The sequence below is a fragment of the Podarcis raffonei genome, chromosome 3, assembly GCF_027172205.1.
Source record: "Podarcis raffonei isolate rPodRaf1 chromosome 3, rPodRaf1.pri, whole genome shotgun sequence".
NCBI lineage: Eukaryota > Metazoa > Chordata > Lepidosauria > Squamata > Lacertidae > Podarcis > Podarcis raffonei.
The window spans coordinates 76,313,516-76,456,269 of record NC_070604.1 but is presented as its reverse complement, the minus strand read 5'-3'; the positions used below and the strand labels follow the sequence as shown (position 1 = coordinate 76,456,269).

The 142,754-nt window shown below is 42.2% G+C and overlaps 5 protein-coding genes and 1 long non-coding RNA gene across 9 annotated transcripts; 2 read left to right on the top strand and 4 right to left on the bottom strand.

Annotated features, from left to right (window-relative positions):
* The first annotated feature begins 8,146 nt into the window (after nucleotides 1–8,146).
* On the top strand, nucleotides 8,147–34,960 carry CAPN9 (calpain 9). The gene is made up of 20 exons (XM_053382482.1): nucleotides 8,147–8,625; nucleotides 14,043–14,112; nucleotides 14,748–14,866; nucleotides 15,223–15,356; nucleotides 16,732–16,900; nucleotides 18,611–18,694; nucleotides 19,851–19,936; nucleotides 22,788–22,865; nucleotides 23,081–23,241; nucleotides 24,242–24,399; nucleotides 25,671–25,879; nucleotides 26,547–26,583; nucleotides 26,845–26,925; nucleotides 27,272–27,329; nucleotides 28,314–28,378; nucleotides 29,937–30,005; nucleotides 30,766–30,844; nucleotides 32,071–32,187; nucleotides 33,684–33,742; nucleotides 34,711–34,960. Exons 1-20 carry the CDS (start codon nucleotides 8,413–8,415, stop codon nucleotides 34,735–34,737), a joined length of 2,073 nt encoding a protein of 690 aa, XP_053238457.1. The 5' UTR covers nucleotides 8,147–8,412; the 3' UTR covers nucleotides 34,738–34,960.
* Nucleotides 34,961–36,329: 1,369 nt separating this feature from the next.
* On the bottom strand, nucleotides 36,330–38,059 carry LOC128410797 (uncharacterized). Its single transcript, XR_008329607.1, has 2 exons — nucleotides 37,888–38,059; nucleotides 36,330–36,432 (listed from the first exon to the last, which is right to left on the bottom strand). It is a non-coding gene; the product is annotated as an uncharacterized LOC128410797 (long non-coding RNA).
* Nucleotides 38,060–51,687: 13,628 nt separating this feature from the next.
* C3H1orf198 (chromosome 3 C1orf198 homolog) lies at nucleotides 51,688–73,891 on the bottom strand. Of its 2 annotated transcripts, XM_053382487.1 has the most exons (4): nucleotides 73,238–73,891; nucleotides 61,948–61,998; nucleotides 53,401–53,928; nucleotides 51,688–52,327 (listed from the first exon to the last, which is right to left on the bottom strand). In XM_053382487.1, exons 1-4 carry the CDS (start codon nucleotides 73,583–73,585, stop codon nucleotides 52,271–52,273), a joined length of 984 nt encoding a protein of 327 aa, XP_053238462.1. In that variant the 5' UTR covers nucleotides 73,586–73,891; the 3' UTR covers nucleotides 51,688–52,270. The 2 variants fall into 2 exon arrangements, with proteins under 2 accessions (XP_053238462.1, XP_053238463.1); XM_053382488.1 differs by lacking the exon at nucleotides 61,948–61,998 and having other exon boundaries at nucleotides 73,238–73,890.
* Nucleotides 73,892–77,463: 3,572 nt separating this feature from the next.
* Nucleotides 77,464–113,403, bottom strand: TTC13 (tetratricopeptide repeat domain 13). Of its 3 annotated transcripts, none has more exons than XM_053382476.1 (23): nucleotides 113,047–113,403; nucleotides 111,763–111,857; nucleotides 111,204–111,279; nucleotides 110,161–110,231; nucleotides 108,700–108,765; nucleotides 107,180–107,272; nucleotides 106,189–106,305; nucleotides 105,278–105,388; nucleotides 104,395–104,477; nucleotides 96,802–96,943; nucleotides 95,752–95,926; nucleotides 94,478–94,634; nucleotides 91,873–92,003; nucleotides 90,961–91,093; nucleotides 89,832–89,924; nucleotides 87,413–87,496; nucleotides 84,660–84,744; nucleotides 83,334–83,443; nucleotides 82,338–82,473; nucleotides 80,082–80,161; nucleotides 79,500–79,578; nucleotides 78,360–78,439; nucleotides 77,464–77,624 (listed from the first exon to the last, which is right to left on the bottom strand). In XM_053382476.1, exons 1-23 carry the CDS (start codon nucleotides 113,294–113,296, stop codon nucleotides 77,513–77,515), a joined length of 2,559 nt encoding a protein of 852 aa, XP_053238451.1. In that variant the 5' UTR covers nucleotides 113,297–113,403; the 3' UTR covers nucleotides 77,464–77,512. The 3 variants fall into 3 exon arrangements, with proteins under 3 accessions (XP_053238451.1, XP_053238452.1, XP_053238453.1); XM_053382477.1 differs by having other exon boundaries at nucleotides 83,334–83,440; XM_053382478.1 differs by lacking the exons at nucleotides 110,161–110,231; nucleotides 111,204–111,279; nucleotides 111,763–111,857; nucleotides 113,047–113,403 and adding an exon at nucleotides 109,716–109,823.
* A 78-nt stretch (nucleotides 113,404–113,481) lies between these two features.
* ARV1 (ARV1 homolog, fatty acid homeostasis modulator) lies at nucleotides 113,482–126,192 on the top strand. The gene is made up of 5 exons (XM_053382490.1): nucleotides 113,482–113,678; nucleotides 121,660–121,779; nucleotides 122,419–122,572; nucleotides 123,930–124,154; nucleotides 125,380–126,192. The coding sequence occupies exons 1-5, from the start codon at nucleotides 113,580–113,582 to the stop codon at nucleotides 125,484–125,486; spliced, it is 705 nt and encodes a 234-aa protein (XP_053238465.1). The 5' UTR covers nucleotides 113,482–113,579; the 3' UTR covers nucleotides 125,487–126,192.
* Nucleotides 126,193–133,513: 7,321 nt separating this feature from the next.
* FAM89A (family with sequence similarity 89 member A) lies at nucleotides 133,514–141,816 on the bottom strand. Its single transcript, XM_053382475.1, has 2 exons — nucleotides 141,309–141,816; nucleotides 133,514–134,623 (listed from the first exon to the last, which is right to left on the bottom strand). Exons 1-2 carry the CDS (start codon nucleotides 141,582–141,584, stop codon nucleotides 134,465–134,467), a joined length of 435 nt encoding a protein of 144 aa, XP_053238450.1. The 5' UTR covers nucleotides 141,585–141,816; the 3' UTR covers nucleotides 133,514–134,464.
* Between the last annotated feature and the right edge of the window lie 938 nt (nucleotides 141,817–142,754).

Below are 142,754 nucleotides of genomic sequence, written 5' to 3'. Positions count from 1 at the left end.
TAATATGGAATTATTTCCCCACTCTTCCCACCACACGATACTCTGGGGTTTTTCTCAATCCCCCAGAGCTCATTGGAGTTCAGTGCACAGGGAGAAGAGGGAGAAATGCCCTATTGCAGCAATAGGATTCATTGCAAGTGCAACCATTTAGTTGAATCCAGCCCTTAAAAATTAGGATCTTCAGCATAATTATATAAACTTTTGTTGGGGGAAAAACTTCATTTAATAAAAATTAAATGAACTGTTTAAAATTATATGATTCCGCCCTCTACAGTATTATGTTTTTAAATGAATGGTGTTAGGTAACAAGTGACTAATAATAATAATAATACAGTGGTACCTCAGGTTAAGAACTTAATTCATTCCGGAGGTCCGTTCTTAACCTGAAACTGTTCTTAACCTGAAGCACCACTTTAGCTAATGGGGCCTCCTTCTGCTGCTGCGCCGCTGCTGCACGATTTCTGTTCTCATCCTGAAGCAAAGTACTTAACCCAAGGTACTATTTCTGGGTTAGTGGAGTCTGTAACCTGAAGCGTATGTAACCTGAAGCGTATGTAACCCGAGGTACCACTGTAATAATAATAGAAGCTTATTAAAAATAATACACTACACGGCACTACACACACAGAGTGCTTTTTTCTTAAAAAATGTTTAGGGGTACTCTTCGTACTCATATTGAAATACTACCCCTCAATGAGGCCAAACATAGATTCACAAAATGTTTAGGGGTATGCATACCCCTGTGTACCCCCAGAAAAAAACACTCTGTGTGTTTGTGTGTGTGCACACATGCGAGGGCACACACACACAATAACATTTGCAAAACAGAACATTTCCCACAGTTACAAAATGATACACTCTCCTGTAGGAATCTGCATGGTGGAATTACTATTTTCATGCTGGTATGCATGCAACAGGACCTAGAGACTGATTCTCATAATCACCTGTGAAACAACAGATTTTATTAACTCATGATATTTGGCTTTAAGCTCTTTTGGTTTTGTCCATTCATGTTTCATGTTTCTCTTGCTGTTATATTTAATGTAAAATAAAATATATCACTTAAATGGCACCTGCATAGGGGCTCGGGAGTGATATAATTCATCAGCCATGATGTCATGGGCACTGTGCAGCAGGCGACACGACACTAGCACAAGCCCATTTCGCAATCCACACTGCACTTATGACCACAATGGATGCCCTCACTTGGAAACAAACATTGCATTTCCCGAAACACGGATGTTCTGCGCGCTGGGACAAATGTGGTTTCTTCACATCAGAAGTGCAGCCTTGGACAAAGACGTCTGGATTTCGCACAACTAGCAATTTGTCAGTGGGAAAGAAGAAATACCTCTTCTGATGTTGCACTTACAAAAACTTCCAGGCAAGGCTACGTAGAAAGGGCAACTGGGTTGTATTGCAAATGGTTTGTCTGTTGCTCCAAGGGTCTTGATTAAAATAAAATAGTGGAGGGGCCCTGCTTTCAGCTTGCATAAAGGGACTTAAAGAACACAAGTCAAGAGAGTGGAGATTCCCTCCCAAATACTGTAACAACAGTCAAAGTCAACTTAGTCTGCTGCAGAAAATAAATAGCAGAGAGGCTTGTAGTATCTATGCAAAGGCCTATCTGTCAATTTTTGTTTCTCTGTTTTCCAGTCTTCAGCTCTTTTCGCCACATTTCTACACCAATCTGCCTCCTGAAAATTATTCAGCATTTTAGTGCAAATTTCTCCCAATAAGCACATCTTGCACAATTGTGGATTTTTCCATAGCAATTTTTCTTAGTAAAATGCATTTTTATGCATGCTTTATTGTAATATATGGATTTTTGTATGCAATCCTTGGCTGGAGAACTGCATTGCAAAATTCAGAAAAATGTGAATCTTGAAGAAGAAGGAGGAGGAGGAAGAGGAGGAGGGGGAGGAGAATTTATTATTTATACCCCGCCCATTTGGCTGGGTTTCCCCAGCCACTCTGGGCGGCTTCCAACCGAATATTAAAAACACAATACAGCATCAAACATTCAAAACCTCCCTAAACAGGGCTGCCTTCAGGTGTCTTTTAAAAGTAAGATAGTTGCTTATTGCCTTGACATCTACTGGGAGGGCGTTCCACAGGGCGGGCACCACTACCAAGAAGGACCTCTGTCTGATTCCTTGCAACCTCACTTCTCGCAGTGAGAGAACTGCCAAAAGGCCCTCGGAGCTGGACCTCAGTGTCCGGACTGAACGATGGGGGTGGAGACGCTCCTTCACAGGATGGCTGTGTTTTGGCTTGTATGTTGTTTTGGAAAAAGCAGATTAGGTTGGTTCACCTTTAAATGTAAACCGAATTGAATTTCTCCCCCATCTCTACCGATATCTCAAAAGCTAACAGATTTATTATAGCATAAGGAGAGCAGAGTATCTGAAATGCTGGAGCAAGTAGGCAAACTAAGGCCCGGGGGCTGGATCTGGCCCAATCGCCTTCTAAGTCCGCCCACAGATGGTCTGGGAATCAGCGTGTTTTCATATGAGTAGAATGTGTCCTTTTATTTAAAATGAATCTCTGGGCTTTGTGTGGGGCCTGCCTGGTGTTTTTACATGAGTAGAATGTGTGGTTTTATTTAAAATGCATCTCTGGGTTATTTGTGGGGCATAGGAATTCGTTCATTCCCCCCCAAAAAAATATATAGTCCAGCCCCCCACAAGGTCTGAGGGACAGTGGACTGGCCCCCTGCTGAAAAAGTTTACTGACTCCTGTGAGTAGACCTTTGCTCAGATCCAGCAGGGCTCTTTGAGTGTTCTAAATACACATAACTTTGAGTGTACAGAGGTGGCACTGTGAGCCAGTGCGTCTGACTGTTAACCAGAAGGTTGGTGGTTCGAGCCTACCCTGCAGGGCAGGAATACTGCATTGCAGTGGGTTGGACTAGATGACCCTTGGAGTCCCTTCTAATTCTATGATTCTATAGTCCATTCAGAGAAGATCAGGGAATGCTTACATTTTATCTTCAGAGCTCCCGTAGTGATCAAAAGCAAGAGTAGCCAGAGTTTCAAAGTTCCTAAAATCTGAGAGCCATGCAGAAGGCACATACAACCTTTGTTGAATTTGCTGTTTCAGCTCCAGAAAATGGCAAAAGCAGTATGGGTTGATTTCTTTCTTTTTTAAAACAAAACCTTAATTCTAATCAAGGAGGCCATTCAGATGAAAAGCTTTTGTGATTTGTTTCATAGCCGTGTTTCAAGTGGCTTGCTTTTTTACTGCAGATAAGGCGCAGGAGTTTGCGCCTTTTAACAGCGGGTGAAAAATCTTTCTCTTAGCAGGCTTAATGGCTTTTCTTCTTTTCAGCTGATATAATGCTTTTTGCTGGACACTTCCAGGGACAGAAGACAGGATTAGATTCAGAACTAGATACCACAGTAAGTTGCAGGATCAGATTAGAGAATGTGCACTGAAAGGTGGTGAGGTACGCAACTCATTACCTGCACAAACTTATCCTACAAGATCCTGTTTGAACACTGTAACCGGGGCAATCTCTTGCCTTGGAAAGGTCAGATCAATCACCCTTCCTAGTCTAATAACCTCTGACCAGAGAAAAGTGTTCTCCAACTTCAGATCTGCAATTCCAGTTTGCACATTATATCCTGTGAAGAAACAACAGCATAAATGTGGCACATTGCACACACAAAGAATAAAATGCAAATTTTCTGCAGATGTAAAGTTATGCTTAATAACAGCTCCCATGAAGAGTTAAGTGTCACAACATCATACACAATCACAACCCCTCACATACAAACACAATTGTAGATGAACCACACCCAGACACCAAGTATACTCATGGATGAAACAGGTTTTTTTAAGGCTCTGATTGGGAGCCACAATAGATTTTTATTCTTTAGACGAGTCTGCCCCCTTGTGAACATGATCTGCAAATACTGCAGGTGGTTTTCTCCATATTCTTCCTTGCATGAAATTGGCAAGTGTGGCTGATAACGCTGCCATTCGAGAGCATGTTGCTTATTGTATTAGCATCTTTGAACATTTATACAATGTAACATATTATTCCGGAAACTATGTGATATGCAGCATGTAAGGTAAAGGGACCCCTGACCATTAGGTCCAGTCGTGGCCGACTCTGGGGTTGCGGCGCTCATCTCGCTTTATTGGCCGAGGGAGCCGGCGTACAGCTTCCGGGTCATGTGGCCAGCATGACTAAGCCGCTTCTGGCGAACCAGAGCAGCAAACGGAAACGCTGTTTACCTTCCCGCCAGAGCGGTACCTATTTATCTACTTGCACTTTGACGTGCTTTCGAACTGCTAGGTTGGCAGGAGCAGGGACCGAGCAACGGGAGCTCACCCCGTCGCGGGTATTCGAACCTCCAACCTTCTGATTGGCAAGTCCTAGGCTTTAACCCACAGTGCCACCCATGTCCCGCAGCATGTAGTATCTTGCTACTAATATGAATTTTTATTTCAAGACTTTGAAACGGAGATTCATACATTGAGATTGTATTCAAGGTACAGGTTGTGGGTTGCTAAATGGAACTGCTGACTAGGGACTTCACACTTGAGAAACTTGCTGACTAAGAGTCGGAAGAAACTGGCCAAAAAACATAAGCAGGTATAAACGCTCGATGCACATCAACAGCCAGATAGTTCAGTTGGTGCTGATAACGCCAAAGCTGCAGGTTTCATCCCCACAAGGGACAGCTGCATATTCCTGCATTGAGGAAATGTCATTGATTACAGAGTTAATACTCTCTGCTTCACAGTTTATTATTGCACTTATAATAAAGGGAAAACAGGGACATAATTAGCTGACCATGGGATGGTGTCATTCTGTTTTAATTGTAATTATTTGTCTGTTTTAAACAGACTTTATATATGTATATAGTTTTAATTCTATTAATGTTTAATTATTTTAAAATATTTTTTCTATGTTTTTAGTGATTATTGTTTTTATCTGTAAGCTGCCTTGAGTCCCACTGGGGGAAAGGCAGGATATAAATAAATATATTGTAATATATAATAATAAAAGCTAGGATTGCCATATTTCAAAAAACTAAAAACCAGAACTCCCCAAAAGCGGTTGAGTTTTTTAAGGAAACCACCGAAATTGTTGAAAATACAAACAAACAAAGAAACAAACAAACAAACAAAAAACCATGCAATTTTTGGGTTTACTTGCTGAAAATCCAGGACAGACACCTTCCAGAAATTCCCCCCAGATATCACTTCCGCCTTTGAAATCAACCCTATAAAAACTGACCTGTATGACTGCATATTATGAGCACAGAAGTCACATATGTAGAGAAGTCCATCTCACTCTACACATTCTGAAATTAATACAATATAGCCAATTAGGTGCACAAACCATTAATTCTAACATCAAGGGGTTGCTACTCAAACATACAAAGAAAGATGGATAGGAGTATTAGGAGAAGCTCTGAAGACTATTTGCATGAGCCTTACCATGTACCATGAAACAACCTATATTAGTAGCTTTGAGCAGCACATATCAAAATAAGTGCCATTTTCTTGCCTCTGACTTCTTGGTCTGTGTGTCATAAAAAATATATGAGCCGGGTGTGGCATTTTAACTTTTCACCTCAGGTATGAAAATACCCAGGGCTGATTTGACTGTTATGTGAATAACATTACACGGGGTGTCACGACTTTAACACCATCACCTTTTCCATTCCACAGTTTTAAGCTGACACTAAATCTTTTTGTTATAGTATTTATGTAGCTATACTTATGGTGTCAATTACTCATTTGTTTTGGGGTTTGTCTTGTCTATTTAAAAACGTAAGAAAGGCTTTCTTTTGTTTTTTTCCTGTACAGAATTATGCAAGAGCTGGATAAACTGGTTGAGCTTTTGCCCGAGAGACAACACTGTCTCTTTTTCATGTGGTCTTTAGTGGTTATTATATTCCTGGCTAGCAGACAATGCCTATTGAGAATTTGCCTTCTCCTCCCTCCATCCACAAGTCTATTACTTATTTAAAAGCATTGTAGGGCACCTAATATGTCTTAAAAAATCTCTAAGGGGTGTTAACGTGCATTTACCTGAATCAGAGATACACCTGGAAGGTATTAAGGGCTAATGTTGACTCTTTCAAATCTACCTGACCCTGCTTGTAGGAGGCCAAGATTTCTTGTGACCTGAAAGGTCTCTCCACCCCACCCCCACCCCTCTCACTACTTTTACCTCACAAGTAAGTTTCTGGCTTGGGGTCTAGTATTGTCAGACAGGCGGAAATTATAAAGCATGTACAAGAATACAGGGCTTCCATATAAGGTACAAGACCCTTTGTACTCTTATAAAAAACAAGAATGAATGAAATTATCAAGATGCCCATCTCTGCCCATCACTCAGGAGTGTGGAGTGTCTTCATTCCAGCTTTTCCTATGTATAGTCTCAGGTAGGGAGTTGGTACCCAACTCTCTTCCCACCCCCACCCCCTGGTTTCTGTGATTGGTAAGACCTAGCCCAGGGGTCAGCAACGTGCGGCCCATGGGCCGGATGCGGCCCACAAAGACCGTTTTAGCAGCCCCCCAAGCAGCCCCCGAACTGAGTCACCCATTTGGCAAGTCCCCCATGCACTGCGCTAAATTGGTGTAGCGCAGTGTGGGGACTTGCCAAGCGGCGCTGGAAATCGCGTCTGTGCATGCGCAGATACCAGAAATCGCGTCTGCGCATGTCCAGATGCCGAAAATCACTTCTGCGCAGGCGCAATTTTCATCGTCTGGGCATGCGCAGAAGCGGTTTCCAGTGCTGCAGACATGTGCAGACGCGATTTCTGGTGTCGCACTGTGCCAGTCCAGCCCACGGTGATCTCCGTGAGAGTGATCTGGCCCATGGCCAGTAAACCTTGCCGACCCCTGACCTAGCATATCACAGTGAAGCCCTTTGCTGCTTTTGGTCAATCTATTTGTGTACATAACGTATGAGCATCAACCATTGGCCTGCAGTCAGGGGCAGAGGAAGGGGGGTGCGGTGGGTGCGGGCCACCCCGGGTGTCACCACTGAGGGGGGTGACAAAATGCTGGGCGGCACTCACTGTGGGGCCTGCAGCGTGCCTGAGCCACACGTCTCTCCTGGGAGAGACACGATGGCTTGGACACGCACAGGCTCCACGCTGCCCAAATGGTCCTCCTGCTGCCTCCCCCCCCCCCAGCTGCAGGGCTGCTGAGTGAGAGGAGGCAGGCGGACTCCTCGGAGGCCCCACGGTGTGCCCTGCCCCTATGGTGTGCCCCACCCCAGGCACCTGGGCTGCTTCCTCCGCCGCTGCCTGCAGTGCATCTGCCTGCTGCAAGATCGTACTGAACTGCTCACTGTCGCGAGAGGGGAGGATGTGATTCGAGGCGGAGCTAAGAATCAGCTCAACACCCTACTTTTATTTTTGTATTGTTGTCAAGTGAACTGGACTACGTGCATGTAGCTAACTGTATGTGCCTTAGGCTGTGATATTGTCTTGGAGGTTTTGTTGGGATAGGAGGGTTGTTGCTGTTATTGATATTATTTTTTGTATCTTTATTTTAGATGTTATGATATATGTGGAAATTGTTCAATGTGTACTTTTTGATGTTTTATTTATTGTTTATGAATGCTTTTGTTACGTATGTAATTATGCATATATATTTTTACATATTGTAAGCCACCTTGAGCATGGTTTGGAAAACTGCATACAAATAAAATGATTGTGTGTCTGCATTGTGGGCAGCCTTTAACCCAGAAGTATTCAGCATTTTGGACTACACTTCCCATCAGCACCTGCCAGCATGAATGATGGGAATTGTAGTCCATAACATCTGGAGATATTGGCTACCCCTGGTTTAATCTATAATAATCTGGTTCACTCTATCATAGGGAGCTGTGAAATTATAGGCAGATAGATTTTTGTGCCAATTAACATTTCTCTGAGTCAGCGAAGGCAGTACCTCCACACCCTCCTCTTATCACTCAAACATGGAGAAACTGCCCTGACTGTTCCTTCTGGGTGTAGCAGATTCATGATACATGGCCAAACACAAGAGTTATCTCTGTGCCACCCTTTGCGGTTTCTGAGTTAACATACCTGAGGGAAAGGATCCAGCAAACCGGAACACCTGAAGAAGCCAAACAAGTTCCCTTTTCTGTTTGCTCTCAGGGTGTTCCTTTCTTTTATTGTTTCTGGTGAATGTGACTGTCAACCTGCCATTCAAACAGGTGCCAAAAAGGAGGGGCTGCTTGCACAGAAGAAGGTTTTCTCTTTCTTTCTCCCACTTCCCTAAAGATCTGGATCTTCTTGCGTTCCACAGGGTGCAATTGGATCCTATAATCACTCCCTGTTGTTGTTTTGCAGGGCTGGCATTTTCCAGGAGCTGTCCTCTCAACTCTTCAGCCCCTCCACCTCAGTTATACCTGCTACAGGTGGATTAAGAACAATGCCTTACACTTTCCGGAACTCGAGTCCACGGGCTCCCCCCGCCCCCCAAAGCGCTTCTGCCACTCACTCCACTGGCCAGACCTACAAGGAGCTGAAACTTGAATGCCAGCAGAGGGGGACACTCTTTGAGGACTGTGACTTCCCAGCCAACGACGCTTCCCTTTTCTACAGTGAGAAGCCTCCCGTCCCCTTTGTGTGGAAGAGGCCTGGGGTGAGTGCGATTTCTCTTTCTGTCAGTCCTTCTCCCACTGTGTAGAATCTTCTGCAAAATGAGACAGCTAAACTTCTATTTACAAAAGACAAGTTTCTCTCCCTCAAGGTTCTAAATATAGATATAATGGCCCAACATTGTAAGAAATCAATATTGTAGTGTGGCAGCAGCTAAGCTTGGAAATCCCTGACATCAGGTACTTTTTGGGCAATTGCTAGAAACATTTTTATCCAGGCAAGCCTATATAGACATGTGGCATGCTGACATGTGTTTTAATCTGGCTTTTAGCTTATTGTTGATTTTAATTATTTTTAATGTTTTCAATAGCTGCTTTTTACTGTTCTGTTTTTACTGAAAATTTCTTGTTTTATGTGGTCCTGGTTTTTACAGCCAAGTGGTATATAGATTTTGGGAAATAAATAAATGAAATAAACATGTGTTTAGGCACAGTAATAGACTGGGTCAAACTGAGACTCAATTCAAAAAAGGTGGAGGTCCTGTTGTGATTGATGGTTCATGCATCTGGATGAATGAAGTTGAAGTTCATTGAAGATGGGGTTACACTCCCCCTAAGCTCAGGTTTTCTTTTCTGTTTTAGCTGACATGTCAGCTGCAACCTTACCTAAATGGAGGTATCTTGGCCGCTATTACCAAAGCACTGATAACTTATAGGATGCTTATGAAAGCCTATGAGATGGCAGTGAAAGCTGCAAATAAGTTTTACTTCTCAGCTTCCATTGCATCCACCAGCTCTTGACCAACGCAACTTTTTAATTAGGTCTTTAACATGTAGCCTAGAGGACTGCCTTTAAAAATGACCCCCAAATTTCAGTTGGTCTGGAAAACGGCCACAAAACTATCAAGTGAGACTAGTGGATTTGACCTGAGCTTTGGCAACTGAACCAATCACCAGACTATTTCTCAGCCCAATTTTAAAGTGTTGATTTTGCCCTTTTAAAGCCCTAAAATCTCAGGCCTTCATACTAGCCCGCCTTTGCAGTGTTCAAATCCCCAGTCAGCCTGCCCTGGAGCTCACTGGGTAATCTTGAAGCAACCACCACCTCTCAGCCTAACCTACTTCAAAGAGTTGTAGAGAGGATAAAACAGGAGGTGATAATGGTGTGTCATATATTGGGCTCCTTGAAGGCGAATGGAATAAAATAATAATAATAAATGGATAAAAATAGACAGAGATAACCATGCAAGTTAAGCCAGAGTATATTTGGAAACATGTTTATGTTTTCTCCTTCTCAGAATGTATAGCACATGTGCATGACTTATTCCCAGCGTGGTGTATAACACGGAAATGCCTGCCCCTATACTGTACCTTCAGACAGCAAACATGTATTTCGAATCAAAACAAATATATTTCACATTCCACACCTCCCATGGGGAAATCTAAGCTCCATTCAGTGGATAAATAACTTGTAACCTACATCCTGTTATTCTTCCTTCCCATAGAAAGAAAAAGTCAACAAACTTTGATTTGCTGTTTAACAGGGATAAACAAACATCACAAATGCATGATGTGGGTTGCTGTTGTAGCAGAGTCCCCCTTGTAGAATTTCATTTCATGACTTGATTCTAGAAAGTATAACAGATAGAAACTCTCTTTTCCTTCTTTAGAATAGAGAATAAGCTTTTAGGAATTCACTTTGTGGAGATCTTCGATTGCACAGTTGGAATAATTCTCTCCTTTAAGATTTAGGGACAATGTATATTACTGTTTTTATTTTATTGCATAATGGCAAGGGGAAAATGGATTATACCCCAAGGGTGCAGAAAATTAGACACAAAGGTAAACATTCTGCAGGTTAAGATTTATGATGACATTTCTATTGCTTGACTGTCAGGTTGCAACCCTTCAGAAAAGGCAGGTGTGGCTTCTCAGGCTTCTTGCTTCCCCGCCCTGTTCTCTTTGCCTCCACCATCCAATCATGTGGTAATAAACAGGATGCCTTCCAAAGTGGGAGGAAGGTAGGCTATAGGACTGAGGAGAAAAATAGCAGGAAAAGCCATAATCCACCTCATTTCTTGCTGGATCAGGGAAATTAAAAGTGCACTACAAATCTCCAGGTAATAAACTGGTGAGTGTAATTGCCCTGTATTTCTGCCACAGGAGATGGGACCTTTGTAGCAGTAAGTTACCTCAGTAGCAGGTTACCTCAGAAATCTCCTATTCCCACCTGAGCCTTAGTGAGTAGCAGGCTCAAAACAACAAACCCAAAACTAAACAGGGGAACAATCACCACTCTTTCCCCATCCCATCTGTGCCCTCATCTAATCCACAGCTGATCTCCTTTAGGTAGGTTGGCCCATGTGCGCCTCACCAGAGCAAAGGCCCCCCAAAAGGCAGTTCAGCATAAAATTTGGAGATGCTAATTTAGAAATGAATCCTATGGATCATCAGTGTGGGGAAGAGTGTGGCCAAGTGTGGCTGCTTAGTGGTGATAACAGACGGTGATCACCTTCAAGGCCTCTCCTGTTCTTTCTCCTTAGTCCAGGCTTCCTCAAACTCGGCCCTCCAGATGTTTTTCAGACTACAGTTCCCATCATCCCTGACCACTGGTCCTGCTAGCTAGGGATCATGGGAGTTGTAGGCCAAAAACATCTGGAGGGCTGAGTTTGAGGAAGCCTGGCTTAGGGTTTTTAATTTTTAGACCAGACTGCCAATGGATGCGTAACAAAATTTCAGACAGTATGCTTTCTGCCTGTGAACAGGAGGTGGGGGTTCAGACACCTATATAGCTCTTTGCCCCTCCTCATAATTAATGGAAGCAAGATATATTATTTCTCAGTTAGCAAATAAATGCAAATGTGTTTCTTTGCATAATTGGATTGAAAAAAATCAGCTTTTCCTGGTTCAGATTCTGGATTTTTCGTATGCACAATTTGGTTCCCCTCCCTCTTTTGTGCATTATATTTTAGGTGGACCACTCCATGGGTTGGGATGCGGGTGGCGCTGTGGGTTAAACCACAGAGCCTAGGACTTGCCAATCAGAAGGTCGGCAGTTCGAATCCCCGTGACGGGGTGAGCTCCCGTTGCTCGGTCCCTGCTCCTGCCAACCTAGCAGTTCGAAAGCACATCAAAATGCAAGTAGATGAATAGGTACCGCTCCAGCGGGAAGGTAAACGGTGTTTCCGTGCGCTGCTCTGGTTCGCCAGAAGCAGCTTAGTCATGCTGGCCACATCACCCGGAAGCTGTACACTGGCTCCCTTAGCCAGTAAAGCGAGATGAGCGCCACAACCCCAGCGTCGGCCACGACTGGACCTAATGGTCAGGGGTCCCTTTGCCTTTACCTTACTCCATGGGTTACATGTTGCTGCCTCACATTCTGGATGTCAGGCTTCAGAAATGCATATAGGCTTACCAGACCACTGCAATAAAGTAAATATCGCAATAAAGCGGGGCACATATTTATTTATTTTTAAATGTTTCCCAGTGCATATAAAAGTTATGTTTACACTATATTGTAATCTATTAAGCCAGGCTCCCTCCACTCTTGTGGCCAGAAGAGGAGCGGCAGCAGTGGCAGAGGGCTTCCTTCCCCTGGAAGCCGCCAATCTGCCTGCAGCTGCACCCTCATCCTCCTAAGGAGCATGTATGTGCAGTGCAATGAAGCAAGTTGTGCCTGTAGAGCAGGTCTAGGGGAATCCCTTGCTTATCCCAGTCTCCCTGCACTACAGTATTCTCTAAGGGCAAGCCTGTTCCTTTGTGCTGCATGGTTCAATTGCAAGCTCTGCACGACCCAGTGTGTTGAACAAGCAGGTGGTGCCAGCGATGACTGGGCTGGTTTGACTTGCCTTTTGTTCTCTTTAATCATGACACACCGGCCTAAGTAATGTTCTCCCCCAGTTGGGCATTGAGCAGCAGGAATGCAGCCAGCCAGGTCACCTGCTCTCTGACATTTCCTTTGAAGCAGGGAAATGCTCTGGGGGAGAAAAAATGCCAGCCTCTGGCTCCATTCAATTTTTAAACTACCAGTAGTCTGTGTAAAGCTTGCAGCCTCTGTTAATTGCCTTGGCTGCCACCTTTATCCATCTTGCCCACTGCGTAGACATGGTCGACCTTTGTCTCCCCCGCTGGGGAGGAAGGTTCTGCTCCACAAGCACGTTCCTGCATTGGCTCCCTTCCCACAAAGCCTCTGTTTGTCTGAGGCTTAATTTGAGCCCTGGACTCCAGAATCTCTCTGCATCCATTGTGACCTGCAAAGTAATTTTATTAGTACATGTGTATTTATCATCAGCATGTATGGTCCCTTTTAGATAGACAAGTATGCCTTCCCTGCTTTTTAGCTTATTTTTTAAAACAGATATTGGCAACCCAGGGTAACTGCTTGCCTTGAAAGCAGTTGATGCTAAGAGTGGCGTGATTGATGAGGAGGATGGATGAATAGACCCAAAAAGCCCAGTCCTCCGAAGTAAACTGAAGTGTAGGTGGGTTCCCATGAGGCAAGACACAGCAACAACAGGAAGAACCTTTGTTGAACTACATAACTGGGAAACAGGGGCAAAGCAACTGCTTATATACATTCCTGAAGGCCTGGGCCACTCCCACTCCCAAAGTGATTGGCTGTCTAAACTTCTAAGCTGCGAATCACGACTCAGAGTTCAAGGGCCAATGGCAGAGGCCCAAATCCTGAAGTGCTCTGTGATTGGACATCATGTATCGAATCAGAACACAGGAACTCAGAAACCTTAGTTCAGACTCAAGCTCAGGCAAACACAGACCACTGAATACATAACATAAACACTGTAGGCCATTGTATTTTTCTGTGAAATTCCCTCTGAGAGCAATGGAAAATCCTCCAGTCTTGTTGGCCACTGAGCACCTTACTCTACTATTCAAAGCACACCACTATCCTAGCCACTCCAGGTTGTTCATGGCTGGGTGAGTAAGCAGAGAAAAGAAGAGAGGAGATATCAAACAGAGGCCCTCCTAAAAGAATCTGCTCTGGATTCTTAAGTGGACCGATTTGAAAGCTGCCCTGGGATCATGTCTGGGCTTGAAAGGAGCCTAAAAATATTTTGTTAAGAGCTATTAAATATCCAAATGTGGTATAAAAGTCTTTAATCACTTGCTGTGCCTACGCACGAGTGCTAATATGCCCTGTGGTATTCCTAGTGAAGTCTCATAATTCAGGAAATCAACAGCAGTAATTTTCCATTTTCTTTTGGGTCGGACACCAGCAGCACAGGATCTTCATATATTCACAACGATGCCATAATATCATTATGGAGCCATAAATCTTCCAATGCACAATTTAATAAAGGACAGGACTTGGCAGATCTTAATGTCTGCTGTTTGCCCAAGGCTCCAGGTCTGTCATTGGGCAGAATAGACACACAGTTGCAGCAATGCACAGCAGAATATATTCCATTCAGAGCACTTACCTTTTTTTCCAATATTCTTCAAGGAAATCGTTAAAGACCCACAGTTTATTCTTGGAGGCGCCACAAGAACAGACATTTGTCAAGGGGAACTTGGTGAGTGTTCTTTCCCACTGAAATTGTAGCTGCCTTTTGCATGGAAACGCGAGTGTTGACGTGCATATGGTCACGCAACTAAAGTTCATTGGCTCTACTTTATCATTTGTGTGGGTCCTTTGCTTCACTTGTGTCCAGTCACATCCAACAATTACTGGTAAATACAGAGAGCAGATTTCAGGCCTGCCTTTTTTCACCCAACATAGTGGAATCCATCATGCATTTGTATGTACAGAACAAAACCTCTACCATGCATAAAATATGATTCCTGGGCAGGACAGCTCACCTTACATATTTGATTCCTTATACCCAGTGCTTTTCTTTGAGTAAAAAAGGTGCTGGTACTGCATACCCTTGAGTACCTCTAGGGGAAAACCCACTGCCTATATACCATACAACCAATTTTAAAAGAAAAGATCTAGATAAACTGGAGTGCTGTTCAAAATAATGCCACACTGATGTGCAACCATAAGAAAAAGCATTGGAAAATTTAATAGCTAAGCAATAAAGGTTTAATGGGAATAATTTAACGGGGAGCTTTGACCTCCACTTTTTAGATGTGGATTCTAAAGAATTCCTGTTAATTGGAACCAGATGACAAGAGGAATCAGTGCTTTGTTCTATTTTATTTCCAGGTGACTGTTGGCTACTGGCAGCTATAGCATCTCTTACTCTTAATGAAAGCACATTAGCCAGAGTAGTGCCACTCGATCAGGATTTTGGACCAGGCTATGCTGGAATATTTCATTTTCAGGTAAGACAACTCTTGTCATACATGTCCAAATGTCCAAGCCACCCCCACTACCTCTGTGTGATGGCATCGAGCCCGGTTTGGGCCAATCACTTGTACCAGCTCCTGCTCTTTGCCCAACTTCCACCTTCCACCCAGACTGCCATGTGCAACAGTGCCCCCACCACTCTATGTAGCCCCACTGGACTGAGAGGGAGAGTTTTGATTGCTCCGTTATTCAAGACTTGCCATTTGATTGCTTCAAGAAAATTAAGTGGGTTTTGTTGCTGGGGGTTTTTTTGCTACTGAAAGAAGTACAAATTACTGTGCTGCATATTATTTCACCTTATCAGATTATTCTGTTTACCTTTACCAAACAGTTTTGGCAACACAATGAGTGGCTGGATATTGTCATTGATGACCGATTGCCCACTTTCAAAGACCGGCTGGTTTTTCTACACTCAGCTGATCACAATGAATTCTGGAGTGCATTGTTGGAAAAAGCTTATGCCAAGTAAGCCGTGTGGGTTATGTGGTCTAGGTACTGTTCATGGTTTCCTTGGCTTTCACCACCTGCACCTCATTGCTATCTGGACTCTTCTCTCACACTGTCATCTGTGTGGTCTGTGAAATTTGATTGTGAAATCAGATATTGAGGTCTGCTATTTTAGCTCTCTGTGTCATAAGGTCTACTACCACTGCTAAGGATCTAAAGAATGCTAATAACAGAATCATGGTAATAACCTTAAAATGGGGGGGGATATGCAATAAATTCACCTCCAAATAACCCAGGGAATCATAGCTTACCTCCGATAATGCTACAGTTTTCAGCATCATTAATTAAACCACAGTTCCCAAGGTTCTTTGAAGAAATGTAATGTCCTTTAAATGTGTGGTATGTAACAGCTGTACTATAAGTAGCTGCAGTGGTGTGCCTTTTGATTTACCATATACTCCAGCCATAGTTTATTCACCTAGTTCAGAAATGGCCAACACTGTGCTTTTCAGATGTTGTTTCGGACTACAACTTCCATCAACTCCAGCCAGCACACCATGCTGTCCTAGCATCAAGGCATAATGTACTAGGAACCTCTGCTGCAGAAACCTTTCAAAATATATTGGGCATGTACAAGAACTTGGAAATGCTTTGGAAGTAATCGTTGATTTCTGTAAGGCTTGTCTAAGAGACTTTCCTAGTAGGGGATAATTCCCAGTGCTTCCCCCCCTTAAAAATGTTTAGGGGTACTCTCATTTTGACTCAAGAAAGTCACCATTTTATAGTTCGAATCGGGGAAAATAAATACAGTAAATGGACAAAAGTACAAAGATTCAAAAAATGTTTAGGGGTATGCGTATCCCCCAGAAAAAAGCACTGGATTATCCCAATCAGCAATGAAGCAATTGAAGTGGTATATAGTATGAATTCCACCCCTATTATCCAAGGGACTTAGATAAGTTCTTGGTCAAACATTCATCATCTGAGGCCCTTCTTCATGGGCTTCCTCCAAGAGAGGTCCAGAGGGTGGCAACACGAAAATGGGCCTTTTCTGCGGTGGCTCCCAGTTTGTGGAATTCTCTCCCCAGGGAGGCTTGCCTGCACCTTCATTACATATCTTTAGGCACCAAACAAAACCTTTCCTCTATAATCAGGTCTTTGGCCTTTAGCTATAAGTGGCATTTTAGAAGTTGGTGTGATGTTTTAAATGTATTTCTTTTCCCTCTTGGTTTTAATGTTTATATGGGGGGGGTTGTTTGTCCGTTTCTTTGGTTGTAAGTCATTTTGGGTTGCCCTGGACAATATAAAGCAACAGTAACCAATTTAATAAATAATGATGATGATGATAAGTTGTGTATATATGTGTGTGTTTGTTTTTTCTGGTTGCTGTCAGGTTGAATGGAAGTTATGAAGCTTTAAAAGGCGGAAGCACAATTGAAGCAATGGAAGATTTCACAGGAGGAGTTGGAGAAATGTTTGAAGTTAAAAAAGCTCCAGAAAATTTCTATGACATCTTAAAAAAAGCTCTGAAAAGAGGTTCAATGGTGGGCTGTTCTATTGATGTAAGTAAAATGATAAAGCTGAGTTCCAGGGGTTTTATCTGTGTAGATCTGTTTCGTTGCTCTGAATGAACAATTTCTCCAAAGTACTGAGTTCCCTGATGCATAATAGGGATGGAATATGATATACAGAATAATAGAATTGTAGATCTGGAAAGGACTCTGAGGATCATCTAGTTCAAGCCCCTGCAATGCAGGAATCTCAAATTAAGTTCCCATGACAGATGGGCATCCAATCTCTGCTTTAAAACCTCCAAGGAAGGAGAGTCCACCACATCCCGAGAGAGTCCGTTCCACTGTCAAACAACTCTGTCAAACAAACTGCCAGAAAGTTCTTCCTATTGTTTAGTTGGAACTTGGATCCTGTTTTGTGTAACTTGGATCCATTGGTTCAGGTCCTAGCCTTCAGAGCAGCAGAAAACAAGCTTGCTCGAACTTCCATGTGACAACCCTTAAGATATTTGACGACGGGGTGGCGCTGTGGGTTAAACCACAGAGCCTAGGACTTGCCAATCAGAAGGTTGGCGGTTCGAATCCCCGCGACGGGGTGAGCTCCCGTTGCTTGATCCCAGCTCCTGCCAACCTAGCAGCTCGAAAGCACATCAGTGCAAGTAGATAAATAGGTACTGCTCCAGCGGGTTCCGTGCGCTGCTCTGGTTCGCCAGAAGCGGCTTAGTCATGCTGGCCACATGACCCGGAAGCTGTGCGCCAGCTCCCTCAGCCAATAAAACGAGATGAGCGCCATAACCCCAGAGTTGGTCACGACTGGACCTAATGGTCAGGGGCCCCTTTACCTTTACCTTTATCATATATAGTTAGTTAGTTAGTTAGTTAGTTAGTTAGTTAGTTAGTTAGTTAATTGCACTTACTAAAATCTAAATTTGAGAAAGAGCAGCAGTAACCAGTGGCTGCTCAGAAATCCTGCAGATTTCAGTGAGACTTTCTTCTAAGTAAGCATCCACACAGTTGCAGCCTAAGCTGCATTCATAGCTAACTCTTCTATGCTAGTCCATCTTCTTAACCCCATCTATATTTGAAGCCATTCACAGTACTCATCCGCAATGTGTTGCATTTGGATTCTGCTCTCAAGGAGCTCAGAGGACTACTTTGGCCTCACATGAATCCTGTAAGGTAAGTTAGGTGAGAGCTAGCAACCTGGGCAAGATTGGTTCATAGCGGAACAGGGATTTAGATCTCCCACAGCCCAGCCCAACATGCTAGCCCCTACACCACACCAGAGACCTCTTCTGGGGATGTATCAACGCCCCCAATTGTTTGGGAAATGATTTGAGGTCTTACTTGCATTGTCGATTAACCAGCTTTCTAAATATTTTATATGTTATCACTGTACATTATATTGTAGGATTTTGTATTTCACGTTCCTTACCTGTAGCTGTTTCCAACTAAATCACTGCATACGCAGAATGATTTCTGCAAGCACAACAGAGCATCCTCCCTTCTCCTTCTCCAAATCTGCTCTGGGGTTCCCCCCAAAGCTATGGAACAGATTAGGGGCACGGAGAGGGGAAAAGGGAGGGGAATTATCATTCTGCTTGCTGAAGATGTTCCATGTACAAAATGTTTTCCTTGGATACAACCCCTCTCTTCTAAATGTGGTCACTCACTCTTCTCACTCTTACATATATGTGCGAATAAATACATGATGTTGCTTCAATAAGACTAGTATTTTAAACCTATATTTCCATGCCTTAGACCAGCAGTGCAGCTGAGTCAGAAGCTCGTACACCCTACGGACTTATAAAAGGTCATGCCTATTCAGTAACAGGTATTGATGAGGTAAGTGGCTTTTCTGTTGTGGTTTTTCTTGCTGTGAAGAGGACGGAACCTATTTTTATTTAAAGGGGAGGAGTGGTTGGCTTCGGAAACCAAGCCTGTTTATCCTATGCTCAGAGATAGTTGTAATATAATATGCTTTTGAATTGCTGGGGTATTGTTTTAGTTGGCTTCACACAGAGTGGGCAATTCATGCCCATTATTGGGAATCTCTCCCAAAAAAGAGACCCAACTTTATGTTCAGGTCTAAAGTACCAGGGGCTTGGTGATTTGCTTTGTGAAGAGAATGTCATCCAGATTAATTGAGTTACTGAGCATTTTAAAGAAAAACTGCTCCTTAGTTTAAGATGTCAGGATGAATGTGGATGATTAGATTCTCCATAGGCTAAAATTCTCAAAATAGATGCTGTATAATAGATGCTGGGGAACCTTTTTCATCCTGGAGGCCACATTCCCTTCCAGGGGCCACTTGCCAATGATGAGCAGGGCAGAGGCAACGGTTGATAGAATAACAGATGCACATTTCGCCTTTGTACAGTAGGCTAATTTTTACGTTTTCCATCTCTGTCTTCCATCCAGATAAGCAAAAATAACAATTAGAGTTCAAGTACATATTCTAGCTGAATAAAAAACACTCTGTGTACAAAGCTGAGCTAGTAAGCAGTGTGCTCTGAGGACAGGGATGTTGTCTGAGGATAGTTCTGGCTGCCAGAAATGAGGGCCTTGAAGGCTGCATCCAGCTTGGGGTTTCCCACTCTGCTTTATAATCCTACTAAATTCAGTTGAACATCTTAGTTCGGGAAGCTTTTAATGTTTGAAGTTTTGTTGTGTTCCTTTATATTTTGTTGGAAGCTGCCCAAAGTGGTTGGGGCAACCCAGTCAGATGGGAGGGGTACAAGGAATTTGTTGTTGTTGTTGTTGTATTTGTTGTTGCTATATTAAGTCAAGGTAGCCAGGGTATGCTCTAGAATGTTTTCGGACTACAGTTCCCATCAGCCTGGGCCAGCAAGGCCAATGGATGATGGGAGTTGTAGTCTAAACATATGTGCAGGGCATCATCCTGGCTGTCCTTGGATTAAGCATGTGAGTCTTTTTCTTTTCTTTTTGCACTGGAAAGCTGTTCTGTATTCTTTCTCTTTCTTGCCTTCATTCTCACTAGGTGGACTACCAAGGCCAGAAGGTGAAGCTCATTCGAGTTAGGAACCCATGGGGTCAAGTGGAATGGAATGGCCCTTGGAGTGACAAGTTAGTATATTCACTGTTCCAATAACTTTTAACATACACAAGTTCTGCAGACGGGGTGGGGGAACAGTTATTGAAAACACAACACGCTCATGGGATGATAAGCCATTCTCAGAATACCCACTGGAATAAATGGAGTGCATTTACCTAATTCAATTGATTTCATTGATATCACCCATTATTTAGCAGCTGACATTTTGGATGACAAAGTAAAGTGCAGGCACTGAAGCGGAATATGCAATGGCTAAACATCACTAGTATAATAAAATATCCACGAGTGAATGGCCAAGGTCAGGAAATAGCTTCAGCATTAATACTGATGGACAAAGCAATCCTAAGTAAGGGCTGAGAGGTGCGGAGTGACAGATTCACTGCTGCATCCAAGCCCCTGTCAGCAGTGGCGTAGCGTGGGGGGTGCCAGGGGTGCCGGCCGCACCGGGCGCAACATCTGGGGGGGGCGCGAGTCCAGAGGGAAGGGACAAGCAATCGAGGCTTGGTTGGAGTGGGGGGTCGTCGTCTCCGTTTGGCCGGCCCCCCTCGAGGAAGCGGGAACCTCTCCAAGGCGCAGCGCGCCGTCCGTGGAGAGAAAAGAGCCGCGCAGCAGCAAAGCCGGGAGGAGGAGGAGGTGGAGGCGCCGCCTGCCGCAGGATCCGATCCGAGCCTGCTAATCGCTTGCTGGGAATTAAGGAAGAGGTGGAGCCGCTGGCCCGGCCGGGAGGAAGCTGGAGAGAGCAGCGCGCCTGGGCGCGGCGAGGTTGGGTAGGTGCGCCCTGGCTGGCTACCCGCCTCCCGGGCTCAGTGCCTCCATGACGCCTCCAGCGGTGATGGGAGCCCCGGCTGGCCTGCTCCTGCTTCTCCCCCGCCTCCTTCCCGTTGCCGGCGCCTTGATCTCATCCGGATCAGGGACGAAACACGCCCATCCTTCGCTACTCCTTGTCGGGTCACTGCTTCATTTCTCCAGGGAGAGAGAGAGAGAGGAGAGAGGTGCCGGGGATTCCCAAGCGCGCGTGACGCAAAGGGCCTGCCCACGCGCAGGTTGAGCTCCGCGTGGCGGGGCGGAGGGAGGCGCTCTGCACATGCTTAGGAGGCGCTCGCTCTTTCCGAAGAAGGACCCGGCTACTGGATCAAGGCCACAAGGGCCCATCTAGAGTGGCCAAGCAGACGCGTCAATGAGAAGCACTCAAAGCAGGACCGGGGCACAAGAGCGCTCTCCCTTCCTGCTGTTTCCAGGGGGTGGAAGCGTCGCTGCCTCGAGGGCTTCCGAGATACCCTGGGGTGAAGTCCCGCTTCACCTTCTTGGGAGTCCCTCTCTTATGCTTTGGGGGGGGGTAGCAAGGGGGAAGAATAATGATTTCCTCCACCACCACCCCCAAATTCTATAGTAAGAGAAATTGGGGGCCAAGCCAACTGGGGAAATGGTGAGTCTCTAACTATAGAGCTCAGGTATTTAGGAGCAAGCTGGCTCTGCCCATAGGGAGGAAAAGCACTCTGTGCAAGCTCAGAAAACCCACGCTACACCACTGCGCGCTCGCACTCGCAGCTCTCTGCCCCTACCTGGCTCGCTCACTCTCTCTCACTGCAGTGCTGGCTGTGCGAATCCGATCCGAGCTGCCGGGTCGCCGCCCACTGTGGAGGGGGACCTGCCCTGCCCTGCTCTAAAGGGGATCTATGGGGACCCTGGCCTGCTCTGTAGGGGGATCTATGGGGGACCCTGCTGTAAAGGGGGATCTATAAGGACCCTGCTCTAAATGGGATCTATGCAGTGGCGTAGCGTGGGGGGTGCAGGGGGGGCCGGCCGCACCGGGCGCAACATCTGGGGGTTAGGGCAAATCCACGGGTTAGGGGGCGCAAATTACTTGCCTTGCCCCGGGTGCTGACAACCCACGCTACGCCACTGCCTGTCAGCCAGAGCAAAAGGTAAGGATCAGGTCCTTCTCTGAGAGCCATAGCTGTCAACTTTTCCCTTTTCTTGCTAGGAATCCTATTTGGAATAAGGGAATTTCCCTTAAAAAAAGGGAAAAGTTGAGAGCTCAACCTACTCAGTGGATCTGTCTAGCCAAGCTGGAGCCACCCACCCTAAAGATGCCTCTTTCAAAAGGGCTTGCTACTGTCAGCATCGCCCTTGAGCCAGTGCCACCAACTGGACTCATCCACTCAGCCCCGACTGGGCTAGGCGAGCTGGGGAGCACTTCCAGAGACCACCTTCTGCACAGGAACAGGTCAAAGTGCTGTGGACTCACAGCTTAGAGTTGTGAGCACCGGATTCACTTCCACAAGAAGACAGTCGTCGCACAGCAGAGTATAGCAGAGCATAGCAGAGCATAAACGACTCGGAGAGCAGCTCTGTAGAATATCTTTTTTATTCGATCTACAACTATAATACACAACTATGTACAGAGCTAAATGAGGTCTAAACGAAAATGCTGAACTGCACTGAGTGTCTGCAGCTGCTCTTAGCAGCAACCTTATCTATACACACGATCTCTCTCTAACACTCAGTCTCTCTCTCTCTCTTTGATGTGAGGCTGGAGCAGAATAAGTAGAGAGCAGAAACCGCCCCCTCCTCTCTGGAGAATCAGCAGAGAACATCAGCAGATTCTTGGATATGGGAGGGGTGAAATCTCCTCAGCTACATGTGCTACATTCAAAGCACATTTAGTGTAGTTTAAGGTTGCTGGGAACTGTTGCTCTGTGAGGGGGGAACTACAGTTCCCAGGATCCTTTGGGGGAAGTCATGCACTTGAAATGTGTGTTTCAAGCACCTTGAATGTATGGTGTAAACATGCCCGAGAGTTTGGCATGCGTAGTACTCTGTGAGCGCCAGCAGGCTGACGGCTATCTCTTTCTCTTCAAGTTCTCCTGAATGGCGTTCCGTCAGCCCATCTGAGAAAAAACGTTTGTATCAGACAGCCCTAGATGATGGAGAGTTCTGGTAAGTGAATATGCTGATTAAAATGATAACTGCATTAAAGCAAGAGCAAAACAGGGTGCCTTTTTCGTGGTTACTTGGCCCTCCTCACATCTCAACAAACACATGAGGGGAAGCAGAGACATGCTTACAAGCCCCTGCCCTGAGCGTGTAATCTTTGGCATGTTGATATCCTTCACGGTCCTCATAGTGTGATCTCTCTTTTTTCTCTTATATAGGATGAAGTTTGATGATTTCCAGTCTCATTTCGACAAAGTCGAGATCTGCAACCTGACGCCTGACGCCCTTGAGGATAATGCAGCACATAAATGGGAGGTGATAGTTCACCAAGGCAGCTGGGTCAGGGGGGCCACGGCTGGAGGCTGCAGAAACTTCATAGGTGTGCATCTTAAATTTCTTGCCACGTTTTTGTTCTCCGTGGGAAAACCTTGCTTCTTCATCCTTCTTCATCATTGTTCGAAGAGTGAAGCCCAACTCCTCATAAGCTTAAATAACTGCTCAGCTCCATAAATACTTATGGGGCTTTTGATGCCACTGTTTCTATTTGACATTGGGAAACTTCAGAGTATCATCATCATTATTAAGAGGCTACAGCTTGTCAAAGCTAAGCTGAGCCAACGATGTGCATTTCCTTCCTTGGAATTCCCCTGTTGACAACAGCAGGGCATGTGACAGGGCAGTAGTGAGGCTGGGTGCACTTGTGGGACTGTTTGACTGGGCAATGGTGATCTTACTGGTGCACCAACCCTGGCCTTGCCACCAACCCACAGCACACAGGTAAGTAGCAGCAATGGCAGTGTTGAGAGGGCAGCTCTGCCCTACCACAACTGCCACTACTGCCCATTGATGACTCATTGATTTTCAGACTCACAACTTTGGACTCAACTCAGAGGGGAGCTGTCAGTTCCAAGCCTTTGTAGATTGTTTGGAAAGAAATATGGTAGTCCACAGTACACAGACAGTGTCTGCAGGCTCCACTGCTGGTCTTCATGAAAGGCAGGAGGGATGAGTTCTTCTTAATAGTCCAAGTGATGCCCTAGTGGTAGTGAAAATAACTGATCTGTTTTATCAAGGGAAGATATTTTATCATTAGGTTCTCTCAGAGGAGGGAATTGTGAATAATTAATGGCATTTTCCAGATTAACATTGCTATGCATATTTCCAGCATATTTTATAACAATGTCCTTGAGGCAGACACGGCAATGTTGAAATATGCTTTCGTGACTAAACATAAACATACTGATTTTAATAAACAGCCATAGCTTTGAATGTGCTCTCTCTCTCTCCCTCTCCCTCTCCCTCTCCATACCAGAAAAATGGGAACATGCGTTTTCTCTCACTCAGTTTGTTTTTCCATTCTTTTTCTCTCTAATTTCCAGAAACATTTTGGACAAATCCACAGATCAAGCTCCAGCTGACAGAAAAAGATGATGGTCAAAATGAATGCACATTTATAGCCGCTCTAATGCAAAAAGACCGCCGTAAACTCAGGAAGCAGGGAGCTGAAATGCTAACCATAGGTTATGCCATCTATGAGGTATTTTCCTCTCCAGCAATGTAATAGTTCGCTCTGGGCAGGGCCAAGGTGAACACCTGACACAAAACACATCTTTGATGTGGTGATAGTCCCTGAGCCTTTCCCCTCACCTTTTGATGTGACTTGCAGCTGAGTCACTTCATCACTATATGTTGTGTGTGTGTGTGTTTCTTAATTCTATCAGTGTTTCATTGTTTTTTAATGATTGCTTTTTCTTTGTTTTTAGTGGTTCTTATTTTTATCTGCAAGCCAAACTAGAGTCCCTGTCAGTCCTGTGCGTTTGATAGCTGCAGGTGCTCATTTTCTTCCTTGCTGCACTGGCACTGTGCTACCAAGATAGGAAACCCCTCAGAAATGTGGGTGGGGAGCTTTCCGAAAAACCCTGGCTGTGTGAATGCTCTTTGCCCTGGTACAGGAAAAGCATTCCCTTCTTTAATTTTCCCAGTTGTGAAAAAGAATACCATATAGTGGCCATTCAGAAGAAGATGATTCATGCGGCATAAAGTTACCTAATTCATAGTATGAAGGTTAAGTTCATATCCCTTTGGGTCATTAAGAGCCTCACACTTCAGCTGTTGCAAAAAGAAGGGCAGAAATAAATGGGGGGGGGACCTGCCTTTTTGTCCCTTGAGCTCCTCTCTGGAGGAAAGGCAGGGTATAGGTGCAACAGATAATAATAATACAATATATAGCAGTCTCCTGTTTAACTTTGAACTGTATAGTTCAGGATTCAGCTAAGTCGCCATGTGCATGGAATGAGATATGCTCTTGCAGTGGGTCTTTCCATGCCTCTCCTCTTCCCCCCCCCTAAGTCTGCCCTAGAGAGTTGGGGGAACCCCCAGAACATGTTTAGAGGGTTCTTAAGGGAGAGGAGAGGGGGGAACTCTTTACACAAGCTGACCTTGTTCCCCATGCATATATCCCACTTAGTACAACACACTGAAGATCCACACTTGATATTCATTTTGCTGTATAAATGTATGGCAATACACTAAGGCAGAGGCTGAAATGAAAGGGCAGTAGACCAGCGTTGGAATTTGCATTCTAATGGGTGTGACTTTGGGCTCCAAACATTGGAGGGGAAAGTGCTCTGGCACTCAGGCCCTGCTGACAGGCTTCTCCACAGGCATCTGGTTGGCCAGCAGGGAGAACAGGATGCTGACCTCGATGGTCCATTGGCCTGATCCAACAGGCTCTCCTTATGTTCTTATGCTGTTATATCTGCCAAGCTAACAGATGAATAATGGGGTCAATCTGAAATCCAATCGTAGAGCCCCAGTAACGACGAACAGTTGACGAAGGATTTTTTCCGCTACCACGCATCCAAGGCCAGGAGCAAAACCTACATCAACTTAAGGGAAGTCTCTGACCGATTTGCGCTGCCACCTGGGGATTACGTTGTTGTCCCTACCACGTTTGAGCCACACCAGGAGGCGGATTTCTGCCTGAGGATTTTTTCTGAGAAGAAAGCTGTCGCGAAGTAAGTACGACCGCCAAGTATTGCGTCCATCTGATGGAAAAATTCCAAGTTCAAGTTTACATTTGCAACCAGCTCCTACCAAAAGTTTGTAGTGGAGCTTCATGTGTCTGTGAGTGGGTTGGTGATTGGGCCATAATCCCCAGCTTCCTTTTTTAAAAAAGTAAGTTGCTAGCATTTGTAGAAACTGGGACATGAACCAATGTAAACAGACGATTGCCTCCTCTGGAGGCACTTCAGTGCATTCAGAAAGAAAATTGTGAGCGTGGGCAAAGGAGCATTGGCCCTTATTCCTGCCCTCGCCCCGCCCCCAGCCCGCAGCCCATTGGCCCGCTGGGATGGGGGTGGGGCATCAGCCACCCTGTGACCAAGGTGGGTGGCACCCTGGTCCCAGGAAGCCCCATGCTGGGTCGCAAACCCCGCCCACCTCTTGGAGGGGGTGAGCGGTAATTCCCATTGCATCACTCCCAGCTTTCTACATTCTTACGTTACTGAAACAGTGTGTAATGGAGGTATAAGGACCTACAACCACCATTTCCCCATAATGTAAGAACTGGGCATGAGGTACACTTACATTGTACACAGTACACTGTCTCTGGTTGTTGTTGTTTTTATAATGTTCCAAATAGAAAATCATAGAAAAACTTGGATTTGCATTTGTTTCTCATAGGGAGATGGATGGAAATGTTGACATTGATCTGCCAGAGGTATGTCACCACATTTCAATTAATAATTGGGCCAATCACCATATTCAAAGGCATTACTTTGTACTAAGGTTACTCGTGATTGTTTTGTTGCATCCGAGATCATGGCAACAGCAGGTGAAAATAAAGAAAAACTGAGTTCATCAAACCCAATGTTAACAACATGCCTCTTTTTCCAAGGTGCAGCCCCAAAGACAGTAAGCAGAAGCATTAAAATACGGTCATTGTTGTTTTTCTCCAATAATAATCTTTGGGTTGTTTTAGCTTCCTGAACCATCTCCACCCCAAGAAGAAACAGAAGAAGAGAAGCAATTCCGGACATTGTTCCAACAGATTGCAGGAGAGGTAACAACATCCAAACAAAAAAAAATCATATTCAAGCAGAACTCTGGATGATCAGGAGGGCTCAGTTCAGTGGCAGAACACCACATTTTGTAAAGGCTCCAGGCTCAATCCCTGATGTTTCTATGTAGGGCTGAGAAAGACCCTTGTCTAGAACCCTGCAGATCTGCTGTGTGTATAGACAATACTCAGCTAGATCCCCCAATGGGCTAATTTGGCATAAATTTCTGTGCACCTAATTTGGACTACATTGTCATGATTCAGAGCAGATTTCCATGAATGCACCTTACGGGTAGATTGCATTTTAAACCCGCAAACCTGCCAACTGCCTTCATTTCTTCCACTGTAGGACATGGAGATCAGTGCAGAGGAACTTGAATATGTTTTGAACGCCGTACTGAAAAAAAGTAAGTGCTGTCAAAGCCCAATTGGCAAATGTTTTCTTAACCCGCATAGTGATGGGAAATCCTGCACAGTGTGCACAATAGGTTTATATTAGGCGAAAGGAAAGGGGCATTGTTCAGTCGGTACGATATCTGCTTTGCATGCAGAAGGTGCCAAGTTCAGTCCCCGGCATCTCTGATTAGGGCTAAGAGATAACCCCATCTAAAATCCTGGAGAGCATCTTAAGTCCTGAAGAATGGAAGGAAGAGAAGGTCCCCACTAAGGAAGGATGGATAACCAAGACGATGGGCTATGCCGAAATAGCGAAAATGACCATGAAGATCAGACACCAAGATGACAAGAAATTTAGCAAAGAGTGGGGAAAAATTATAGAGTACCTTAAAGAGCACTGTAGATATTTTAATACGTTAGCAGGGTTGTTATACCACTTATAATGTAATAAGACTAAAGTTAAAAAAGGATATAAAATGAATTTGGAAAATGTAATTAGATGCAATAGAAAAAATAGATAAATATTGGGAACTAGGGGTGGGGGTGCAGGGAAGTCTGTGGATTCAAGTAATCTCAGATGTAAAAAATTGAAAATGATTTAAATGTATAAGAATACTGTTAAAAAATGAAAAATGAAATATTTAAGAAATCCTGGAAAGCATCTGCCAATCAGTATAGAAAGCTGGGTTACAGTACCACCAAAATGCAGCTCTACATAAGGAAACTGCATACGTTCACCTTTCTGCTTAGTAACCACACATTTAAATCAAATTACTTCTCCCCAAGAATCCTGGAAACTGTAGTTTCACCCTCATAGAGCTACAATTCCCAACACCCTTAAAAAACTATGGTCCATGGGATTCTTTGGGGGAAGCCACGTGCGTTGAATGTGCTTTCCATGTACGGTATGGATCTGCGCTCTTTTAGCCTTGGGTGGCAGAGCAGGGCTGTACAACAGTGAATTTTATTTTATGATAGTGATTGTTCTCTTGCAGCAAATAACGTCAAATTCAAGAAAGTAACTCTCCTCTCGTGTAGAAACATCATTTCCCTAATGGATGTATCCTTTAAAATCGAGTGTGGGAATTTCCTCGGGTGAAGCTGATACAAAGTTTTATAATAATCTCTACAAGATTTTGCTTTCTCCAATATATAAAAATATGTTGGTGTGCATCGGAGGAAAACTTAAGCAGGGCATGTCTTTGGAAGTCCTAATGACTTTGCAGCTTTTCTTATAAAAATTATAGAAATGAATTTTAACAAAATTGTATTCACAAAAGCATCTTCAAGAGCACTGGAATATTTCTGATTCAGACCCAGCCCAGGTTTTTTTTATTGTTTGGCATCTCTAAACATTTCCATTCTACCATAATATCATTTACAAGTAGGATTATAATAACAATAACTCAGGACAAGGGGATGCAGGGTTCTGTTGTGTGTTTTCATTCACTGAATTATTTGAAGACTTAGAGAGGGCATTGGTGACATTGTATTGCATTATATTTGTGATGGAATGGTGAGCTGCTTGTGCGTAAAATCCTAGTCCCTCAGAGTTTGGCTAAGTCCACAAACCTCTGTCTCTGACGGAGCTCCTTAAGCATGGCTCCATCAGTCGCTCGTTGAATCGGACAGTGGGCGTTTACGGAACTTCTTCCAGCATAAAAGCTCCTTAACGGAAACACGTCTTCTGGACTCTCGGCGTGACAGTTTCCGGCGAGGAGTGGGTGTCCCTATAGGAGGTCCTGAAACCTCCCCACTGTTCTCGCTTGAAGTGTCTCTGAGCCCTCCCTCCGACTCACTTTCCCTTGGAACTCCACTTCTCCCCCTGCTGGTCCCCTCCTCAGCTGAATGGTCTCTCTCACCCTCCGTGAGCCCTTTCACCTCCTGCATCTCAGATGACAGTTCCCTGACAATATTGTTGCATGCCACCTCAATCTCCAAGCAGTGTGAGATACCAGGGGTTCTAGGTGCTTACCCAGGATTCGTGTCTCCTTTGGAATAAGGGACAGCGGAGACTGTGGTGTCTTTATGATATATGGTTTATTTACACATATGTACAACCTGAGCCTACGATGGAGGGGCTCACGGCAGCAACACACCGCTAAAGTATTGCTTCTTCCATAGCCACAGCCTTGGATTCCAACAGAAGTCAGGTGTAGCTCTGTCTCTCAGCTGCCCAGCCTGCAGCCTGCCCACTTCTAGCTCACATAAAGCAACTCCCAACTCTGCCCTTTGCTTTCTAACTACCAGCTCTAGTACAGAGCTACTTCCTTTGTTACTTTAATGGTCCATGACCTCACCAGGAAGCTAGCCTAGCTATTCCAGGAATTGAATCTAGGCTGGATCCTGGAATTAGAAGGGGGCTCAAGCATACAGCCTATACCCCACCCCAACACATAACTATATGTTAGCAACAGGGCCTGTCTAGGCTGGTGGTTTTGTGCATGTGTTTTCTGCAGCATGTCCTCGATGCAGTAATAGTGCTCTGCAGCAGTTAATGCTGACAGGAGAAGGCTGTTAGTTCAAAATGTTTATCTGCATGAATAAAGTAATAAATGTAGGCTGGTTTTGGTATTTTACACAAATAGTATTGTTTTCCTCAATTTGGACTGCATCAGGCCAGTGGAAATGGGAAACTTGAATTCAACGAGTTCAAAATTTTCTGGGACAAACTGAAGAAGTGGATTGTAAGTTAATATAGAGTCATAGTTTTCTCGGTTGTTTGGTTAGGCATTTTTGAAGTAACTACAAAGCAATTTTAAAGACCCATAAAACTTTCATATTAAATCAGTGCTCTTAAAAATAAAAAAGCTGTTTCTAGGAAACATTCTTTGTTTGCTTTGGTGCCAAACCGCAAAAAGTTTACAGGAAACATTAGCGATATTTTTTTAAAACTTGAGCAAAAAAAGGATTTTTTAAAGGTAATAAATGTCAGAACAAATGTTCCTCAGAAGGAGGCCAAGCAAAATAAATCTTTAGCAAAAGACATTGCTTGAATATAATATATTGCTGTTGGAACATGGAAGATGAAAGTGCTGATTCATGATGAGGAGAAAACACTGGTGACCTGCCAAGTACGCCGGGAAAAAAGGGTCATCCCATTTTTCCTGCAAAATCTCAGTGGCCATTTTGGGTGCTGTCATCTCGTGTCATCTCAGGCCACACTCCAGCCCCCAAAAAGTGCTTTTTTGAGGCTAGAGCATGGTGCAGGTTACGTGATGTGCCCAGGAGCATGTCCCAGAAGCCGCATGTCCCAGTTTTGGATCTGAAAAAGTTGGACAATACACAATCGGCAAGAAATGAATTTTTAAATAGTCAGAGCACACAGGCTGATGAAGCCCGAATATAAAGGAGCATTTGAATGTCTTGAAACAATTAAGTGACCCATCAACTCTTCCTTTCTCAGTGGGGTTACAAATAGTTTTCTCTTTTTGTTCGTTTCTTCAGGGTATTTTCCTTCATTTTGATTCTGACCACTCTGGCACCATGTCTTCCTATGAACTTCGTCTTGCTTTAAAAGCAGCAGGTACCATTTTTTTCCTCAAAGGCTGGCCTTGGCAGTAGGTGAACTTAGGTGGCAGAGGTGGCAGGATAGGCTTGGAGAGCAGGAGCAACTGTGTTGCTGGCAGGGAGCCCAGACAGTGAGTGAGCAGCAGCCTTTCAAGATCATCCTCACTAGATGTGACATGAAAGAGTCCTTATTAGATAATCTATTAAAAGCAGGCATACAGGCCCAAAGTGGCACTTAGGAAGAGAGTTAAGTCCCATGATTTCAGTGGGGCTTACTCCGAGGAAAATGAATATAGGGCTGTAGGCTCACCAGACAGGATATTCTGGATTTTTTGTACTCTTCCTTTGAACAAGTTCCTTGCTCAGAATAAATCAAGTCAATAAGATTGAGGTGGCTGCAGAATGTACTTTAAAGACTCAAGATTCCAATGGAAATTCTGACTAGAACTGGCTGGCTGAGATCAAAGATTAAAAGAAGTGATTATGATGACTGGTTAAAGTAACAGTTAGTTATACAGTGGTGCCTCGCAAGACGAAATTAATTCGTTCCGCAAGTTTTTTCTTCTTGCGAGTTTTTCGTCTTGCGAAGCACCGTTTCCCATAGGAATGCATTGAAAATCAATCAATGCGTTCCTATGGAAACCGCCTTCAGACCAGGTCCGGGGACAGTCTGTCCCCCGACCTCTTCTGAAGGCTGGGGGGGGGGGGGACAAGGGCTTTTCTTCCCACCGCCAGCCTTCAGAAGGCTGTTCTGAAGGCTGGCGGTAGGAAGAAAAGCCCTTCTCCCCACCTCCCGCCCCGCAAGCTCCGGGGACAGGAGGGCTTTCCTCCCGACTTCTCTGCTGTCCCGGGGCGATCTTAAAATGCTGGCGGGGGGCAGCGAAGCAAGCCCATAGGGAAATTTGTCTTGCGGAACGACTCAAAAACGGAAAACTCTTTCGTCTTGTGAGTTTTTCGTTTTGCGAGGCGTTCGTCTTGCGAGGCACCACTGTATATGGAACTACAGGGAATCATGAAAGGCATTAAAATCTACATTTTCAGAACTCCAGATTAATTCCCCCCCCTGTTTCACCCAATCAGTTCTTCACAATCATGAGGGCTGGAAGCTTATTTAAAAACTAAAACCACAGTTCTCAGGATGCATAGATCCTATACTTTGTCTTGGATGCTTTCAAACGGCTTGCTGGAAGAGTGGCAGCTGTGGTGAGTTATTAACGAAGCTCAAATTTCTCTTTCCTGAAGGGTTTCAGCTCAATAATTATCTACTGCAGTTGATGGTTCTGAGGTACTCTGATGATCAATACCAGATTGAATTTGATGACTTCTTAAACTGCCTCATTCGCCTGGAAAATGCAAGCCGTGAGTATCTTCTTCTTTTATCTTTATTTGTTCTCTTTGAAAGCTTTTTAATTCCCATTGACATGTGATAGACACAATAGGTGGGTTTCCAACACTTAACTGCTTTCACAGTTTTTGTTCATCATTTGGTTTTGCAGCAGTTCATTTCCTACAAGTGTACTACAATTATTGGATTTGCTATTCTGCTTCATAATTACGACACTATTAGTGTGAAAGCACGTTTATCTTGTGTCTCAGTGCCATAATGAGCTGAAAGGGCAAGTGCTCTGCTAAGCAGCCATGTTTGCCACTGCTGCAGTAAGCAAGAGACATTTGATGAATGCCAACAATGACCGGTCGTTCTTAAGATCTGAAGAGTTGCAGGGAAAATGACAGAAAATTCTGACATTTCCCAGTAAAGCTCAAGGTCAATTTAATACTTTCAGTAAATGCTTGAATGTCACCTTTATTTCTGTCACTTATTTACACTTTATCATGTCATTGGTACAAATGTGAGGTGAGGGGAAGCCACAGTGATGTTAATATTTCTGTCATTACTCATTGGGCCTCCTAAAACTAACCTGTAAATGTCAGCATTCACCATGTTTCTGACATTTACTGCAACAGAGTTTTTATGTAAGACACTGATCATATTGGCAAGGTGTTTTCGGGAGATGGCCCAGGGGGTCTCAGCCCCAGATATTTTTTACTTGGCTTCCAGTCTATAGCCCCTTTCCCCCTTTCATATATTTAACATTAGTGGGGGGTTTTCAATTATTGTTACAGTGCTACCTCGGGTTACATACGCGTCAGGTTACAGACTCCTCCAACCCAGAAATAGTACCTCGGGTTAAGAACTTTGCATCAGGATGAGAACAGAAATCGTGCTCCAGTGGTGCAGCAGCAGCAGGAGGCCCCATTAGCTAAAGTTTTGCTTCAGGTTAAGAACAGTTTCAGGTTAAATACGGACCTCCAGAACGAATTAAGTACTTAACCTGAGGTACCACTGTATTAGTATTTAAGTGTGCTCACATAATACACTACAAAGCACATTGTCAGTGAGACTACACCCACCTGTCATCTTAATTTGCCCAAGGACTTCTTTTTGTTTTAATATATACAAAAGAGCAGCTCTTGCTAATAAGTCATGGGGTGGGGAGATAGGAGGCCCAATCCACATACAGTGAACTGAGCCCAGTAAATTCTCTTGATAGCTCATATTAAGCCCTAACAGCCAGAGGTTGTTTTTCCCCTCTGAAAGTTATGGCATTTATACATACAAAATGTGCATGTGCTAATTTATGCAGATTTGCATCTTGGCCCCAAAGCTTGCATCCAATTAAGTTTTGCAGAGTAGGCCCATTGAAATTAAAGGATCTAGCTTAGTCATATTCATTAATTTTAGTTGGTTTACTCTTAAGTATGAGTACCACTAAATGCCTCAGGTCATTTACCTTGCATTGTCCCCACATATTTGTATGAATCAGATCAACATCACGTGTTGATTTTTTTTCCAGGAGTGTTCCAAGCACTAAGTGTGAAAAACAGAGACTTCATTAACCTGAATATAAGTGATGTAAGTACCCAAGATCCTAAAGCTCATATGTCCTTAAGTAAAAAGTGTAGAGAGTAACTATTTGAGTGCAGGATTCCCTACTTCTTCCACTTTTTTATGGGCACATTTTACTACTGGCATAAGCAAATGAAAACCCAATGAAGGGCCTACACTGGGTAATTATTTGACTTGAGGATGTCTCTCCAAGCCTATGGCCCTCAACATTTAAATAGTTTAAAACCAAATAAGTGATAGAATATGGGGAGGGCTCCCATTTCCCTTAAGCTAAGATAACCATCAGATTTTAGAGCCACGCCTCTGTTTCAGAGGGTCCTGTATTTCTGCCATTCTGGGAAGTTCTCATCTTACACATGTTACTTTAATAATAATAATAATAATAAATTTTATTTATATCCCGCCCTCCCCAGCCGAAGCCGGGCTCAGGGCGGCTAACAACAATCAAATAATCACACAATCAAATAAACCAACATTCTAAAAATATTTCATTATAAAAATTAATTAAAATCAAGTTAATGGCAACCATTAAGCAAAACTCTGTGCAGGTTGCCAGAGGAGGGAGTCAGGCTGCGCCCTGACCAAAGGCCTGGTGGAACAACTCTGTCTTGCAGGCCCTGCGGAAAGATGTCAAGTCCCGCAGGGCCCTAGTCTCTTCTGACAGAGCGTTCCACCAGATTGGAGCCGCAGCCGAGAAGGCCCTGGCTCTAGTTGAGGCCAGCCTAACCTCTCTGAGGCCTGGGACCTTCAGGATGTTTTTATTTGCAGACCGTAGGTTTCTTTGTGGGGCATACCAGGAGATCTTTAGGATCTCCTTTATCATCCTGTTTGACCACAGTGCCTCCTCCACAAGACATACATACTTTGGTAGTCACAAATTCAGAATATGAAGAGGCTGATCAGATTTATGGCCCTAGAGTTCTGACAAATTGGATATTTCAACAGCAATGTTTGGTCTTTCTTTCTCCTATTAGTTTATCAACTTGACAATGAACATCTGAAGACATCCAATCTGGGTTTCAGCCAATCTTCTAAGTGCCTCTCAAAATAAGTTTGGAATGTTCCTCCCATGGTTGAAAACATCACAGACTTCCTGCATCTTCTACCCTTTCTTATATTGGCCCTCAACACTACCAGAACTGCTTTGAAGCCATTTTGGCATAAAAGGGGTGTAATAAAGTACCTGTTTAAAAGAAAACAACAAATATAGATAAGTATTTAACTTGTGTGGTGTGTGTGTGTGTGTGTGTGTGTGTATCACAGTAAATATGGATATGTTTTGAAATTGAGTGCAATTCACATCAAATGGAATGACTGGCTCCAAGCAATCTTTGGGTTTTTTTAATGACACATGATCATGTCAGTTTCCAATGAACTTGCCACATGGCTGAACTGCTCCCATTAAGTGTCCTAATTTTGTTTTGCCTAAATTTCTTCAAATATGCATAAGAAAAAAGAATCTCACAAATAATCCTAACAATGCCCATGTCACTGATGGCTGGTGACATTTGATGCTGGTGGATTGTAAAAAGACTGCTCACAAAAAGTCAAACCTGTAGTTCAGAGGATTTGCACCCTTTTTGAGTCCACGGCTCCCTTGACCAACAACATTCTTTCTGCGGCACCCTTGTGGGGCTCAGGACTACAGTCCTTGCTTGCAGAGCTGGCAGCCTCTCACCCATTTTTGAACACCCTCCCTTGTGGAGTGTTCCCTCAGCCTCCTCCCCTCTCCTTGGGAGTCCTCTGGGCAGTTGCTGTTGCTACCCCTGGTCTCTGAGCTGCTCCCCCTGCTCCAAAGAGAGGTGCCTCTTCACACTGCCCTACAGGGGCTTGGGAAGAGGATGCCCCCAGTCTTAGTGGCACAACAAAGACTGGCCAGAGGTGAGCAAAAGGCACCTTACCTTGGGTGGCAGCAGTGGCAGCAGCGGGCCTGCATGGTGGAAATGCTCCCTTCCATGCAGCAAGCCCAAGAAAAGCCAGTGCAGCGCCTGTCTGCCTGCTTGCCTGGCTTCCCACTTATCTGCCCATTCCCAACAGCAAGGGCTGGTGAACTGGCTGGCTGGGCTCCCTTGCCCGCTTGCTTGCTTACTCCGAGGCCACCTCAGTTCCTGGCAACCAGCACCCTCTGGCCAGCCCCAGAGGCACCATTTGCCTGTGGAGCTTGTAGCTGTGGCTGCTGCAACAAACAGCTGTGCAAGCCTTTGGGAGGCAGAGACGCAAGAGGGCATCAGAGGAGGGAGGGAAGGAAAGAGGGACAGAGGCCACGGTTGCCTGCGGGATCCTTGACCACCATTCAAGGCACCCCAGGGTGCCACAGTACACTGGTTGAAAACCACTGCTGTAGTTGTTCTCCTTCCACAACAACCCAAAAAATGAGTAATGCTTCAGAGTACTGCAGCTGGCATGAGGGTGGGCTGACAATCCCTCAGGGGTCAAAGGACGTAGAAATCTTTCGTTATCTCATAAAACTAACAACCTTAACCCAACCAACTAAAGAACACTTAAACCACCCCACAATGACCCAACCCCACATCACTGCATCACTTGGCAACGGTGAACTTCATGGATAAATGAGTCAACTGTGTCCATTAACTGTTGATACCAATGTAGCCGTTTCTGTCTTTGGTCTTTCAATTAGCAGTCTTCACTTCTCTTCCTGCTCTCCCTTCTGTTTGCTTCTTTCCCTTCTGGAGGGGCTATATAGTGCAACAAAAGCAGAGCACGAAAACAAACCAGAACATTTGTGGGGTGGTGGTGGTTGCTGTTGTTTTAAAAAAAAAAGTTCCAAGATTTCAGCAGGAAGTTTTGGGATACCTACTGATTGGAAATAAAGGAGTGTGACTGCCCCAAAATATTTGCAAGTACAAACCATGTTGAAAGCAGGATCGCGTGTGACCTCTCCAAGACCATCATGAGCACAAATAATCATGAATGCACAATGAAGAGGATGGCTGGAGGGGCACTGATTCTGGCTTTCTTTCTTCATTGTTCTGTGACCCTCTCATTTGCGTGGCTCACATTCTTAAGTTCCTCAAGGAGATAGGCATTACAAATGTAGTTTTGGTTTCCTCAAGCAAGAACTGGAATAGTATCAGAACCTTAAATATGTCATTGTACTCTGCAGGAGCTCCTTAGCTCATCTGCACTTAACTCCTCTTTGCAGGCCCCTGGGGCTTGGCTGTTCCTGTTTCTAAACAAATCAGGACAGGAGTGCTGTGCATCAGGAGCTATCACCCAGCTTTGCAAGACGCATTGTGCTTTCTTGGCAGAGAAAACACAACAAAGCGGCCAAATGCAACCTTCCTAACTCCAGGTCTATAATATCAGAGGACTGAAAGTCAAGCAGATTTCTGCTGCGTTCATCAAAATTGGTGGTAAAAGTTCATCTTAAAGTAACAGAGAGAATAAGTGATCTCCCGTGGTTTTTTTTATTCTTCATCCCAACTCTTTCTTCTTCTTGGCATTCTGTTATCCTTGCAACCAAAGAGCCCCATAACAGCATCCAGGGCTGACTGAAGACATTTTGGCACCTGAGGCAAACCACACAATGGCACACCCCCTGCCAATTTAGTGAGATGGAGGTGATGGTGTGGAAGAAAAATGGCTTTATCTGGAAAAAGCACAAAACCAGACTCCTAAAAAACAACTCCAATACACACTACTCTGTAGCTCGCCACCCCTCCCCCCAAATAAAGCTGACAAAAATCATGTAACCTGACCTGAGGACACTGAATACTTAACAGGTGCTAAATTGTCCCCACCAAGTTCAGTAGCTCTGGCTGTGGAATACATTAACCGAGGAAAAATAAATGTTTTTTGTCATTTCAACAGAACTGAGCACCCACACACTGCACCCTGAACCACAAGAATAAGAAGTCCAGGTAATTCTCTCTCTGTATTGGAACCAGGGGTGAGACATGTGGGAATGTGAAGGATAGTAGGAAAAGATATATTGAATAAATATTATCCTTCCTTCACACATGCTAGTGAGTGATGTAGCAGAGCAAATTCCCCTTAATATAGCTGGAAGCTAGTTTGCAGATTCGTTTGAATCTCTTAGTTAAATTATTTCCTGGTGTCCCCTTTGATCCCTCTTAAAAGAATAAAGACACAAAAGTCTTTCTGAGTAAAGTAACAAAAAGTTTACTCACATTTCAGTTCACGATATGATCCCTGAAAGGCAGGCTTTACTTGGTAGTTACATGAAGAAATTGTGAGTTTGTCTCATATGGAGACTGAACTCATGTGCTGCTGGCTGAGAACCAGCAGACAGCAAAATTTACATTAATGGAACAAAATGGCTGCAGGAGAGCAGCACGGCAGCAAGACAATGGAAAGACAAAAATAATTCCTTGTTGCTCCTGGCAGCAGCAAACACAAAATAGGTGGAATCTTGGGAAAACAGACCCAATCAGAAGAGCCAAAAGCAAGAGGCGAACCAATCAGGTGAGCTGGAAGCCGGAAGACCACTGAAGAAGCTGTGGCTGTCGGGATCAAGCCAAAATAGCAGAGCCTGCAGCTTAGCTCTTAGTCCAGAGGAATTTGGCCACCCTCCAGGTGCCCGGCTTGATTCCTTATGACCTCCCGTCTGCGACTCCCGGCAAGATCAAAGGAGGTCTCCAATCGGCGATTCTCCTCAACGTGAAGGAGAACACACCACCACCACCCCACCTCCATTCCCAGGGGAGGGGGAAAGAGACAGACAGAAATATATCTACATGTCTTTATTCCTGTCTTTCAGCAGTACAGAGAAACATGTCTGTACACTTTGCTTCCCAGTGCAGAGAGAGAATAAACTCCACCCATGTACTTCCAGTACAGGGTCATGTGCTGCTCTGAGGTAACATCCGGCTCTCAGAGCACTTTACAGACAGTCCCAGTTTCCCACGGGACAATCCAATAACATTCATATCCTGTTTACCATTCCAGCCACCTGGTGCTTGCTTCTGCATTGCTCCTTTTTCGTAACATCCTCCCCCAAAAGAATCAATGCGTGTTGCAGCAAGCAAAGCATGATCCAGAGAAGAAAACAAACAGTTGTTATACACATAACACTCCCCTGTTGTTTCAGTTCCACCCTTGGAACTCCCCGCCACTGGTTTCCCCAGTGTACCTCTCTGGTTGTCTGGTTTCCAAGGAATGAGTGCATCTGCATTACCTTGGCTAGCAACTCTCTGTTGTGTCTTTGTCTCTGACTTAGACACAGCTCCAACCTGTCCTCGGTTGTTTACAACAGCAACACATGCAACAGCTAAGTTAGCAAACTCTTTTGAGTACCTCTTGGGTGGTTGACCCTTTGTAACTCTCTCAGACCTACGTATGAGGTGCTGATCCTCTCTGCTCACTGGTCCAGTCTCAGGACTCTTTGGAGAACTAGTTCCAATGGTAAACAGTGGTTTATCCTTCAGTTGTGAAGGCCTATCCATTGTGTGAGACTTCCTCTCAATGACTGTGACAACTGAGCTCTCCGAGCTATCAGTGTCATCACTTTCATTACAGCTGAGATCAGTGAAATCATCATCATCTGAATCGTCCTCAGTGGGAAATGTGTGTACTATCACTCTCTCCTGTTCAGGAGCACTCTCTAGAAATTTTGTGAGAATCACCTGACCAGATTCAGACAAAATTACTCTGTAGAGACCCTTTTCATACCCCACAAAAATGCCTCTGGCATTCTTTACTCCACCTGGAGCTTCTGTTCTCACATGAGACCCAAAAACCTTGAAATGGGCAACAGAAGGTTTTCTGTGGAACAGTTTCTCAAAAGGAGAACTTCCCAACTCTTTTGAAACCTTTCTCACTTTCGTATAACAGAACGACATTAGAGACTCGGCCCAGTACTCATGTGACAGATGTGAACTAAGCAATTGCGCTTCCATCCCCTTTTGCAATTCTCTGTTCACCCGTACACAGACACCCCTGTTCCACACTTCCGCTGAAACAGAAACCTTGTGTCTTATTCCCTTCTTCTGCAGGAACCTTTGGAAATCCTGTAAAAGAAAAATCTGCTTCTCATCTGTGAATAGACAATCAATGTTAGCACCATGCATACTCTTAACTTTGTCACAAAACTCCTGAAACCTCTCCAAGGCTTCCTGTGGCTTTCTCAACACATAAACCCAGACATAGTTAGAGAAATGATCCACACACACAAGATAATATCTTGCATTGCCTCTAGATGGTTCTAGAGGACCAATCACATCAGCATACACCCGCTGAAATGCTCTGTTGACTCCGGTCACCTTCTTGCTCACACCTGCAAGAGAAACTAGGTTAGACACAGATGAATTACATTCCATGTAATCACTTTGTGCAAAAGTCAACAAATAAAGTCCATCCTTCTGTTTGGCAGAAAGATAAAGCTCTCCATCTTTGTAGATCTCGCAGCTCTCAGCATCGTAGGACAGTTTCAGTCCTCTCTTTGCAATCTGCGAAACACTGAGCAGATTGAACCTCAATTCAGGAACCAAGTAAACATTGTTTATTGTCAAGTCCAGACTCTTAAGATAGACAGTCCCCACGCCGGCGGCTTCTAGCTCCTGACCATTGGCCTGTGTCACAGTGAAGCTTTGCTTCTTAAACGTTGAAAAGAGTTCTCTGTGTGGGGACATATGAACCGTGGCTGCAGTGTCGATAATAAACGCGTTCCCAACATCTGGCGTGGTTCCTTTCGCCATCAAAGCCTTTGCAGGTTCCACCATAGGCTTGGTATGACCTTTGCCTGACGCCCCAGGCTTAGCTGAGCGGCCCTTCGCTCCTTTTGGCTGACGTGGCTTCTTGCAGTTCCGCTGAAGATGCCCAGCCTGTCCGCAATTGTAACATTGGACAACATTCAAAGCTACAGCATCCCTTCCAGTAGCCTCATCGGTGGGGGAATTAGAACTCCGTTCCTCCCTCCCCCTGTGCTTTACTTCCAGTGCAGCATGCCGGCTGTGTTCTTCTAGAACCACGGCACCCAGGGGCACTCCCCCCTTCTTGGCATCCATGCTGAATCCAAGAGTCAGCTTTACACTCAATCTCAAGCCAGCTTTCACTTTTCAAGCCAGTAAAACTCCAAAAGTCTCTGTTTACTGCTTCACTGGCAGGCTTGCCTTTGGGCTGTTTTTTTCAAAACCCTTGCACAGCTGCGCAGATACACTTTCGATTTCCCAGGCTCTTTTTAGGCCACTCAGTAACTGGCAGACGTTGCCTAGCAACCTGCTCAGGACGGAACTCCTTATCTAAACCACAGGAATTCCTGGCATGCAAGCTTGCCTTCAGAGCTTGTTTTTTTCAAACGCAGCTCTTGTGAACCAGAAATTAATCTTTCTGCGTTCATTCTCTCTCCCCCAAAATGCAGCATACCTTCTCCGTTGCCTTGAAACACACTCCTCTCGGTGTCCAGCTGTCTGTTTCAGCTTTCTGGCTGCAGGCAGACGCTTTCTTTATCTCCTTAGGTGCAGAGGATGGCAACGATTCATCGACCTCTCACCTCTCATGCAGATTCTCACAGATCAGATAACCATCCTCTGCTACCAGTTGTCGGGATCAAGCCAAAATAGCAGAGCCTGCAGCTTAGCTCTTAGTCCAGAGGAATTTGGCCACCCTCCAGGTGCCCGGCTTGATTCCTTATGACCTCCCGTCTGCGACTCCCGGCAAGATCAAAGGAGGTCTCCAATCGGCGATTCTCCTCAACGTGAAGGAGAACACACCACCACCACCCCACCTCCATTCCCAGGGGAGGGGGAAAGAGACAGACAGAAATATATCTACATGTCTTTATTCCTGTCTTTCAGCAGTACAGAGAAACATGTCTGTACACTTTGCTTCCCAGTGCAGAGAGAGAATAAACTCCACCCATGTACTTCCAGTACAGGGTCATGTGCTGCTCTGAGGTAACATCCGGCTCTCAGAGCACTTTACAGACAGTCCCAGTTTCCCACGGGACAATCCAATAACATTCATATCCTGTTTACCATTCCAGCCACCTGGTGCTTGCTTCTGCATTGCTCCTTTTTCGTAACAGTGGCTTGGTCTTTGCGTTGCTTCTGCTCCAGCTGCTGCTGTTCTCCATCCTCAGTGCTGCCGCTGGGGGCAGAGAATGGCCACAGCTGGAGCAGAAGTCCCAGGCCTAAGCACCGGTGCCATTTTGGAGAGACAGTGGCCACTTCAACACCAGAGGGAACTGGAGAAATAGCTGTCGTGGCCGCCTCTAAAACTGGCACCAAGGCTGCAGGCTTCAGAAACAGCAGGCGCAGCAGCAGAATCTACCACTCCTGGACCCTTCCAGGATTCCACCGCCTGAGGGAACCATTTCAGACTGCCTGATGGTAACACTAGCCCTGACAGTATCTTGATTATATCACTCAACCGACTCCTTTTACCAGTTCCACAAAGACAGGGAGATGTATGATGGAAGGATTTCCTTCTAATTTGTTTACAGGAAAGCAAAAGTCCATCATTCTACTCGGCCATTAAAAGCTGCCTCTTTATTTTGGGCTTCACAGTAGATGGATATGTGAACCCCACAATTTTTGTCATCATTATCCATCATGCTTTCATGAGGCCCAGGTCCAAAGGATGAAATATCAAAGTTATGAATACCTCACCATGCCTTTACACCTTGATTAACTGACCTCTGAAACACAGATTGCAGACAGATAATAGCTGTATTGCCTGAGACCATTTTAGCTTGAAAACAGATTGCCTGGTGCCAGAGAGAAGTGAATTTCCATTTCGTAATACTGATCTGATTCATTTCCTAGAGGACAAGTGTAACTGAAATAGAAAGGAGGTCAGATTAAGAGTGACCTGTCAGAATAATATCCTCTATATGTTGATATTACTGTATGGAAGAACTGTGTGCTTATCCTAGGGTAAAAATAAATGAAAAGTACTAGTGGGCCAATTTCAAAAGGTTGTACAGAACAAATGAACATTTGTCAGCAGGTTATGCAGAAAAAACGAAAAAAACAAACCAGACTTGGAACATAGCACAAACTTAATTTGGAAGCAAAATTGTAATGTACAATTTGCTTCAGGGATGGGGAACCTATGGCCCTCCATCTGTCATTGGATTACAAAACCTATCAGCCCTGACCATGGGCCATGACAGCTGTGGCAGATGGAAACTGGAGTCAAATAAGATCGGGGTCACGGATTCTTCATTCCTGATTTACTTGGCATAGCATCAGACGTGGTATTTGTGTGACTATTTAATGGGCACCGCTACCAGATTCCAGTTGTTGCACAGTGAATCTTCCATGCCACAAATAGTGTGGAAATCTGGGCTCTACTTCTAGCATGGCTACATCAAGATGAAATTCAGAGGTGCAACCTCAACCCCCTGGCTCCATCACAATGCAAAGGGTTCTGGGGCCATCACCAGTACATCTTAGAAACCAATGTTGTACGTGGTGGATGTGTGCTACATTGGGGAGGCTTGGAGCTCCATTCTGAAAAGCTGCCTGTTCTGCTGCTCATGGGGAATGAGTTGGATGATCTATTTGCCACAATGAGGGCTGCATAAACCAACCCGCTGCTGCAAAAAGGACAGTTGTGTGCTTCAGCTGTGAGCGCTTGGCTGAGTCTGCAGGAAACAAGAGGATTTATGTGTTCCAAAACACACGCTGCTCCTAAGTTAAAACACTTTTTAAAAATAGTAATGTCAAGCACTACTCAAATTAGCTGCTGAAATCCTGATTCTCTCTTTTGACATGCAAAATTTAACATTGCATTCCTTTTTCTTTCTTTCTTTTTTGCACTGAACTTCTACTCACCTCACCCCCGCCAAGGGTTTATCCACAGTGGACTGAAAGCCTTTTGTTAAGGCAAGCAGGCTTGCACCTGTTTTTGATCAAACATTTGAAACTCTGCTTCCCTTGGCTCAGAAAAGAAGCTTTTATGTGCTTAAAATTTCCAGTATCTGGAAGAAATAAAAACATCACTGTAAGGGAGCACAGGGGATCCTTCGGGGAAGATGCAAACCGTTTTCACCCTAACAGAGATAGCTTTCACCAGGTCCAATCCTATGCTGAAAAACATCAATTTGCATATTCTTTGTAATATTAGCGTACAGAATATCTTCTTCCTTGTTTTTGTTTTAAATGGGCTTTTAATGTCTGGATTCATAACAGCTCTGAAGAATCTAGTAATTGATAGACCTTATTATTCTATTTTTGTTTGTGCTCATCTAACACAACTGTCAAGGATCTATTATTATCTGGGGAAAGCCAGTTAGTACAAAACATTAAAACAAAATAATGTTGCTACGTAGTTCTCCAAACAAACATTGCTTAACAAAAAAAAATATACATATAATAGGGGAAAGTGCATAGAAACAAATCTATGCATGAAAATAACATATACAAATACATTGTATTAGGGGAAATGGCTTGCAGACATGTCCACATTAATCAAAACTACATAAGAACATGTTATTAGGAAAAAATTGCACTGGAATGCTGATTAATTTTCGTGAGGATTGTTTTTTAAAACAAACAAACATAAATTGCTGCAGAAATGCAGAGAACTGAAATTAAGGTGGGCAAAATGAGAAATGGAGAGAATCAAAATGGACAGTGACGAAGCCGGGCAGACTTCCAAAGCTTGGGTGCCACGGCTGAAAACATTAAAGGAGCCTAATACATTTCAGAAGCACTGCAAGTGAGCTTCTATTAAATATAAATTGGGTAGTAGTTGTTGTTGTTTCCTCATATTCCAGCAACCTCTCAATATCTCTTTGCTGTTTCTTTAAGTGGTAAAGTGGGAGTCAATATCCATTTGACTCCAAGTGAACAGTCATGTTAATTGTTCTTTATTTTTTTAAAAAACTGACAATAAACTTTATCAAATGTCAGGGTCACTGAATAAAAAATTCAAGTCAGCATGCTTATGCAAAATCAGCACAGTTATACAATTTTATTACAGATGCTAATAATACCTTTTTGCTACTGAGGATTATTGGGGAAATTTAAGTTTTCTTGGCATTGCTATTTGAACTTTTGCCAGTGGATATAAACAAACCTGCAGAAAGAAGGCTTCCCAACTAAATTAATTTGTCGTGACCAGGATTTCTCTTGGGTGGAATTGTCTTTAAGCCCCATAGAAAACTGTCTTTGCTTGGAACAGCTAAATATGACTACATATGAGGAAGGCTACGATATTTGGTGCTAGAAGATACATTGCAGAAGTACATCTCTCTCTCTCTCACACACACACCCCATAACATGCAAAGCTATTTTTTTGGATAAGTGGTTGCCAGATGGGGAGTTACACATATTTTCAAGTCTTTCTAAAAGTGGAAGCAACAGCAGATTGACATTGTATTAGGGGATTTCATTGTAAAATAAATGGCTTTTTCCCCATTCTAAAAACAGCTTTCCTGGATTCTCTTGACCTCATGCCCCATCTTTTGTAAGAAGTTCCAGTTCGCATCTGGCTGACACTTGGCGTCCCTGCTGTAAATGTGTTTTTGTTTGATTTACAAAATGATCCAAAAATGGAAAAAGCTTTCAAAAATTGCTGAGCAGGAAGAAAAGGGGAAATTAAATAAACCTATAAACTATTATTTCAATCCTATGACCACAATCCGTTTAATAGCTTGGAAGAAAGGTGGTTTTGTTCTCAGTTGGCTATTCAGAAGCATTGAAATTATTCAAATCTCTTCTCCACTGTATTATGTTGTCATTAATATTTAATTTCAGTATGCAATTTCAGCCTTATTGGATAGTAGAAATGTGTGGCACTCTTTTTTAGCAGAGTGATTCAACCAATGGTACTGTTTTTAAGAAAGGCAAAGAAATAAATTTTTTTGGAGAAGGCCATATTTTTGGAAACAATCCTCCTCCCTCCCCCAGGTGTTCATCACAGGCTTGAAATATAGACCAAGGTACGGTATCTTCAGTTTAAGAGTGAAGATGCTTCTGAATCAACTCACACACAAAATTGATATAAATTGTAAACACAGCTACCACCCAAATGGTCACACATCTATGGGTGGAGAACCCAGGGCCCTCCTTACACTGCTAGATTACAACATCCATCATAGTTGACCCACTGCCCATGCTGGCTTGGGCCAATGGAAGTCCGCTAATATCTGGAGGACTACATTTTTGCATGCTATTTTCACTAATATATTCATTTTAGTCCACTTTTGCCTAATATGTGCACATTGGCAGACATTGTTTGGCTGCAGAACTGCCCCACAAAATTTGGTTAAGTCCAAATTTTGAAGGGCAGCTGTTCTTGAGTTCACATACTGTTTCAGAAAGTGCAACTTGGATAGATTCACCTTTATATGTGAACTAAATCAAAGTTCTCCCTCATTCCTGGCTGACACCTTCTCGTGCCTCATCTTGCTACAGCCTTGTTTCTCTGCATCCAAAGCAAAAACTGCTGTGTGTCTCTCAGGATTTGTCAAAGACTTGACAAACCTTGATGAGTAGAAATGAACCAGACTTTAGAAAGGGCCATAGGAAGATGTCTTATACCAAGTCAGAATGTTCGTCCAGTATTGTCCATTCTGATGGGCAGAAGTATTTTCCATCAGTTGCTTACTGATCCTTTTAACTGGCGATGCCAGTGATTGGAAGAAGTGTTGCTCCACCATCTCCCTTCTCAAACCCCCTTCTCATCTCATCTTTTGGCTCATCTCCCTTCTCAAACCCCTACCAGCCCTATCTACATAGAACCCGACTGCTTTGTAGTCTCATAATGCAACTGACTCATATCTGAGGGCTTTGGAGAACCTGTCCTTAAAATCACCGCACTATAAAGTCCCAACAAATTTAAGCTGACAAACTCTGTGTCTCCTCCTGATGTAAACAGTGCAATGTCTGGGTTTCATCATGGAAATTTATAGAGTGATTTGATCAGTTTGACCAAGGAAGTTATTTTCATTAGATTCCAGAGATATGAATTCATGGATGGGTATTTATGTAGAATAATACATGTAAAGAATTAGCCAGTTCTATTTATAGGCAATAAAAGAGAATCATACATGTTTTAAAGTTAGCCTTGCCAACTCCACTAATTGCAGCAGGCCTCTCTTATAAACTTCTTTTTACCTCTTTTTTTCTTATTTCTTATAAGCTCAGATGGATGGACCAATCTGTCAAACAGAGCATGGTAAGCTAGTGCAACTAGTGTGGATTAAAACTGGTCATAGAATGTCATGTAGAACCTTGAGGGGGATCATATGATCTAAAGGGATTTTGTCATCTAGGATGCTTCCAGAAGACATATTAGGTTTCCATTCTTATTTGCTTGCAGGGAGATTAGACAACATTGCCTGCTTAAAGAGCATTCATTCCGATTTATCTGTGGGGAGGCTAGATGACATCTCAAAGCAAGTGTTATCACTTTCCCAGTGCATTTCCCCATCCTTTTCCTTATCCCAGAAGTCCAGTATTTGGGGGAACAGTTCCAAATCAGCTTTCATCAATCAAGCAACTTCAATCTGCTAGTATGTGACTGAATCCCATTCACTAAGTAATGATCATCTGAAAATGCTGTAAGATTGCATCAAATTACTCTGTGCCTGGCTATTATGATTTGGGCACCGTTCAAGGTCACTGAACACTTTCAACCTGAATTGCTTTGCACAGCTTTGGGCTCATTCATACTTTGCCCTGTTCTTTCCAGGCACAGGTCTGTGTCAGAGCATTTTTGTGGGGGATTTTTGCCCTGGAGCTTTCCCTGCAAAATCTCGGTCTTTAGCGCTCAGTCGGAGCAAATGTCAATTTGGGTTTTCTGTGGATTGCTGTTTGCTCCGACTGAGCTTCAAAGAGCGGGCCGGGCTTGGAATGAGCAGAGGGAAAGTAAGTGAAGACAAGCCTGTTTCCTTTCTCGTGATCTTATAAAGCAACAAGACTTACCCTCTTGATTTTACCAACCATGACTCAAAAGTTGGAATTACAGGATAGTAGTTTGGAGGCAGATGATGTTCTTCCATTCTGCAGCTAAGAGATCCAGCTGCTAACCCAAAAGGGAGATCATGATAGAATCTCCTATGGCCTCCAAGCAAGATACAAATGGATAATTACTGTATTTTTCCGTGTATAAGATGGTTTTTTGCTAAAAAAAATTTGGCAAAAATTGGGTGTCGTCTTATACACGGGTAGTGAATGCAGAGGGGGGACGTGCAATTAATGGCAGCAGCAAGCAGGAGATTGGCAGTGGCGATTGGGCGGGTGATTGGTGGCTATGGCAAGGCCTACTGGCGATTGGCTGTGGCAATTGGGCAGGCAATTGGCAGCTGTGGTGAGATGGGCAGGCAATTGGCAGCTGCGGCAAGTGGGCCTTTGGTGGCAATGAGTGGGCAGATAAGGTGGCTGCGTCGAGGTGTGCGATCAGCAGTGGCGGGCAGGGGGTGAGCGTTTGTTGGACGTGACCTTCCCCACCCCCCCAAAAAGCTAAGCAACTTAATTTCTCAATTTTGGGTAAAAAAAATATGGGGCGTCTTATACATGGAAAAATACAGTATTATAAAACAAACACAAATGTAGAGCTCCCTTATGCTTAGACTTGGCCCAAACAAGTAGTGATGAAATACCTTTCAGGAAGAGAAGGGGGTGATTTATAATAACAGGGGTTAGTTTGATAGACGGATACTCAATTTTCACAAGATGGGCACATGTTTGATTCTAGTTTTGGGAGTTTGGAATAGTCTTTAGCACTCTAAGCTCAAGATGTAGAAACAATTCTAGATCTAAAAATTTTTGTCTGACATGGTAAAAACTAGCTTTCACCCTCATGAGAGCCAATTTTGTGCAAAGATTTGCAACAAATAAGCAATATGTTGTTGTTTAGTCGTTTAGTTGTGTCCGACTCTTCGTGACCCCATGGACCAGAGCACGCCAGGCACTCCTGCCTTCCACTGCCTCCCGCAGTTTGGTCAGACTCATGCTGGTAGCTTCGAGAACACTGTCCAAACATCTCATCCTCTGCCATCCCCTTCTCCTTGTGCCCTTAATCTTTCCCAACATCAGGGTCTTTTCCCAGGAGTCTTCTCTTCTCATGAGGTGGCCAATAACCAATATAGTAATGCTTAATTTTCTCAGCAACCTTAACAAACTACAGTTCTCATGATTCTCTGGGGGAAGCCAAGTGGTATGATATTGCTTTAAATTCTTTTTTTGTGAACTGCTTTGAGGTTTCGTTTTTGTTTTATAAAATCAGCTGTGAATAATTTTTATGAAAAAATAATAAAAGTAAACGTACAATGCAGATGAAGCCCATATCAAAATGTCAGAACCATGTCAAGGAGGAAGAGGCAAGGACATCAAAACAATAAAGGCAATGAAACTGGTTTATGTCAGGTGCCTTTAATTAAGAAGTAATTTTATACAAAATGTGACCAAGTATTTTGAATACGAACTTCAATAAAAACATATCTAAGAAAGGGAGAAGCATCCGATTTAGCCATCAAAGCACAGTAAAGGGAAAGGGAGTGTAAAGGTTTCTGCAGTAGACATTTGCTGGCTGGTTGCACTGAGTACAATCTATCAACATCTTCTGAGTTAGCCTCACTGTAGGGAATAGGCTGTGTACAAACACTTTAGAGGAAGTAAACCCTAAGTGTCTAAGATGAAAGAGTCCAAAACAAGAGAACAAAAGAAGAAAATAACACAGATCCTATCCATGCATTGTCAGTGCATGAAAGCAAGAGATTTTAAAAAGATGCTTCTCTAGGCCTTAGGGCATTCTCTTTCATGGGCCAAAAAAATATGGAAAGTGACATTACTTGTCTGTTAAACTGAAAATATCTGCTTCTTGAAGTTGTCAACACAGAGAAGAGGACCTGAACTAAAAAAAGTCACACTTCACATTATTCAGCTTTTATAAGATTGCAAATATTCCCTTTCAAATGCCAAAATGTGAATCAGAAATGCCTTCATGCATGTAGAACTTGTGCTCAATCATAGCGTTTTGTTGCTTTTTAAATACCAAATGTTTTTTCTAATTTAAAAAACCACTCTGAATTTATTTTACAAATATTAAAGTGACTCAAAAAACTTGTAAACGTAGCCATAAACAGATCGCTCACAAACTGTTACCAGAACTTCAAGAGGCTTTCTTCTGCTAAAATCTCTTCAGCCTCTTGCCATTTTGAACTGTCAGTATCCCAAGTTGAATAACTAGCAGTGTCAGGAAGCTGCTTGTTACTCAAGAGTCAATTCACATGGAACATGGCAGCACAGAGACGCAGCATGACATGCTGCTACGGTAAACACCGTGTGATGGAGAGATGCATCACCCAAGATGTCACAGGGACCCACAAATTATCCTGAACTCTGGAGTGTGCATCTGAGTGTTTAGAGATGCACATATTTAACCTGCCTACATCGCTGTTTTACCACAAACACCCATGTGTGAGAGAGATGGGGACACAGAAGCAGCATTTCCTTTAGTGTTCCCCCATATTTTCTTATTTTCCATAGCAACACAGATGGACGTGTCTTTGGAACAAAGACTTAGAAGAAGTCTCTTCATTTGGTTTGATTAATTGTTGCAATCTATGTTTCCTGCAGAGTACACTGAGAGAACAGGAGATTGGATGTAAAGAAAGTGGACTGAAGTAGAGCTTATGTAGATGAAGAGGAATTTTCAGGTTTTAGTTTATACACTAGTGTGAGGTCAAGCAAACAGAAATCTCAAGGTTGCGATAAGCTACCCGGAGGAGGCTACTAGCAAGTGCTGTTACAAAAAGCACTGAAAATAAAGAGAGGATGTGAGGTTTGCTTTTTTTTTTGTCCTACAGAAGTAGTCCGATGCAAACTTTGTGGCATCTCCTCGAGGCATCCAAGAGCTGTCACAAAGAACCACTGCCTTGGGTCAGTACTCCAGAAATTCAGTTATTGGATTTTTAAATCGCAATAATTTAAAATCAGAACGTCAGTCACCTTTGGCTTTGGATTGGACAGATCACTAGTTGTGCGTAAAGGGAAATTAAGGCTCGAAGGTGATAGGTATAGCATTGAAGCAAAATGGAAAACCACAACGCATTGTCTGGCGGCAGTTCTACTAACACATGTACGTTTTAAACAGCTGACAACAATGAGGCCTGGTCTACATATGCAGCAGAAAGGAGGAGGTGCTAGAATCCTGAGGTGGTGGATTGGACTGTATAATTTCAAGCTATAGTGGAGGGGTGTCATTTTTGAATGACCAACCCATCATATAAATAGCTCTCTGCAAGTTTTAAAAAAAGCAACTAACAAAAGCATCAGGGTGTGTGGGTGTGACATGTTGGGAATTCTAGCCTCACTAAGGGATGCAGCACCAGAAATTAGTCAAGATACCTTCAAGAGAAGCATATTACTACTACTACTACTACCATTATTATTATTACTGAAACAATTTTTTAAAAAATCCTCTCGGATAAGGTGGCTGGATTCAAGAGGACAGAATGCCAACACCTTTAACCACCTTGTCATACAAGGTACACCTGATGAAATCCCCTCTTCTACACAACTAATAAAGGATGTAGGACCCCTGTCCTCTTTTGAATTTGACCACCCTACAAGTTTCAAACATGGTGGATTACTGTAGAGTTTTCTTTTGCGGGAGGGGCAGGGAAGAGGCAACTGACACTCCTACAGATTGGTGTGCAATGCCACTCTTAAGAGGAATGCTAAGAGGTCTCAAGAGAATCGGTTGTTTTGCAAGGTTGTATTCACCCAAAATATTCTTACTGAGTTATTTTTCAAAGATAAAAGAAAAGAGAAGCTTCACTGAAATGTATTTGTGGGGTTTTGTCTTTTCTCTTGCCATGTCCCTCTCCGCATTGGCTTTGCATTTAGGCAAATTATTTTCCCAAGTATAGCTAAGGTGCTGGTTTGAACAGCCTCCCTTGTCAAAGCTTTTCCATTTCAAAAATATTTCATACCACACTACCAATATCAGCATTAGAAATAAGTTGGTCAAACTAAACATGCCTATACAAAAATAAAGTGTAAAAATCTGTAGCCTTAATTTTCTGTGTAGTTTATTTGAAACAGATAAGATTAATTTTGGTTTTTGAGCTTTGTGCTTCAGCAGAACCTAGGCCTACGGTGTTTTGCCGCTGCACCATCTCCACATAAATTGCTTTTTTTAGGTCATGTTGCAGCCCATAAGGCGTAGTTTAATTTGTATATGAAATGAAAATAGGTGCCTCTGTTGGGTGGCTTCAACTTCTCTCTCTCTCTCTCTCTCTCTCTCTCTCTCTCTCTCTCTCTCTCTCTCTCTAGGTCAGATCCCTCCACCTTGTCCTTAAAACACATAACACTAATTAGGAAATGTATCCTGTCCCATCTCCAATATAACAATTCACCCTATAGAATCATAAAGAAAAAAAACCATACTTCTAACACTGGACAATTTCAAAATACAAATATCCATATGGTTTTACAAAAAAGTGTAAATACAAAGGCAACATTTAAAACAGTTGGAAAAAATATTAGTTTGAAAGATCAAATAGAAGCCAATACCAATAAAATAAAATAAAGTAGACTGGAAGAGAGATGTTCCTTTTCTCTTCCTCCAAAACTGAGCTGAAGCTATTTTAGTCCTTTACCAGTTGTCTAGAAAATCAAATCCGGTCTTCAAGATAACGTTATTTGCATTGCTCTGCAGAGACACAAAAATTAGACAAAGTGAATACTTAAATCATTGAAACTAAATTAACCCTAATCAATAACATACACATATATACAATAGAAGGTGCTTCCTGGCACAGGTTTAATATTGCAAGCAGGTTGTTGGGAAACAGATCCTCCCCCCACCCCCACCCCGTTTTTTGATTTCCCCCAGAAAGGATAAATTTAGATTAAATTGGGGTAACTGGCATTTTAATAGCATTATATGGACACTGTAAAACAAGAACAAAAACCCAAACCCCATAAAAGCACCCAAAATTACATGTGAGCATCAGAGTCCCCCATCACCGCAAGTAGTGCTATGGAAGTCGAAATTCGCATCAAAAATCTTACAGGGCTGGATTTGGAGGAGGAAAATTTCAATCTCTGGTTGCGTGTATGCGTGCTAGCAGAAAAACCTAACCTCAAAACCAGGTGCTGGGAACATTAGGCCTACCAGATGCTGCTGAACTGCAACTCCCATCATCCTTGGCCACTGGCTATGCTTGCTGGGTCTCCTGGGAGTTGTAGTTTAGCCATCTGAAGGGTCAAAGGTTCCGCTCTTCTGCTCTAAACCAAGTCATGCAGGGACTCATACAGGATTTCAGGCGATTCAAATGGCAAATGTCGCTACTATATATACAGTTGTACCTTGGAAGTCGAACGGAATTCATTCTGGAAATCTGTTCGACTTCCAAGACGTTCAAAAACCAAATCGTGGCTCCTGCAGCCAATCAGAAGCTGTGGAAGCCGCATCAGATGTTTGGCTTCTGAAAGAACGTTAAAAAAACAGAACAGTCACTTCTGGGTTTCGATCGTTTGGGAGCCAAAACATCTGAGTTCCAGGGCGTTTGACAACCAAGGTATGACTGTATATTAAAAACATATTGAAAATGCATTAGCATTTATGTTGGAGCTGGATTCAATTGGCGGGGGGGGGAACAAGCTTAGTGTTTAGAATTGTATGAACTGCTAATCTTCTTGAGCAACATTTGCAGAAGGGTGGACTTTTGTTTTGCAAAGCACTCAAATAGACAAAGCAAGGGATTAAAGACCAGCTTTTACCTGCACTTCTGAAAGGAAACCACTATCAGCCTCCTCACTTTTGGTCCCAGTTGATGAGAGTTTTTCCACTGGCTCAGGACAAACATCAGGAGGACTCGGCTGGCCAGGTTGAGGTTTTTCCCATTCTATTGAAGTTGCAGCAAGAACGGGGGTGGTCAATTTTTCAGGTTTGCTAGCACTAGGCTTCTCTGCTTTGGTTGCCTCTTTTGGACCAGATTCTTGCCTGTAGTAAGGCTGGAGGGTCTTCTCTCCTTTCTCCATGGACTTGATCTGGCTTGGGGTCAGAGAACAGAACTCAGACTGTTCTCCGTCACACTTTGAGCGCTCAGCATTGATCTTCCAGAATGACAACTCCTCCTCTTTCCTAGCTGGCAGAAGCCCCTCTGAGTTAGGCGTTTTAGCACCTTGCACGGGCTTGGGGGCTGGGGGCCCTGGAGCGGTTTTGGTGGTCTGCTTTGGCTCGCTCTGCAATGCCACTGCACTTGCCTCTTGTATGGACAGAGAAGCAATGCTGAACTCCATCTGACTCTGTTGGGGATTAGAAAGAATTAATGTCAACTCTCTTTGCATGAGAAAACGCACGCAGTGGAGAAGTTTATGGAGGGGTGGTGGTGGCTGTTTTAGAGGTTTTGAGCGAGGATCTGACAGACTGTGCCACAGCTACCTGGTACAGTGGTACCATGGGTTACAGACGCTTCAGGTTACAGACTCTGCTAACCCAGAAATATTACTTTGGGTTAAGAACTTTGCTTCAGGATGAGAACAGAAATCAAGCAGCAGCGGCGGCGGCAGCAGGAGGCCCCATTAGCTAAAGTGGTACCTCAGGTTAAGAACAGTTTCAGGTTAAGAACGGACCTCCGGAACGAATTAAGTTCTTAACCCGAGGTACCACTGTACTTACTGCCTGCTGCAGGTAAGCTGTGGGCAGAATCTGGGATGGGCACACAATTTTGACGGTTAGCACAAACACAGCCTAGGTTTTGTGCCAAGTAAAGGGGGATTCTGCAACCTCTAGAAACTGTGCAAATAAGACAGATTTGCAATGCACTTGCTTATAAGATGCAATCCATTATACCAAACGAAGAGCCAAGCAGCTGTTAGAGATGGGATACCAGATACTACAGATTTAGCTTCCTCTGACGAATGGTCCACAATTATCTAAGAAGTACACAGCATTAAAGGAACTATCACAAAGGGGCATGAAACAAACAAACAAAAACACACCACACATAACAGAGAAAACATTTTTGGATGGTAATCAATTTCACTTCTACGCAAGGTTGGCCATGCGCATTACTACGCAATTCAGGTTTCAAATCTAGTCTGAACATCAGGACACTCTCCATCATGCTTGAATTGACTGGCTCCACAATTGCTCAAACCCTAGTTGAGAACATGCAGGAACAAACAGATATAGCTTAAAGTATAGGGTGACTGACGTGTGATTCCTGAGATGCTGTAGTACTACAATGCCCATCATCCCTGGCCACTCGCCATACTGGTTGGAATGATGAGTGTTGGAGCCCAACAACATCTGGAGGACCATGGGATAGTCATCCCCAGTTTAAAGTAACTTGAGAAAACTTGTGCCAGTGGCTTGCAACATTAGAGGCCAAATGATGTGTTTTCTTGGCAAAGAGGCAATTCAAGCCCAGCTTTTGCTCGGCTAATGGGGAAATTCTAAGATGGCCTTCAAGGAAGAATGAGAGGAGGCAGGAGAAGAGACACACCCATTCCAACTCCACTTTTACCCCAACCAGGCTCACTTTTGCTTTTGGAGTCTAGGTTTACCTGATGGAGAACGCTGGACCTTTTCGCTGCCCATCATCTTATCCCTTGCAAAGCCAGCTTCCTATCCCACCAGCATTATTATGTTTCACTAATGTTCCTTCATAGTACATAACAGCTCGATCAGTTTTCAGGCCTTTAATGTAAGAAATAGGAGTTGGGTCTTTAGTGTGGTGGCACCGACCCTTTGGAACTTCCTCCCAGAGTTCCATTTCTATTGTCTTTCTGACCCCTATTGAATTATTTTTATTTCATTTATTGAATTTGTATACCACCTTTTGTATACCACCGTAAATCTCAGGGCGGTTCACAACATAGAATAGGGAACCAGGCAGAGGGCCTTCTCAGCGCCCGCCCTGTGGAATGCCCACCCATCAGATGTCAGGGAAATAAACAACTATCTGACTTTTAGAAGACATCTGAAGGCCTGTTTAGGGAAGTTTTTAATGTTCAATGTTTTATCATGTTTTTAATATTCTGTTGGGAGCCACCCAGAGTGGCTGGGGAGACCCAGCCAGATGGGTGGGGTATAAGAAGTGTTGTTGTTGTTGTTGTTGTTGTTGTTGTTGTTGTTGTTGTTGTTGTTGTTTAGACCTTCCTTCTTCAGGAAGCCTCTTAAGTGGGTATCTTTATCTCATACCAGATTAGAAATTGTTTTTCTCGTTGATATTCTTACTCTGAAATCACTTTGAGATATTTTATGGGAAGCGATTCATAAACAGAGACCAAAGAAAGAAAGAAAGAAAATTAAAAAGTGAAACAAAGCATACAGAGAGGGAGAAGGAGTGGATGAGTTAGTTCCCTGGTAGAATGAGTTTCAACAGCTTCCAGATATTCCAAACTGAAAGCACACAAACCACATGTCCTGTTTCTGGCCATGTGCTCAAGCAGCAGAAGGTAATGTATGGCTTGGGCGATGAAGTTTCCGGCCTGGCAAGATCTTTTCCACTAGAATAACTGGCCAGCAGGAGCACTTCCATGCAGTGGCAGTCTGGGGTTCTGCACACTGTGGGGTAGGGAAGCTCTGGCAGACCAAAAGCTTTATATTGCTGAGTTCTGAAATTACAAAATTCAAGGTCACGGTTCTGGTCTTCTTCAAAATAATCTGCCTAAACACTGATTTCATCCACAACTTTATCCCTTCCTCTCATGTTTCCCTCTCATATTTCTGGCCTATTCCCAAGGCAGCTGATTTAGATCCACAGTCCAAAACAGCCAGAGGGCACCAAGTTGGCAATGGGTGACCCAGTACAAATGGAAAGACACAATGAGCTTCAGTTGCCACTGCTGGCAATGAAGAATTGCCAATATTTTTAAAGCTCTGTCCCCAAGGCAATTCAGGTTCTGTGGACAGAGGGGAGAACAGCAGGATCTGACTAACTGACCTCTTGGTCTTGCACTTCATTGTACATTAATGAAAGGCTTATTCCAGTATTGTCTATCTACAACCATTTATTACTGTATTCATTTATTTAAGGCATTTATGTACCACTTAATCATTATTTACTGATTTTATAATTATTTTTATACCACCTTTTAATAAAATTCTCAGGGTATTTTACACCCGCTAACTCTAACGTGGGATTGGGCAACCTGTGGCATGCCAGATGTTGTTGGGCACCAACTCCCACTGGATCCAGCCAGCACAGCCACTGGCCAGGAATGATGGGAGTTGTAGTCCAGCAACATGGAGTGACACAAGAGTCTGCTTTCTTTGTTCTAATGGCTAGAAAGGAGGCTGTGGAGGCTGTGCCAGGGTTCTCAAGAGAGGTTTCTGTGGCCAGCTTCTTTTGCCCTCACTGCAAAATGGTGGCAAATGCCCTAGGCAACCAGGCGCGTGTTGAATTATAAGGCTGGCTCCCCATCAAACTGAATGAAAACTGGATCTCTGCTAACCAGCTCTCAACTATGCACTAAAAACAGAGAAGGCCACAAGAATTCACAGAGTTATTTTTATAGTTTATTCACTGGCCGGGAATGTGCAGTATTTCGTTAAGCAGATAGCGCGCACAGCCAAAACAAGCTGTTTGGCTTGGCAACCTCAAAATAGAAAGAGGAAAAAACCCACCGGCAAATACTGAAACAAAGCCTGTAGGACAAGAGCTTACCACACCCACTCAAAACTCCTTTAAGCACAACCTGCAGTATTTCAAGAAACAAAATTGCTGAGACGGAAGAGAGGAACCTAAAGTTGGCTGACTGACAAGAGTACGCCTGCAGTGCAATCATATATGTGTCTACTTCGAAGTAAGCCCAACAGAGTCCAGTGGGACCTACTCCAAGTAGCTGTGTCTAGGATTGCGGCCTAAGTCTCAGCTGATTGGACAACCACTAAAGTATGAGGATTTCCTGCAAAGAACACAACGCCCTGCACCTTAGAACTTCAACAAAACCAAGATTACAATGCATCACTGAAACGGTACACAAAATAGCCTCTGACCTACTGCTAGCTCCATACAGTCACACCTTGGAAGTCGAATGGAATCCGTTCCGGAAGTCCGGTCGACTTCCAAAATGTTCAGAAACCAAAGTGCGGCTTCCAATCGGAAACCCCATCAGATGTTCAGCTTCCAAAAATAGTTCGCAAACCGGAACAGTCACTTCCGGGTTTGCAGTGTTTGGGAGCCAAAATGTTCGAGAACTAAGCTGTCTGAAAACCAAGGTACGACTGTATTTCATTACATTTATTATTATAATTTTATGTCACCTTTTCCCCAGGAGCTCAAGGTGACAGACATGGTCCTGTCCCCTGCCTGTTATCCTTATATAACAATTCTGTGAGGTAGGTTAACCTGAAAGACTGTGACTGGCTCAAGATCACTCACTGATCTTGATGATCGACTGGGTACTTGACCTCTGTTCTCCCAGTTCTTAGTACAGCACTTTAACCACTACACCACAATGGCTCTCAAATAGTTGCCGCAACAATGAAGAACCCCTTCGTCAATCACTTCAGGCATTTATATGCAGGCCACTCAGGGAACTTAAGACCATCTGACAGTTTGAGCCACCGACTCAAACTACAAATAAGATGATACTGCAGCTCCTTAGGCTGTTTGCCTTCAGATCCAGAAATTTAACTGGGCGTTGGGAGTCTCCCCCGTCCCATGCTGTCTCCTTGTGTAAATGTGAGCACAGCGGATAAGCACTGAGGTGATACTAGGATGGAGATGTGCAGCTATTGATGCTCTTTCATGTGAATCTAAGGGTTGTTTCTGCCAGGCTGAGACTGCCTCCCTGCCTCCACATGCTGTGAACTGGTCTAATGTTTGCCACACAGACTGGATACCACTGCCTGCATGGCTTGTTGCCATATCGAGGCAAGTTGCTGCCAGGAAAAACGGGCAATAGTATTGGGGATGCTAAGTCGCTTTGCACATGTGGAAATTCAAACAGATTCCAAAAAGATTCCGAACAGATTCCAGAGAAAAGCTTGCATCCCACAGAGAAATGGTAACTTGAAAGAAGGAAGAGATTTAAATACACTGGTGCTCTTTACCAAATCAAATCATTCATCCATCTAACCCAGGAGAGTGCGCTCTGACTGGCAGCAGCTCTCAGGCAGAGTTTTAAGTCGATTTCCCAGTCCTGCTACTTAACTGGAAGTGGCAGCAACTGAATCCTGAAGCCTCATTCCAAGCACATGCTCTACCACAGAGTTATGGGCCCGAATTACAGCCAAAACCAATGTTTCCATTTCACCCCCTCAGTGTCATTCATCTTTTTTAGAAACCTCTAGTCTACACCAATCTACCCAAACTGTGGGACGTTGCTGCTCGTATTTTTGAACACGCATAACCACAGCTAACAACCAGGTAGGCCAAGCATTATGTTTTGAAAGCAGGAGTGACAAAAACATATTTGCAGTAAAAGGAGCAAAGAAATAAATTAAAAATTCCAACATTTCTCAAAACAAAGAAACGGCTCTATCTTTGGCCAGCTCTCTTTTGAACGTGTTGATTTAGTAACATGATCAAGCTCCCAAAATATGGACAGCTGTAGGAAATTGTGGCTTTGGGGTCATGACTTGCTGCAGCCCAAGCCCTGCTGTGTTAGAACTACACAGCTGGCATGCTCTGGAGGAACCAGGCTGGTATGAAGGGGGAAAGGGGTTCAGGAGATCCTCCCCGCTGACTGCTTTTCTGCTCCTGGTTGCACTCTCCAAGGCTGCTTCTCGAGGGAGGGGGGGGAAGTATGAAACTACTTATAATGTGAAGCTTGGCTCCAAAACTGGAGATCTTTTGTGCCATCATCTTCCCCCAAGCAAAATGGATTCAATTCAAGCAGGGAGCTCGGGGGAGGCCATTCTCTGTGGAATTTCTGGTACCTTCCATTATGTAGTCTCCACTGTATACAGAAAATATATTTTAGGATCTAACCTATTCTCTTGATTGTGATTTGGTTTAACTGTGAAGGGCAGGTAAGAAATCTAAGTAATAACATTGATAAGCTGGAACCAAGATGACCAAGGGACTGGAAACCAAGCCTTATGAGGAACGCTTGAAGGAGCTGTGTATGTTTAGCCTGTGTATGTTTATGTTTAGTTTCAATTATCTAAAGGGCTTCCAGATGGAGGATGGAGCAAGCTTGTTTTCTCCTGCTCTGGAGGGTAGGACCCAAACCAATGGAATCAAGTCACAAGAAAGGAGATTCTGACTAAACGTCAGGAAGAACTTTCTGACAGCAAGAGCTGTTCGACAGTGGAACCGACTCCCATGGACTCTCCCTCTTTGGAGGTTTTTAAGCAGAGCTTAGATGGCCACCTGTCATGGATGCTTTGGTTGAGATTCCTCATGGTCCCTTCCAACTCTACAATTATATAAAAATAAAAACAGTAACTGCATCAGCCACAGAGCTACATATATATCACTGCTTATAAAAGGCAAAGGGAGGGAATGAAACAAAAATGGAATAGGACATACTGGCGCTCCTTATGCCTGCTCCTACACTATGCATTCTGTAGAAACGTCAAAAAAGAACTCTTGGTGTATAAATGGAAAGTACCACCTAAAAAGGTAAGAAAGGTAGAGCAGAACTTTTCACACTCAGTGGCTTTTCAGGGTCCTCCATCCGTCCCCACCACTACAACTACAACAGTGGTATATAACAAATGTTCAAAGGTGGGCTGGCAGATTGCAACCTGGAGAATATGCATGCCGGGTTCAAATGCCCTGGTTTGATGGAGCAAAACAAGGCAGGCAAGGCCTTTTCCACCCTTTGCTTCCCCATGCCTTGTGACCACCCATCCACACCCTTCCGGTGGCGATCTGTTCTTGCAAAGTGCAGAACAGGACTAACAGGCAAATTGGGGAGAATTGTGGCCGCCTCTTTCCAGCTATATCAGGCAATTTTAAGCAATTGCATTCTGCTGGTGGCAACCTAGAAACAACATGTGGAAGCTCAAACAGGTGATCTTTTCACTCAAGGTGTAAGTTGCTTTGAGAACTAAACACAGGGTGGCACTCAATTAAATTTTAGTCAGAAATTAATGGACCTAATGGAGTCATGTTCATGAATTTCAGTGGGTCTACTCTGCATAAAACTCAGCTGAATGCCACCCCCACTGAAGTCAGTTCCTTTTCATAAAGACTATTTATTCCCTGGCATTCCAGCTACCTGCTGTCAACATCATATTTATAAAGTGACACCAGAAATTTATTCCATTTGGTGAGTGGGGGAAGCTTCATAGGAAGGACAGCAAAAAGGAGTCTACAACTAGAGCTATATTATTTTTCCATTTTAAAGAATCCCATTAAAGGGACCTTTAAACAAGATGAAGTCTATCCTCCCACATCTTCAACATTATGCAGTCATTTTCCAGGTCAGTCTTTCCACTGAATAATAATATACTTGCCATTTAGATGCTGCTTCCTGAATGCCCAAAGCTCTCCACATTTATTCTCTCAGTGATCCTTATAGCCCGGTAAAGCGCAGCAAGTATTACTGTGACCGCTGAGCAGAGGGAGGGAGAGGCTTGCCCAAGGTACAATTCAAACCAGGGACCCTGCTTGTTCACAACTTGCCATTTTAACCACCATGCTGCACCAGTTTAAGTTGTGAGCAGGTTGCCAGTTATGCCAAACACATTTTTTCTAAACCATAGCTGAACTACTTAGATTTCAAAGAGCACATTCTAAGACAGGCTTCCTCAACCTCGGCCCTCCAGATGTTTTGAGACTACAATTCCCATCATCCCTGACCACTGGCCCTGCTAGCTAGGGATCATGGGAGTTGTAGGCCAAAAACACCTGGAGGGCCGAGGCTGAGGAAGCCTGTTCTAAGAGCTATAACTAGTCACACTGAACACAATGGCATCCAGTTTTGAGAGCTAGACACTGTAGATAACAGCATTAGAGAGTGTTAGACTTTGCCCTTTGAGATTTGGGATCAAATCTTTGCCTGAGCATGAAATTCCTCGGCCTTGGGCTGGTTAGCCCCACACCTAATCTACCCTCCATGGTTCTTGTGAGGATAAAGCAGGGGATTATGTTTACTTCAGTGGGTCTAACTCTGACTTGGTTGGCTGCAATGCAGTATTATTAAGAAATCAATAGCCATTTTTGTATAGCGTTGCAAGAAGTGATATCCATTGAGCTCACACAATATTAAATGGCCTGCACATTAACTGCAAGGAAAAAAAACTACTCTTCTTTTAAACTACCATTGGCATGATATAACCCTAACCATGGAGTGTCAATTAGGCTTAGTAAAACTTCCAAGGTGAACCAACATGAGAATAACATAAGTTAGCGAAATTACCTTGGTTTCCCAGGAGAAAGGAGCAGAGTGTTCATCTTGCCAGGTGATATCCTGGAACACAATGGAAGAATAATTATGCACAAGTAAGCATGTAGACTTTTAAATGCCAAAGAGATGACATTTTATAGTAGACCTTAATAATATGTAATACAGTTGAAGGATTTTACAAAATGTCTGCTTTAATCAGCTAACAGAGAAAGACAAGAAGTAAAATAAGAGGCACTCTCTTGATGAAAAGTCTGAACGGGACGGGCTCTCACTTCGTATGCTGATTTGTAGAATAAATCCACAACATCACATGCTCAAATATCCTAATGTGCTTTTATGACAGAATATTCACTTTGCTCTAAAGTGGAGATCTAAAGAGACACTTGCTGATTCATCTTACATCAAAAAAACTTTATACACTCAAAGAATTGTGGGATTTGAAATTGTGGAAGGATGTTGATGCAGCCGGCATTCCATGTTTACTGACTCAGATGCTCCCTTCCAAACTGACTTGATTATTAAGAAGCAAATATTATTCCCCTTGCTTTTAGCCTCTCTATGCAGAGAGCCCATCTGGGTTATTTCTGGCTCACATGTCACCCTTCATGTGAACTCAAAATAAAAAGCTGGAAGCCAGTTAGAACTTCTGCTGCTGATATACAAAACAGAACAGAATTCTTCTCTAGCTCAACTGCACTGACAGGAAATGTTATTTTGGCCTGGATCTAGCATACTCTCTCTATTGCATTAGCTTATTGAAGTCTTTTGACTGTTACACACAGCACTACAAGTGTATGTCTGTGAGAATGTGTACAACTGCTGAATAAGGGCAGCTATCCACAGGAGAGACAGCGTTTTGGAGCCCCATTTTTTGCATTGTAGTGTATTACTTTTCAAAACAGGATGGGGCAATTATTATGTTTGGTTTTAAAAAATGTTGCCCCCCATCCCCTAGTTGTATGTGTTGGGCAAAAGTAGTTTCTCTTCACACGAACAAAGGGGTAGGCTTCTGCCAGGTGTTTGTGTGTGTGTGTGTTTTGTATTGGACTTTCATACTGGGGGGGAAATAATCTTTATGTTTGAGAGTAACCAAACTTCTGCGTAGACCTGCCCACGTTTGGGAATTCTAATCAGAGGTGATCTTTATTCTGGATTAGAACACTTTTCTGCTGACTTCACCATCATGGGCTCAGACCCTAGGCCCTAACAGAACACAGCCTTCGAAAGATTATTCAGGTTTTGGCATGTCTCTATGGAAAAGGAATGCCAACGTTATGGGGCAGCCACTGGGAACACCTCTCTGCACCTTCACAATCCCAACTTTGTACACTCACGATAATCTTAAAAATGGTATTCCTGGCTATTTTAGAGGTCATGCTTAGACACAGATGTAGTCTCTTGGGTTGGGTATGCTAGCTCCATGCTATTTATTTATTTGTTGGAAATGCATTGAGATCCAACACGGCACACAGATGATTAGCAGAATAAGAGAAAGGGGAATATATAAATGTTTTGCTTAATGTTCCAGCACAGCTTAGAGTAAGTCTCTTGGGAGGAGTATAAGCCATCAAAATTGAATCCCTTTCCCCACCTCCCCCGCCCGTGCTCAAGAAATGGAGCACTTTCTCTAAAGAGATGCCAAGGATTTAGGCTTTCGTTCACCCGGCAGCGCATTTAAGGAGCTGGAGTCTTTGTTGGCCTCTGCTTATCTGAATTCATGACAAAAATGCCATCCACAAACAAGAATTCGGTCACAGAGCTAACCTCAGCCGCCAGCTGCAAAGCATCAAATGCAGAAAAGTATGCAACTAACAGAGACTTCTTCCAAGCAGCTTGTTTTGAAAAAGACACTGGAATTCTAAGATGCGAGAGACAGTGGTATCGTTCGTTCCCGATGGCGAATGACATAAGCAGGGATCTGACCATTTATCAGCGCTGAAGAGCCAAATGACTGCTCTGTTATCCAAGTCAGCACAAAAGATTACTCTGTTGGCAACTGAGGCTGTGCGCACACGCCAGTTTACTCGGCATCCAGTGCACCCCTGCCACTGGTTTTGGAAGGAGTCTACGCGTTACTTTAGCCACAATCCATATCCATCCTGTTGTTTCTTACAAAATCTTGCATTTTGAAACGTTCCCCCCACCCTCAAACCAGCTTCAATCTGAATTAAGAAAAAGAACGACTAAGCTGTGCTTTAAGCCAGCAATTTGCTCATGGCCTATAAATGCCTTACAGCAGCAGTTCATAACATAATAAAGGACAAATTTAATAAATAAGAAGGAGCATTTTTAAAAATAATATTGAGAAAATGTGAAAGAAAATAGCACAAAGGAGTCTGGAGAGCAGAAGCCAAGGGTTCTTCTGCCTCTTCTTTTTCAAAAACGCAATTTATTCCAAAATTTACTTTCCTGGTACTCAATTGGTTGTTACACACACAGGTTTCACTACAAACACTGAAGGGAATGGGAGGCTGTGGCTATCATCATGTGTGATTATGAAAGTCCCTGCTTGCCAAAGGAACCTTGAATGGGAAACGGCAAGCAAGTATTGCATTATTACAACTTTTCAGCACATAAGCTCGTTTTGCCACATGGATGAGCCTAGACTCATAGACTTGTAGAGTTGGAAGGGACCAACTGAGCTATCCCAGAATATAAGTCTTAACACTCCATTACCTAGCCTTCACTGCTCTTTTTGAGTACCGTATTTATCGCCCTATAGGACGCACTTTTTCCCCTCCAAAAATGAAGGGGAAATGTGTGTGCGTCCTATGGGGCGAATGCAGGCTTTCGCTGAAGCCTGGAGGGCGAGAGGGGTCGGTGTGCACTGACCCCTCTCGCTCTCCAGGCTTCAGGAAGCTCTCCGCTAGCTGTGGTAGACCGGCGGGAAGTCGCGCCGGTCTCCCAAGGCTTCCGGAGAGCTGCCTGCATCCCGAAGCCCGCGGTGCGCTGAGAAGCGTGCCCCGGGCAGCTCTCCGCAAGCCGTGGGAGACCGGCGCGACTTCCTGTCGGGCTCCCTAGGCTTGCGGATAGCAGCCTGTTCTGGGGGCTGGGGTCGGGGGAAGCTCGGGCTGCCCCCGCCCCGCACCTGGGGGGGAAATAATTTTTTTTCTTTATTCCCCCCCCCAAAAAAACTAGGTGCGCCCTATGGGCCGGTGCGCCCTATGGGGTGAAAAATACGGTAAGTACTTCCCTGTTGACCACATGGGCAGGATTTTTGGCCCCTGTGCAGACCGCAGACTGCTAAATGCATTTCAAGTAACTGTACTTGCTACCCGTTTGAAAGCAGTACAGTGGTAGCTCTGGTTATGAATGCTTCGGGTTACGAACTCTGCTAACCCGGATGTTGCTGCTCCTGGTTGAGAACTTTGCTCCAGGATGCGAACAGAAATCGTGTGCGAGCGGGAGGCCCCATTAGCAAAAGTGCACCTCAGGATAAGAACGGTTTCAGCTTAAAAATGGACCTCTGTAACGAATTAAGTTCATAACCAGAGGTACCACTGTATCTAGAATATGAAAGCTTTCTCCATCTTATGAAAACAAATAGTTAACAATAACAGACCCAGCAAAGACGAGTTAGCAATATGATGTGCGGAAGGTGGTGTATTTCTGTTGATAGTTAAGAACAGGCATAGCCAATGTTGTGCCATTGACAGAGTGGCGGACTATAACTCCCATCAGTCCCAGCCTGATATAAAGCATCTGGGCAAAATACCAAAACAACATAACCATCCTAGAACAATATACAAACACACACAAATCTTCAAGCTGGTGTAGAATGAAACATTCACCACAGAGAGTTTCTGACCTATACCCACCTAATCTAGCAGAACTCACAGCATGAACTAAGGCCATCACATAATGGAATGTCCTCATCCATTTTTTCAGAGGATGGCTTCCAAAGTAATCTTATTTCAATCCAGTTCCCCCTACTTGGAAATGGCATTCCTCTTATTTAATTCAACCTACAGAAACTCAAATGTAAGAATATATTAAACTGGTAATAATAAGCTCTGTGGAAACAGAAAATTGCTGGTTTTCTGCCTCCACATAGATCCCCAGGGCAACCCAAATATATTTTTCTACACTGTGTTCCAACTGAGGATCACAAAGAGCTCATTGAACATTTAAGAGTACCACAAATGGATTTGCCACATATGGTCAGGGGTGTTTGTGCACCTTAGCTGTACAAGCTTGAGATGTGCTATCATGTTCTCCCATCTTACAATATTTAGGACTTCTTAGTTTAGAAAAAAATGTATCTTTTCCCCACTGAAAGTCCAACCAGATGATCATTTCTGTTGTCCTTCTCCAGCTCTACAATCTCTTCTCTCTCTAAAAAAAAGAAAAAAAAAAATAGCCCAACTGTCCGAGACTTAGCCTTAAACATGAATTATTTAAAACGGAAAAAACAACTTCTCCTCAGTTCTTCATATCATGGAAGGCGGGGGAATTACTTGTTCCATATTGGTTTTGACTTTCAGCTAAGTAACAGAAAATATTCCAGATTTTTTTTTAAGCATCATTTTTAGATACCCTCAATTTTGATCTATATACTTCAAACAGCACTTGGGGGGCACAAGGACAAGCAACAAGACCAATTTGGAGTTAATTCAAGCTCCACTCACTTTAAATCACATGTGGTTACAAGATGCAGATTAGTTTGCCATGTGCCTGGAGAATTGGAAAAATAGTTCTGACAGTGGTTGCCTGACAGAATTAAGAGTTACGAAAACAAAGTCATAATGATGCTGTGCAGCATGCAGATAATCAAGAAGCCCAGTGGATTAAATGTGTATGCCTGTGATGTATTCAAAATATACTTTTAAGCAGGGGCTGGACAATAGCCCTGCTGTCTTGCAAGCAAGATGCGCTCGAGTCATTCCTCCCAGTGTTGGAGGAGTAAATAATCTCCTCCGCAGCTCCAAACGAGGGTGGGAGCCTGTAATTTGTGCTAGCTCCCTGGATGCAAGCAGAGTACCAAACCCAACCTCTGCCTCCCCACCCCGCTGCTCCCCAACAAAGGCCAGTCTCTTCTGCCTCCAAGCTGGAGAGGGTGGGCTGAGGTTCACTGGCTTCTTTCTGTACCTGCTAGGTTGCTAGAACTTCAACCACTGTGCGGATGCAGAGAAAGCCAGCACATTTTAACCATGCTTCACAAGCTCTAAGCTGGAAGAGAATGGCCGGGGCCCATTGGAGTGCAGGAAGCCGCCCTGTACAGGGACCACTGGTCCATCTTGCTCAGAATCATCAACTGCACTGACCGACAGTGGCTCGCAATGGCTTCAGACAGGAGCGTCTCCCAATCCTACTTGCAGAAGCGGGGGACTGAATCTGAGATGTTCCACAATGGTGCTATGACTCTCTCCCTATAAAGGACAGAGAGAGCTGCTTTATACTAGTCAGGACACTGGTGCACTCAGTATTGCCTACACTGACTGGCAGCAGCTCTTTGGGGTTACAGACAGTGGTCTCTCCCAGCCCTACATGTCTCCCCATCCATCACTACCAATTCCTAGTTGCATTATATGCCAGCGCTTTAAGGGAGGAGAAATTTATCAGCTTGCTCCCAAGTACAGAGGTACCTTGGTTCCCAAACGCCGAAAACCCAGTGTGTGTGTTCCGGTTTTCGAACGTTTTCCAGAAGCCGAACATCCGATGCAGCTGTTGGCTATTGTTTCCAGTGTGGCTGCACCAATCAGAAGCTGGTTTTTGAACATTTTGGAAGTCAAATGGACTTCAGGAACGGATTAAGTTTGGAGCTTTTGTTTTTGCTATTTATTTTGCGTTTTTGTTTTTGAGGCTTTTTGCATTACTTTCTTGGGGAAAGCATGCCTTTACTTCTAAAGGTAAACGGGATTTCCGTGCACTCTGGTTTCTGTCACGGTGTCCCATTGCGCCAGAAGCGGTTTAGTCCTGCTGGCCACACGACCCGGAAAGCTGTCTGTGGACAAATGCCAGCTCCCTCGGCCTGAAAGCGAGATGAGCACCGCAACCCCAAAGTCGCCTTTGACTGGACTTAACCATCCAGGACTTAACCATCCAGGGGTCCTTTACCTTTATTATTATTATTATTACTACTAGTACTATTAAACATCTGCTCCATTTTCCAGCTGCTTTGCCACGTGTATCAACCACCAAGAGATTAGCAAAACCTAAAAACAGTTATAATTAGGACCATTAAATTTTATTTTTCCACACTCTTGTTTTTCCTGGCTCAACAGCAGCAGTGGAAAACCTGATTTAATCTTTTTAGAAGGTGTCTTAAAAACATCAACTCGTGGAATAGTCACAGTTATTATACCACCAGACTTCCCTCAAAATACGTGGAACGGCTTGCCAGATTCCGTGCGTTGAATGTAAACATTTCCTCAGCTCTAATTCTTATTTTAGCAGTAACTTCCTACTGCCTTTTGCTAAACTTATTAGCTGTTAGTAAAGACACACACACACCCTTCTAAAATAAGATAGGTCATTTTTATGAATGAACTTTTAGGACAGGCCTACTAAAGTATTTCCATTGGTTCCTTTGCATTCCTTCCATTGTTTCCTGGTTATAATGTTTGTTTTCTCTTCAGTATTTCACCTAATTGAAAACCGCTGGCTTAGTTTATCTGCCACTCAACAACCATAAGAAGATGGCCAATTCTCTAACAGCTAATCATGAGACTGTTTTGATGGACCATTATTTGTAGATCTTTTTCTCCAACATCCAAACATATCTACATAAAGAACACCCTACTGAGAAGGCAGTTACTTTCAGACTGTGATTTGGGAAGCCATAAGATAACTTGGAATCTCAGGGGCTCTTCCAGTGATGAGGCCAATGCCAGTGGACAAGTTTCTGTGAAAAGGTATCTTGCTCACGGCAGCCATGGGAGAGCACTGGGACTTTTAGGTCACACTAGGACTTGCCGATCAGAAGGTCGGTGGTTCGAATCCCCACGACGGGGTGAGCTCCCGTTGCTCGGTCCCTGCTCCTGCCAACCTAGCAGTTCGAAAGCACCTCAAAGTGCAAGTAGATAAATAGATACCGCTCTGGCGGGAAGGTAAACGGCGTTTCCATGTGCTGCTCTGGTTCGCCAGAAGCAGCTTAGTCAGGCTGGCCACATGACCCGGAAGCTGTATGCCGGCTCCCTCGGCCTATAGAGCGAGATGAGCGCCGCAACCCCAGAGTCGATCACGACTGGACCTAATGGTCAGGGGTCCCTTTACCTTTACAGCAGCACGCAAGACCCCAAAAGGTGACCAATTCCCCACACAAACTGAGTGGAACATCCTACAGCAGACCGTCAGGATTTTTCAAAGTTAATGAACATTTCCTGACATCTTAAAACCCTTGAACCAGGGGTATGGTACACTGAGGAATTTCTGTGAGATTACCCTGCTACTTGAATAAAGTCCATGCTAGTGTGTGTGTGTGTGTGTGTGTGCGCGCGCGCGCTTGTTTGGGCTATATGTGTCCTGCATCTCTTGTACATATTTTATACAAAAAAATACCATTATAATCATTTATTATTTATTTGCCGCCCATACGACTGGGTTACCCCAGCCACTCTGAGAGACTTCCAACAAATTAAAACACACTGAAGAGGGGAGAGTGTCGGAATAACTTTCCACCCAAGGAAAAGTGTCATGGAGTTAACATTTTTTCCTATCCTATATATATCTGTACACTGCCTTGTTATTGTTTAATGAGCCGGGGCTTTTATAAATATAAATAAAATAGCTTGACCCTGACTATTCAAGACCACTGTTGTTTAATGACTTTCTGACATCAGTGTTAGGGCTATACATAGCAGTACATCTCATCTTGACTATCCAGTCCCAATCCAGATTTGCACAGGTAAAAACCACTGGGGACCAAAGGAAGTAAAATATTGAAAATCTAATACCTCAGAATATATTTACTGTGGACAGTCAGTCATGTTAGCTTATTGCTGTCCAAAAAATGGAAAAGAAAAGATAAAGAGTTCTGTGGCACCGTGAAAAGTAATGTACATTCTCTCTGTCTGCAAAAACATTAAATAAAGAGTGTGGGTTATAAATGCACATGGATGGAAGTACGGCAGGGAAAGGTGGCAAAACTGGCAATAGGCCAAGACCTATGGTTATTATTGTTGTTGTTGTTATTATTATTATTAATTTATACCCTGCCTTTTTACTCAAGGCAGCTTGAGATGGTGACACAAGCACAAGTGAAACTAAGGCATTCCACTCAACAATCACCATATTTTTCTTCTTGCTTTTATTATGCATTTTGTGTTTTTGGTCTTGTATTTTCATGTTGTGAACCGCCGTGAGATCTACGGATTAGGGACAATATACAAATTTCATAAATGCAAAAACAATCCCTCTTCCTTTTCCTTTCTTCATAATGGCAAACGTCTGGTTGAAAACAGCATCTTGAAATGAGGTCAAATTCTCCAAAAGACCCCAAACAAATGGCCGGATCCTCAAAGCCTTTCTTTTTCAAAAAGCAACCATGATAAGCATTTCCCTATGAGGAAAGGTTGAAGGTGCTGTGCATACTTAGCCTGGAGGATAGATAATTAAGAGACAACATGATAGGCATCTACAAATATTTGAAGGGGTGTGACATTAATGATGGGGCCCATTTATTCTATGTCACTCTAGAAAGTAGATCTCAAATAAAGATAAGGAACAACTTCCAGAAAGTATGAGCTGTCTGACACTTAGACAGAACACCCGGGGAGGTGGTTGACTCCCCAATATTTTTTCTGCCAGGGTGGGTTCTGTAGGAATTGAGTTACTATACTGACAAAGTGTGCTTACTTTAATGTATTTTTCAAATCAGGCAAAGCCCTATTTATTCTCACAAGCTTTTTAAACGGCTAAGTTATTTGGTGTTGTCGTTTTATCATCCGGTTGTATTATGCGTGGCTTGGTATGATTTCTTTTATTCTAGTTTTAGGTTTCCTTTCTGTCAGTTACATTGTTTCTGTACTGCACTACTTTACTGAATTGTATTTTTTAAATCAATGTATGATTTTAAGTGGCGTTTTTAAACAAGTATGTACCGTACACCATCCAGAGAATTGAGTGTATTGGGTGACTACTATTAAAGAACCAACAGACATGTTTATATTTTTATTTGAAACTTCTATTGAGCTGTGTTTGGCTCTCCTGACACAAGTTAGGTTTGCCGCCTAATGTTTTGGTTTTTCCCTCCATCTCTACAAACAGGCAAATTTTAAACATGGGGTAAATACACCTACCACCTTCTCAGCCCAGGTCATGTCTCTTACATTGGTCTTGCCTATGCCTCTGAAAGTTCAGGCCAAAGTTAACTAGTCCAAATCAGCATTTTTTTAAAAGCTACTGTTAAAACAGTGGCAGCCTAGACAATGCTACTTTGAGAAAATATTGTCCATGCTTGAACATATGCAAGTTTGCCTTTGCCTGCTCAGGATGAGGTAGCAACCATGAAGAACAAATGACACCCTGTTTCACTACTGCTTCCAATGTTCTCATTATGACCTCATGAACTGCCTTTGTACAGTGATGTAATGGCATGTTGCGCAAATGATTGACTGGTTTCATTTATTTATGTGCTGCCTTTCCACAGTTAGCAGTGCCCAAAGCGGCTTACAACAAGCACCCACTTGAACCAAAATACAAAACAGGTTAGGGGGAGCATTGTGGCACAGTGGGTAAGTGCATCTGGCTGTTAACGAGAAGGTTGATGGTTTGAGCCCACCCAAGGGCAGCTGTGGGCAGGATCCCAACCCTCAGGGTCTGTTCCAACTCTATAATTCTAACGGGACAAAAATAAACAATTCAGCGTACATGGAATGAATTCACTATTATGAAAAAAATAATCTAGACCCAAATACAAAGCAGAAAAAGTCAACAGTAGACAAAGTTCTTGGTGCTAGTCTCTTCAGCAGCCCAGTTTCAATATAGTTCAGAGGGGAAGAGGTCTTCTCTCCAGGTTAGGTGATTTGCAGCCTCTCCCCAGCCCCTGGACTTTCCAGCTGCTGGTGCTGGTCTTACTGCTATTAGCTTTGACAGCTGCGGCTGTGATGCATGAGAAAAGAGACTCTACAGCCAAAAGTAAAAGCACATCACCTGCATCACTGACAATAAAAGGAACAGTTCCATTGCTAAGTATTTACTAACAATAAAAAGCAGCAGCAATAACAAAAATACTAGATGAGTTGGTCACTTGTTACATAAGGTCTCCAAGTAACTTAAAGCATATAGCTAACATAATAATACACTTTTGCACACGCAATTCTTTTTGAAAAAACACAACTCCAAATAACAGCAGCAGAAATCTTAACAACAAAAGCTGCACCAGCTTTAAGTGGTTAAAAGAACAACACTCTTCAGTTACCCCACTCATCAGCTACTGAAAATGCAGCAGTTTAATTTCTGCTGTAAAAGCAGAAATTTAAACAACCCTGTTAAGTTGAAGAAGCAACCACTGTAATGTCTTATGCTGGAATCCTAAGCACCCCTTTCATCAGAGTCAATCCAACTGAATGCAGTAGTATTTACTTCCAAGTAAGCATGCCTAGGATTACACTCTAGCACTGTGTATACATTACTGGGGTTTTCTCAATTCAGATCGAAGCTAGTCAGGGGGGGGGGGGATGCATCAAAACACAGTATTTCCTAATAAACAACAGGATAAAGAATTGTGGCTTATATTGTCCCAAACCAGCCTCAGTCAGAGCACAGGGAACCTTTGGTCATCCAGGTGTTGTTAAGTTCCATTCCCATCAGCACCAACCAGCACAGTCAATAGTTTGAAATTTTGTGAGTTCAGACTCCAGAAACATCTGGAGCGCCAAAAGCTCTGCAGCCCTAGATAGAAGTCCTATAGTATTTGGACGGCATGAGATACCCAACCCACAAGTCTGCCAAGGAGTGATACATGCTTCTCTACCATGTCACTGCAAATCTCAGACTTGGGGGATCTGGCTATGCTCAGTAAGGAGTGGAACCTGCACTCTGTACATGTCTAAATGAAACCTCTCCCTGCAACACATGTTCCACTAGCACCGAAAACTACTTCTTGGGAGGAATTCTTCAAACCTTTGCCTTGAATAAACAAATATGCTTTTTTAAAAGGGGGAAAAATCCTTCCTCTGCTTTATATTCTTTCCCCTGCAAATCTCTTTTCCCCCGAGGCTACCCTCCCTCGACACCATCGCAAGGGGGCGTAACATTGGACGCCAAGCAGATAGATCCCTGCAGCTCAGGCCCGGATCCGACAACAAACCGTGCTCCGGAGCATGTGCAGAGAGTCCTTTCGCTCGGGGCAGGATCTCACCTCGTCGCCGAAGTGCACCACCTTCTGGCCGGTGTTGAGGCGCAGGTTCGGGTAGCAGACCGGCGGCGGGGGTCCCCGGGCGACCCCTCGGTGAGCCGCGTAGCGGGCCTGGATGTGGGGCTCCACCAGGGTCTGGTCGATGATCTCGTCCTGCTGGCGGGGCGGCAGGCGCTCCCACTCGGGCCCGTAGCGCTCGCGGATGCGCTCCTTCTCCGCCATGATCTTGCGCGCCATGGGGTTGAGCGACGAGAAGTAGCTGAAGCGCTTGCGCTCCCGCTCATCCAGCGGCCGGTTGCCGTTCAGGGCCGCCGTGCGGGAAGCGGCGATCGCCGCCGCCATCGAAGCCATCGCCGCCGCCCCCCGGGGCCCTGGCGCGCGCTCGGACGCCGGCGTGGAGCGCAGCCGAGCCGGGAGCACAAAACAACTCGGTCGCCCGCCGCCGCGCCCTCCTTCTCCTCGGCTCCGCGCACAGCCCCGCTTTCCGCCTCCCGGAAGCCTTTGGCTCCGCCCCTGCTCTTAGGACCGCCTCCCGGGCGTCCTCCCCTTAAAAACAAACACACAAAAGACACACACACAAGCACACGAGCCCGGGACGAGGCATCGATGCTGTTGCCAACGCGGGGCGCGTGGGTGTTGTGCCGCGTAAAGAGCCAGGAACCCTTTCCAAAGCTGCGCGCTTTGCCATTCACAGCACAAAATTACGCGTAGCAAACGTATACGGGGGGCGGTGCTCAAATCAGACGAACTAAGCGAGTGTAGTGGACGGATTGCATCTAACACCCTGCCGGCTTTAGCCTGGATCCACCTTGCCCAAGAGGGATGGTGTTACGGGCTGCTTGGAAGCCGAGGAATGGCGAGAGGAACTAGCTGGGGAACCACCAAAGGATGAAGACTCAAGTCTGGAGAGTGGAGGTGGGAGTCGGATTTACGTATAAGCTAAACAAGCTATAGCTTAGGGACCCACTCTCTTGGGGCCCCCAAAAAATTTTAAAGGGGAAAAAACCCCAGGATGTACATTTCCAAAATATAAGTTTAAAAAACAAATAAAATAAAACCTACATACAGCAACAGTGTTTTGTTTTGTGTATGGACTTATTAGGTCCATAAATTACCATATAGCATATATTCAACACAAAAAACAGCGACAATTTGTTGTTGACAAAGGGCAGCTGGACATATAAAGGGCCCCATTACCTTCAGTAGCTTAGGGCCTCATCAAACCTTAATCCAGCCCTGGGAGTGGAGGTGGAATGGTGTGTAATCAGAAAGAGGAAGGTGTGGGAAGTTGGGAGAGAACAGTCCAGAAGCAGGGGCAGGAGAGTGAAATGAGGGAGGCCAAGAGACAAGAGATGAGTCAGACTGCTGAAGAAGCATGGGTGTCTCCCTGCCACCATCACTGTTCCCAGAACCAGAAGAGGTATGAAATGGGAGGAGCCAAGACAAAGCATACAGGCTTAATCTCCAATTGCTTGGAAAAAGTCCTGGAGAGGAGGAGACATAGATCGCTGTAGGGAGGTGGGGATCTTTACTCTTGGCAACTTTCATGGTAAGACACACAGGAAATGAGCTGCCGGGCTCATTCAGCCTGACAGCCAAGTCTGTGACTATAGTGTTTTTGCTAATAAAGAGTTAACACCAATTTTGAACTGTGTAATTTACTGTCCGGGTAGCTCTGTGACAGATGGGGAGGATTCATAGTTGTGTTCAGATGCTCTGCAAGGCAGGACCAGGAAGACATAGGGCACTTTTGGTGGTCCCAGACACTCCATCCTCCTTTCTGCGTTTGGGCCTGAAAGACCAAGGGAGAGGGTGTGCATGTGGAGGGTAAGATGGAAGCAAGTGTAATTGGTGACAGTGTACAGCAGCATTGCTGATCGTGGGGCATGGGGGTTAAGGCTTCCCAGTTTTGTGGTGCTTGAATGGAATTAACTCTGTTGGGTTTTTGGTACGTATTTGAACCAAAACTTTAGTCGAGCATATTTGAAATTATTGTATTGTCAGGCAATATGAGTAACCAGATGCTTTATGAATAAATTACCAAGTAATCCTATACTGTAGTCTATACTAATTTAGTAATTTAATATATTCATCCTATATGTTTGTGAGGGAGAGACCTCCTGTGACACTCTAGCAACCAGTGGTGTAGCATGGGGGGTGCAGGGGGGGCCGGCCGCACCGGGCGCAACATCTGGGGGTTAGGGCAAATCCACGGGTTAGGGGGCGCAAATTACTTGCCTTGCCCCGGGTGCTGACAACCCACGCTACGCCACTGCTAGCAACCATCAGGCCCCACCTGAACGATACATTTAAAGCAGTATCATACCACTTTAAACAGTCTGGGAGTTGCTAAGGGTGTGGTTGTAGAAAAGTTATGAGCACCTTCAACCAGAAAGCAGCAGGTAAAAAGATTCATCAGTCAGTGATGCATTTGATGAAACTGGATATAATCCCTGAAGGAGTTTGTGGCTAAAACTCTTCCCAAGGACTCTAGATTTGGACATGATAGAAAAAGATGCTCCATTTTCTGTTATATCTTATACTTATTTTCCCACTGTACTGTTTGTTCCCTCATACAGTGGTACCTTGGTTTACGACCATAATCCGTTCTGGAGGTCCGTTCGTAAACCAGAACGGGTCGTAACCCAAGGTGCGCTTTCACCAATAGGGCCTCCAAAAAAACTCGTCGTAATCCAAAATAATTTGTTTGTAAACCAAACCAGAGTTTGAAAGGCCAAGGATTGTGGTCAAATTGCCCAGCAAGGCATTTGCATCTTCTTCCTGAGCTAGTCCGAGAATTACTCTAAAATGTTTGTGCTCATTTTGTTCCAGTACAGTGGTACCTCGGGTTACATATGCTTCAGGTTACAGACTCTGCTAACCCAGAAATGGAACCTCGGGTTAAGAACTTTGCTTCAGGATGAAAACAGAAATCGTGCTCTGGTGGCACGGCGGCAGCGGGAGGCCCCATTAGCTAAAGTGGTGATTCAGGTTAAGAACAGTTTCAGGTTAAGAACGGACCTCCGGAACGAATTAAGTACTTAACCTGAGGTACCACTGTACATAAATCTTAGTATAACAGTATACTAAGACTTCTTTATTACCAGACCTTTATTACTGCACCTGCTGACTAATGGGTAGAGAGAACCAACCAAACTGGTCTAACAAAGCAAACTGGGTATATTATGACAAATGAAATGGTGTCAGAAGACTTGGAAAAAACTAATTACTTGCCAAAGATCCTTCTGCAGCCTGAATCTGATTGCCTGGCTCCATCTCAGTTGGGTTTTAAGCCTGGTTTTGGAATACACAGCTTTGCTGTGAGAAAGATAGGGAGTGTAATCCTGATGATGCTCTTGGATCTTTTGATACCATAGTATCCTTCTGGATAGGATGTCCAAGTTGGGTGTTGGAGGTACTGTTTTGCAATGGTTCCTTTCTTACCTAGAGGCCACTTCCAAAAAGGGGGGGGGGAGGGATTATACTTTTGTCACACAGGGTTTCATCTCCATGCTATTTAACATCTACATGAAATCACTGGGAGAGGAGATGTCACTAATATGCAGGTGACATTCAGCACTTTCATCAAATACAGGAGAGGAAGTGGATCAGTGCCTGTATGCAGTAATTGACAGGAGAAGGGCTAATAAGCCATGCCTGCCTTTTATAGATATTTAGACTTTTTGTTGTTGTTGTTTAGTCGTTTAGTCGTGTCTGACTCTTCGTGACCCCGTGGACCAGAGCACGCCCGGCACTTCTGTCTTCCACTGCCTCCCGCAGTTTGGTCAAAATTTAGACTATACATCCAAGTAATAAAATGGGCTTTTGTGCCAACCTATTAAATCATTCTTTTGGGTGACTGTGTGAAATTTAAACCGGTGCAGGGAACAGGCTAAAATTACGCTACAGTGCATACAATGTGTGGCAGATGTATGTGTGGTATTCAACTAAATTTTACTCAGAGTAGACCAAATGAAATAAACAAGTCATGTTCAGTAATTGGGGTCTACTCTGAGTAAATCTTAGTTGAGCAGCACCCTGTGTTGCCACTTTTGCCTTCTGGCAACTGGTTCTTCACTGAAATCAGCTGTATTTCTTCTGGATATATCCAATAATTCTCAGTTATAGAAAAGGATTTTGTTTTCTGTTGGGTTCCTAAAAGGAAGTGATTCAATTATTTAGAATCCACAAAAATAATCAGGAACAAAGGACTTGCACCATCAACAACATACAAAAAAAGTGGTCACTGCTCTTTATTGAGGTAAGTTAACACAGCAACTAAAGCCTTTTCAGGCAATGAGCTGAATCTGTACTTAATGCTTCAATCATGGTTCTTAATGTTGGAAAGTATTCTGATACCAGTGGGAGACTCTTGTAAGAAGGTGAAATGCTGGAAAAGGAAAATGCAATTATTAATAGAAACATAGTCCATGACTTAAGTTTGAAATAAACCTGATATTTTGTATTTTGCTTAAGCACTCCAAAAATGCTAATTTAACTCAACTGGAACTTTATTGCTCAAGTTTTGGGGCAAGTGACTACCTATGCATTTTGTCTTCAAAATGTTCTAGCATTAAAATACCAAGTTTCACAATAGTATGGTTCATTATTTCAGACATTTAACACCATATATTGTAGAAGAACTGTTAAGTAGATTGCGATGATAACTATCAATGAAGGAAGCTAATTATCACCATGGTTCTAATCCAGAAAACCACAAAGAAATTTAATGTATTAGGTTATTTTTCCCTTCCGCTAGAGAGTAAAATGCCACACATGCAGACCTCTATGGTGTGCCAAATTCAAACAGTTCTTTCTAGTTTGGGTCTATTGCTTCATGTAACTTTAGTACTACTTAAATTTATAATAGGAACCAGGCCTTTTAGATGTGGTGGTTTAAGTTTAACAAGAACTACATTGTTATCACAAACTATATTTGAGTAGTGTCACAAGCAGCAGCCATAGATATATGGGCAGAGGGTGAAATGCAATAGCTGCCATAAGTTGGAATTTGTGAAAGCACTCTTCTGTTAACTTTTCAAAGTAACAAAGACTGCCTTTCTGAGGAAAGCTGGGACTTTTTTTTAGGACATGCAAAACCTTGAGCCAACATTAACAATTTTACCTTTTCAGATTCAGCCAATCTTTTGCCACTTTACTGAAGGCCTCTGATCCAGCTGCTGTCATAGCTTCAAAATCAATCAGCTGGAACACACATTAAATATAAACAACTAAATGCAAAAATAAGTGCACTGTCAGAACATACCCTCACATTTAGCACCATCGAAAAGGTATTTGTAATGGAAGTTGGAAGACGAGAAGAGCTGAACTGTATGCTTTGGATTTGTTTGCTTTAAATATGCTATTTTAGCAGTTGGGGTATAACAATGAAAGGCTGAAGTTGCTAGGATGATTTCAAGGGGGGGGGGAGATTTAAAATTTAAAGAAAACCATCATCACAAGAGACTAGATGAGTGCGGTATAAATAATAAAGTATTATTATTATTGATGATGATGATGCTTCTTGTTGCAAGACACAAAGTTCCAAACTATTTTGAAGCAAAAAATGTGAAAAACTTCATTTGATCATAAAGAGAAGTTACTATTGTCCTAATCGCATAGAAACTTTCATCTCATTTACAACACACTCCAACACTTCTAGCATCTGCCAAGAACAATAATAGGAACATTACCTAATGATAGTTAAATCTAGGAAATAGATTTACTAGGAAGCAAGTTCCACTGGGTGATATATCCAACACTGCACAAGAGGAAGTTCACTCATACAATGGAAGTTCTTTTCCTATTCCCCATCCCACTGCCAAATGCAAATTTCCAGTTAGTTCTAGATGGTACCCTAACCCTCCAGAGCAGGTCGGGGGAAAGGGTAGGGTGAAGAACTTCTGCAAATGGTGCTCATTCCATTTGCAGGTAGACAACACTGGACATCACCTTCTGAGATTAGGATTGCTGCTTTATTTAATTATTTTGCTACACCAACAGTTTCCAGTCCATAGGGCTACTTCTCACATTGAAACAAGAATGCTCTCTCACACATCTCACTTCTTTTTCAAAATAACATGTCTTTATCTTTTGAGAAGTTGCAGGTATTCACAAACTGCTTCCTGAACATCTGCATTACTTCATACCTAGCCCCACATTATGCTTTCAATAACTTTTTGGACACAGGTGTGACCTGCGGGAAAAACTTGGGTGTCACAAGCTGCTCTTTTCTAAATTTCAGGGCATTTTATTCAGAGTGTACCTTTCCTTTCGGAATCTTTCCTGATACTTCTTTTCCACTTGCCATTAGAGCTCCCATGACTATTGAATAAGCCACCACACTGAGAAACAAACAAAAACAGAAGAAATAAAATGCACACAAAGCAGTCCATGGAAACACAAGAACATATTTTACTGCTTTTAAAGGTTAAGAGATTCTCCATTTTCATAAATATTTAAAATCAATGCAATGTACTTGTGACCCGGCTGTATTAATTTCAATATTGCTATATCGAGCTTAATAGTGCAATCCTGTACAGAAGTAAGCTGCATTGAGTGCAACAGGACTTACTTTCAAGTGTATTTTTAAAAAACTGCAGAGTGTAAGACAAGTTTTAAAGTTTTAACATGTCAAATACAAAATGAGAAATACATCTACTACAAAATAGAGAAAATGTTCTCTCATTAAAGATGCACACAAGAATAATATGACTGCCAACATTTATGTAAAAGTGTTTAGGACTTGGGGCAGGAGAAAGAAGAACTGGTAAGGTAAGATCTCATATCACTGTGCACAATGTAATCTTTATGGATACAGTTATTACATAAGAAGAAAGATACTAACCTGGACCCTCTGGACAGAGGCATTAAGTTATAGAAATAATATACGAGAGACAGGATTAGACTGCACACAGCATCCGACTCCTAAGAAAAATAAAACCATGTATTTAACATGAAAAATCAAAATAGCAATAGAAAACTGCATGCACCAAGCAAATTAAATTAAATGAATGGAATTTATGGAAATAAACTGTTTTCATTCTGCAATATGCAGTATTTTATTATCTGTATAATTCTTTATTAAGTTGGTAGTTGTAGCATGACAAGAAGCAGCATTCAAGCAGGAAAAGGTGTATATAGGACAGTAAGCCATATAGACATGTTTCATTTGCTAAGGCCTTCTAAGCTTTGTATATAATGTGGTTGTTTCTCAAGCCGTGCTAAAAAACATTTTTTTTATCTGCCATGTTAATTTTTTTTGGGGGGGGGGTGTCAGATTGTGAGTTACCTTGAATAGTAATGGAACAGAAAGGACAGATAAGAGATTTTAAAAACGGGTTGGATCCAGAGCTCCTGTGAGCAGAATTCCTGCTGGAAGAAGGTAGGGTGGGGATCAGATTTTAGCCAATAGCTCTTGGGAGGACAAGGCATCCTTGTGTGGGAGGTGGCATTTGGGGGGAATGAGAGAAAAGAGCCTCCCCTTTCCTTCCGAGGGAGCTTCTGTTGTATCTCAGTGCGTTCCACAAATGGAAAAAGGCTGTTCACAGAAAGGACACTCTGGATCCAGCCCAACAAAAATAAATTTTAAAATGTTTAAACAATGCATTGCATTTAACCGTAAATAGGAGTAATCTCTTAAATATTTTATAGTGATGGCATGCGTTTTAACTAATACTTTGTGTTGGACTGGTGCCTGGAAGCAGTAATGGGCTGGATGAGGGCCAATAAACTGAGGCTGAATCCTGACAAGACACAGGTCCTATGGGTAGGTTGGTTCTCAGGTTTGAGAATTTGTTGGACATATAGCTTTAGATGCATAGTCTGGGGTTGTGCTTGACCCAGCGCTGTCACTTGAGGCTCAGGTGACTTCAGCGGTGTGCTTGGACTAACATATATACATAATTTTATTTGCATGCCGTCTTTCCAGAGTTAAAACCATGCTCAATGTGGCTTACAACATGAAAAAATACATAATGATGAACGTAACAAAAGTAAGGTAAAGGTAAAGGTACCCCTGCCCATACGGGCCAGTCTTGACAGACTCTAGGGTTGTGCGCTCATCTCACTCTAGAGGCCGGGAGCCAGCGCTGTCCGCAGACACTTCCGGGTCACGTGGCTAGCGTGACGAGGCTGCTCTGGTGAACCGGCACCAGAGCAGCACACGGAAACGCCGTTTACCTTCCTGCTATAAAGCGGTACCTATTTATCTACTTGCACTTAAGGGTGCTTTCGAACTGCTAGCTGGGCAGGAGCTGGGACCGAACGACGGGAGCTCACCCCGCCACGGGGATTTGAACCGCCGACCATGTGATCAGCAAGTCCTAGGCGCTGAGGTTTTATCCACAGCGCCACCCGCGTCCCTGTAACAAAAGTAGTCATAAACAAAAAATAAAATAAAAAAGTAAACAACCAAATTGAAACAATTTCTACATCAACATCCATAACAACATCTAAAATAAAGATACAAAAAACTAACAACAATAACAGCAACAACCCCCCACCCACCCATTGTATCCATTTTGGCCCTAAGAATATTGGTCCAAAAAACACTGACATGCGGAATTTTGAAATTTGCTTTTACAGAAAGGATATGGCAATCCCTTTCAAATGATACCTTTCCTCCTCATGCACTGCTCTCTAGAGCAGCTAGTGAGTCATTTGATGAACAGACCAAAAGGGTCACTTTTTCTGGTTCACCCAGACCAGAATAGCTTGGCCACGATGGTCACTGGTTTGGTAACTTCCTGGTTATAACCTGGCCTTACATGATGTTGCCCTTGAAGGGGATACAAAAGCTATAATTGGAGTAGAATGCGGCTGACAGAATGTGAACTGGTATGGTTTGTTGAAACATTTTGAAAAGCTGCCTATCTGCTTCTGAGACAAAATTCAAGGTGCTGATGTTGACATGCCAAGCCTATGATGATGGTGATGATGACAATTTGCATACCACCCTTCAACCAGTGATCACAGGGTGGTTTACAAATGCCTTGAGATGCAAATATCTGAAGAAACATCTCTCTGTGTATCAGCCTGCCTGTGCTCTTAGACCTTTTGGGCTCATGATACTAAAAACTAATTACATAATGGAAGATCTTACCCCAGATTCTGCAGATGAAACAAGTAGTTTTCCTTTGGTAGTTAAGTCTTTATAAAGAGCATCTATTTCTGCATGATACAGTTGTGTTCTTTCTTCTGTTGTCTGCGTTTCAACTGAAAATAGTATGCTCCCAATCCTGAAAATATATGTCTGCATCAGAGGCATGTTTTTAAAATAAACACATACATTCAACAACACGTACATAAACAAACACATACAAATGTATACAGATTATATACGATTGGTTAAGTTGCTCTAAAATGTATTTCAATAATTTCCAGTTGAATATAGAAATGAGTGCAATGTTACTTTGGCTTCAGAGACCAAATATCAAAACTGAAAAGGCAACATAAAAAGACAAAGCAGATTTTTTGTTAATTAGTTGGTAATATTTTTAATCTTTTTTAAAACACACACTTGCACAAATATGGCGAGATGATTATGAATGGGCAGAAGCAGGACCTGGTGGAACCTACCCTTTAGCTACTACATTGCCCATATAAAAATTTAGTGAGTATCCCTGAAAAGGAAAAATACAGAATATTGCTTTGATTCCCTCCCCCCCTTTTTCACAGAAGAAGAGTTGTTATACTAGTATATTAACTGGGGAGCATAAGCAGCAAGAACAAGGGTGGCTAACATGTGCCATCCAAACTGTATACCTGAGAAGCTTCCAATATGGATAAGGATAAAACTATAATAAGTGTACACAACTTACAAGGTGTTAGTAAAGTCAGATTTTGGTTAAGTGTTAGGACATGTTTGCATGGATTATATGGGTGTAAATATATTAAATTAATACCACATTAAAGCACATAAAATGCAGCTTTGCTGACAAAGTTTACTACAGAAGGAAAACCAAGCATATTTGAAATCTGCCTAACCTTTGACTGCTATAACACTGTCTTCAATTTATTTTTTTAAAAAATAATTAAAATAAAGACTAGTAAGCTTTTGCCTGTAGTTTACATGATATAAAATAGAAACTTAGCTTACTTATCTCCTGTTATGGTGATAGTAAATCCATCATACTCTTTTCCTGGATCTTTGAGGCTTGGGACTTTGGTGTTGACCGTGAATCCATCTCTTGTTTTACTGTGGAGCTGCTTTCAAACAAATATCAAAAAGTGGATTTTGTTTGTTTGTTCCATATTACAATTAAGACAATTTCAGCTTTCCTTTATACTACATAACTAGGTAAAGGGTAAAGGGACCCCTGACCATTAGGTCCAGTCACAGACAACTCTGGGGTTGCGGCGCTCATCTCGCTTTATTGGCCAAGGGAGCTGGCGTACAGCTTCCGGGGTCATGTGGCCAAAAATATAGCAAGGTTTCTTTCCCATTAAAGTTTACATCTAACATGCATTTTTCTCTCTCACTGCTAAAAGAATTTCATCTATCACACTCAGGGGAGCTCTTAAAAGTAAGGAAGGTTTGCTATTTGTGGACTATGGCCTCGCTAAACATATGCAAATATGTTAGAGCTCTTTTTAGGCATACCACACAACAGAGAGGTGCTAAAAACATAGAAGAGATAATAGTTTTCCCCAGTTGTTGATACTTGGGCTATTTCATATTTTCCTGTTCAAATATCAGATGCATGTTGACATTCTTCTTCCGACATGGAAGTCAGGACCTACACAGGAAAACCATTTTGTCAACAGCCTTTAGAGAATTAGTGAATTATTCAGCTAACCGCTTTCAACTAATAGAAAACAGCACCCTCAAGGTTATACATTCAATCTCAGAGGGGATTATTTTTAGCTAAAACGGTTGCTAAATTGTGAAATTCTGCCAGTTTGACCCTATGAATAAGTAACACATCACCCACTCTGACAAAAGAAGTGTTGGCTTCCTACTCAAAGTTATTCACCTCTTTCATTTCATGCTATTTGTATCTTTTCATTTATATGGTATTTGTTAAGTCTTCCTTGTAATGAGTACTTAAAATGCAGTAAGATCCATTGAGCTTATTTTCTTTACTATGGACAATTTTGCAATTAAAAACCTCTTCATCATTCCAGGAGACACTAATAAACACCCACAATTTGTTACAAAACACTGTAATACACAGAAAACTAGCTTGGAGTTTAGTGAGCTTTCCCTTGCAAAATGACCTTCCTCAGCAAACCCTCATTGTGTACTAGAAAAAAATCATATCCAAGTTTAAAATGGTAACTTTAAGTCCATTTCCACTTTCACATGAAATTTGAAGGATCATCACTAACTAATGTTATTTGCATAATCTTATTTCTAATATTAACAAAAATACAGTTATTTTGTGGGATGGGAGAGGAATTGGGGGGGGGATAGAAAGACTACCTTCATTATTGGAAGAAGATCTTCTACTTTTTGCACTTGCTCCAGAGCTTCTCGAACGTCTACTAGTTCTTTGTGGTTATTAGCACTAAATGGTTAGACAAAAGGGTTCAATAGAATTTCAATTAAATATTTTGTTCTAGTTTTTATATTAATGTGAACATATTCTAACAAGAAAACACAATAGCTTTTTAGCATACCTAGGTTATGTTGCTGAGAAAATAACCTATACAAGATAACCTATTTATATACAAAGTTAAACCTGGTTGGCATCCGTGTGTCTTGGGAGACGATGGAACAGTGTGCTGTGGGTGTAGAGAGAGATACAGGAGAGACATGTTTCACTGAAGCTGGGGCAGATGAAGGTGTCTGGTTGTGCTGATGCAGATGCACCACGGGATTTCTTCTCTTTGCGCTCTTCCCAATGGTCATTCCTCCACCAATCATCATTATGGATACTGACCTATCTGTCTGTCTCCAGGCACTGCTGTCATCTGCAAGGGATTCCCACATGGCAGGGTTGATGTTGCCAGGCTTCATGCATATCACTTTTGTAGACATTGTTGGCAGAGTTGGTCTGCCAATGGGCCTAGTGCCTGAAGCGGGCTCCATTTAGAGCATGCCCTTGGAGATCCTGCCATCTTCCATTCTGTGGACATGACCTAGTCAGTGTAGACGCTGCTGAGACAGGAGTGCAAGCATGCTAGGAATGTGGGTTTAGGAAAGCACATCTTTGATTGAAAATCTGTCCTGCTATGTGGTATCCAAAATCTTCCTGACACAGTGGATATGGAAGGCATTGATGCATCACTCCTGATGGTTGTAAGTTGCCCACAACATACTTCCATAAAGCAGCATGCTCAACATGCAAGTCTGGTAGACCTTCATCTTGGTATTTGCAATTTCCTAGGATGTTAGTCTTTGTCAGGTAAGGCCAAACTCCCTGCAGGCTTGGGCAAAACGGTTGATGAGTCTCAGTAGAGCTTCCTCAGAGTGCACTGTCAAGGCTGTGTCATCTGCAAGCAATGTCTCTCAGATAAGGACCCGCTGCACTTTTCTTGGTGCAGGGACGTGCCAGATTGAACAGACCCCCATTGCTCCTTGAATGAACACACCGTCTTCAGTCAAGCTGAATGCATATGAGAGCAACAGGGAGAAGAATATGCTAAAGAGAGTTGGGCGAGAACACAGCCCTGTTTCACACCACTCTTTATAGTTTAATGTTATAATGAGCCCGTGTCCCCTTCTCTGATGTGACTGCAAGGAGACTGAAAGCATTTGCTTCCATTTTCAACTAATCATGGTTGTCAGTAGGTATGAAAGGGCTAAACTGCCCTTAGTTTTACCTACAGTTTATCTGATTAAGGCAACATCAACCATCATTAAAACTAACCACAGTCTACCATTATGTCCAAACTGGGACAAACACATCTGATCTCATCAGAGCTGCTCCACAGGAGGAGCATGGGAACTTGAGGCTCATCCATGATTATTTCCATAGCAATAACTAAAATATAGTTTAGAGTTATGTTGAACAAGGCAGACTGAAGCAGTACATACTGCTATTACTACACCTTTCCCTTCCTGATATTGTCCTGTGTTAAAAATATATATGTTGACCTGTTGTTCCATCTTTCTATTTTCATTTGTAATCTTAATATATATGTATGTTCTACCCCACCCTTAAAGGATTCTGGAACAGTGACTGACTCTTAGGGTGAAATAAAGTGACATCTTCATAGTCACTGAGTGAGCTTCACCACTGAGCAAGGGCATTTCCCATATTCAACTTGACACTCCAGCTGCTCTTCAGCTTTTACTCCTTACATTCATGCTTCCATTTCTTTACTCTTCATCATCTTCTCTCCTGTTAAGACTTTTAAAAAACAATTATCTCAATAAATACAGATTAGTTTTCTTCTCTTGGCTCTTTTTTAGTCTTCTTTCCCCTTCTGCTGCTACTCCATTCTCTTCTATGTTGATAACAAAAATAGATCTTCTAAAATCTTCTTCTTCAGCATTCTCTTTGGCCTGGCTTTCCCTGACCATAGTTTACACCTTTCCTTCATCATCTTCAAACTTGCCTCAGCCTCCTGGCTGCATACAGTCAATCTGACAGTCAGAACTGCCAACGTCCAAGTTTTCAACGTTGCTAAATTTTGATAGTTTTGTCTCCTGCTACTGGAAAAGCATTTGTTTATTCTCTCATGCTTCTTTTTGGTTTGCCAGTTTTTCAGCTTCACCCTCTCCTCTCTGTTCTTAACTCTGTTGCCCATTCGGTTTATTCTGTATCTCAATTTGCCCATATTTTTCCTGCGTTACATCCATTTATTGAAATTCATCTCCTTATCAGAAATTATTCGTTACTATGCTTTTACCTTTCGGCCCCTCCTTATCTGTCAACCTTTTTCTTTCTCTCCCGCTGCATTATTATCTTTGCTCAGCCAATGCTTTCTTCTTTGAAAAATCTCAAGTCATTTCTATTTCACGTTTCCATCATCACTTGCTCTCTTTTCTCTGAACCTCACTGACACCTGAAATCTGCACCCTTCTGTCTTTTCAATTGTTTATGCAATGTTTCAAACCATTTCCTAAATATTTGGTTCTAGTCTCTTCTTTCCCTCCCCATGGTCTCATCTTGTTTAGATTGTAAGCCTGCAGGCAGGTTGTTTTAAATATTACTGTGCAGCACCTAATTCTTGAACACTATATAAAAATTTGCCGTATTAATGCAGGAAAAGGAAGAATTTATTTACCTATGATAAACAAGGATCCTGTCTTTGATAAAATGAAGCATCTTTTCAAAATATTCCAGATATCTTATGTTAACAACTTGTCCCCTGCAGAGAAGAACATTTTTAAAACGGGACATTAAACAGATAGCAAGCATTTACATACCATTTGTGAAAGTACATATATGATTTCTATGTGGTAAAACACTGGAGTTCAAACTTTGTTCAAGGGACTCTACTTGCCAGAGAACTTTTGTGCATTGCAAAGCATTATGGACATGTTATAGCAAAAATCTGTGCGTTTCTACTTAGAAGGGTTCCATGAGACTCATTGGGTTCAATGAGACTTTGAAATAATGGAACTTACTGCTGAGTAAATTTGCATAGATTGCACTGTTAACAGAACATTTTTCAAGTGATATTTACAAGGCAACTTTGACAAATAGCAGATTGTACCACACAGTTTTAATCTTTGATAATTTGTGTATTCTCTTTAAAAATATTAAACTGACAAGAGTCATTGTTAGCATTTAGAAGAAAAATGATGTAACTATATAAAATTAAAATTAATTTGAGTTTTATTTTGTTTCTGTACTGAGGTTGTCTTTACAGGCAAGCAGACTTAAGAAAACTGGGAGCAATAGTTATTAGGTCCTACATCTATAAAAAATTATTTATAATATTGAAGTCTTAAACTTGAGCCCTTTGAACTTATTGAGCTACTCAACATTATGCATGCACTGGAAAGCTGTAATCATTTTAGGCATGGGAATATTTCACCTAATACAACTTTTCAGCCCTGCTCAGGATATGGTTACACAGACTGCCCATAATTCATCAATATTTTCCCCCAAACCAGAGCCATTGAAATGAAATGAAGGAAAACTCATGCACTGATCATTCATTTCAAGATTTATGCCCACTGGATTATATTTGCTTATATCTATTTAAACTCTCCAGCTAAATTTTCATTCTGAGCACTGCTTGCAAATACGAATTTTTGTTTTCCATCTAGAATGTTGTTGATGTAATTGTCCAAACATTCATGAACAGTAAAAAGATATGTCTAGGGCGCAGCTAGCCACACAAACACATATACCAAAGGCAAAACTACATACCATTATTGCACTTGTTGAAGTCCCTTCTCGTTTCCAAGTCTACAAAACAAGATTTCATAGAGCAAGCTTTATAGCCGCAAATACCAAGAAACAAAGCTACTTGTCAATCACAGGGGTTAATTAGGCCACTTGTCTTTAATTTCACTTACCTGAGCCAATGGTGCTTAATTAGTTTAATTAAACCTGCTATGAGAAACAAGAACTGCATAATAATAGTGATGAAAAGAAGCCTGGAAAAAAGTGGCAGCTTAAGGCAGATTCATCAATGCAGTAAATGGAAAAGCAAGAATCATATTAGCAGAAGATTTTTTTTCTAAAAGGAGCAGAGAAATCATAGTTCCAAATTATTTATTCAAACTTTCCACTTCTAGCACAACCCACTGCTGCCTGTCAAACACTTTCTATGCTGATGACAAGACATTTCACACTACAAAATAAGCTATGATGGATCTAGTAAGAATGCAGTGAGTCTACAAGTGAATTAGAAGTTAACACACTTTCATGGTAGGCCTTGTAGTTATGCAGTCAGCATATATCTATGCCAAGCAGATTTTAGAACTTGACTTTAGATTTTCAGAAAAGTTTGATATGGATCTAGTTAAAGAATATAAATGAAGTCAAGGAAATAAAAATCGGAAGGACCCAAATTGAGTGTAAAATATCCAGCTTGTACAGTGAAAGGTTGATGCTATTGGTAAAGATTGGACAAAGAAATAGAAATAGAAGTAATTGGTCAAAGCAAGAATGCAACAAGTTCTTACTAGGAAACTTACAAACTTTGGCAGCTTAAATATATGCTCCTTAGTCTAAACCCCTGTGATTGACAATATTTTTGTAGTGTTCTCTGCCTTTCCTTCTTTGTGGCTGCTCTAATACCAGATATCTTGTTTTGTAGTATAGGAGAAGAGGGAACATACAACAATTGCTAAGCTATGCTTTGAAGAGAAGTGGGCTTGTGATGAAGCATAATGCAATAATGAATCAGTTGTGCTGCATATATTACCTTTCAGAAATGCCTGGCAAGATTTTAAGTGTAGCTGTGGGTTTCTGTGTAGGAAAAATACCTAACAGAAGGCAGTACTGAAAGATATTGGATTTATTTGTTGGACTCCAAAACAGTGTAGATGTACAATTCCAGCTCCTCAGGAAAAGGAAAAGAAATATCTAAAGGAGGCTATAAAACATGCAATACATTACATACTCATTTGAAGAAGAAAATGTCAGAATACAAGTTCAGAAATCCCAACACCGAGAACTCCTATGTGCAAAATGTGTGATTCTGGCACAATTTCTTATGCAAACAAGGTTTCACTAAAGCATCATACCTGATTAGATTGATGTGATTATTAAAGCCTCTGCTAAGACTTCGAGCTGGCATTTGGTCTAACCACAGTACAGGCTGGTCTGGGTCAGCTATCCTGTAAAGAGACACAACATCAACACTGCTTACAGATTTGGTAGTTGTATTAATTCAGGTTTAATTTTTTCATCTATTTTTAAAGAAAGCTTTTATTGCTTTCTTCCACCTACAATAATGGGCTAACATCAAGAGTTAGAGGAAATTAACTTGGAGATCAGAATCAAACTAATTCCTAAGGGATGTGGGGCGGTGGTGTCGGGAATCTGGGCAACCAATCTGGACTTTGGGGGGGGCACCTCACCATAACACAGCACCAATAATGACACCCATGGCCAGCAGCACTGCCTGGGAATGCACCCCAAATGCTGACCTGGAAGCCCTCTTACAGTTGCAAAAACATAAGCATAGGAGGAAGATTGGGGCCCGACTGCAACACGTCCGCATTCATAAGGCAGCTGGCAACATTGCCAAGGAAGAGAATGGGAAGGACAGAGAGAATCACTGAGCCTTTACATCTTACAAAACTGGTTAGCTCTTCAGGAAATCAAGGTTATCTTGGTGATGTTCTGTACAACTATTGCTATAACCAAATCTGAAATGTTAAGAGGAATGAAATAATGGACTTAACTTTATTTACTTTAGTTTGCAAGGAGAAAGAACTTTTGTTTCTTGATCTAAGAAGTTGGATTAAAGATTCAAGTTATGCATCGCCCTATATGATACATAATGTGCATACTACTATGAAATGTAAAATTAGAATTTGCATAAGGGGTGAAGTAGGGGGAGGAAAGCATTGTGAAAGAGAGAAAAGAGAAACCCAACATGCCTGGGTCAAGCAGTATAGGAAGGTCCAAACACTATGATTTGCCCTGTGGCCTCCAGCCTCCAGGGATGGCCCTAATTAGAAGAATTAAATAGGCAGGGCTATAAATCATGTAATCAACAGCAGAAGTAATGATGTAGGAACCACAAAAATCTATAAATACTTCCTCAGTTCACTTTGCCTCTGCCTTTATAAAGTCGATACTTGCTTAGCCTACAGTTTAGTACTCTTGATAATAATAATTCACAAACTAAATTTCTTCCTTTATTACCTTCGCCATTTCACAGCAATGTCAAACATATCTCTCCACTGCATCAGCCTGGTTTTTCCATTAATTCGTACTTTCGAGTTCACCCACGTTCTCTGTACAGCTTGCATTACTTCTATCACAGCTAGCCCCATTGCTGAACAACAAACAGAAGTAGGTTACCAGTGAAGCCCACTCACATTTATACTTGACATCTAAACGTGAGGCAGAAGCTGAAGCATCAAAATAGTGCAATTCTATGCATGCCCTTGAGGGATGCGGGTGGCTATGTGGGTGAAACCACATAGCCTAGGACTTGCCGATCAGAAGGTCGGCGTCTCGAATCCCCGCGACAGGGTGAGCTCCTGTTGCTCGGTCCCTGCTCCTGCCAACCTAGCAGTTCGAAAGCATGTCAAAGTGCAGGTAGATAAATAGGTACCGCTCTGGCAAGAAGGTAAAGGGCATTTCCGTGTGCTGCTCTGGTTCGCCAGAAGCGGCTTAGTCATGCTGGCCACATGACCCGGAAGCTGTACACCGGCTCCCTCGGCCAATAAAGCGAGATGAGCGCTGCAACCCCAGAGTCGGTCACGACTGGACCTAATGGTCAGGGGCCCCTTTACCTTATGCATGCCCTTACTATGTTCAGTAAGGCTTACTCTCTAAGTAAGTGGGCATAGAATTGCAGTCTAAGAGATGCAAGTGGATGACTGCATAGGATCTAATATTTAATATCACTGGAGGTTGCTGCCTCATTAAGTATTCACACTTTACAGTACATAATGGACTGTAATAATTATTAGTAGTTTTCTTTTATGTATGAATAAGCTGAACTACCATATGAATAGAGCATGTTTTATTGCTGAATATCCAATGCTAATCACAGCAAGCGCCATTATACTTTTAATTCCATATTTCAATAAAGTTTTTCCAGTGTACCTCTATGTACTCTCTTGTTTGGAAGAAATCCAGGGGTCTCATATTGCATTAGGGAACCCAACTGATCAGCAACACATATAATCTCTTGCATTTCGGGTTTATAGTTTTCAAATTTCTGAAGTAGTACATCCCTTAAAATCACAAATAAACCCAGGATTAAATATCAAGATGTTTTATTACATAGATTATATATTAGTAGCAGCCCGTGAGATAGACAAACATTAGAAATATCGTTTAAGATTACCAACCCCTGCCAAGGTTTATTGCAGCTTTCATTTTTATAACTCTATTTGGGCATAAATAAATAAATAAATTTGTCCACTAGCACCTCAGAGACCAAATAAGTTTGTTCTGGATAGAAGCTTTTGTGTGCATGCACACTTCTTCAGATACACTGAAACAGAAGTCACTAGACCCTTATATATAGTGGGAGGGTGGGGTGGGTTTTTTCTCATAAGGGTAGTAGGAGATGGGTGATTGACCCAATGGATATGGTAAAGCTGTTGACTGTTAACGACTGCAATTAGTCCTACAGGAAAACTACTGTGCTATTTCTTTTCTGATTGAGTCTTACTTACTTTGCCAAACCTTTATTAGGCATTGCAAATATAGGCCATCATAAAACATCCATATATATATATTTATATATACAAATAAACAGGCATGTAAAATATTTAATAACGAGGATTTTCGGTGGAGTTTCTTCCCACTCTAAGAGATACTACTGACAAAAACTCAGCCACCCTGGCAGTTACTTCTGGGTTAATGTCAGACCAATAGAATCTGATATTTTCATTGTGCCATGATGTTAGACTACCCCAAAAAAAGAGGATAGCAAGCATTTACATAGCTGGTTGTACAATGGACAGTAGAAAATAATACCTTCTACAGTGTCCAGCACATTCGAAAAACATCCGCAATGTCTATCATTTCTGGAGATGTTTAAATATCTGCCCTTGATGAAACCTGAGGGGAAAAGATTCAGTCGGGGTAACATAAAGGCTCTGTGTTGGACTGGAATTATTAATTTTGTAATATAAGTGACCCTGTTATCTGTTGTATTTAAACCATAGAAGTCACGGGATCTGATGGAGTCCAACAAACATATTGAAAGGTCAAGGACCGCCTGTTCACATCCATCTAAAGGAGTCTTAACTTCTGCTTATCCTGCCAGCAAGAATACCAAGATCACAACTTCCAAGTGCCCTCTGAACAACCAATAGTTAAGCAGCCTCTAACAAATAATCTAACAAATTCTGTTTCAGAGATCATCGAGTTGCTTTCCAGAATTCTTTCATTTGCAGGAATGTCACATACTATACAGAGTCCTCAGCTTCTGAGGAAATACAACTGGGGGAAAAAAGAATAATCCAGAGTTGCCTTTCTTAAGTGAAATGACAGCTCCAGAGCCACAACACACCATAAAATTTGAATTGTTGTGAAAAATAAGAAAAATAAATAGAAACATTTGCAGAAACTGTTCTTTATAGTACAGACTAAAGGGCATACTGTAGAACAATGAAGCCACTTTCTGCACTAGCTTTTCATTATTTTGGACCTCTAGGATTGAGGTATTTGGTTTTCCTCAGTTTCAAGAACAAAATGGACCATAAATTAATATTACTTATTATGCTGTCCACCAACTAAGTCCCCTTGGCAGGTTAAAAAGTTATGGATCAATAATACAACCAAACAACATATATTAAACATCATAAACTAACTCAGTAAAACCAACATAAAACCCAACACCAGCACAAAACCAGTATAAAAGTAGTATAGAACAGCAAGAAACTAGTATTGGGAAATTGGCGCTAGAAATCTGAAATACAACAAAAAACATACAGGGTTATGACTAAGTCATACTCAGAGTAGTTCATTTATTTCAATAGGTCCATTTTCAGCAGAACACATTTTTGGAGTTGGTGCAGGCTAGAAATCAACTTGTACCTGTTACAAACACATTCTATAAAACCATAGACTGTATTTGAAGCCATGCGATTAAAGTTAAACCTTGAACTACCACTAGCAAACATTTCCAGTAGAGCCCAAGAATTGGTAAATTTAGTTACCGTATTTTTCGCTCTATAAGATGCACTTTTCCCCTCCTAAGAAGTAAGGGGAAGTGTGTGTGCGTCTTATGGAGCGAATGCAGGCTGCGCAGCTATCCCAGAAGCCAAAACAGTGAGAGGGATCGCTGCGCAGCGCCCCCTCTTGCTGTTCTAGCTTCTGGCTTAGCCGTGCGAAGCCTCTTCAGGGTACGGGGAGCCTCTGGGCTTTTCTGGGAGGTGGGGGAAGGGATACGGCAGCCCCTCTGTCCCTTCCCCCACCTCCCGCAAAAGCCTGGGATAGCCGCGCTCCCTTTAAAGAGCTGCGTGGAGCGTGTGTGCGGCTCTTGGGGGCTTCTCCCTCCTTGGGGAAAAGCCTGCAAGTGCCTCACACACGCTCCTCGCAGCTTGTGAAAGGAAGCGCTGAGCAGAGCCTGGGATGCATACAGGCTCTGCTCAGCGCTCCCTTTAAACAATTTCCCCCCTTGCATTCCCCCTCTAAAAACTACACGCATCTTATGGTCAGGTGCATCTTATGGAACAAAAAATACGGTACTTACTTTATATGTGGTTGTAGTCCTGGCTGTTCTTCATAGTCTTCTATGAGAAAAGGAAGATTTTTGGCCCAGTGATCTTTAAACTTCCCAGGAAGATCCATATCGATATTGTATTCTGTAAGTGGGGTATCAAGGTGGGCATGCAGATAGCGAGAATATTCTGTGAAGGAAGTAAATATCATTTAGCCCCGTTTCCTGCAAGTCAACTTACAATGATCTCTAGGCGAAATGCTTTTCAAGCGATCTGCAGTGCTGAAGAAAAACACATAAGGAGCTCATATGAAGTTGCTTTATACTGAGCTGGATTCATCTAGCTTGGTCTTGTCTACACTAAGTGGCAGTGGCTCTTCAGCGTTTCAGAAAGGCATTTCTCCCAGCCCGACCTGGAGATGCTAGGGATTGAACTGGGACCTTCTACACATGCTCTACCACTGATCTATGGCCCTCCCCCAAATCCACACACAAACTACAACCATGTCAATGTTTACTGTTTACATGCTGTAACTGGGGACCTTTCCATACAAAAGCACTGTACTTCCTTAAAGTAGTATAAACTTGTGGATCATTTCCCTAATATTTCTTCCATTAGCAGAGATTCTTTAAGTGAGGAACTTTCATCACTGCAACCACTAAACCTTACAACTTCACAATGCCATTTCAATGTACTCCACTTGAAGAATTTTTTGGGCGATAAATTTTCTAAATAATTAAAATAATATGTCTCCTTTTCCTTGAAATACATACTTAACTCTTTGGCAAACTGTATCCAATTGATCAGGGTACATATGGACAACTGCACAAATTCAGTCTTTATTAAGGAAAAAATATCCTGAGCCAATAGTTACATAAGTAGTCATATACATAACTTTGTATTTTCAATTAAAAACAAATCTACAGAAAGGGCATGCCAATTAGCAATAAATTTCATGGATAGCTAGGATTGATGTACAAGCCTAAATAAGTACTTTTTACCACCGTATGTAAACCTGAAAAAAACTTTCTGCTATGTTTTCTTTGAGGTAAGAAAGCTGTAAAGAATTTCACAATACAGTACGTACAGCAATTTTTAAAAAAATGTGCACAAATTTGATACTTAAGTTAACATAGGTTTCAGCAGTGCTATTTTTCTAGAAAAAGAGGTGCTGGAACACACCATGAACCTTGTTCTCTTATAATGGCAATGGTGCCCACCTGAGAGGTGCCGGAACTGAGTTCTAGCTGAAAAAGGTCCTGGATCTGGGTATGAAACAATGAATATTTCATTAGCAGCAACTTACCTCTGAGGTATTTCACTTTCAGGTACTCTGTACTAGCTTTCTGACCAGGCAAAGGATCATTTAACATAACTTTAGTTTGAGCTTTTATTCCTTCATAAAATTGCCCCATAGCAACGTGACTAAGACCTTTCATATACTGGCACACCTCATTATATGGTTCTAGTTGCAGACACCTCTAGAAAATTGAAAAGAGAATAATCAATACATTTGTGAGATTGCAGATAAACAAACCACAGATCTTTATTTACTCTTTATCCACACATCCATGACAGTAGAAAAGTAATCTGTCCCAATCGGCTGAAGAAGATTGGAAAAAATTTAAGGACTATTTACAGAAACATTGTAAAATTTAAGAAAGTTAGATGGTGTTGGATTGAAATTGAGAGGTTTCTAGCTGCAATGATATATAAGAACATAGATGGGGGGGGGAAAGGGTTTGAAAAATAAGGTAATGTTACAAGCTGTAATGCTTTAAATGAAGGATTTGCTGAACAAATAATCTTAATTGGGATACAAGAAGGAGAAGTACGAGGAGGTCTGAGAAATTTGTTATTTAAAAGTATGGTTTATGAATTTTATGCCTGTGTTTAATGTTTCTGTTTGTTTTGTTTGTTTGTTTGTTTAAAAAATTGGAAAACTTAATAAATATTCTTTAAAAAAAAAAAAGAAAAGTAATCTGTCCCAGCCATCTTGAGTCTATGTGGAAGTTAGAAAAAAAGGAGAAGCGATGTGCTAGTTTTTAAAACAAACAAGCAGAAACCTTCCACAGGGGAAAGGCTTTTGTCCAGTCCATTTCTACTGTTATCCACTGGACAGAAATTTCAAGACAGTCTTTCAATCTAAAGGAAGCCCTCAAGAAGGCTGCAACTTTTCTTATATATGACAGTGAACATGAAAGTCTTTGTGATTGTATGCACATTTGAGAGCTTAGTAGCCTAAAGGTGTCTCATTTATGTATGTATGTTTGTTTGCATATATAATAACCACACACAGGACAGACAGATATGAGTATATATGATGAAACTGCTGTAACTCTTCACAATTGCTTACCTTAAAGTTTTTCAGAGCTTCATTCAGGCTACCATGATGATAAAGCATCATTCCCCCAAGTTGTATTGTCTGAACGTGATTTTGATTTAGCATCAGTGCCTTTTGAAAGTTTTCTGTAGCAGCTTCAAAGTTACCAAGCTCTCTAAAGTGATAAATAAATAGCAAAAAACAGGAATTAAAATGTTTATTTAGCTAAGTTGCTATTTACTGAAATTAACCAACGTGGGCTCTAAAAATCAGTATCATATTAAAAATATTTTAAACAATAAATCTGTGATTTTTTTCAAGCAGCAATCCTACATGCATGTACTGAAAATTAGGCCGCAATTGTTCCTACTCTTTAGTAGATATGTATCTGACTGTATTATCTAATTTAATCTGTTTAAGATATAAAAAGACCAGTCAGGAAAATGACTTTGAAAGTACAGTGGTACCCCGCAAGACGAATTCCTCGCAAGACGGAAAACTCGCAAGAAGAAAGAGTTTTCCATTTTTCGAGGTGCTTCGCCAGACGAATTTCCCTATGGGCTTGCTTCGCAAGAAGAAAGCCCATGGGGAAATCTCCGGGGACCTCTTTTAAAATGCTGGCGGTCGGGAGCAAAGACTTTTGCCCACCGCCGGCCTTCAGAAGAGGTCCTGGACCTCTTCTGAAGGCCGGCGGGGGGCCAAAAGTCTTTGCTCCCCCCCGCCTGCCTTCCCGGGACAGCGGAGACTTCTCTGCTGTCCTGGGCGATCTTAAAATGCTGGCGGGCGGCAGCGAAGTCTTCGCTGCCAACCCCCAGCATTTTAAAAGCCCCCGGGACAGCGGAGACGTCTCCGCTGTCCCGGGCGATCTTAAAATGCTGGCGGGCGGCAGCGAAGTCTTCGCTGCCAACCCCCAGCATTTTAAAAGCCCAGAGCTTGCGGGGCGGGAGGTGGGGAGAAGGGCTTTTCTTCCCACCGCCAGCCTTCAGATCAGCCTTCTGAAGGCTGGCGGTGGGAAGAAAAGCCCTTGTCCCCCTCCCAGCCTTCAGAAGAGGTCGGGGGACAGACTGTCCCCGGACCTGGTCTGAAGGCAGTTTCCATAGGGGGACTTCCGGTTAGCGCCAGCGCTTAATGGCGGATTTCCCTCCGAGCTCCGGAGGGAGTCTGCTCTACAGGTTCGGGTCCTGTTGTTACGGCGAAACAGGGACCCCCAAAAATCACAGGTGGCGAAGCCTGTGAACAAGGAGACTCGGCGGGCACCTTTTGCGCCCCCCCAAACCTGCAAAGAGCCTTTTTAAAGGCTTCCGAGCAGCAGCGGGTGAGCGGCGCGGTGCTGAGAGTTACCCAGCCTGTGGAGTGAAGCCGTATCGCCATTAGCGGAGAGCGCTGACTTCTTCCGAAGAATTGGATCTAAAGAAAGTAACTACCCGTGAGTAGGATTAAGGATTAAAGGATTAAATTGAAGCTAAATCTGAAATTTGGAACCGAGACGGGAAAGGTATAAAAAGGAAGTCTACCTTCCCGATCTGCAGATAGATCAAAGCAAAGAGACTGTTAAGCTGTAACGGTAAGAGAGCCTTGCTTTTGACAAGAACAAAGCCATCGTCAGAAAATAGACCTCCTCCCGTAGGCAGGAGCCGGGGGGAGGAAATTGCATTTTATTCGCCTGCATGAAAGAGGGGAATTGGAACTTTGTTGCCGTTTTAACACCCTGGGGACGGGCTGCCTGGACAGGGAAGCCGGCAGGAGGTTGTCTGCACGTTAAGGCAAAGAAGTAACTTTTGAGCAACTTTGGAACTAACTTTTCTGATACAGTGTCCCTGTTATATAGACTGTGTTGCATTCAATTAAATTTGAGGATAATTGATACTGTGATTTTTTGAGGAGATATGGGGGACTCTTAAAGAACATTTTGTTTCAAAAATTTTAAAGTGAAGTTAGTGAGTTCCCCCTCTAGAGGAGACTTGATTGTAACAACAACAATTGAATTTCTAGCTGCTGAGCCACTGGAAAATTCCTATTCCAAACAATCTTCAAAGTACGTGACTGACCTTGACTTGGCATGAGAGTGTTATGGCAGATGGTAAAGGGAAAGTAGAGCTACAGGAAAAAAGCCTAAGATCTGGTAGACAATACAAAATTGATATTCCACAACAAAGAAGGGCCTCTACATCTGGAGGCATAGGAGCAGCTGCTGCCCCACAAACAAAAGCAAGAACTATGTCATCTGAAGACGCTTTGGCTAAGGCACTTGGAAAAATTAATGAATCTTTGGAACATTTAACAAAACAGGGGGCAGAGACAAGTAAACAAGTGGCTGAAACTAACAAGCAAATTGCAGAAACTAACAAGAAAGTAGCTGAGATTTCAGCAAAAATTGACTTAAATACTACAAGCATAAATGAACTTGGAAAGAAGGTGAATTCCAACACAGAGACCATTGAAAAACTACTAGAGGAATCGTCTACAACTCGGAAAAATTGCAGAGGAGGCCAAGGAAATTGCGACTGTTGTACAGGAAAAAATCCCACCGGTCGTTAAAAAACTGGAGGACCATGAATTGGCACTGTCCATGATTGATTTGCAAAGGAAAGAGAGAAATTTAAGAATCAGAGCAATACCAGAAATTGAAAAGGATAATTTGGCGGACTTTCTTACAAAAGAATTTTCTGACTTCTGGCAACAGGACCTTGAGAAGGAAGAAATTAAGATAGTGAGTGCATTTAGACTTGGTACAAGACAAAGAAGAAACAAGGCAAGAGATTGCCTGATAACTTTAAGATCAAAAGAAGAAAGAGACAAAATTTTGAACTTGCACTATCAAAAAGCATTGCAAATTGAGGATTCTTATGTGGAGATCTTTAAAGATATTCCGAAGTACATTTTGGATGCAAGAACCTACTACAGAGATCTGGTTGTTTTATTGAAAAGAAACAGTATACTCTTCAGGTGGGAATTCCCTCAAGGCCTATCTTTCAAATATAAAGGAAGGAAAATAAGAATAAGGACAGTGAGCGACAAGGATAAATTTTTGAGTGATCACGAAGAGGACCTTCAGAAAGAGGCCGAATCTGGACAAGAACCAATCTCATCAAGAGAAGGAATACTGGATATAGCAAACCTATCATTTGGACTGAAACCACCGACTGAAGAAGAACTACTTGGAGCAGTCGGAGGAAAAAGTAAATAATCCCATCATGGCTCTGCGACTTCTAAGCTGGAATTGTAATGGTCTGAACATACCCCGAAAAAGAAAAAGTGTTTTTCATATATTAAAGAAAGAACAATTGGACTTGATTTGTCTACAAGAGACACATGTCATGAGGTCACACAGGAAAATACTTATTAATAAAAGATTGGGTCAAGAATTTATTTCATCAGACAGAGTTAAAAAAAGAGGGGTGGTGATATATGCAAAGGAAAGACTGTCGCCGAAATTTATTTTTAAAGATGACCAAGGAAGATTTTTGGCAATTGAAATTCAAGCCCAAGGAGAGAAATTTTTGATTGTAGGGATCTACGCACCAAATGAGGGGAAATCAGAATTTTTTAAGAAGTTGCATGAGACATTGTTGGACTATTTGGACTATAACTTAATCTTGATGGGTGACATGAATGGAGTAGTTTCTACAAATATGGATAAAGCACAAAGACAGGCAGTTACCAAAGATGGAAGACTACCAAAAACTTTTTTCGAAATGACCGACAACATGGACTTGGTCGATATCTGGAGAATAAAAAACCCTCTTGAGAGAGAGGGAACCTTCTTTTCTGAAGCCAAAATGACATGGACAAGAATTGACCAAATTTGGGTCACTAGAGGAATGGCTCCAAAGATTAAAAAAGTGGAAATCTGCACAAAAACTTGCTCCGACCATAATGCTGTAAAGATGGAGATGAAGCAAGTAACAGCTGGCTCCTTTAGATGGAGGATGAATGACACCTTATTTAGAGATGAAGAAGTTTACAAAAAGGCCCAAAAAACTTTGAGAGACTATTTTGAAATAAATATGAAGACTGATGTTGAAAAAAGAGTAATCTGGGATGCAAGCAAAGCCGTTATGCGAGGGTTCTTGATACAACAAAATGCCATAAAGAAGAGAAGCCAAAATGAGAAGAAAGACAGGATCCTAGAGAAGATAAAAGAAGGGGAAAGGAAACTAAGATTAAAACCAAAATCGCAAGAGATTCTGAGAGAAATAAAGTTATATCAAATACAATATATGGAACTGATGAATCAAGAAATAGAATGGAAAATTAAACAAATGAGACAAAAGACTTTTGAATCAGCTGATAAATGTGGTAAATTGCTGGCCTGGCAAATGAAGAAAAGACAAAAATTGAATACAGTGACAAATTTAGAAGTGGAAGGAAAGAACATTTGCAACCCAATTGAGATTAGAAATTGCTTCCAGAGATATTTTAAACAACTATATTCACAAGGGCCGCAGAAAGAACTGGACATAGAACAATTCCTTGAGAAAAATGGATTAAAAAAAAATCTCTCAAGAAAGTAAAATAGTTTTGAATCAGAAAATAACTGAACAGGAAATAGATGGTGCCATTCAAAATATGCAATTGGGCAAATCTCCAGGACCAGATGGGCTGACTTCCAGATATTATAGATCTTTGAAAGAGTGGTTATTACAACCTTTGAAGGAAGTCTGCAATGAAATTTTGGAGGGGGAAAAGGCACCAGAAACGTGGAAAGAGGCTTTTATTACACTTATACCGAAGACAGAGACTGGAAAGACTCAACTTAAGAACTACCGCCCTATTTCTTTATTAAATGTGGATTACAAAATTTTTGCTGATATTTTGGCTAAGAGACTGAAAAAAGTTTTGATGGAGGAGATTCATGGAGACCAAGCAGGCTTTCTTCCAAGAAGACATTTGTCAGACAATGTAAGGAATATAATTGATATTTTGGAAAAACTAGAAGTGAATATAAACACTAAAGCAGTTTTGATTTTTGTGGACGCGGAGAAAGCCTTTGACAATATCTCTTGGTGCTTTATGAGAAAGAATCTCCGGGGGATGGGGGTAGGTCAAGGGTTTGAAAATGGTATAGGTGCAATTTATTCCGAACAAAAAGCAAAGTTAATTGTTAACAATGTGGTTACGGAAGAATTTAAGATAGAAAAAGGGACACGTCAGGGGTGCCCAATCTCTCCATTACTTTTTATATCAGTCCTGGAGGTTTTGCTGAATACGATTAGAAAGGATCAGCTGGTTAAAGGGATACAGGTCGGAGCTAAACAATACAAATTGAGAGCTTTTGCAGATGATCTGGTACTTACTTTACAAGAGCCAGAATCTAGTACTAAAAGGGTTTTAGAATTAATTCAAGAGTTTGGTCAAGTAGCAGGATTTAAACTGAATAAGTCAAAAACTAAGGTATTAGAGAAAAATTTAACAGTTATTGAAAAAGAGAGGTTTCAGAAAGAGACAGGTTTGACTGTGGTTAAGAAAGTGAAATATTTGGGCATTAATATGACAGCTAAAAATGTGAACTTATTTAAAGATAATTATGAGAAATGTTGGGCTGAAGTGAAAAAAGATTTAGAAATTTGGTCAAATTTGAAGCTTTCCTTGATGGGTCGAATTGCGGCTATAAAGATGAATGTATTGCCTAGAATGTTGTTTTTATTCCAAACATTACAAATTGTGGACAAGATGGACTGTTTCAAGAGGTGGCAGAAGGATATTTCTAAATTTGTCTGGCAGGGCAAGAAGCCCAGAATAAAATTTAAGATTTTAACTGATGTAAAGGAAAGAGGGGGATTTGCCCTGCCAGACTTTAAACTATACTATGAATCGGCAGCTTTCTGCTGGTTGAAGGACTGGCTGCTTCTTGAGAACACTGACATTTTGGATTTAGAAGGTTTCAATAATATTTTCGGATGGCATGCATATTTGTGGTATGACAAGGTCAAAGCTCATAAAGCCTTTAAAAACCATATTGTCAGGAAAGCATTATATAATGTCTGGGTTAGATATAAAGATTTGCTGGAAAATAAAACTCCTAGGTGGCTTTCGCCAATGGAGGCAAAGGCTGTGAAAAAGCTCAACATGGAGTCTAGATGGCCGAAGTACTGGGAAATTATGGAACAAGAAGGGGACAAATTGAAATTGCAGAGCTTTGAAAAATTAAAAGGTAGAGTGCGAGACTGGCTTCATTATTATCAAATAATGGAGGTTTATAAGTTGGACAGGAAAATTGGCTTTCAGGTGGAAAAATCAAAATTGGAAACAGAACTGTTAGAACCCAATACTAAAAATTTGTCAAAAATGTATAACTTGCTGTTGAAATGGAATACGCAGGATGAAACAGTGAAGTCAGCTATGATTAAGTGGGCACAAGACATTGGCCATAACATTATGTTTGCTGACTGGGAAAGGTTGTGGACCACCGGTATGAAATTTACGGCATGTAATGCCTTAAGAGAGAATATTATGAAAATGATTTATAGGTGGTACATGACCCCAGTCAAGCTTGCAAAAATTTACCACTTGTCTGACAATAAATGTTGGAAATGTAAGGAAAATGAAGGTACATTCTTTCACCTTTGGTGGACGTGCCCGAAGATTAAGGCGTTCTGGGAAATGATATATAATGAACTGAAAAAGGTATTTAAATATACCTTCCTGAAGAAACCAGAGGCCTTTCTCTTGGGTATTGTCGGCCAACTGGTGTCAAAGAAGGATAGAACTTTCTTTATGTATGCTACAACAGCAGCAAGAATACTCATCGCGAAGTATTGGAAGACACAAGACCTACCCACCTTGGAAGAATGGCAGATGAAGGTGATTGATTACATGGGACTGGCAGAGATGACTGGCAGAATCCGAGACCAGGGGAGAGAGACAGCGGAGGAAGATTGGAAGAAATTTAAGGACTATCTTAAGAAACATTGTAAAATTATTGAATGTTAGTATGATGCTGGTTTAGTACTTATGTGGTTTTCAGCTGTAATGGATAAGTAAAAAGAAACGAAAGTTAAAAAATTAATTGAAACTTAGGGAAAGGATTTGCTGAATTAACAAATTGGAAATTGGAATACAGAAAGGGGAGGTATGAGGAAGTCGGGGAAGTAAGTTATAAGAAAATAAGAGATAGAAAGTATACTTGTTTTATTTTTGTGTTTTTCGATTTTATCTTCGTCTGTTTGTATTTTTGTATTTTTGTATTTTTTGTTTTGTTATGTTTTTTATACAATTTTTGAAATTTGAATAAAAAGCTTTAAAAAAAAAAATGAAGGCAGTTTCCATAGGAACGCATTGATTGATTTTCAATGCATTCCTATGGGAAACCGTGCTTCGCAAGACAAAAAACTCGCAAGAAGAAAAAACTCGTGGAACGAATTAATTTCGTCTTGCGAGGTACCACTGTATATATTATTTAAGGCAAAGGAAGTCTTTTTACTCCAAAGTAATCTTAAAATAACTTGCCCCCCTCATTAAATTATTGGAATTACGTTTCAGTCTCATATTATATCACTAAAGTGATATCTGAACATTTTAACAAACCAGCATAACACAGTCTGAATGAAAACCTCCCTTCTATATGTTCCTTAAACAATTCACATTTGAGGGTCAAAGAGTGAAATGTAAAGGCATTTTGCTTACCGATAGGCCTGCCCCAGACTTTTATATGCATCAATAAAATCTGCTTTTTGCTTAAGGGCTTCTTTGAATGATTCAATAGCTTCCTGGGTAAAACACAACCATTTACTCTTGTTAATTAAAATATTGTGCTATTAAGATTAAGATTCCTATTGGGATATTTGAATAATTATGGAAATACTTTGTGGGAGATCTGTACAGGTAAACACAAGGCAATAAATTGGACAATATATTTATAACTGCATGTGCAAAAATGTCCTCAGAGACTGAAATATGAAATGTCCAAAAAGCTTAGTCTCAGGATCACACAACCAATCTACTAATATACATTTCTGTTATCACAAATTTGCCTAAGGTCTATCAACCAAATGATAAACTCAACAAATAACTAACATCAGGGACAGGAGTGGGGGACTAAACAACTTTAAAATCTCTCTAGATTGTTCTATATTTATTTATCAGATATTTTAAGCGCCAATCCAAACACTCAAATAGATGTAATGCCAACTGATAAATTAGATACATGTAATTATTTGATACAATTATGTTACTGTGAAGTCTCTTAGATACAAATTAAGGTAGTTACTGCTGAAACATTTGAATCTGACATGTCAAAAGTGTTCCATTCTCATTAAACTACTCTGTTACAACTAACAGCTGTGAAAAGCTGTGTAAAGGCCCCTGTCTGGACCTTTGGAAAGACACCTGGAGTAGATAAGGCTAAACACTCTGGATTGGAACAATCATAAAGCAGACTTTGTTAATTGCTAATGGTAACATACCTCCAGCTAAAGGGCAGTATATAAATTCAATAATAAACAAACAAACAAGCATATGCATTCATCACACATATAGTAGAAATTGCACAGTTATTCAAAATAATTACCTTTAGAAGTCCTCTATGAAAAAATGTTAAACCTTTGTAAAGCATAGCTATAGGCTGGTTTTTGTTTAGTTCAAGGGAGTTCTGAAAGTCTTCATGGGCACTTGAATAGTCCTGTGACAGAAAAACAACTTCCATCAGACAGAAAACTGCTAGATCTAACACAAAGGCAACACAAACAATGTTGTAGTTACAGGATACCAAGCCTTCCATATCACAAAATTATTAACTCTTAAAATGAAAAGAACAGTTTATGGTGGTCTTGGGCTACAATCCTAGACCTATTACTTGGGAGTTTCACTGAATTCAGTAGGTTGCAAAAGAAATATGTTCCCTCTATTTTTATAATGGTTCCAGGGGAAAAGCAACCTAAATTATGGTAACTGAAGAAACTGGAGTGATAATAAGTCAAGAAAAGTCCCCAGAAATAATCTGCTGCCAAAATCTCTACAGATATCAGCTGTTCCTTCTACTTTTTGAAATAATACTTTTGTAACTAAGTTGGTGCTCTAAAAGAATGATTTTTTTAAAAAAAATTGTGTTCTGCCTTGAACTCTTTAAAGAAGTAGTAGTGTATACGTGCCTTAAATAAACAAATTATATGCTTTTAAAAAATCATCACGAAAATTGCTTTTGTACACCCTTCCTGCAAAAATAGGTGCTGAACAAAAATATGTATCAGCAGTTTCTCTCAGTCTAAAATACTTGAATCTGTTTCCTCAGACAGATTCTGTAAGGCTATCTTGTTGCAAGAGATCGGGCAAGAGAATAGGAGATCTCCCCCTGCCTCCCAAACTCAGTTCTCTTTAAAGGAGATAGAATAGCTTGTAGCTTATAATACATTGCAAATATGACCCTTGAGACTAAGCACCTATCCCAGCTCATTCTCTGCAGGTGCTCAACTGAAAACTAACCTCAGATATGAAGTAAAGAGTACCTCTGTGTCGGTAAAGTCGTGCGGAGGGTTTTAGCTGAATAGCTTTAGTGAGGTCAGCCAGCGCTTCACTCATTTGACCCAGAGGAGACAGTATCTGTAAAACCAAGATAATACTTTGAGCAAGATTGTACAAATAATCCTTCATTTTCAAAATGATTTTAGGTTGCAATAGGTAATAACTATGCACAAAAAATTAATTTTGCGTTGAGTAATTAAACAAGTGCATTATTTACATAAAAAAGTTGTACATTAAAATTGATTGGAGCACATGCATATATTACATTACATCTATTTAACTTTAAAAAGCAGACTAAGACCTATTAATTTTGTCAGGTATTAAGGGGCTGAAGGAGAAAAAGTGGGTTTGGGTTTTACTGAAATGACGTATTTCTTCCTACTAAAATTTTTCTAAGCCCATCTGTATAGCTTATAAGAAAATTGTTGCATTTATTATTACAAGCATCCTTCTATACATTAACAAAGAAAATGAAGAGTTAATGACATTCACGGACCCTCTGAAGGCTGACAGCTACAAACACTAGTGTAATTATGCTTTTCAATAGAAATAAAATACCGGTCAACAATAGAAAGTGTCCTTTCATACTGCATCACGGTGTGGTACGCTGGTTTGACATCATCTGATAGGAAGCGCCTACAGAGCGTGGTGAATACAGCACAAGATATTATGGGCTGTCCCGTGAATCCGCTGGATGAAATAGCGGAAGAACGTTGCCTCAGGAGAGTGAGTAGCTTTGGTATTTTTATTCTATTTTATTTTTGTCTTAATGTATTGATAGCTGTATATTGATTAACATCAAATCTTAATTCATATATTATTAGGAATATGACCAAGAACTTTCAACAATAAACATATAGAAACATACAGAAAATAACTGGATAAACAAAATAACAATAAGGTATAGATAAGGTATAGACATCAGAAAATCTTTTAAAAGTGGAAGAAATACCTCTGCTCGCTGCTCAAACACTTCAGCTTGATCTGGGACCAGACTAATGACTCTGCTCAGCTCAAACAAAGCTAGCTCTGCATTTTTTATATCCTTAAAAATGGGGGGGAAATATGTAAGTAACAATGTATGCTTAGTCATAGGGAGGTTATGGTGACAATTTTTAAATGGTACAACACTCAGTGAATCAAAATTATTGGTTTCATCATGGAATATTTTTATGTGTGCTAAGAGTCACATACATGCAACATCAGAACAAACAAGGCTAAGTTTTCCAGTTACTATGGGACCATCATGAATCTGCTATTGCCAGGGCTGGCCTGCCCATGAAGCACCATGAGGCAACTGCCTCAGATGGTAGAAGGGAAATAAAAATCTTTATATTTTATCATTCTTGTAGTTGCAAAAATAATATGTATCCTAAAAAGCAATCGGAAGTGAAGGGACTGTACAAATAACTTCTGGGTTTGGAATAAGTACATTCCTCTTGAGCAAAAATCATTGGCTAGAGCAGGGGTTGTCAGCCTGGTCCCTACCGCCCACTAGTGGGCGTTACAGGATTCTAGGTGGGCAGTAGGGGGTTCTACGGCACAAGCTGAATCCTCCTTCCATCGAGCACTGGTGGGTGGTAAGGAAATTTTAACATCAAGAAAGATGCATTAGTGGGCGGTAGGTATAAAAAGGTTGACTACCCTGGGCTAGAGTGCCATGACCACTGCTGGGGGAACTGCTTCCCTGGAAGTGGAGAGTATGGAGTCATGGAGTTGAATAGAAGGAAATGTCAGACAACTGATGTTGTCCATTAAAAATGTGCAGAGAGTGACAGCAGTGTCTGATCCCAACAATCCTGAAGGAAAAGAGAATCCTTCACACGGCTGTCTAGAACCAACCAATACCAACCCCCGCCTCATTATTGCAAATCTTCTGTCTTAGGCAAAGATGCAATTCTAACCGCTTACTGTAAGAAACAAATAGAGGCCCCAGGTTCAGGAGCAGTCTATCTCTGAGTACCAGGTGAGGTGACATTTTTTTTGCTCACCTCAAGCACCAAAATGCCTTAGGCCAGCCCTGGTGAATGCATATATTGTTAGGATATTTCCGTTCCACCTTAAAAGGGAGCAGGCTGTGAGTCACAGAGTCTGCGTATTTCCTGTTGCACAGGATGTTTCTGTTGTGTCTTTTTGCTTTCGTTTCTCTCTTGTTGCCTGAGCATACCGAAGCAGGCAGTCATGTTTTTCTTTGTTCTGATCAACGCTGAATAAACTTGGAAAAATGCTCTCCTGCTGTGCATCTTTCGCTGTGTGAATTCTGCTGATAGAGTGTGCACCAGCCTAAGAATGTGGAATACTATTTCTGAGGCTTCGTGTCGCTAATTGCTGATACTGCCTGTCTACCAGAGGTCGATGGATCGTCCGGCAGCCGGCTTGGGGGCTGTGATGGACTTTGCCTCCCTGGCAGTATCCCAACATATATATTATGAAATTCATTATCATGTGCGGCTTTAAAAATGTTATACTCACATGCAGCCCTTTCTTTCCATATGCTATCCCTCGTCCATAAATTGCACTAACAAGCTCTGGTTGCTCCTATTTGAAGCAGAATAAAATAATCTTTAGAAGGTTCCACTTGTCCTAATAGTGAGTGCTACATTCCATCATACATAACCAAAGCCAAAATTCATTCATTTCATCCACATTCATTTGCATTTCTAAGGAGTTACTTTGGGCTTATGCATACAATTAAAGAGCAGCTTGGTGGGCAGTTTTACACAGAAGATGCTTAAAAGGGGAAACTACTATAGGAGTGGAGTGTGTGTGCTCCTTTAGTCTTTGCACTGTCTCTGTAAACTCCTTATTAACCTCTGCATTTTTATTACTTTAAAAACCATTGCTCATTTCAGACCTCTTCTTTGCTATACTGTAGTTACAAATCTCATTTCATATTCATATATTAAATAATACATTCTGGTACATGAATGCATAAAGTACAGCTACACAAAATTTCCATAATACAACAGGAGAAATGAAAAGTGTTCTGGTGATTAGGTCAGCAGAGCTGCTTTTCAAAGTCATATAGTTTGAGTCTGAAGGAATTGAACTTATATGTGATGTGCCAAGTTCTGCTGACATTTCCCACTGCCACCAAAATCAGCTTTAGGTGGCTGTGAATTTGAGTAGAAGAATAGTAGCACTATTGAACTCTTTCTCTGCCAGCCATTTCCCCCACTCAAAATCATACATGGACACACATGTCATATCTAGTTTGGGACTTGCAGCAGTTATAGACTAAGGAATTCAACACTGTCCTCCTACCAAAACCTTACAGCCTAAACCTTTACAATAGTGTAATCATATTGGGCTGTGATTCAGAGTAGACATGCCTGCTCAATTATAATTTGTGAAATTTTCCTATCAAGACCCCAAGAAGCTGCATGTCAAGTTAAGCTAAGTTGCCTCCCCATGTAACATTTCCATAACAGTCATATCCCTCTTCACATCAACCTATAGCCTTCTGTTTACATTTTTAACTCTGTTACCTTTAAGGAGTTCTGCGTCAGGCCCATTTCCCTTTTATAGATTCAAGTTTCCATTTCATCCATCCATCTTCAATTATGTTACAGTATATAGGCTAAGCCAGGGGTCAGCAAACTTTTTCAGCTGTCCCTCAGACCTTGTGGGGGGCCAGACTATATTTTGGAAAAAAATATGAACGAATTCCTATGCCCCACAAATAACCCAGAGATGCATTTTAAATAAAAGGACACATTCTACTCATGTAAAAACGCGCTGATTCCTGGACTGTCCGTGGGCCGGATTTAGAAGGCGATTGGGCCGGATCCAGCCCCCGGGCCTTAGTTTACCTACCCATAGGCTAAGCAGTTTCTGCCATCTGTCACTCTTCTCTAGGAAGGCAGGTATTCTACCTTGGGGAGTTCTATTATCTAAGTCTAAAACTACAATGTAATAGGAGTGAAAAATCACCTGGAGCATTGTGGAGAAGTGCCGCACAGCTTCATCATAAAGGCCACTGCCAATCAATACATAAGCGAAAGCTGTCAAAATAGTGTTACGGGTTAGTGTTATGAATTCCACATTTGCCATGCATATAAGAATTGCTGAATACCTGCCAAGGAGTTTAATTGAGGGGTATGATTTCTGAAAACAGAGTTTCGAAAAGAAGTTATTTCATAAGCTATCAAATACTACAACATAATAATCAGGAAATAGTTTCATTAAAGTATCAACATTTAAAATATTCAATGATTTTTTCCTGTAAAGAGTAGCCCAAGGCTTGAAACCACACTTTGCATCACTGTACACTTTTAGGTAATTTAAAATTTCCACTTGGCAGCAATAAGTAACAAAGAAAAACATTCCAATCCCACCCATGTAAATGGTCCCAGATTCAATCTCTGGCATCTATGGGGGTAACAGGCAATCTGGATAAAGCCATTGAAATATTCAATAAAGCTATTAACCTGGCTTCTCCACATAGGACTGAGAAAGACTGGAAAGTCACTCCATCTTAAAGACTGTGTCTAAAAGTCTTTAATGTGGTTTCCCAATAAACAAAATTCAGGTTAAGAGGGCAGAATGCAAAAATGAATTATTTTATAAGTGTCAATGGGCAGAATCCAATGTTACATAAGCAGCCTTCCAAACCTGTGACAGGAATTTCACCATCCTCCAAAATCTGTCCTCCAGCACACCAACCTTCTAGAGCAGATTTTTCAGGCATGTGGAGGGCTACCAGGAAGGCAGGGTGAAGAGGGATGAGGGGACCATGAAGTCCCACGGCATAAGTAATAGTCCGGTCCACTCACACACATACAGGACTGAATACAACTTAATGCTCTTCATCTTAATTTTATTCTGTGGACAGTCATGGTCAAGTATTTAAAAATGAATTAGGATTATTAGATCTCAGTACCACTATCTTCAAAACATTTTGCAGCACTCATAAGTGATATAATTCAACTATATATAGCCACTACTGATCACCAATCACACACAGAACCTCTTACCTAATTCTTCATTGGTATTGTCATCATCTGTGGCAAATGGAAATCTTTTTTGTTCTGCAAGTGACTTTGCTTGACTCTGCAAAACATTTACCAAATTAAACTAACACCGCCAAAATAAAATTGAGGGCATGAACAAACCAAAGTTAAATTAAGTCTTAATGACTTCCCTGCAACAGTGTCAAGCAAAGGCTTAGTTCTACCATGGAAATCATGTGACTTAAAAATGCTTAGCTAGATTGGGTCCAAAGTGCTTATCACATCAAAATTTAACACCAGATAAAGCAAGAACAGTTGGTTCTAATGGATCTGGAAAATAACATGTATTTTTTAAAACAAGTTAAAATATTTATAGTTTCAGTGATATTCATAGTTCAAATACTGTTAGCATCTTAACATCTGCAGTCTTCAAACAGTGTATGTAATCTAATAAATTTGATTTCCTTTCCTTTGGATTGATAAATACATTTCTTAAGTATTATGATCATTGTAATAGATATGTCACTTCAGCAAAAATTCATCAGCAGTCTCCTTGCTATACACAGTGAACAAATAAACATACCAAAAGTTTTTCAGTATTGAGGGAAAGCAGGGATTCACAAGAGGGAGACCTTTGTAGTTCACAGTCTGAGTCATGAAAGTTCAAAAAAGAAGAATCTAAAATGGAAACATTTTCACTGTTAATTGGTATGCTCAGCTTAAAACCGCTACAGAATTTGGACACTAAGAAAGGCAGTGCTAATTATACAACAGTTCACATGTTCAAATATTGCACCTTGTGTTATGGGATGCCATACAACTGCTAAACGTACCCTTTTTTCGTGTATAAGACTATTTTTTCAAGTTTAACACGGATAGTGCATATGGGGGTTTTCTTTATTTGGAGTCCCAAAAAATAGGGGGCGTGTTATACACGGGGAAATGCAGTAAATAAAGAACACTCACGCTGCATTCACTCTACATGTTTAGGTGTGCACCTAGATGAGGTAAAATGTGCAAAGAAACTTTACTTCCTTGCTCTTGAATGGAACGAAATCCAAGTACGTAGGTGCACTTTAATTTGCCCTTGCCTTCCCCTTCTGCTGCTGCTGCTTAACTGTATACTAGGTCCCCGCAATGAAACATCAGAAGGGGAAGGCAAGGGCAAATTAAAGTGCACCTTCGTACTTGGATTTCGCTCCATTGAAAGCGCCTCAGGGCTTCGGTTTATGACACTCTGCAGAGCGCGGCAAGCGAAGAGTCGAGTCAGGAAAAGCTTTCCGCTCCTCCGCCGCTACTCAAAAGAACTTGACAGGTGAATTTGCACGAGCCGGCTTGGCCCCTTGGAGAGGAGGCGGCGGCAGCAGAGGAACGGCAGCTCATCACTCAACACAGCCGCTTTCTAGCCAGCCGAGACTTGCCGCCTCTCCCTTAAGCAAGCGGAGCGGAGCACGCTTCGGAAAGAGAAGCGAAGGGCGCGCCCTGCCCTTCCTCCCCTCAGGCCCGGTCCACACATGCAGCGGAATGAAGTGTCAAGTCATAAGGAGGCGGAGAGCCGGGCTGTACCACTTCAAAACGCAGGCGCGGAATATGAAATTGCTGGGAGGTAGGGTGGTCCTCTAGGTATATAAGAGCCAAAGCAAAGCATGGAAGGGTCTAGCAGAGATCCCTCTGACTGCTGGGCTGAGAGAGCTTCTTATCTCCCCCCCACACCTGTGCCCTCAAATGGTACAGCCCACTCAGCCACCTCAGGATCCCGCTGCCTCAGGCAGGACCCGATGAGGAAGGAGGGCGGCGGCGTGGCTCCCCCTCCCCGCCAGAAAGCCGAGCAACCGCCGCTGGCTCTTTCCTCCCTCCCGCCACTCACCACAGTCGCCGGCTGCGGCCACCGCGTACTGCTCCCCTCCCCACTCAGCCGCCAGGAACTCCGGGCAGCCTCTGCTCCCTTGGCCCTGCTGACGGCGCGGCTCCTGCCTAAGAAGCGATAACGACGGGTACTGCTCCGTCAGGGCGAGCGCCGGCCGAGTCGCCGCCAGCAGCCACAGCAGCGTCGAGAGCAGCCCCGACGGCGCACTGACACTTGGCCAACGGCCCCGGAACGCAACGGCAGGTGCCATCTTCCCAGCGCGCCTGCGCACAGCAACTTAACTTTTTTGCGTTTCCCTCTTTTGCGCTGGGACCCGGCGAGGAACGGGTGGACCGGGTTGCTTTCTGGGAGTTGTAGTTTGTAGGGTCTCCGCGTAGCTTCGAGAGGCTCGTGAACTACGAAGACCAAGATGCTCTGCGGCTGCTCCTGTTTCCCCGCCTCTGCTCGCGGAACCCGGAAGTGAACGAGGCCGAGGAGAGGGGACGGCCGTTTCTGTGGCAACAGGATCTTGCTGCTCAGGGCTACCGAAGGAGATGGAAGAACCCGGAGCTTATAGGTGCATTGAGTGCAGTAGAAAGGCTCCTGAGCTGTACAAGGATTACCAGCGTGGCGTGCTGCGTATTTCTATCTGCGTGAGTCATGTTTTGAGAGAGAAGTATCGGGCCGAGCGAGGAGAAATAGAGGGGGGCTGACTGACCAAAAGGAATGTATCGGGGTGGTAGAGATACTTGCCCATGGAAGGGAGACGGGGGTGGGGTTAGTAATAGATTGCAACGTATGCGAATAGTTTTCCGAAATCTTCAGTAACTAGAATATGGATTGGCTGCACTTCAAATACAGTAATAACAACAACAATAACGTACTTGTACCCGCCTTTTATGGGTACGTATTAGGATTGCTAATTCTGCAAGTAGGAAAAGGCATGTGGGTTGTACTATGGCGGTCCACGTGGGGGGTTGCACATGGCTGTCCACGTGCGTGGAACTGAAGTGAGGTGTTTAGACTTTGCATAAGTGTGGCAGGGCAAGCCCTTAGATAGAGATGGGTGGAGGGAGTCTTTTAGTCTCACCAGCAAGCAGAGTTCATAGTGTGGTTTATGAAAGTCAGCCTTCCTTGTCTCTCACCTGGCAGTGGAATTCTCACCCCTTCAAGGCACAGGTGTTCTCAGGGTTGTTCAGCTTGCCATGTAAAAATGTATCTTATTCACCTAGACTTTTAGTAGAACTTGATCATTCAAATCCCAGTATAATTTGGATGGTTGCTGCTGTGTTTACATGACAGAGGGCCTTCTCGGTAGTGGCACCCACTCTGTGGAATACCATCCCATCAGATGTCAAGCAGATGAGTAATTACAGTGCTACCTCAGTTTAAGAACAGTCCTGTTTATGAATGATTCGGTTTACGAACTCCACAAAACCGGACGTAGTGTCCTGGTTTGTGAACTTCACCTCGGTCTAAGAACAGAATTCGAACGGTGGAAGGGCACTGGCGGCAGGAGGCCTCATTAGGGAAAGTGCACCTCGGTTTAAGAACGGTTTTGGTTTAAGAATGGACTTCCGGAACGGATTAAGTTCGTAAACCGAGGTACCACTGTATATATATATATATTTAGGAGACATCTGAAGGCAGCCCTGTATAGGGAAACATTTTAAGTTTTAATGTTTTACTATGTTTTTATATATGCTGAAGTGGCTGGGCCAACACAGTCAGATGGGCAGGGTACAAATAAATTGTTGTTTTTGTTGTTATACAATCTGCACACTCAGCTTTCACAAGTGTTCTAGCTGCTGCATTCTGTACCAGTTGTCATTTCTGAACAGTCATCAAGGCAGGGAACAACATACAGTGCATTATAGTAATCCAACATGTATGCAGTCAAGGCATGTATCAATGTGGCTACGTCAACTAGGCCACAAAGTCAGCTTCCTCCAGGTAGGGCCATAGTTGCTGAACCAGCCTAAACTGCTAAAAAAAGCACTCCTAGCAACCAGCACCACCAGCGCCTCAATAGATAGTACTGAGGCCAAAGTCAGATCTCAGCCTCCATCAAAATTAGCATGTTTCCTAAACCATAACATTCTATGTGGATGAAGCTTCATCTTGTTAGCTCTGATGCAGCCTACTATCAACCCAAGACACTTGTTTAGGGTTGAAACTGTCATATTAGGCGGTGGAGAAGAGTGGTAGTTCTGCTTCCCCTGATAGCCTATCAGCCCAAGCCTATGTATTGCATATAAATGTTGATAAGCATGAGGGAGAAGACAGAACTTGAGGCACTAGAAATTTCAGTGGCCAAAGAATAAAGCAAAGAAAGTCCCCTAGTACCACCTTCTGGGTCTGTCCTCCCGAGAAAGATTGTGCCTTTAAGTCCCATTTGGCTCTCCATCATCCTCCGTGGGCTTAAGTCATTTGAGGCAGATTTTGTCTCAGTTTGGCCTGGAATAGAACTAATAATTGGTGTCCTTGTTCAGATTTTGTAGATTTGGAACTGAATGGATTCCCCAAAGCCAAGGAATCTAGACTAGGTTTCTCAGACAGTGGTTCTACTACTGTCTCCTTAAGGAGTACAGGAAATACCCCCCCCCAAAAAAAAATCTCTTGAGGTATTGATGAGTTCTGATATCTGAAACCTCTAATTTCCTTTTTTTTAAAGGCATTTCTGATCCATATTTCTATCCTATTTTTTTGCCTTCCTTAATTTGTTTTTAAATAATTTGTATCTAGTTCTTCTTTGTGTTCTAGTTTTTACATTTTGGATTAAGAATACAAAAATCATTTTATCAGGAGTGCCCCATCCATTAGGTGAGAAGACTCTCTTTCACTTGTACTGTGGTTTGGTGAAGGAAAGGTACAACAAAAGCTATTCCACTGTCTCCTACTTTATTTGTACCTCTGTGCAAATGAAATAAATCAACACTGCATGTGGGGGCAGAGCAGAAAGCAACCAAAATCCTTCCTATTTCTTGCCTTATCCTGTTTTATGTTTTCATCTTACTGGTTTGTAAACTTTTGGGCAGTGGCTGTGTTTTTGGTTTTATTTTTTAAAATAAAAACACTGTATAAACGGTAAAGGATGATCCACTGGCCTTAAGCTAGATCCGCTGCTTTCCATTATGCCAGGAATTTGGTACCCACAGGCACACATGCACTCAGAGGCTTTCTCAGATGCCTGTTGTGCGTGTGTCCCTGCTGAAATAAGACTTGGAGGAAACATTGTATTGTAGCCAGTAATATAGATAGTAGTGTATATGGCACTAACAACAGTTTTTTCCAGTTTGCAGATATGTCTGTAGGCCTCCAAAAATTGGCAATTCCTTCATTATGATGACTTGAGGGTACAGCTCCACTGGCATTGTATTGCAGTTGCAATGGGTTGCATCCAATGACATTCTTTGTGCTTATGAATGGCTCTTTTGTACAGTGTAACGGGGAAAAGAAGCAGTTTTTGCCTATTCCACTTCCCTGCAACCTGCTGTGTGTGCCCCCAAAATTTATTCCATAAGCTTGAGGAGCCTTTCTGCTGATGGAAGGCTCAGATACAACTGGCCTCTCTCCCCCTTGTCCTTTTTGTATCTTCTAAAAACCATTCATTCATTCAACTAACTAACTAGGTGCTGTGGTCTAAACCACAGAGCCTAGGGCTTGCTGATCAGAAGGTCGGCGGTTCGAATCCCCACGACGGGGTGAGCTCCCGTTGCTCGTTCCCAGCTCCTGCCAACCTAGCAGTTCGAAAGCACGTCAAGTGCAAGTAGATACATAGGTACCACTCCAGCAGGAAGGTAAACAGTGTTTCTGTGCGCTGCTCTGGTTTGCCAGAAGCGGCTTAGTCATGCTGGCCACATGACCCAGAAGCGGTCTGTGGACAAACGCCGGCTACTCGGCCTATAGAGCAAGATGAGCACTGCAACCCTAGAGTCATCTGTGACTGGACCTAACGGTCAGTGGTCCCTTTACCTTTCACTAACTAACTAATTAACAAGATTCATATACCACTTGATTGTAATAAAACTTCAATGTGGTTTGCCTTGGTAATCAAATCACTGCCTGAACAACCTTTATTGTTCATGACTGCAGTTCAGAAAAAGAAATTGGGGTATTGGTTCATCTAGACATACTTGTTATGCAATTATTTGAGTGCAGTTCTTTATCAAAGACTGATAGAATACATCTCTGACAGGCTTACAGCATGAATTTTCCTTGTTGATTTTATACACAAAACGGGGACTCAAGTGTAATATATGTCTCCATAAATTGTAGAATGTACTTAATGCACTGTTATTTAGAGAATGCCCTATTGTGTGTTTAAAGGGGTGGGGGAGAGGGGGTACCTTCAACTTGTAAGGCTTATGAAAAATCATGTAACTTTGTGTATGTATTTAAGTAAGCTTTATGCCTGCGTATTCCGAAAACATCTGAATAAATTATTATTATTATTATTATTATTATTTATTAATCTCAGGGCAGTTCACATAGGATAAATTTTTGATAACCAAACAGCTAAACTTCAGTTATCAAAATATATTTGAATTTTTGCTTATTCAGTTCCAGATATTTAATATACAATGCAAATAAAGGATCTGAAGCTGAATAAGGATGAAAGACTTCTTCAGTTTTGTATCCTGTACCTGTTTTTAATCTGTTGTTCTTAGAACACACTTTCTGATTTCCTGTTTTGAAAAACCAGCACGACTTCATTTAATTATAGTTATAATCTGTTCCTTAATAGAGTTCATGCTATATTTAATTAAACATGTCCTTAGTCCATCTCTCTGACTTGTTTCAAGCTCATCAAGCGCCTGGCTAATTGGCTTTCTCTTTTTATTTTCTTTTAACTCTTTCCTGTTTCTACCTCCCAAAGGCTGAGTGTTGCAATTAATTTTTATCCAAGCATTCTTCATTATCTGTCTTGACTACAAACATTTTTAGAAATAAAATTTAATATAAACTGCAGCTCATTTTGTCTAGCAAAGCAAAGGATCTTCAGATTGTCTTGTCCCTTGCTGTGCTACTCATCTATGGACATCTTTCTAGTTACATTTGTGGGGCTTCAGGATGCCTATGTCTTGTGCTTTCCTTTCACTTACCTCTTGTACTTCTCATGGTATCTGATGCTGCCATTTAGCATTTTCTGCCTGTTACTTAAGAATTTTGTTGTGTTGCTTGACAGCAGCCAAGTTTCTAAGGTAGAGTTGACACTGGCTTTTTCTTCTGTAGAGCTTGAAGGCACATACCATGAACATAGAGACCCTCTTTATCAAAACTTTATAAAAAAAGAAAAGAAAAAAAGAAACCTGTGCAACTTGTGCACATTTTCTCTATGAACCTAGTTGTAGTTAAGAGCTGTCTAAACAAATATCTGCCTCTCAGGGTCTGAAAATATTGTCTTGATGAACTATTTGTGCAGAAAGTTAATAACAGAAATTAAAACTCCTTCCTTTATATATCCTTATATATTCCCTATCTGTACAGCACATTTAAAAATACAGTAGTATCATACCCCCTTAAACAGTAATAGCTTCCCCCAAAGAGTCCTGGGAACTGCAGTTTAAGTGTTCAGAGTGTTGTTGGGACATCCTATTCCCCTCACAGAGCTACAGTTCCCAGAGTTCCCAGGGAAGATGATTGGATTGTTTAAGCACTCTGGGAATTGTAGCTCTGTAAAAGCACGTCAAAGTGCAAGTAGATAAATAGGTAAACGGGAAGGTAAACGGCGCTGCTCTGGTTCGCCAGAAGCAGCTTAGTTATGCTGGCCACATGACCTGGAAGCTGTCTGCGGACAAACACCAGCTCCCTCGGCCTATAGAGCGAGATGAGCACCGCAACCCCAGAGTTGTTTGCGACTGGACCGAATGGTCAGGGGTATCTTTACCTTTTTAAGGAAAATGGGGGTTGCCTCTCCAAACACTTAACAAACTACAACTTCTAGGATTATTTGAGGAAAGGTATGACTACTTAAAGTGGTATAATAGAGCTGTAAATGTATGGTGCAAATAGGGTATCAGTTTATTTCTCTTGATCTTGCCTCTTACTCTGCTCTTTCTTGTATTTCCTCTGTCTTGTATTCCTGCTGTCCTGGCTGTTTCCTGTACATTCCTTTATTTCTGGATCTTCCTCACCCAAACATTCTAACACCCTGCTTTCCCTGTATTGTGACTTTCCCATCTCATCATCAATGTCAGTGCAGCTTATGGTCTAAAAACACCAAGCAATAATAGAATTTGAAATAGAATGTATTTAAGAATATTGTATGGCTAGGGTTATGATGGCATTTAAATATATTTATATATTTGTCATGATGACCATTATGAAGTGTTCTAAGTTCCAGTGTGTGGTGTGGAATAAAAAAGTAACAGGGAAACAAGCTCAGACAACATAAGAATGGGTTGCAAAATAGTAATAAAAATTGTACTTTTTATAGGAGGGGCTTTCCTCTCATATCCTTTCTTATTTGTCTACAGTGGGAAGGGAAATATTGGCAGAGGAGGCAGAAATATAGGTGCTGTCCTGGTCTGTTGGCATTCGCTGATTTTTTTGCATGGAGTGAGGTTTTGGCCTAGAACACGACCAACATTCCGATAGCAGAAAATTCCAGAATGTGCAAAATGATTAGTTAGCCATTGCTAACTAATCACTGAAGAATCTTCAGAGCACAAGTTTAAAACCACTTAAGCATCTCCCCAACAGTGATCCACCATTCTGAAAATGGGCAATAGTGTGGACACCAAGTTGAGGCTGATAAGCTCTTATTTGGATGGGGAAAAGAACCTAGATAGCTGAGGTCTTGCTCAGTGCATACCATAATATAAATATAAATTGCAAACTGGATGTCCTTGAGGCTTACAGCATGATGTAAAGCTCACTTTTTTATTAATAATAACTGGCAGCCAAGGTAGTTGATGAGAAATCTAGATAAAAGAAGCTGCACTGAAAGATGGCAATAAAACACATTTTAACTACTGTCACATCTTTTCAATGTCAAACTGTCCTTTGGCAGCATTTTATTATCATTTAACTACTAGAAAAATGTATTTTCCTCACATAAAAACTAAAATGGAGGTGCTATTTTATAGCCTTTGCTACATGTTATCTGTCTTCTGGACAAAAGCAATTCCTTCAGCAGAAAGAATATAAAATCCAGTATTTGCTTGCATAAAAGAAGTTGGCAGATTTTATAAATTTTGCATGAACATGAATGCTTTGATATGACTGATTGTTCTTGCTGTTGGCACATACTTTTCATTTTCAGGTAACAAGTGTCTCTTTCTATTTTGCTGGGTACAATTTCTTTAAAAAAAGAAAATTTTAGTGAGTAGCAATACCACAAGAGAGAAATTATTCCTATCAGTGTACATTGTGATATGCTCATGAGTTTATCCAACAATACAGCAGCCAACCATTATTTCTAGTGACTGGTGAGGCACCCTTGCTTCCTGATACAAGGAGGCAAATATAATGTTTCTGTATCATCATTGCCTGGCAAGGAGTTTTTAGAATGTTGGGCAGTATATACACATTTGGGGTTTGTAACTACCTTTCTCCTCCAGCACATGACACTAATAAAAAATTCCAGAACAAGAGCACTCTATTGCTATTGGGGGGGGGGGAGGATTACTGTCTGCTATGCTTTGTTGCTGGTGGTTTTTTGAAAATGTAGATACTCCAGTCATAGTGTATACATGGCAGTATAATCTGTCACTAGTTATAGTTTTCACTGCTAGCTACTTGGTGATGGTGTTTGTGGATCCCAGCCAATTTCACTGAAGAACACAGACTTTTGTTCTGGGAGGGAAAATAATTTGTTTCTACACATTCTCTCTCCATCGTCCATAATTTTATGAGCCTTTATCAGTCTGCCTTTATTAGTCTTTTCCAGCTCGGCAATACTTTTGAGATGATGGTATCAGGAACAGATTAACTGTAAGTGGACATACCACAGGCATATAATATTAATTTGGCATTTGCTATTTTATTTTTTAGTCCCTTTCTCATAATTATTAACATTAAGCTTGTCTTTAGTGCTGCTGCTACTGCTACAACACACCACCACCCCTTGGGCTATGACTACTGCAATTCTGGAATGCATCTGTGCCAAGCATTGAAGGACTGGATCATCATCATCATCAGTTTATGCCCCACCTTTTTCATTGACAGGGTCTTAAAGAAGCTTGCAGATATTTTTATGGTCCTTGCAGATCATCTTGTATACCACATGACTCTGTTTCGATCTAATAAGTAGTATAGAATTAAGCCTAAAATATCTGTCTTTCAACAGTGTATGATGAAATATTGAAATGTAAATTCCTGTTCACGTGGATAAAAATAGACAGCCTTGGTGGTAATATTTTATGAGCTTCTATGCATTTTTCTATGTATGGCAATTCACTGCAACTTGGTGTGCTGAGTCAAAAACATGCACCATAGCCAACACTATGGTTGGATGAATTGTGAAGGTATAAATATTTTGCTATCAAGGCAGCATTTTCAGATGAATGTTTTTTGTTGTATTAGACTGAAAATGAGGCTACATGGAATTATCAAGAGCTGTAATGGTATCTATATCACTGCAATATTACTGTGTGATGTTTTAACTTGTTCTTGCTCTGTTACTTTCAGAAATCCTGTCAGAAACCAGTGGACAAGTATATAGAATATGATCCTGTTATCATCTTAATTAATGCTATCTTATGCAAAGCACAGGCTTATAGACATATACTGTTCAATACGAAGATAAATGTAAGTTCCTGGGGGCTTTCCCTTCTTATCTTAATTTAGTGTAAGATATGCGGTTCTTGTTAGAAAGTTATGAGAGGCATAATGAAAATATTTGGTGTGAAACTGGTCTTTCCTTCTTCCTTTCCATGTAGTACTTATATTAACTTCAGCTTGCATCCTTTTCTGGAAGTTTTGTCTTGTCCTGTTCCCCACCACGGCAAAAAATAATTACAACTCATGAAAGTCACTCTAAAGCCCATATAACATATTAACTGAATGAATAATAATTGAGCTCCTTGGGCAGCACAGTGTGTAGCAGTGCTCTGGAAGATGTTCTGTTATTCAGAAGTCTGATTATGAGCCAAGTTACATTTAGTTATTCTTGCAGTCAGTGCATTTCCATATGTATGTTGCAAGTCCCTGGATGGGAAAGATGTGCACCATCACATCTCTGTGGAGGCAGCCCTCAGTTAGGCTCCTTCAGTCTTTCCTTTTTTCCATTCTACGTCTTCTAGTATGAGACAGCTGACTTCTATGATGACATAGGCATCTAACACCAATAAAACTTGCAAAAACACAACATAGTTTGTAATGGTAAACAATAGTGTTAAATGCCTGGTGTCCATGGGTCTCTGAAACTAATGCTATTTCATATTTCAGATTCATGGGAAGCTTTGCATATTCTGTTTGCTTTGTGAGGCTTATATCAGATGGTTGCAGTTACAGGATTCAAGCCAAAGCACTGAACCTGATGATTTAATTAGATATGCCAAGGAATGGGATTTTTATCGAATGTTTGGGATAGCATCTCTGGGTAAGATCCAGTATAATTTGTCATTGCTCCAAATATTATTTCTAGGTTCTTTTTATCTAAACATTTTAAACTGGTTTGAATGCATTGTAATTATTAGTGTACAGTGGATGTGTTGTATTGTTAGTTTCTTTTCCCATAATGTCTCACTTGACTTCACATAATCTGCTTGGAGGATGCTCAACAATCAAGAATTGACAGTATCCCACCAATCTGAATGGGTAGTTATGTATGAAAAAGTATTGCAGGGCACTTGTGAGTGCAAGTGTTTTACAGCAGAGAATGTTGGGGTTGGGTCTGGGAGACAGAGCCCAAATCCATTTTCAGCCCAAAGCCCCTTGATTAGCCTTGTGAAAATTACTTGTTTCTCCGACTCTTTTCAAATTGGAACAATAGCGACCTGCTTTGAGGAGGGCAGGTCTCAGGCTTCCAGTTCTACTGTTTTCCCACTAGAATCCCAGGAGCCACCATTTGAAGCCAGTTGCAAAATTGTGATGGGGAGCAGAACTAGGCGGTGGTTCAGTTAGTGGGCTGACCTGCACTGGGATGACTGGTGGTGTCTAACAGGGTTCAAGGCTGTGCCTTATGCTCTTTAATATCCACCTTAAAACTCAAAGGAGAGGTTCCCCGGAAGTTTGAAGTTGGTTGTCACTAGTGTGTGAATGGTATGCAGCTCTCTATCAGCTTAACATTTCACAGGGAGGGTGTGGAGGCTTTGAACCATTCCTTGAGGTTACTGATAAGCTACATACATACAAACAAGCTGAAACTCAGTTTGGACATGACAGAGGTGTTATGGGGCTGTGCTCCCTTTGAAAGATGAGGTTCATAGTTTGGGAGTGCTCATGGGCCCAGCTTTGCTCCTGGATATTCAATGACTGTGTGACCAGGAGTACTTTTGCTCAGCTTCAGCTGGTGTGTCAATTGTGCCTGTTTCTGGCCATTTCTGATTTTAGTCATGCCTAGCTCCCCATTTCTAAGCACAGTGCAAAGTGTTGGTTATCACATCTTAAACTTCCACAAAGCATGGTGCCTAGGGACTGCCTCCTTCCCCATGACTCTGCTCGTTCTCTGAAGTTGTTGGGGTTTCCCCCTCCCCTCCGCAACTGGCTTTATCTATGTGGGTTTTTTTGTTCATTTGTTTGTAAGTTGCTTTGAGTTGCCTTGGGCAAGGTAAAGTAACTAACAAATGTATACATACATCTTGCTACATCTAATCCAATCCAAAATGTACTCTTTTCCACAGAAAACTACTTTAAGGCACCTAGCAAATTTATGTAGTAAAATTTCTGGTATACCTTCTAATGACTAACTGTTTAATAAATGCCTTAATAAATATATATCTCTCTCTCTCATTCAGAACAAACTGCCTTTTTGATTGGCATCTTCACTGCTTTGTGGCTAGCAAGAGCTGTAGTCCTGACAACCAAGGCAGATTTCACCTTTCTTCTGAAAGCATTGCTGCTATCCAGCTATGGAAAACTTCTGTTGATTCCAGCTGTTATTTGGGAACATGACTATACTTATTTGTGCCTCTTGCTCATTAAAGTGTTCGTCTTGACCTCAAACTTGCAAGCAATTAGAGGTATTCCTAATTTTACTCTTTTAGTATAGTAAGTTGTAAAGCAAGTCAGGATTGATACACTTGTTCAGCCCAGACATAGAGGTGCCACCCCATCTTCATGGTTTTGACTGCATGAGGCAGGCATTCAGCATTAAGATTTAAAACATCAAAGAAGGAAACTTTATTCAGAGAGTGGAAACTAGAAAGAGAGATTGGAGTGCCTGACAGCAGACTTGAATAAATGTGAAATCTGTACAGTGTGCAAAAGATAGCAAAGACTGAAAGCTTAATCTTTGACTCTAGCAAAGCTGGCATTACAACAATAGTTGCACAATAATCCAAAGGAATAACAGTTTTTCATTTTGCCTTGAACCTGTGCTATTATGTTAGTTTGTTCGTATGCATTACATCCCATACTTGGGTAAACGAGTCTGTTTGCCCTTGTGTGTTCTAGCAAGTATAGAGGTGTTCTGTATCACTGATGCAGTATTTCAGGAAAAGTGGGTTCCTTCTCGATGATCTAGCTGGTGGCACAAGGACAGTGTTGCTTCTTCACCCCCCCCCCAAGTAATGCAGTTCTTTCATAAACATCTAATTGCCACAAAAAAGAACAAAACAGAGGCCGGCGCCAAACCACAGAGCATGGTAGGTAGAGTAGTACAGTGTCCTTTGGAAAGACACTCTTTCTACTGTGCTTTGTGGTCAGTCTGGACTGCCTCTTTCTCATTTTCCTGGTAGTAATGGTGAAGGCTGGATCACTGGGAAGGAACTAGGTTGCAAAGGATCTCACAGAAATGACTAGATTACTAGAAAGGAATGCTGGGCCAAAATTGTGCCATTTTTCCTTAGTGTGGTTGTGGTCCCTTGGAAGGCAAAAGTGAGGTGGCAGAGGGAGAGAGAGAGAGATTGGAAGGGGGGGATAGAGAGATAGTGTGAGGGAGGGAGGTTTGGGGGTGGTGATTGTATTAACAGATGGGGGGGTGATAAGTCCTGACCCCCACAGCACGCAGCTTTGAGAGATTAGCTCCCAAAGATGGAACAAAGGTTGCCCACTCCTGCTTAAATGATTAGTTTGCAACTGTGATAATGTTTAACACAACTTACCTGTTCCCAGTCCTGCATATTTTATTCACATAGCCATCACATATTAACTAGAAATGTGATTTTGTCCAGACTAATTCATTCATAACCACAGTTGGAAAACCACTAGCAATTGAACCCACCCCATTTTTCCTTTCTTTTGCAGTTACCTTGAATACAAGCCGAAAACTTTGTCTGGTGGCTATTGTGAGTGGATTAATTTTTGAAAATGCTATCATCAGCTTGTTCCAGAGGATAGGATGGAATGTTTGAAGCAATCTTGATTTAGTTTGTTTTAGGTGGAATTACTTGAAGATATAAAGGAAATGATGTTTTTTGAGTAATTTATTTTGCCACTGTTTACTACCTGTTTGTTATAAATGCAGTGGTAAAGAGACAATGAACATAAAGAAAATGTTCCATGCTGAAGAGGAGATAGTAATATGAAGAGTGCAATGATGCACTGATGGAATGTAGTTAGTTCTATAACGTACTTCAGTATTTTTATTTGTCAAAATGTATTGGACTGGTGGTACTGCTGTCCTAGATATTTATGGATCCAGTTTTGGTCCATTTTTCTACTACACTGTTTAGTGTTTTGTATTTTAAAAAAAGCCTGATTAGTAGTTTCATTATGGGGGGGAGCATATGTGGAAATGGAGACAAAATGATATCCTATGACACCTCGTCTGACCACCTTTTGAAAGCGGTTACATCAGAATGAACAGCAAACCAATGACATGGCATACTGATTGCAGTAAAGTTAAGGCTGAAATCCTCTACCTACCTACGAGTAAGCCCCATTAAATTTGGTGGGGCTAACTTCTGAGTAGACAGGTATAAGCCTGGAGCACTTGCTTCCTTTGCAAGGGCACTACTTTAATATTGCTGGCAGCTGCGCTACTTATTTGAGGGATAATCACATTTTAAATTTGATGTTGATACATACTCAAATAATAAAGATGCTTTGTGGGCTTCATTTCTAAATCTCTTGATATTGATGTTTATGCAAGAGGCATATTTAAAGTTATTTTTGAAAAGATTTAAGCAGCTATCCTATACCCACTTACCTGAGAGTAATGTGATGGAACTTAATTCTGAGTAAGTGCATAAAGAATTGTACTGTTCTTATGCTTCCCTGAAAATGAACTTGACAGCCTTATTACATGTTTACTCAAAAGTAAGCTCTACCTGGGTACATATGAGTGACGCCTATGTATGATTTAAGTGTATTTGGAATGTACAGTAAAACTTCATTCTGTGGACGATAGCATATTTAATTAGGGCAATGGTAACAGGAGGTAGCTGGAACAGATAATTGCCTGAATATCTGATAATTGTTAAATTAATTGTAATTAACTGCCACATTGGGAAACAATAGCTTGTTCTTGGAAAGTTATATGCTATTAGTTTTTGTTGTTTTTTTTACCCCAAACCAAGTGGGTTAGGTAGGATGGCTTCTGGAGCTCCCTACCCAATGGCTTTGCAGTTCTGTTACATGGAATTGTGTTCATAGAAGCTGAGGCATCTGTTTTATTTATACTTAATTATAAGGTTCAGACATGAAGGTGGTCTAGGTGAATTTTGGTGTTCAATGAGAAGCCCTCTGATATATTTGATAAACTTTGCAGTGAACTCAATGACTCAGAACTAGAGGTATTAGGAATCTGTGTTGATGTTTAATATCCTTCCTTACCCTTGCTTTTTTGGGTAACATTTCTGTACTGCCTTTCATTTCAAATAATATTTTATTTTGAGAATTTATATGTCACTTGTCATTTCTGTGATGAACTATCAAGTAGTTACATATAAAAGGTAATATAATAAAATTCAGTTATTAAAACCAAATCAGAAAGCAGAAGAAAAAAATGGAAAGCCAATACCTGGTCAGAAGCAGGTTCATCACATAAGTTTTGCCCCATTGCAGTGTTGTTCTCAAGTGCAGCACTCCCAGCTCTACACTTCTATGAGTCTATGATCTTCTCACATAGACAAGAATGTCAGCTGTTCTCTATTATGCTTAAAGGCAACAACTAGGCTAAGGACTAAATGTTCCTGGTGGTCCCTGTATCTAGAGTGGCACAGGAATCCTCTTTTTACCACTGAACTTAAGGGAATTTTTCTGTAGACAGGATATCCACAGCCCATACTACAATCATCTGTGTCTATGCCATTAATTTTTAATTTTAATTTCATAACATTTATATTCCACTTGATTGTAAAAAAGAGTGATTTACAAAAGGAATAAAATAATGAAATGATCACTTTAAAATAGCTAAAAACAACTATTTAAAAATGTCAAAAATATTTTTAAACCAATGATAAACTGCCACTTCTAGCCTGTGCCAACAAAATGCATCTTCCCAACCGCCCATCTGTTGTTCCATCTTCAGCAGCTTTGAGGACAGAACTCGGTCAGCCCCACGCTGGGCTGGAAACTTTCCATGGCCTACATCTTTGAGAGAACAAAACAGAATATATAAAACAATACACAGCACAACTTCTTTTAAAGAAATTAAATAACACAGTGATGACAACAAAGCCGTATAAAACCAAACAGTAAAAGATCACAACCAGTCATCTCTCTCCTGGGCACGTAACTGTAAAAGCTTTTGCTGGGATCTAAGAAACGGTTGGTATCCTTCAAGGGACTTGTGATGACCCTGTATAATCTTTAACCTTCAGATATGCTAACCTGACCTGATGTGCTGTTCAAACTGCTTTTGAAGCTTTGTTCAGTTTCAAAAGCTGTTTCTCAGTGATATGGAGGTGGGCAGGTTTGCTGTTTAAGTGGGAGGGGCAGTTGACAGCCCCCATCTTGAAAAACCCCCTCTAAGAAGATATCAGGAAGGTTATAATCTAGCCACTAGGGCTGGGCAATATCAGCTTTTCAGCAATATCGCCAGCCAAACATCGGTTTGTCGATTCACCACAGCACTGAAAAAGCAAGCTGCATTGGCCTGCACCAGGCACCTGGTGAAATGGTCCCAGCTCCCACCTTGGGAACTGGTTTCACCCAGGCACTCACAGGCTGGGGCAACACAGCTTGTTTGCGCAGCTCAGCTGGGGATCAGGAAGGTTCCCCCTCCCCAGCTGAGACAGCCTCGGTGCTCCCTCCACTCACAGGTGAGCGGGCAGAGCCAACCGCGCGCCCCTCAGCTGAGCAGCTTCATGAAGCCCCCACCAAAATATGCAGAGGGAGGAACAAGCTGTATCGGCGCCTCACCAATACAGCTTGTTTCTTCCTTTGCATTGGATGAGGGCAGAATGCTATGGCGGTTTCACTCAGCGATATATTGCTGATGAAACAGCCACCGCTCCCGAGTCCCTCTGCTAGCAGCGCTGCTGGGGGAAGGAATTCTAATGGATGCTGCTAGCAGAGAGACTCGTTAGCGGTGGCTGTTTCAGCAGTGATATACCGCTGAGTGAAGCCGACATCACATTCTGCTCCTCATATATCGCCCAGGCCTACTAGCCGCCTCTCTGACATTCTACATTTCTGTGTTGGAACTGCAAGTGGAGGAGCTTTCAATAAAATATCCCATCACTTGCCATTTGAAAGCAGCACTGCCTACCAAAGATCTACAGCTACATGTTAAGTGAATTACAAATTACCTGGATCCCTACAGCCTGATCCTACCCATGTTTACTCCAAAGTCACACTTCAGGTGAGCTTACTTCATGTATGTGTGCCTAGGATTGCACCTCAAACCAAATTGCACAGGAAGCAAAACAAAGTTTAATTATCAGTTTGCTGATTTCCCCCCCCCCCCCCCCCAGCATGCCAAATTGTGGATGAGCTTGTGACCTAATTTCCTCCAACAAGGACAGAACATTGCTGTTGGCATAAAACATTATATTATTCCCTATCACCACCCCTTTGGACACCTAAACTTAATTCAAAATATGGAGTTCAAATGCTTTCTTCCAGGTTTATAGACTAGCTGGTTCAATAAAAGGTGTTGTATCAATTATGCTGCATTTCAGCTTCTTGAAAGGGTAGCTTTTAGTACCATACCAGAATTTCCAGTGTAAGTGTATTAATCTTACATTCTTTAATATATCCTAACATGTCATTTTAATTACCAATCTAGCAAAGTTTCACTGGATTAATTTAAAATCTTCAGCTTGATTCCCATTAAGTACATTTTAAATCAGAAGTGACTAGGCTGAATGAATTTGAACAAAAAGAGCCATAGACGGAGTTAAAAATATATATTTCTCCTCTTGGAATCTTGATACAGCCATTCTGGCTCTGCTGGATTCTAAATGATTCAAAAGGCTCTTGTGTTTAACCAGTCGAAACAGTTTAAGCGATAGCTGGCACAATTCAGACAGGCATAATTATTGTTTGTGACAGAGCCTAGCTCCGGAAGTCTAAAATGAACCCATGAATTACTGCACATGGGCCAGTCCTCTCAACTCCACTGAATGGTTTCTTTGACCCTTGAGGGGTAGCACTATGTGCTTGGACACTGGGCTGATGAGATAAATAAACATTTTTTTGAGGTGAGGGAGGGATCCTGCCCAAAATAAAACCTCACAGACTTAAGAGCAGACATGCTATATACAAACAAGAGGTCATAACACAATAAAACATGCATTATTAAATCTTGAAATTTTGACTTTGCAAAAAGGGACAAGATAGCATTTAGTGTCAAAACACTTTCTCCTTCCAAAATGTTTGCTGAGTGCAATGAAACTTACTTCCAAATAAGGGGAAGTGCAGTGAAATACTATGCATGACTGCTGAGAAATAATCCTGCTGAGTTTATAAGGATTTACTCCCAAGTATAGGAATTCAGCCTTAGTACATTAATTTGTACTATAGTTAACACCGGCCTGTTTTGCATGAAACTCTAAACCAGGAGTGGGGAACCTGTGGGCCTCCTGATGTTGCTGAACTATCAGCCCCAAGCAGCATGACCAGCAGTAGGCAGTGATGAGAGCTGCAGTCCACTAACATCTGGTGGCCTTGCAGAAGAAAATGGGGCCTTCCAGGGCTGTTAGGTCCTTGGGACTCTCCCCAAGCCACACCCCTCAACAGCCCTGCTTTGTACCTCCAGTATTTTTCCTGCCTGGGATGTGTCCTTGAACTCTGATGCTTCTTGCTGTCTTAGATTGAAGATTGAGATGGATGTGTATAGAAACTAGCCTACTATAAAGGTAAAATTCACATGCTGTCAGGAGCCGGAGTCAGATGTAGCTCAGCAATAAAAAACACAATGTCAGGTAAGTTAATGCTTAATTCAAAGAAACCAAAACAGAGCAAGCCTAGTAATCCCGGCAACTCTTCCCAGCAAGTCTTGCCCCAGTGAGGAAGTTGCGAGGACTGAGTTCACTCCTCTCCAGGTTATTTCCCCAGCAATCTGAGACTGTGTCTGTGCACAATCAACTTCTGCTCTTTTGATTTCTCTGCGTGTTCTGGTAGACCAGGAGGGAGAGGTCGCAGCAGGAGGGGGAGACTCCCTGGATTCATCAGCAACCTCTACTCTCCCTCTTGACCACTCTCCCCTCTAGCCTCCACTTCAGAGTCAGTCGGAGCTGCTCTCTGCCACAGCTTCTAAACCCTGGGTTCACTAAACCTTGTCACCTCTTCTGCCACTGACACCTCCTCCTCCCAGTCTTCTCCTCCGTCTGACCACACATTGTCTTCCCACCACCAATCCCCTGGCTCGGAGCCTTCTTCCCTTGGGGGTTCCCTAGAGGGGTTCCCCGCACAACAACTCTGCATTCGGCCATTCCATGACAACTCATCTGTGCACTGCAGAAAAGGAGGAGAAAACAGTCAGGTTCTTCTCTCTCAGCTGGGCTCCTGGGAAGGCCAGAATAAGAGAAAGACATACATGACATCTGGCTTTGCCAGGAATCCCATGCAAAATTAAAATGGTAGCATAACCAGCTCAGTGAGCAGTTTACTGGTTTCCAAGTCTTGGTGTTTGCCTTGGTGTATGGCATCAGCCATAGCCGTTTCTTCCTCTTTGCTGTCCTGCTACTGATCTATGCATGTTACTCAGAAGTAAGCCCCACTGTATTTAATGGGGATTGCTTGTCAGAAAAATGTGTGTAATATTGTAGCCTTAAAAGCAATATTTTGGGGGTGGGAGGGGCAGGCTTCTGGGTGATATTAAACATTAAACTGGCATTGTATGATACATTTCCCTGTAGTGTTTTTGCTTCATGAGAAAAACTGGAGTCTTTACATCTTTTTAAATTGAAAACATCTTCATAAGTCTTTTAACTGCTGAAGACATTAATAAGGCCATTAAATGTAGCTTATCCCAATGAATTCTCTGTAGCTTGCCCAAAATAAATGTAACTACATTTCAAAATATTGACACAAGAGATATTGACTCCTTTTTTTGGACAACAGAGGGAAGCCCACAGCAGGAAGCCATTTCGTTGCTTTCCTGAGATCCTGCTGTTTTTGTGAATCTCCAAAGAATGCTCAATATATGTGGAAACAGACCAAAACAACGAAGTTGAGCAATCTGAACTTTGTGTAGTTTCATAGGAATCTCAATAGCAGGATTTACGTTTTGCAGATATGTCATGAAAGAGAACAGTTCCCTTGCTTTCTTTGGTAATGCAAAAGCCTGCATAAGTTCAAGGCTTTCCTGAGTAAACAAGTGTGTATCTTGGCACATAGTCTAGCTAAAAAGACTTATCTTGTTAAAAGACTATATCCCCTTGCAGCTTGGTTGAATATACATATGTAAAGTACATCAGATTGCAAAATTCCTCACCATCAACTCTGGAAAGAGCATTCTTTCCCAAGTGTAAGGCTTTTTAGAGTTGAAGAAGGGGGTATAAATACCTGTAGGTGAATGTAAAACATCTGTCATGGATGCTTTAGTTGAGATTCCTGCATTGCAGGGGGTTGGACTAGATGACCCTTGGGGGGGACCCCTTCCAACTCTACAATTCTATGATTAAATCCTGTAATGTCCTTTAGCTATCCAGAAAACTTAGCTAGATTTGGTCCAAACCCAGTCTTGCAACAACATGCAGATTCCCTGTGAAGGGGCATTTATATCAGAATGTGTAAATAAGGTGTATGTTGCTGTCGGAGTGCAGGAAGCAGTTGCAGTGGGTGGGAGGGAGGAATGAAGTATGCAGAAATGTGGACTGCTATCCAGCAAGGCTCACCTATCAGGCAAAATAGCAAGGGTGGTGGGGAGATTCATCACATGAGTTGACATGTGGTTGGAATGGGCCAAATGCAGCAGAGAGGTTATTGGTCTATGCAGCAATCTTCCCAATTGGCTCAGCTATGTGTGTATATTCCTTACTTCCCAACAAGCAACAAAGCCACTAGAGGTTGTTACTGTCAGTGTCTACAGCTGCTATTGCACCTCTCTCTGGTTACTTGACGAATCTTTCTCTCCCTGGATAGAGCTTCAGGCTTTGTCCCAGGTAGATTGTGCACTGCTCTAGAGGCTACATAAGTGCGTTGTAGCTTGGGCTCCACTTCCTTGCTGTGTGAATTGTGCTCCAAAACAATGCTTGTGTGAAGCGTGAAGGAGATTCAGACCACAGTCTGCAGGTAGCCCTGGGGACATGTTGCTACCCAAGTTACTGATGGATTGGGGACACTGTGGTGTCTGCAATACAAGAATCAGTACTAGGTCTGTGCCCTCATTACAAATTCATTGGTTGCATCCGTATGTAGGCACTGTCACCAACAAAGGCCCTACTTGGTGGTGATTGCAGGGTCACTAGTTAAACTAGCTATTCAAGTGTTCATGCTGTTATATATTTTGTGTACATGGTGGAAAGCCAAAGCCAAGCAAATTCCACCACCTTTACACATAGAATTTATAAGTTACAGCCAGATTAAAATAGCTACACTTAAGTCCCATTGCAACTGACTTATTCTGTATCTAGTCTCACAGGTGACCATCCTGGTATGGTTGTACCTTGGTTCTCAAACAGAATGCGTTCTGGGAGTCCATTTGACTCCCGGAACAATCAAAGTGCGGCTTCCGATTGGCTTCAGGAGCGTCTTGCAGCCAATTAGAAGCTGCGGAAGCCACACTGGACATTTGACTTAAGAAAATCGTTCAAAAACCGGAATACTCACTTCTGAGTTTTGATTGTTTGAGAGCCAATTTGTTCAGGAGCCAAGGCACTTGAGATCCAAGGTACGAATGTACTGGTTTCCTGAAAATTCCTTCATGGAAGCACTCTCTGTGCAAAACCTGGCAACATGACTGAGGTGGCAGTTTGTGTTTTATTTGTGAAGGAAGCAGGCTTGGCTGTACTTAGATAATTTTACTTATTTACATACACACACCATGTTTGGTATAAAGTTTAATAAATTACAGGTCAAGCTTGAGTTTTCTGTTACAATAGTATAAAAAAACAAAGCTGCATAGAATAACCTACAAATAATTTGTACACATCCTTTGGATTTATAAGATACAAAGTTCACAGCTCTCTTCCAAGCATTAAGGAGTATAAAATACTGCTGTTGGTCTCAGTTTGTGTGAAATTTATATTACTATTCACTGAATAAGCAATCTAATTACACGTATATAAGATCACAAAAAGGAAGACCCATTTGCTTTCACTGTATTTGTGTAAAAATATACCAAGTGTTACAAAACTTTAAATTGATTGGATTAAAATAGCTAAAACTTATGTGAGTGAAAGAGTGAACTGATCACTGGGGAAAGAGGGTAGGATTCCTAACATTTGTAAACTTTGGAATGGAAAAGAATATGGTAAGAGGCTTTCAGAAGTGTATCTGAGATTTTTAAAAGTCTATCTAATACAGTACTGGAGAAGGTACATGTTGGTCCTCAATGCTCTGAGCTTTTAACAAGATTTTCTATAAAAAGTCAAAACATCAGTTCAAAGACTATTCAAATGTTTACAAAAAACATATATAATTATTACTAATAATGTTTTACATGTCAGAACACTCCAGATGTCATTTCTTCCTTGCATGATCCCAAGCCACAGTTAATAGAAAGTTATTTTCCAACATGTGCAAACTGGAAAGACCCAGTTCACAAATTATACTGACATGGCCTGTCAAACATGCTTGAGGACGCCTTAAAATTTGTCGCACATTGCTTTCCTTAAAGGAGGATTCACACAATGTGTAACTTGGGTTGACAGCATGCCAGAAATAAATGGGCTGCAAAGTAGCTGAGCGTCTTTTCTTCAGCACAAGGCAGGAATGCACTTTAAGTTCCAATTAGACGGCGATGATCTCAGCTCTACTCCAGGGAATGGCTGTGTTCTTAGAAATATTCCTCCTCTTCATCAAAAAAGCCATTTTCCAGAGCATATGCACAGTCTGCACTTGATACAGCTTGGCAGGCACCTTTGTATTCTTGAATTGACTCATAAAGGGAGTATAGTTGACATAATAATGACATATCTAGCTGCCGGAGACCAACCTTGTAGAAGAGAACACACACACATATTAGTATTTATGGCTTAATTTTACTTCTAAAATGCTGGTGCTTGCACATTTTGCTCCCCACAATGACTTCACTCAGAAGATCAGTGTTGTACCTGACAATTACACAATATGAGCAGGATAATTAAATTACGTGGGAGATTCCAACCTGCCGAAGTAAGGAAGAAACAGCTGTGGGGGAAGCTGGAGTATGCAGGAAGCAGCATGGCAAAACATTCCTGATGCTTAAGTCATGTTACCATGCCCTCTTTAATAGCAGAGGATCTGTGTAACCATAGGCTGATGCTGCATTAAGGAGAAACCAGATGTGATTAGCACACACCTGTGTCAGAAGTGGCTCACTGCCAATTTCTTATAAAGTGGGGAAATAAATGTAGTTTAAGGTGTACCTTGGGCTGGTGGGAGAAGGGGGACTGAAACTCCCTCCTTTTTATTTTTTACTCCACTGGGGGAAGGTTCTAGTCAGTGTGCCCCTATGGGAGAGAAGCAACTTCATGGGAACGAAAGCATGAATTGAGGAAACATTCAGTGTTCTCTCCCTCCTCCCTTGATATGCTTTGAATTCTACTTCATAGGAAATCAACAGAACCCAATTCTGACAAACTGGTGCAGGGATGACTGCTGTATCAGGCCCAGCTCCACACTTTCATTTGATTGGTTGGCGGGGGGGGGGGGCAGTTGTCTCTAGCCCTTGTAGAATGAAAATGATGAAGCAAAGGTACCATTCAAAGCAATCGCTTTGTGAGATATGATACTATTCCTGCCTTTCAGTGGTCCCCCCCCCATGCATGAAGCAGAGCTCTGATTCACAAGTGCTCTTGAGAAATTAAGGGTCGATGGGAAAAGACTTCCACATTCATTTTGAAGCCATGTTGGGGTCTTTCTTCTCTAGTACAGTACTTGTATGACTCAACTGTTCTCCAGAGACTGTCTGCTTCATTCTGAGGGTGCCTGTTCATCTTCCTTGGTAAATAAGTGGTTGTTGCACAAAGAAAATAATTGAGAAATCCAGGATTTTAGCATAGCTGTGATTGGGCAACAACATGTCTACCCCAAAGCAAAAAGTACCAGCAAAGAAAAGAGTCCATTCTCTTTTGAACTCTAGTTTATTTTTCCCCTGAGTATGCAAACTTAAAAAAATCCTACCAATGCAAATATAAATACAACCCATCATTACTCTATCCATATTGCCTCAGGGGGAGGGTGTGGTGAGGTTGGGAAAGTGTGGGTTATAGCATCCTTGCCAAAAAGTTGTGTTGCTGTGCTGATACTGCTTGGATAGCGGGGAGGCGGAAGATAATACTGTATGACAACCCTGCAGTGTAGTTCAGTGTATTCTAGTCTCGTAAAAGTGTGTACCTCTGTTTTTACAGAAATGAAGCTGGGGAGGTGTAGAAGCAACATGGAAAGTGACTGCTTTTCCACTCATGGGGGGGGGAGGAAATGGGGATTCTTGAGAGCAAGGTGCTGCACTTAATACACTTAAATGAATATATTCATGTCAAAGGATCAACTACTCCTTTTTGCTTAAAAAGAAGAAAAGATGGCTGTTTCACCTTGGCTGGTAATATTGTTGTAGTTTTTACTAGGTATAAATAAATAGCTATAACATATGCTCCTAAAAGACACTCCTCCTTTAAAACAATGTACGGTAATCTTTACCCAAGAATAGGCATCTGAACCAAAATAACTGTAAATTTAAAATCTCTTGTGACCCCACCGCCATCCAGCTGAAACACCATTGCTGGTCTTGTACTTAATGAGGTATTGCTAGCCTAAGATTAATTGATGACAGATATACAGTATCATAAGTGGTTTACAAATCATGGAACATGAGTTCTTTGCATGTTTTAGGGTTAGCATTGAGGGAGAACTGAGCTTTTGTGCCTTTAACAGCTATGTGACAAGCAGTAATTTAACAGGTTATGCCTTTCCTTATATAGAAATCCAGAACTTCCCCATCTCCTTTCCTTACACCCCTCCATATCTGTTCTGGGGATTCCCAAAGCAAATTTGGGGAGTGTGGAGGGGGAAAAGAAATGGAGAAATATTTGCACTAATGGAAGTAGTCAGCTGGATATCACCCATTTTGTTGGACAGACAAGTTATTACTGTATGGCCCCCGACTTATCTTATGGTCCTCCACCCCACAAAAGAGAATACAAATTTGCGTATGACACAAAGCGTATGCAAATGTATGCCCTCTTTTGCAAGTAAGGCAAAATGCATAATCCACATGGGCTCAGAAAATCCTGGGTAGGCGTGTCTGCCCCTTGAAGAACACTCAGTTTGATGCTTGCTTGCTGTAGCACTTGTGGAGGGCAGCCAGCTACTACAACAATTCCATCCTATTTACTCCCAGCTTTTCACACAAGCATTTTAAAAGAGAGCATTCTGCTCCATCAGAATCTGGGTAGCTTAAAGAAAGGACAGGAATGAAGTACAAAGCCAGGTTGTTCTGAACGCTTAAATTCTTGAATTAAATACAGAAACTGCCCAAGGTATAACAAGAGTCTTTGAGCATTTTACAGAACTTCTTTCAGGGCTTACTTCATCATATATTACCTGCCTCCTTCCTTCCTACACAGTAATGGAGAATTGAATGAATGTGGAAGACAAGAGTACTTTGTATTATCTGCACTATGCCATAAATGTTCTTTTTAATGTATTTAACTTTTTGGTCCATAGGACTCCTGTTTTTTAGCCATATGCAACTACCTTCAACTTATATGGGCAGCTTTTCACAAGGACGTTTAGGAAAATAATATGAATATAATCAAACACCTCATATCATTCATTCTTGCCTTTCACACAACTCATGCCAGGCTCCTCCCCCACCCCCCGGGCCCCGAAGTAGAGAAAGAAAAATAGCATAGGCATTGCAGCATCCAAGATCATAGCACATTATTTTATTCTGCCTTTCAAAAATGATATTACTACCAGAAATTAAGCTTGCTTTTCTCCCCTTAAGGTGGATCTAGTGATGACTTCTCATTTGCTCTTCAAAGCAAAACACTCACCTCCCACTAATGGGCAAAACTAACTTGCAAGGCTAGCCGTGTTACAGTTCAATTAGTTATTCATAAGGAAAACAGAAATGAATCATAGGTAAACAACAACTGCAGGTATTTGTGGGGGTGGCAAGATTAAGAATTATAAGTAAAAGTGGGTGAAGGATGAGCAAGACAAATATGCAGGCTAGGTATCATCAGAAAAGCAATCTAAAGAATTGGGTTTATCTCTCTTACCAGAACATACAATTTCATTTTCCATCCAAAAGATACAAGTAAGATTTATGGTGGAGGATGTGATACCATCTAATTATGGTTGTTGTTGTTTTTTACCTTTGAGATATAATCTCAACATTAAATAGAAACCACACAGCCAGGCTCCAGATTCCATAAATACATCTTCTGACTAGCAATGGCATTAGTGAAGTCAGGAATATCTACAGTTTCAAATTGTAGTAGACAAACTTACAGTAATAAGCTATGCACCATGCACTGCAGATGAGAGGGGCGTCAAAATGCCAGTCGGTTTCTTTGCACTAGCTGATGATAAACAGTGGTGATGGGGATTGACACTGGCATAGCACCAGGCTTACGAGGTGCAATTCCACCAGCAGAGTGATAAAAAATGGGCAGTGTGTCAGGAGGAGGAACAACAGGTTTTCGAAGCTTCCCCAAGCTTGGCTGTGTGTAAATTAAAAACATTCCTACTGAAGCTAATGGAGAGCTAAAATCCACTGCCCCAGCTCTTCTTACTCTGTTTACACACCCACCACCTGGTATCTCCATTCCTCCTACCATGCAAAATATCTCTTTTCTCTCTCACAAAGGCACTCTTTCCCCATCGGGGGCTGAACGGTTGCCAAGGGGAGGCCAAAGGTTCACCATGCAAAAGTGAGGCTGGGTGATATGCCAGGAATGACCATCCTTCCTGTATGTTTTCCTGTCCAAAGGCTGATCTCCAGCCCATGTGCAAGGGCACCTGCAGGGATCCCAGTTATGGGATTTGGACTGGATGCACCAGAGTGGTTCACAGTGATAAGGGCACTCTAGTATGTATTTGCAGCGCTGCATCTTATCTGTGTGGTTGGGCAAGGTGATGTTGATGTTTCACCATCACCACACATAATTTCTTCCTTGTGCAGCGAAGCTGAGGGTGTCATCAGTATGCAACATTGTGATTGGTGGGCACTGTCATGAATGCAAAGAGAACATGTGTAAGAGAAGGTGTCTGACTCTAATACTCTGTATTTTAAAGTGATATTTTGCTGTTTTCTGAAGGGAGTTTACAGGATCCTAACATACAGTGCGCCATACGTACACCACATATGGCCCGAGCTAGAAAATGCTATGATGCTTTCATGTTCTATTTCCAAGGACCATGTGCAGATTGACAGCAGTATCCCACAAATACTGCAAAGAGAAAATACCTTTTAATCACATCTTAAAATAGCCAGATTTAGAGTGATCACATGCTGTGCGTATTCATGAGCTGACATCCTAATTCTACGAAAACTTGTCAACCATTGCAACTTCCTTCCTACAGCAGGAAAAAAGATAGCTCCAAATTACTTAATCAGGGGTGTGCCAGACAGGCATAGATCTCTGCTGCCTTTGGAAGTTTCATGTTACCGATCCAAAGGAAAAGTTTTGCATACCTAATAATTCAGTCATGTTTCACTAAGAGCAATGTTGCTTGTTTAACCTGAAGCTTTTGTCTCATAAAAGGCATATGTGTACCACTTAAAATGGGAAAACCTTTTAGATTGCGGGTTTTGCACAAGCTTTTCTGGGACAATGAAAGGACTCATTCTTAACTTGATTTATAGGTTTATAAGACAAAAAGCCATGCTTGATATTCAAAATGAATCTAGCCCATACTTTGTTTGCTTACATGATCTACTAGTGTAACAATATTTGAAGCACTTCAGTTTTTAGTCGCATTTAAAAACCAATGTGAATCTGCTGCTGTAAGCAATCTGGTGCACAGCCCAAGTACCAATCTTGTGCAAAGTAAAAGCCCATTAAGCCAATTAACCTACATTTCAGAAGACAAGTCAAAGGTGGGAAAGAAGCAGCCTGCTTACTAGAAGTCACATTCCACTTTCTGAAACAGAACAGAACACTTCTGATCCAAATAGTGAATATAAAGAACAGGTGTGTGCTTGTACAATATGCAACTATGACTAGAGCGCAGAATGAATTCTAACTAAAAGAGAATTTGTAGAGGAACTGAAAGAGTGAACAATATCATTTTGAGAGGAAATAGCTTTTAAGTACTTTATTTTAGAAGGAAATAAAGAGAAGGACAGAATGAGAAAAGAGTTTTAAAAGGGAAGATAATGGTGACATACTTCAGATGCTATTGAGGTTTTGTTTTTTGTTTTGCCAATCTTTTGATTTGAATTACTTTTTCTCTCTCACATGTGGAATGTTTCAGTCACAATCCCTAGATAGGTCTTGCATCCATTAACTGCAACTTGGGTAACTATCACAGGCTTAGGCCCAAAAAATTGCACAACTAGCTCTATGCATCCTTTGGGTTTGTCATTCTAGAATGGCAGCCCCCACCCCACCCCCCTTTACCTCCTGGCAATTCTCCATTTGAACTCCTCAGTTTCACAACTGTTCAAAGGGTAAATAAATAAGTATAAAAATTTCACAGGGTCTGCCCAAGGTCTTCAGCACAGCTAAGGTAGCCATAGTGATTAATAAGCAAAACAGCTTCCAGTTTCCACCTTTATCGCTTTTAAATCTATCTAAAAATAGATTTTATCCCTTAAAAATGTGTATATACAGCCTTTCGGACCTAAGAGGGAGCCCTAAATGCAATTTACAAGAATTAAAAACTCTACAACTAAAAACAGTATTAAAGTAAAAAGAAGAGAGCAAAAAAATGAGTCTGCAACAGGTAAACAGGCTTGGTGGAAAAGTGTCTTACTGCACAATCCTAACCATATCTTCCCAGAATTGAATGGTGCTTACTGATGGGCATAGCCAGGATTTGGGGGGGGCAGGACCTCAGTTCTTTATTTTTGTTGACTGGGGGCAGCTGCCCCCCCAGCCACACCCAGTCTTTTTTCTAAAAAAATGTTTAGGGGTACTGTACTCTCATTTTCCTACTCATATTGAAATACTGCTCCTCAATGAGGCCAAACTTAGATTCACAAAATGTTTAGGGGTATGCATACCCCTTCGTACCCCCAGAAAAAAAGGCACTGGCCACACCCATGTGCTTACTCACAGGCAAGGGGACTTAGGACTTGCCCCCTCAGCTGCCCACCTAAAAGAGGCCAATTTCACTTCCTTTGGGAAGCAGATCCAGCAACTGGGGTGCTGCCACCTCTTGCTATAGCAGTAGAGAAGAGCATTTTCCTTTTTTTGCGCAAGGAGCTGGGATGAAAACTCGAACCCTGCCTGCCACAAACAAAAGGTTTCCTTTCCACCGTGTGCATCGTACCGGCATGCAAGCGAGGGGAGCAGAAATCGCCAACAGTCTCCCGGCGCCGGAATTGAACTCTGCACGCGCTCAGAGGCGACGTTCTCGAGCCAGGTCCCCGGACTCAAAATTGAGCAGTTTTAAAAAGGGGGTGGGGCGGAAGAATTGCACCAAGCACAAACACGCAAAAAAAGGAAAAACTGGCGGGTGCTCACCATCTCTTTCCGCAGCAAGGCCAAAGCGGCGTCCAGGTTGGGAGGCTTGGGCGGCCGCGGGGATCCCCTTCCCCCTCCGCCGCCTCCGCTGCGGCTCAGCTCGTCCTGGATGCGGGACTTCTGCGCGTAGAGCCGCTCCAGGTCCCGCCAGCGCCCGCCTGCTCCGCCCGGGCCGACCCCGCTCGAAGAAGAATTCAACAAGCCGCTCAGGCTCTTGGGCAGGGGAGGCAACCCAGACCCGCCGCCGCCGCCTCCGGGCAGCCCCGACCCACTCATGGCACCCGGCGGGGCAAGGCGGCCAGCCGGTCCCCTCAGCCCAGCTGAGCTAAGCCTGCCGCGAAAGAAAACAAGAGCCGCCTCCGCCTCCTTCCCTCGCAAAGAAAGGCTCTCTTCTGTTCGGCTCCGCTCGGGGCCCGCCTCCCTTCTGCCGGCCCCGCTCGGCCCGCCCTCGCAACAGGGACAGGCCCTGAAAGGGAGAAAGAGGCGGGCTCAGGGCGGGCTCCAGAAGGAGGGAAGAAGGCACAACAGACGCAAAATGGTACCCGAAACACTTCGGGGAGTGCGCGGCGGCGGCGGCTGCCGGGAGGAGTTCGCTTTATTCAGCTAGTAATAAAGCGGAGGAGAGAGGAAGGGGGACTATTCGGGGCTGCTGAGAAGGACTAGCTTAGCAAGAGGGTGCAGTTTAAAAAAAAAAGGGGGGGGGGGAGTCAGTTTGGTCCAAGGTAAATTAAGAGCTGTCGTAAATAAAGAATGCAGTTTGGTCTAAGGCAGTGGTTCCAAACCTTTTTTTGGCCATGCCCCACCTAAACATCTCTGAAATCCTGACACACACACCCCGACATATAATTCTTATTATTCAAAAAGTGAACTTCTATTCACGTGGAGGAAGGCTAAAAGGCCATTAACTGTTAATAACTCATTCTCGAATTGCCCCCCCTAAAAAATCAAATTGCACCCCTGTGGGGCGTGTGCCCCACGTTGGGAACCAGGGTCTGAGGTAAATTAAGAGCTGTGAGGGCGGGGAATGTGAATGCGAAACGTTTTCTTATTATTATTTGTTACGTTTCAACAAGGTGGCTCACGTGTTGTTTTTTATTGCTTGAAAAAAAAACCCACGGTAAGGACAAAATAAAATATAGGCCAGGCAGGTCCGAAGTAAAAGATGAGGGAAAGGGGGGGGGTTTTGAAATATCTAAGGCAACCTTCGCACCCTCAAGATAATTTGGACTAGAAACACTCATCTCATCCAGCTACATCTGCAGGGCATCAGGTTGGGGAAGATTAATCTCTAAGGTGTTATCCTGCGCAGGGATAGCAGCTCTTTCTCTTCAGGAGGGGTATGCCACACTGATAAAAAAATTCTTCAGTTGGGCATATCTGAGGTAAATCAAAAGGGGATGAGGTGGGGAGGAATATAAATTAGATGTAATGGTACCAAAAACACAT

What these genes read in the sequence shown, in the direction of transcription:
- FAM89A (XM_053382475.1), bottom strand. Translation starts at nt 141,584, where the DNA reads ATGAGTGGGTCGGGGCTGCCCGGAGGCGGCGGCGGCGGGTCTGGGTTG. An exon ending in CCTTGCTGCGGAAAGAGATG is followed by an intron (nt 134,624 to 141,308) that starts GTGAGCACCCGC and finishes CTCTTCTACAAG; the next exon opens with GTTGGTCTCCGGCAGCTAGA.
- C3H1orf198 (XM_053382487.1), bottom strand. Translation starts at nt 73,585, where the DNA reads ATGGCTTCGATGGCGGCGGCGATCGCCGCTTCCCGCACGGCGGCCCTG. An exon ending in CTTTCTCCTGGGAAACCAAG is followed by an intron (nt 53,929 to 61,947) that starts GTAATTTCGCTA and finishes AATCCCCAACAG; the next exon opens with AGTCAGATGGAGTTCAGCAT. An exon ending in GTTTCCTTTCAGAAGTGCAG is followed by an intron (nt 52,328 to 53,400) that starts GTAAAAGCTGGT and finishes GTGTCTCTGCAG; the next exon opens with AGCAATGCAAATAACGTTAT.
- TTC13 (XM_053382476.1), bottom strand. Translation starts at nt 113,296, where the DNA reads ATGGCACCTGCCGTTGCGTTCCGGGGCCGTTGGCCAAGTGTCAGTGCG. An exon ending in GGCCGCAGCCGGCGACTGTG is followed by an intron (nt 111,858 to 113,046) that starts GTGAGTGGCGGG and finishes TTTCCATTTTAG; the next exon opens with ATTCTTCTTTTTTGAACTTT. An exon ending in AGGATCCTTGTTTATCATAG is followed by an intron (nt 84,745 to 87,412) that starts GTAAATAAATTC and finishes CTAACCATTTAG; the next exon opens with TGCTAATAACCACAAAGAAC.
- CAPN9 (XM_053382482.1), top strand. Translation starts at nt 8,413, where the DNA reads ATGCCTTACACTTTCCGGAACTCGAGTCCACGGGCTCCCCCCGCCCCC. An exon ending in TCTTGCTTTAAAAGCAGCAG is followed by an intron (nt 30,845 to 32,070) that starts GTACCATTTTTT and finishes TCTTTCCTGAAG; the next exon opens with GGTTTCAGCTCAATAATTAT. An exon ending in TTAACCTGAATATAAGTGAT is followed by an intron (nt 33,743 to 34,710) that starts GTAAGTACCCAA and finishes TTCTCCTATTAG; the next exon opens with TTTATCAACTTGACAATGAA.
- ARV1 (XM_053382490.1), top strand. Translation starts at nt 113,580, where the DNA reads ATGGAAGAACCCGGAGCTTATAGGTGCATTGAGTGCAGTAGAAAGGCT. An exon ending in TGTTCAATACGAAGATAAAT is followed by an intron (nt 121,780 to 122,418) that starts GTAAGTTCCTGG and finishes TTCATATTTCAG; the next exon opens with ATTCATGGGAAGCTTTGCAT. An exon ending in AAACTTGCAAGCAATTAGAG is followed by an intron (nt 124,155 to 125,379) that starts GTATTCCTAATT and finishes TTTCTTTTGCAG; the next exon opens with TTACCTTGAATACAAGCCGA.